The sequence below is a fragment of the Musa acuminata genome, chromosome BXJ2-1 (assembly GCF_036884655.1).
Source record: "Musa acuminata AAA Group cultivar baxijiao chromosome BXJ2-1, Cavendish_Baxijiao_AAA, whole genome shotgun sequence".
NCBI classification, from domain to species: Eukaryota; Viridiplantae; Streptophyta; class Magnoliopsida; order Zingiberales; family Musaceae; genus Musa; species Musa acuminata.
This window is the reverse complement of record NC_088338.1, coordinates 9,389,652-9,507,402: the sequence shown is the minus strand read 5'-3', so window position 1 is coordinate 9,507,402 and position 117,751 is coordinate 9,389,652. Positions and strand designations below refer to the sequence as shown.

Below are 117,751 nucleotides of genomic sequence, written 5' to 3'. Positions count from 1 at the left end.
GACTTTTGTGATGAACAATAGTCAATTTTCATGGCTCACCAGAGTAAGGATTTTGACTGTTGTCTCTTCATTTTGACTACCACAGTGTCAGGTTTCTCTTTTCAGAGATGAAACCACCACATCCTCCTCAATCACAGGAGGGGATGATGGTGCCTTCCCAGGGTAAACAAACAAAGATTTGGTCCATCAATTGCATCATCTATAGTTCTGAATCAACCCAGAAATGTCTCCATGTGGGGTTTAGGTTGTGAACACAAGCAACCAGGTTTTGTTCCAGAAAATAATCTGACATTTGTGTTGGTGGAAAGTTCCAAGTCATGGATGTAGATGGACTGTGGCTGTCAGATTTGTGAATCATGGAGCCATTTTTGGCTTCCTTGGATTGGATGCTGGCATTTTAGATCATGTAGCAGCTGGTGCACATCTAAGTGGAATGTTACCCCTGAGGGGCTCAAAGATCATAAAGGGTCAATAAAGCTGTTAAATAAATTAAAAGTTTTTGGGACATATTTAAGATGTTATTAGAGTAAAATCAGGAGTTCTATATCTGTCTCTCTTTTTCATTGGTTTAATTAAGAATATTCATACAATATCTGTTTTTCATTTGAGCTTGTACCATACACTTAGATTTCTATTTAAAAGGGAATACTATTATGCTCTTAATCTTCTTTGAAATAAATTTAATGTATGTATACTTGTAAAACCAAAAACTTGCCTGTCATTTGATTGTTGAAGTAAAGACAAAAAGAAAATTTCTAGTTGACAAAAAATACCTCTCAGAAACTTGGTCAGGACTATTATAATAGTAGATCTTCAAAGATAAGATATTTTAGGCACTTTATGTATTGATTTTTTTTTTTGATCTATTCTAGTGGCAAATATTAGTTTTCTGTGTCAATCTTAATTAGAAGCTAAATATATGTTAAATCAAAATTTTGTGACCATTTCCACACTACCTCCCCTTTTATATTTCCAATTCATCAAGTAAGAGCACATAGATGATGGGAACAGCAACAGCAGTTTGCCAGATTCTTCCAGTATGGAAGCTTGGAATAGGTAACAAAAAGGAATAAGGGAGAGACTGGGATGGCCCATCAATTATAGCTGCATGCCAAGATGATGGACCATCTCACCTAACTTGACTACTAGCCATCTAATTTTTCTCACCTTCTTTATATTAACATCATAATTGTCACATCAAGGACACTGGGTAGATGAGTCTCCTATTATTGTTTTGGTGCAAGAGCTTTGCAAACAATGGATCCTACTATTAGTTGAGAGAGAGAGAGAGAGAGAGAGAGAGAGAGAGAGAGAGAGAGAGACTGGTGTCGTTAGTAGGATCAACCAGTTGGGAGTGATCACACAATAGGTGAGGCTTCTCAACATTCAAAAGCATGCAAATGAGAGTGTAATGCCTCAGCTCATTATGGTACAACACACAAGAAAATGTAGCTGACAAGTCAAGACTGACACCAAGCCACCCCATCCACCATAGCTTTTGGCCTATCCACTGCAACCCTCCACCACCAAAAACACATCATAAGCCCTTTTGGCTTTTATGTGTGGACTTGTCTTCCCATCCAACTTTATCATATAATACTCTTTCCTGCCACAACTTAGTAATTGATGAGCTGTGGGATGAATTTTAAAACTGAGAGTAGTGATGAGCTTTAGAATCTTCGCAGAGGGAGCATGAGTGGAAGAGTGCAACTTTTCTCAAAGGCAATGGTTAGCTGGTTCTATAAATACTACCTCGAAGACCCCACTAAAGCAGCATCCTCTTGGAACATGATTGTCCTCCCAAGATTGCTGCTTTATATTTCCTTTGGGGAAGGGAAGTAAAGTGAAGGTAGTGTGTCTTGAGTCCTGAGCTGGCCTTCCCAGGAGTAGCTTAATCTCCATAGCATCTATTGCGATTTCTCCCTTTTGGTAGAGAGAGACCAAATTTACCTTTTCACCTTGTGGCATCTTCCTTTTGGTCCCTTCAATTTGCTGGAGAGGAGGTGTTTCCGGAGCTTTTCGCCTCTCTTTCTTTCCCCCTGCTTTTGCTCCTTGGATTGCGGTGGTGGCGTTTTCTCGTGCAAAGGTGAGGTTTTTATCGGGCTTTGGTCGGCTTCAGTGTTGGTCGTCGAATGGTGTTCTGGCTTTTTATTCTGGAACAGTCCTTTTGCAGTGGGATCTGGTCTTTCCTGGATTTTTGTTTAAGATCTTTCTGAGACCTTCAGCTGCTGCAGATTTTAGTGTGAAGTCTGGTGTTTGGAAGCTCGGTGCGCTCCCCTGAGGGATCAAAATTGGATTTTGGCTTCCTGGTTGTTCTACTTCCAAGAATCTGGTGCCAAGGTTTCTGGGGTTATGTGTTGCTGACCAAGTCCTTGAGTTCTCATATGCAATTTCCTTTTCAGTTTTCCTGTTCTAAAGTTTCGATTTTGTATATGGTTTTCGTTCTTTGTTCTCGTTTTAGCTTTGATTTCTTTGGAAATTATGTGGTATCTGTTCTTCAGTAGATTTTTTGGCTTGCGTTCTTGTAATCCACTGCTCTTTTGTTGTAGTTGTTGGCTTAAGCAATGGAGTCCTTCCAATCCCTTCCACCAACCATCAATTCCCTGACCGCAATCACGGAGGCAGTGAAGCCGAGGCCGGAATCTGTCGTCGTGAGCTCCAACAATTCCACTGACGAGGTTTATCCTAAAGAATCCATTGGCTTTCTTGAAGTCTTCGTTCATCAAGCCCGCGACATCCACAACATCTGCATCTACCACAAGCAAGATGTTTATGCTAAGCTTTGCCTCACCAGCAACCCCGAGGTCACAGTCTCGACTCAGACGATTAACGGCGGTGGCCGGAACCCTGTCTTCAACCAGACTCTTCGGCTGGATGTGCGAAACGTCGACTGTTCGCTGAAATGTGAGATATGGATGCTCAGCAGGGTCAAGAACTATCTCGAAGACCAGTTGCTCGGATTTGCTCTGGTGCCCCTTTCAGACCTGCTGCTAGCCAACGGCAAGCTGGTGAAGGAATTCTCGCTCTCGTCAACTGATCTCTTCCACTCTCCTGCCGGTTTCGTTCAGTTGTCGCTCTCTTATGTTGGGGCTTCGCCGGAAGTCATGGCAATTCCAGCACCTCCAAAATCATCGATCCCCGATACTACTTTGCCGGATGCAGAACATGAAGACCCAATTCCTTGTGACTTTGAGAAAATTGAGTTTCCTGACTTGCAAGTTGACAACGAGAATCAGCTGATGGTTTCCGAGTATTTTGGAATCCAATGCACCAGCATGGAAACTCAGAGCTCAGATAGCTTTATAACCGTGGAGAGCGGCAACTGTCCTGATGAGGAAGCAGGGGTTCGCATTGTAGAGAGCTTCTCTGCTGCTAATAGTCATGATTCTTCTGTAGCTTTAAAGCATGACACTCCCGTAAGCAGTTTCTCCACCACTGAGTCACCTGTGGTGCTCCCAGCCACATCTCAATCTACCTCCGATCCGTTGTCATCCGTAGTGTCTCTGAGCCCGAAAGGTAAAACTTCAGATGTTATGGAGGGTGAGGCTGATTCTTCTGGAGGGACATCAAATGGTGCACTCTTGAAGCCTATTATCAGCATAAACATTGAACCGGAGCAACCAGTTGTTCAGCAGGATATTGTCGATATGTACATGAAGAGCATGCAGCAGTTCACAGAGTCATTGGCCAAGCTGAAACTTCCTATGGATATCGACAACGATAATGCAGCTACAGCAAATGGTAACTCAGGCTCTACTGCAGAAAATGGCAGCTCAGGCTCTGACAAGTTGCTGCCAACACCGAAGGGGACTGGTTCTAGAGTTTTTTATGGAAGCAGGGCTTTCTTCTGAACTTATGCGCTAAGTAATATGGGTGACTCTACCGTTTGCATTTTAACTAGTCAGTTTAGTTCTAAGCAGTGAACAACAACACCTTTCTGTATGTTGTCAAGTATCATCAGACAATAAAAGATGACTTGTTCAGATGACAAACTCTGTTTTCCCATAATTCTAGTGTATCTGTTGTTGTCTTACTCTCCTTTTCTGTTGGGCCTTGTGATCTGTCACTCGTTTATGTTGCTTCTGTTGTGCTTGTGTTCTTTTCACATGAATTCTTTTGTCTTTTGGTTTTGATCATAGGTTATGGACTTAGTTTCTCTTCTATGTAAATCCCAAAATAGTGTTGTTATTTTTGGATATGACACTCATGAATATATACATTAATAAGTGCAAACAAATGTTTAGTAATAAAGCAAAACATAGCAGAATGGATGTTGTTACTGCAACTGGAGTTTGGCTAGGTAGATTACTGGGGCATCTGGTGGTAGCAACTATGAAATCACAATTTCATTTCACACATCATGACTCTACAGTTGTGACCGATCTGATAAGATGTTGTTATTTCTTCCCCCGTTCCTGTCTTGTTATTTTTGTGATGCCTGTGGCCGTTCTTGAGTAGGCTAAAGATTAACTGAATACTGTCTGTTACATGGTTTTCTTGGAAACGAAAGTAATCTTCCTAAATTGATGTGGCTGTCTCATGCATTAAAAAATTACAGTAATTAATTGAATTGTCAAGAGACTGATTAGGTTGACTAATTTCTTTATCTAATCAATTACGACAACCGTTGTCCATCTTTTCTATGGTATCTATCATGCGATTAGCTTTTCTCCACAACATGCTAAAGTCTGTAGGAACAGGTCCTTTTTCTTTTCCTTGTCCTTTGCATCCGGTAAAAATATTGTCGACTACAATAATTAAACCCTGAAAGATGATCTCACCTGTAATTCTTGATGCTTGTTGATTGATGGCAATGACATGTGAAACAGGAGACACAAGATTTTATTGGAGTTGTCTTTATATTTAGTATGTAAGGTCAAACAGTAATATCATTCTTTGCATGATTATTAAGTTCTTTCTTTAGTCTGCAGTCCAAGGATTCTTTTGGTGATCCATTTGGGTTTTCTTGATCTTTATGTTCTTATATGGAGTAAATTACTGCAGCTTTGTCTGTCTAATTTGTAAGGTCAAACATAAATTCACAATTTGCATACCTCTTAATTGCTGTGGCTTTGTCTGTCTAATCCTTTGCCAGTGTGGTAAAACCTTATGCAGTGAAGTTGAAATATCTCAATGATAAGAAAATTGATGGCTTTTAGTCGACAAGAGGATATCGTATTTCAGAAGAATGGCTGTTCAGATGATCTCATTAAATTTAGGAGTTGGTTGGTTGATTGTTTTTACACAAAGGAAAGCTTACCGGATATAGAGTGGATTCAACTGGCATTTATTTCTAATGTCTGCAGGCTTAAACAGGTTTTACGTAGTTTTATTTCTTTTGATTACTTCCTCCTCCTAGAGGAAATATTGTCACTGTCAGAATTTTAGTTATAGATGGATGATACAGTCAAGTATCTTGTGTGATTAGCTCCACCAATAGTATTTTATCCTCCTAAATATTGAATAGTTTCTTTTCAACCAACCATCGTAAGCTTGTTTATTATGCTTCAGATGATGCAAAGAATAAACCTTGTTTCTTTACTGCTAGGAACATCCAGGTGAAACAATCTTATATTCTTCATACAAGATGCAGATTATGTCAGGAGCATTTGTGATTCTACAGCTGCACGATTTACGAGTACGAATCATGGATGAAAAAGTTGAATCCATCGTTGTTACAGATCATTTTCATAATAATACCGGGCAATTGACATCATTAGCTTTAATTGAAGAAATGCTTTTACAGCAGTAACCTCAGAAATGATAAGATAGTTTCTTTGAATTTTGTGCGCCTTACATCTGAATCAATCTTTGTGTCCATTAGTTAATCATATGTGATAATGGGAGCTTTCAGCTACCTTATTTACATAACACATAGCATGTTATAGCACAAGAGAGGCTTCCATTAGGTTGCCTATGGGTTACTCACCTGCCATTTCGATTTCTTCCTTGTTCTTTCAGGTATTCTTGGGACCATATAGATCTTTCTGGTTTCTAGTATGTTTCGTAGAAAATACTGAGATGCTTTATTATCATTGAGATGTCAATGACTGTTAATTTTTAAAGAGTCTCTCACATGCAAGCACTGGTTCACAGGTGTGCACTGTTAACTTTTATTCTTTGAATCATTGCTGTGTTTAAGTGAATAGCTGCATGTGTCATATATCTTACACTAACAAAAAAGGTCTTATGCAGATTAAGAATTCATCCCCCTGTTTGGAGTCCACAGATGTGTCATGATGCAGGTTAGCCATAGGTCTATGAAGTGAAGGTGTGAGATTGAACCAAGGAGCACAACAATACGATGAGTTCACTGAGGGGGAAAGGTATGCAATGAAAGAAGCTTTTCCAGGGTATTGACTCGTGAAATATAGTGCATATATGTGTAGATGTGTACTTGTACTAATAATATTTGACTTAGATATCATGACAAAATGATGAACTGTATACTTTTCTAAGTCTGTTTGTGCGAGTTGAAAGTAGGCGAGTCTTGCAGATCCTCTCATCACACATTTGATTGTTGCTTGCTCTGGAGAATTCTTTTCTGTTGTCTAATGGATTGCTTTATCTTAGAGGTTCATTTTTGCTGATCGGAGAGAGCGATGCTCTCTGACTTGTAGGATTAAGAAGATTAAATGGAAAATAAGAAAAAAATTTGCATGAACTCATATCGGCATAATCAGCAAATTTTATTTTTTTTCCTTCCTTTATTTCTTGTAGCTTACTTCATGCATAATCCAGGCTATTAGATTCTCCCTGTCATAATGTAATCATCAGTTTATCCTTTCATTTATGAATCATTATGATCAATGATTGTTAATGTTCTGGTTTTCTATCATTAGCTAATACTTAGAGGGCTGCCTTTAGGCTTGCTGAGAACTTCTACAGAACTATTAATTAGCAACAAAATTATTCTTTGGATCCATCAACAATTTTTCCAGCAAGAAATAGCCTACATATGCTTATCTTTCTTAATTGTGTAGCTGACAAATCAAATCTGTATAACTACTTTATTTCAATCTCCAAAGTTTGCTCCGTGGCAAACAGTATAAGATACCCAACTAGACATGTTTCTCCTGAAAGTAGTCTTACAAAAACAGTATGTACTATTATTGCTGGATTTCTTCTTAAGTTCCTGACAAACATCAAAGCATCAGTGTCCATAAACACTTTCATGGTTCAGCAATCATGCATCTCATGCAAGGATTTGCTTCTACAAGAAAGTGAACCATTTGGATGACCGGAAGCCATTTGTTTAACTTTTGACTTGCCTTTTCCTAACATGGCTATTTTTCTGAAAACCTTCAGCAATCTATTTGCATATTTCCTTTGTGCAGTCCAACTCAGAGAGCCAATGCAGCCACTAACATGGCCGAAGGGATTCCTCCTTGCGACGGCGCTGCCCTCCATAGCAAACAACCTAAAGCTTACCGTCTTCAGGTCTGTTTCGACTGAACCCTTTGATGTGTTCTGGAGGCTATGTTTCAGTGATGCCAGTTTCTTTTCGAGTGCCTGAATTCTAAATCTTGTGGACTCGTTCTCTGCTTTACTACCATGTGCAGGCCCCTTTAAAGAAAGATCTTCTTTCATCAAGGAGCCTAAAGACACAACAGGAGCCTCCTCTCCAACGGCGAGATCGTGTGGGCTTTCATCTAGCTTCTGGCTTTTTGGGACCTGAAACGTTGAGCTCGGAATGCTCCCGGAGAACTCCCCACAGTGAAGGTACCTGAAGGATTCCGAACAATGTTTGAAAGCTTGTTGTGTGTGCAGTTGCTGGACAAACAGTGCTTGGATTATGAGGCGCAGTGGCATCAGCTCATCTTGAACTGCTTGAATGCATGCCTCCTGTGATAGCTTCTGGCAGTTGATGTTGCTGCAGAGTCTTGCCTTCTCTTCATTGGATACCCAAGGATGTGCCTGAGGAAGCAATGAACAAATCCTAGCAACATCATGTAGCAGAATTCGAAGGAAGTGGCTGAATAGATTTGGGAGGAGTTCGTACCGACAAGAAGGTGTTGATTGCTTTGTAGAGATGGTCATGGGTGTCTCGATCAACCATTGGTACTGTCTCGACAAGTTTCATGAATCGATCAGGTCCAAGCTTTGGGTCAACGGCAATCTGGGAGAGATATATGTCCCACAGTTCTGCAACAGTTGAGCTACTATTTGCGGCAGTCGTCTCGTTCCTGGATGATACGTGGATCGAGACCACCCTCTCCATTGTTTTGAGCTCGGGACTGCTTGCTATGTTCTGCAGTGTGTTGTCAGGGAGGAGAAAGTCTTCCGCTTGAGCCAAGTGCAAATGATATGCTACAAGATCTTGCAGCTTCAGTCTGATACTATCAGTCAGATTAAGCGAAAGCGACATCGAGAGCAATGCGAAGTAGAATGTCACAGGGACGATCTCAGCGCTGTTTGCAGCTGGAAGCAGCTCGAGGATGCCTCGTAAGATGGCTGAAACCTTGTTGCCAGCAGTGCCAGTTCCATCTTCTTCGGCTGTGTTCTCCCAGAACTTGTGAGTCTTCTTCGAGAGCACCCATTTGTTTGCGTAGAAGACGACGACGGGGCTCACGTACTTCTCCTTCATCCCCTGTCTTCTCAGGGACCGGATTATTCTTCTGAAGAATTGGAATGGCAGGGCTATGAGATCCTTGATCCACAGGTCTTGCCCGGCAACCTCCTTCACCGCCTCGGAGTCCCAAGGCCGGCCGGCCAAGGCCTGGAGAGTGGGGACGGGCCGGTCTCGCCTCTGCTCCGGATCGAGTATCTCCATGCAGGCCATGAAAGCTAAGGACTCGACGCATCGGCTCACGATCAGAAGCTCTTCTGCCATCGGAAGCAACGTTTGACAGGTCTGGAGAACTATCAGCGTGTCATCCCAGCTCTGCAGCACCACTTGGTTGAGGTACAAGTCGGAAGTCTCGCACAGGTTTCTGGAGGTCTGGTCTTCCGTCATCTGGAGGAACTCGGCGGCGCACCGGAGCGCCGAGACGTTGAAGGGGTCGAGAGGAAGCGGAGAATCGTAGGCGAAGAGCGCAACCATCTCGAAGGTCTCCGAACCACCGGGGAAGCTGTGAGGCAATTCGACGTCGGACGACGACTCGATCAGTGCCTTCTTGAAGTACCTACTCCTTGAGATCAGGGGCAGCTGCAAGGCACACAAGAACACCATGGACACGTTAGCAAGGAGAAACTACCACAGCTGGTATCATAGATAGCCGCCATGCTCCTTCGATTCTGACCATGTGCAGATTGAAGATCTTGCCATGAATCCGGACACAGACTGATGCTGGTGATCCAGTCTCTTGGCTCCTGACATCATGGGATTCAGAGACAAACGCATCAGGCAGTGAAGAAGGAGAGGAGAAGCAGCAAGAAAATGATTGTTGGGATCAAAATAAGCAATCGAGAGCCACTGATGAAGATCATCACCATGTAAATACCACTTTCTTCAGCAAGGCTGCTGGCTTTGGACTCGAGAATGGACTAGCTCGAGCACTGGTGGAATCCATGTCATAGACTCCACTGCAGATCAACCCAGCTCAAGTTCCACACTGGGATGCTAATAGAAGAGAAGAGAAGATGGCACGGAGGATGCTGAGGGAAAGCTTTGCAGGGAAGGAAGCTGCCCGGTGTGTCACACACTCTCATGCAGACTCCCCTGTTCAAAGTCTGAGATCGAGTCAAAGGGGGCACAAGAACAGTGACTGAGGCCGCACGAATGGGGGTTGAATCCGAGCTTTAAGGCTTGGAATTCGGGGGAAGGAAAGGATTTTGGAGAATTGTGTGCTGCAGGGGAGCATAATAAATCCCCATCTATCTCTCTCTCTCTCCCCTACGCAAACTGCGTCACGCTCGACTACTCGCCTACACCCTTATAATATACGTCTGAGGGTGCGCCATCGGCGTCTTCGTGTGAGCTCCTCCTTTGGATCGTCGCAACGCCGGTGACGGCACGGCTTCGGTAGTCTCATCGGATGCTGCTTTCTGCTCGCGAACTCCCAGAATTCTGGATATCCCAAGGCGCCACGCCCTGACTCCGCCATGTGTTCGTCGCAATGAGACCGGTGACCGGGCTGCAGATGGCAGCAGCATCGAGGATGTTAAAGGGTCAGATTACCGTAGGATCCGTTTACCCGAATCCACACTATTTCGGGTCGGATTCTTTTTAGAGAGGGAAAAAACGAGGATATCTTGGTTTGTTTGTTTGTTTCACGTGCAATGCACATGCTTGAACTTCTCGTGCTTGGTTTTCGTAAGCTCGATCAATCAAATTAAATAATTATAATTCTAATAGATATTATTATAATAAAATATTAGGAGTTTCAAGTTTGGATCTATGAACATTGTGGCTCTCTTTTTGAATGTCGTGCGCATGTCATCCAATTTTAATAAGAATAATGTAAGATTGATGCATACAGAAAGCCGAAAAAAAGGAAGCAGGTGATAAGTTTTGGTTTTTGGTTTTGTTTTACTGCTTGGAAAATAATGGGCCTTTTAATGTTTTGAAGGGATAAGCCATGATCCATCTACTAATGTGTTATTGTGTTTAGAAGAAGATAATGATACTAAGAGGGGTGAATTAGTGTTATAATAGTAATTTTTTATTTAATTTTAAAGTTCGATCAATAAATTTGTATTGAAAACGTCATTAACCAAAAATATAAGTAAAGTAAATAAGTAAGTAACAATAAATCAAAAGTAAAAGAAGGGATGTAAATCGATTTATAACGGTTTGACCTTTTCGACTTACGTCCACTCTCGATTCTTTTTCTCTTGAGATCATCGACTTTCACTATCAATTTTGTTTTCAACGGACGAAAATCAATTACCATTGTTATAGCTTTTCTCATTTTAACAGATTTAGGAGAGAACCTTCACATCGACTCTTTTATAAGATATCTCATCTTCTATAACTTAGAATCATCTCTAAACTCAAATAGAAATAAGAGATTCAAATAATACTCAAAGAGAGAACTACAACCTTTTACAAACTTAAATTTTGATATATCAACCAAACCTCGATGGGGTATTTATAGGCCCCCAAGAGGCTTCAAAATAGAGCCAAAATTTTTAAATCCTTGAAACTTTCAAAATATGGCCGGTACTACTGTCACAACTTTTGACGTCGCAATTTCGAACTTTCGAGCGATACCATCATTGTAATTTTTGAATTCTGGGTGGTACTATCGTTGACGAGCACTATTTGTGGTTGTCGGTTGACTCAGGTGGTACCATCGCCCAAGCCAACTCAAGGCTATCGTTTTAACCTTCTAACAAGCCTAGTTCAGTCTGGGTCTAAGCTTATTGGCTTTCTCGATAAATTGATAGAGTTTTGGCCTAATACCAACTTAATTTGTCCTAGAAAAATGTCGAATAAGATTTTAATGATTCAACCACATATATGATATAATTACGAAGCTTTTAGCACATTGTACGTCATTCCGACATGTTATCCGATCTTCTAGCACTTTGTCCAAACCTCCGGCACATCGTCCTTTCCTTCACCATATTGTGTGATCTATTGGCATGTTGACCTTCTCACAACATTCGATCTTTTAGCGCAATACCTGATTCTTTCGACACGATGATCTAACTTACAGCACGAAGTCCAATCTTTAGCCTATCGAATCAACTGGACGTTCAATGTCAGATATGATGCTTTTCTCGGCACATCGTCCTTTCCTTCACCATATCGTCTGATCTATTGGCATGTTGATCTTCTTACAACATCCGATTTTTTAGCGCAATACTTAATTCTTTCGACACGATGATTTAACTTATAGCACGAAGTCCAATCTTTTGCCTGTCGAATAATCCTTCAACTGGACGTTCAATGTCTGATATGATACTTTTCTCAGCACATCGTCCTTTCCTTCACCATATCGTCTGATCTATTGGCATGTTGACCTTCTCACAACATACGATCTTTTAGCTCAATACCTGATTCTTTCGACACGATGATCTAACTTACGGCACGAAGTCCAATCTTCAGCCTGTCGAATCAACTGGATGTTCAATGTCTGATATGATACTTTTCTCGGCACATCGTCCTTTCTTTCACCATATTGTATGATTTATTGGCATGTTGACCTTCTCACAATATTTGATCTTTTAGCGCAATACTTGATTCTTTCGACACGATGATCTAACTTATAGCACGAAGTTCAATCTTTTGCTTGTCGAATAATCCTTCAACTCGACTATCAATGTTTGACATGATACTTTTCTCGGCACAACGTCTGAGTCTTCTATTTTGAAAATTTGTCCTTGATGGTTCGAATCCTGGATCGATATATTTTCTGTATCATTTATCTGAAAAATATATTAGTTCATAAACTCATCAATTAATTTCATCGTCAAAATCTAAAATCTAAAATTATTCAATAGTAAGTAACTTAGGCCTAAGCGTATATGATAGAAACGTGCAAATGTTCATCTCGGAGAGAGCAACGGGTCGGGCTGATCACGACTCGGATGGCATCAAATTAAGCCACTCTATTTTTTGTTTTTCTTGAATTTTGAGGGTGATGGGATGGTTTTACATGCGTTCTATATGCAAAATGTGTTTCAAAAAATAGTCATGCATTTATTTTTCTTTTCCTTCTGTACTATTTTTTTACTTAAAATAATAATAATCCATGACGGGATATCCATATGGTATGGCTTCCATGCAAAAGGGATTCCAAACAAATAAAACACTGGCATCATCTTCTTGGCTGTAGTTACTGTGGAGTCCATCCTCATAATTATGGATCAGATCAGCTTTTTGAGGTTATCGGGGTCTCAAACACAACAGCCCGAACCGAAAGCAAAGATGAAATGTCTATGGAAGTTACAAATCCAAACATCATATTTGGCTGGGAAACATTAACAGAAATCTAACAAAGGAGGTGCGATGCCAAGAATATATTGCGATGTACACTTGACCATTTACCGATTCAGTCAATCCGGAGGCGAGAGATTGCGGCACCGCCGGCGTCGGGTGAGGCAGGAACCGGCGCCCTGTTGCGGGGATCGGTGGCAGTGGCCGCAGAAGGAGGCCGAGCCAGAGGTGGATGGGGTGCAGAGCCATCGTCGTCGATGCCGTGAAAGAAGGGGTCCGTGAGGAGCTCGGAGGCGGAGGGCCGAGCCCGGGGCCTCGCGAGGCAGCGCTCGATGAAGGCCCTGACCTCGGGGTCCTTGACCTTGGCCATGGCCGCAGGCCTCACCCCGGCCGTCACCTTCCGGTAGATCTTGGCCACGCTGTCGCACTCGCTGTAGGGGATCTCGAGCGTCACCATCTCCAGCACGCACATGCCGAACGAGTATATGTCCACCTGCTCTGTGTACTCCTCCTCGTATAGCTCCGGTGCCATGAACTCCGGTGTCCCCAGTATCGAGTGGGCTGCATGGCTCTTCCCCACGATCGCTGCTAGCCCCAGATCCCCTATCTTTACCTTCATGAGAACAAGAAAATAACCAAAATAAAGATCCAGAATATGGAAGAAAGAAGGTGCTTGTGCAAAGCTGCTTCCTTCTGATATTAGAAGAGAGCGTCGAAGGTCATTAAATCCCCTCAAACGAAAGATGCAGCCAAACGTTTCCAGAGACATAATCGTTGGGTTCTCATTTGCTACGAGCAAAGGGCTGGCCTTTGACGCCGTACCTGGCCGATGTTGCCATTGATGAAGACGTTGGAGCAGTTGAGGTCGCGGTGGATGATGCAGGGATCGTGGGTGTGGAGGTACTCGAGGCCCATCAGTATCTGGCGAGACCACTTCTTCAGGGCCTTGAGCGAGACGTGGCGGTGCCGCTTCCGGTACACCCGGAGGTTGCCGGAGGTGCAGACCTCGGTGATGAAATTGAGCGTGCTGCCATCGTCGTCCGTCCACACGTTGTAGAGCGCGATGATGTTCTCGTGCCGCAGCGTCTTCAGCAGCCGCACCTCTGCGAACAGCCGGTCAAGCATCGGCCGGTCGTCGCTGAAGCTCCTCAGCCGGACCTGGTTCCACGCCACCTCGATCCCCTCCTCCTGGTCGAACCCCCGGTACACCCGCTTCACGGCGCCGGCGCCCAAGAGATCGTCGTACCGCCCGTACCGCCCCGTGGGATCGATCTCGACGAATGGCTCCGCATCTTTATCCGCCGGATCTGGCTTCACGCACGGCATCCTCGATCAAAGGCCCTAACTATTTGAACTGAGAGACCAAAAACCCCTCCATCAGATTTCTCGATAACCCCAGTCCTCTCCGCACGCGATCAACATGAATCCAAAAGGGTCGAACAACCGTACCTTGGCACGACGGAGAACTCGAACCGGCACGGAGATCAGATGAAGACCAAGAGGAAACAGATCACGAGGAAATACGAAGTTCTCGACTCTTTCAGATACAGATTCGTCGAAGCCATAGAATATCCAATCACGAGAGCTACAGAAACATCAAGAAGAACACAAAGTACTTGACATCAATAACATGATCACGGCTTCCGAACTGAAATCTAGAGTGGTCCAAGAACTGGTTCAGAAAGCTATAAAGCCCTAGAATCTAATCCGAAACGAATACAGAACACGAAGAAGTCAGGGGAAGGTGACGGAATTCGCATCGGTACCTTTTGGTGTGAATCAAGACCGGTGAAGCGGCGGAGAGAGGCGAGCGCGTGGAACCGCGGAGGAAGAGGCGGAGCAGAGAACGGCCACATGAAGGGAAGAGAGAAAGGTCGGAAAGGCAGAGGTGCCATTTATAGAGGAAGGAGCGAGGTGTTGGGATACCGAGTGCGGTCGGTTGCGTGAGTGAGTTAAGAGGACAGCCACAAGAATCATATTCCAATTCCACCCACAGCTGTCCAACTCACGCCTTAATGTTCACGCTCGCGATCGATCTCTCCGTGCAGGGGATCCGACCGCTTGATCTCGTATTCACAGGCTTGCGTCGTCGGTGGGGGGATTAGTTTGAGACACTCGAGCCCGCACCCACGAGGTTCTCCACTGGGAGTCCATGACCCAAAAGACGCCACCTCGTGCGGTACGACTAAGTCACGCAGCGACAGCGGTGGTAGATGTGCGGGGCCATGTCTCCTGCGGTCGCTTAATTCAGGGTTCGACCGGCGAGAGCAAACATTTACCCGCGCCGGTTGCCCGTCTCAACTACCGGCCCTTTTATTTATGATACCGGAGGGTCCCACGTGGGACCCGGGAAGGAACGGGCCGCTACTTTGGGTACTGGACCGCGGGGTCGGGTTCGTTGTGCGGGACCCACGTCGACGTTTGCTTATCGAGGTGTAATGGGGGTGGGTGGAATCGGGGGATTTGGAGATCGGGAGGGAGGGTTAGCGTTGGGACAGGAGGCGTCCGATCGAGATCGGACGAACGAGGTTTGAGGACATGTCGGATAATGCAAAATTATCATTTAAGTAAAATAAAAACGTAATTTATCTGATAAAATAATAATAATTTATTATATGAGCTCGAATCCAATATTCGTCAGTCAAAAACGTATATCGTAATGGACTATTGACTGACGACACCACAAAATGAAAGTCAAAATGACAGTGTTTGAAGTGGTCAGGATTTGGTAAGAGACTTCGCAGTCTCAGTAGCCTGAGAAGAATCACATGTAAAGTTGAGCATTGACCGAAGTTGCTGCAGATGAACAGTGTCTTGGACAACTGAAGATCCAATTGACTCGATCTGGGCACGCTTTTCTTTTTCTTTTCGAGCTCCAACTCACATGAAACATCACATATGATACGAGCAGATAGATTGCAGTGAAGGGAAGGGGAAGAGGTAGAAGAAGAAGAAGAAGAAGGGACCTCCGAATGCATGGCTCCTTTCACTTTCCTTTAAGGCTTCCATTAATTGCAGGACCAACTGGGGGCTGCTTGTGCAAGGTGTAGTTCAGATATGATGCAGCTTTTGAGCTGGTCCAGCTGGGGAAGGCAGCTCTGCCTCTCGAAGAAGATCTTTACCTAAGACAGAATCCAAAGAAAAGGGAAGGAAAATTGACTGCGTCTCCAACCTTTTACCACCACGAAAGGTGGAGGAAGCCGTTGAATGGACTCATTCTTCCTGATGCCTACGCCAGCCTTTTTGATCGGATATGACAGATCTAACTTTTTCACCTCCGTGAAAGCTTCGGCCAGTCGAGAGAAGAAGAGTCATCGTTATTGATGTGTGTGGGATGAGCAAGTTATGGGTCTGAAATATCCCAATTGAATTCTGGAAGAATCACATAAAGTTGAACGATAATTACATAATAGAAAGTCTTAAGGTCAGTTCGTCAGTCTGTAAAATTAAATTCTCATGTTCGTCAGTCTGTAAACTCCATTCCATGTCTAAGACAGGAACGATATGATTGCGCGAATAAATCTTAGCCCTGCAGGTAGTGTGCAGTATCGGACGAAAGTATCATCACTCTACTCCATGTTGATCATCGTGAAAGCTTCAGCCAGTTAAGCAAAGAATCATTCTTTTTGATGCGAGTGGGAAGGGAGCAAGTTAAATGAATCTGAAATCTGCGAATGGAATGGTAGAAACGTGGAGAGTGGTGGAAGAACTCATCACATGGCAGGTGGGGTGGCAAAGTCAAACACTCATCTTCTAAGTCACAGAAGACTCGCCGGCCGGTTAGAAGAGATTGATTGCTTCGATGTTTAAAATGCTCACTTTAAGCTCTGTTTGTCTTCCATGATGGAAGTCTTAATCATTATTATTGTTATTGTTGTTGGATCGGAATACCCCTATACGAAGAGTTTGATTTAATCTCGACTCTTCGTTAGAATTAATTGTGATATAGAATATTATTATCAACAATCAAATTAGTTAACATTTTAAAAAAATTATCGAATAAAAATTAAAATTCTTAACATAAAAGTAAATGAAATTCATGTTTTAAATGTTGAACTTTCAATTATTAAGAACATTAGATACCGATCGATAAGATGTAATTATTTGTTCATAATATATATTTTATTAAAAGTGACGAAGAGAAGATTTTATTGTTATCAGAATCCCAACTAAATTAGCAATCTGTGATGTTAAGTCCTTCCCATCTTAATGCTTAATATTACCAAAACCATTGCAATCGATTCAAACATACCATAATTTATCAAAATGTATATGGGAACACAAACATTTCGGCAGACAATCCATGGATTATATATCGAACTAATCGACTGACTTCGCTTTAAAAGTGAGTGAAATACTTGAGAAAATTGCATTTTTGTTCCATTCGCAACAACAAACAGAAACGTGACAGTCTTGCATGGCCACAATTCCACTGTTGATGAACTCCACAGAGATAACCAAAAGGTGGAGAAATTTTCATTGAACTGTCTTATTCACCGAAAGCTAATAGCAGAAGATTGCGCTGTCTCAAAATTGAGATGAATATTTGGGCAGTCTTTGACAGCAATCTCGATCACTTGTAAAGCTGCTTTATTCTTTTGGCTGCTTCCAAAATGTTTGCTCTGTGACCGAAGGCGCTGACCCGGATAAAGCCCTCGCCTCCAGGTCCAAACCCACTTCCTGGGGTGGTAACGACATGCGCCTTCTCGAGAATCTCAGCGAATACGTCCCACGAGCTTCGACCTGGAAACTGTACCCAGACATATGGCGCATTTTTTCCACCATATACATTGAAGCCAAGTGAGCTAAATGTATCAACGATTATCTCGGTATTCTCTTTGTAGAAGTTGATAGTTTCGGTCATGGCCTGCGAAATAACAAATACTCTGAAGCGCATGCATCAACTATGATAAAAGTAGCTCAACATGCACAGAACTGACCTTCAGTCCCTCGGGAGAAAGACAGGCTAGACCTCCAGCTTGAGCGATGTTCGACGCACCATTAAAGCATGTACACACAATACGGTTGAAATCCTTGGCAACAGGGAAACCATCAGCAAAAAGCAGTTCTTTTGGGACCACAGTCCAGCCGAGGCGAACACCGGTGAACCCAGCATATTTAGAAAAGGACGATATTTCAATAGCCACCTACAAAATAGGAACCCATTTGTCATTACATGTCAAATATTTAGTGATCATCAAGAGAAAGCAGTTGCTATTCAAACTGAAGGTTGAAGGTGACATATAAATGTGATACCATTTTTTCCTAATTGAACATATAGATAATACTTGCCCTTTTCAGAAAGCAAGGTTGTCATGTGCCTGGAAAACCTGTCCAAAAACAATTTGGGAAGGAACTCACCTCTTTTGCACCAGGAATCTCAAAGATAGTACGTGGACTGTCATCTGAAATGTACATGGCATAAGCAGAATCATAAACTATGATTGACCCATTATTCTTTGCAAACTGCACTAGATGGGTAAGTTGCTCTCTTGTTGCTGCTGAACCAGTTGGGTTGTTCGGTGAACAGAAGAAGATGACATCAGCTTGTGAGATAGTTGACAAATCAGGGAAAAAATCATTCTCAGGTACACATCTCATGTATTCGATGTCTCCATATTTCTCAATATCCTTCTGGAATAAGCCAGTTTGCCCTGTAATAACACTTGAATCAACATATGCCTGCAAATAGTAGTTCATCAGTAGACACAGTTCATAGCAACTTCAAAGATTAATTCCCAAACAAATGAACATCCATATTAAGTTTTCAAACATTGCCATTGGCATAATGCTATCCATCGAACAAAAATGCCCCAAGTTCAAATAATACATGAAGTCGGAAATATTGGTGCTCCAAAAAATAATGAAAAATATGTACAATGTTAATTATATACAGAATTGCAGAAGTAGTCTTCTATAATATAATAGAGAATAGAAAAGCAAAGTGACCAAAGTGTACATAGTGTAGACTTACAGGGTATGAAGGATCTTGAACAGCCATTTTCACTTCAGATCCAAAAAGAAGCTGCCACAATTATAAAGCTGGTAAGACATCTTTTGTGCAGGTTAGCCAGTTAACCAGTTATCAACATGAGAAAACATGTTCATAAACAATAAAATCATAGTAAGTAGCAACTGGCCAACATTTTGATGGTCCCAAGTGAAAATCTTGGCAAAAATTTAGGAGAAAAAGACACTAAAATTTAGTAAAAAAGACAATGTGAAAGCACAAATTTTGAACAGAACAACCTGAAGGCGAGAGATATCACATTTTGCACCATCTGAGACAAATATATCAGATTCTTCGATACCAAGATCTTTGTAGTATGTTGAGGCTATGGTAGCCCTTAGTTTCTGCAGAAGAGTTCAAAGAGGGCTTGTCACAATCAGATTAAATTATAATCGTGATGCATATTGATATGCGTTACAAAAGAATGTACATTGACCATAAAATCACTACACTAACATGCTGAAGTCAATAAAGATTAACATGCACTGTGCAGTAAGTATAACCCAAGTATAATGATTGGGTCCCCTATAATCACAAATTGTTAAAGAAAATCCTGATGAAAACTAAAAACAAAATTAAAAAAGAGAGCAACAGGGATTATAGACAATCAAATATGTTTTTTCAATTTCTTCTAAGGATCTTATGCTGTATAGTCTTATGGATGATGAAAGAAACATGTTAAATAAAAGTCAAAAATACTGAGTCTAAATGTAAAATGGCATGCATATTGAATTAAAAATGTTCGAATCTCTTAGCATCTTTTATTGTTCAATCCTTCTAGGAGAAAGTCTAACTTGTTCATATAAGGTACTAATGTAGCCTTCAGGGGGGGGAAAAAGGAGGTTTTGGCAGCATGTGACTGCATGCCAGTCTACAAGATTACTCCATGTGTACCAAATACTAATATTAACCAACATATAAAAAACTGTCTCATTGCAGAATCAACATAACAATGGCACTGTACCTGCTAATGTGCCTCCACCCAACATCTTAGCAGGTTACAATCAAAGCTTAGTGTGCCTCCACCCAACATCTTTGTTTATCACCCAACATTTCAACAGCACAAAGTCCCCAAGATTGAAAAACCTCCAACATCACCACCGGACATGGGTGCTTCATATTGGTGGTTGTATCCACATCTGAACGTGTAAAAGTATAATGCCTATAGGATGCTTCTTAGAAACATAAAGAATATTATCTTTAGGTACCCAAATTTTGAACAATTATTGAAAAAGATCAGTACCTTTTGGATATTTAGGGGATACTTCATGATAATTATTTGGAAAACTTTATTCTATACAAATATTGACTTGATGATTATAGAAATGGATATATCATTTGACAGGTCTTTTGTATGTTGTTTGTATAATGATTGAGGAAATTAAAGTCCTTGCTACCTTCTCTATACTCTTTGAGTCTTGACAAACTATGTTACCAATTATAACAATTTTATGATGAATAATTACTCAATATTCATCATGAATTATGACATAAGTACCTATTCTATCAATTACAGAAAATTTTAAACATTAAAATATACATTTCTAGCAATCATATGCTTTTACTTTTAAGCTTTGATATATCGACATTTTTGTATCATGTGATATTGATAGCCTAATCCATAGCCCTGCTTTATAGCTATAACATATCTACCCATCTATTCTAAGCATGTACAAGAGAATAAAAGAAATAGTGTTGGGTATGAATTTATTATATTTTATTGATCCTTTCCGTATGCAAGAAGCAACTTTGGTTTGCACGAAAATTTTTGAAAACTAAGAAATGAAAACATTGAAATAAGTAATTAATGGCCACCACATTTATCGATCTATTCTAAGATAACATGTACAAGAGAATAAAAAGAAACAGAGTTATACACATATATTACAAATTTTCATCCTCTCCATATGCAGAAAACAACTTTAGTTTGCATGAAACAATTCCTTAACCAGAATAAAAATAAGACATATCCAAACCCTAAAAAACATAACTTTGCAAAAAGTAATTAGTCACCTTGTCCCCTTGTTCAGCTCCATAACCACTATATCCCTCAACAGTTGAAAGAAAATGTGCCCTCTGCATAGCAATAATACATAAGAGTTACTATTCTTACATGCAGAAAAAGAAAATTCTATAAATAATTCAAAGTTCAAGTAGTCATGAACAGTACACGAAAACTATGTAATGTTACAATACAGCAAACTGCAAACATGTTAGACTAGAAAAAAAAATCCCTCTAGAAACTTCTGTGACAAATGGAGACCACTGAAATGATTTTCATAACAAAGAAAATCAGCCTTTACATAAAAATTTAGAAAATCAGAAGACAATTTACTAGCTGAATTTCCCACCCTTATAATATCATGAGATACTCTTTAATGACATGCCATTTGACAGCTTAAGAAAAATTTTGCAATATATACAACTCTTTTTCATCTGTTTCTTGTTGTTAAACATGAAGCTTAAAAATAATTACTTGTATTACTTTCCGCATAAGTCTTGGCATTTCTGCAAGTTACTGGCAGATGCAAAGAATCAAATTTTAAGATCAGAAAATGACTAGCATCAAGTATTTCATTTGAAATTTTTTAGATACTTAGAACAAATGTGTCAAATTAATAAAAAAATTTCAGAAAGAGTATCATAAAATTTTAAAAATGAAAGATTTACAATCATAAATGAAAATGATGAGTGGGCAGTAGTTAATTTCTAGGTCAGACTGGATGGATCTGCTGTCTCTGAGTAATGGTTACATGTATTTATGGTACGAGCTTATAATTTTTCTTACTATAAGTTATTATGTAGAGTCACTCTTCATAATAAAAGGTGTCAAACTCAAGGTTTACAAACACACCAGCATTATACATGTGAGACGATGGAAGTATACCACCATCTAATTCAAAGCACATACTTGTGTGACAACATAAGTTATTAGATATATTGAAAAATTACCATGGCCATGGAAGAAGTTATGACTTCTGGAATGGGTTCTGTAGTGTCACCAATGCCAAGACTTATTACTTGTACATCAGGGTACTTCAACATGTGTGCTGACCTTCTTCTAGCGATCTAGCTTCAATCAAATATGGACAAAATATAAATAATATTCAGACCCAGCAAAAAGTGAGAAAAAAGTACTCAATTGAACATATGAAACCTAGAAACTTGATACAAATTTGAGTACGAATATCATGCAACCAAGTCAAGAACTGAATGGAACAATATACTGCATCATAAATGTGAAGCAAAAAATGAATAGGCATTAACATTCAAAAAGTGCAAGTTATGTCAGTCTCCAAGCCATTATTATAGCAAGTTAAATGCCATAGATACACTGGTTAAATGCTATCACCAACAATACTCTCCCTGCATGACCACATGCCAAGCACAAGCAAATTTTTATGACTAATGATATTTGGTCCAAGAAGTAGGGTAGCATAGTCAACCAGCACATGTGATGCATGCAATTATGTATCATGCATACATCCATTGTCAGAGAATATATCTTAATACATAGTATATGTTACACTGTTCCTTGGTATTAAGCACTGAAGAAAATATAGTTCCACATAGTAAACAAATACATAGTATATGTTACACTGTTCCTTGGTATTAAGCACTGAAGAAAATATAGTTCCACATAGTAAACAAATATATTTTAGAACTAGAAGCCCAATTAAGGTTTCCATAACAATCGCCATGGTCCAAACAGCCAACTTGTACATTCCATGTCTCGGTGTGTAACGTAAATGGTAATAACTTAAGAAGGGAGCCTAGATGAGTGAGCAGGTTCTAAACAGTGCATTTTTATGTAAATTGCTAACCTGGATAAAAGTTTCTTGAAATATATTGATATTTCTAAGTAAGTGCACACATCTGGGTACAGAATCAAACTGACCAAATCATTAATCTGTAGTTGGAGAGCAACGTTTATAAAATAAGTTATAGCCCATGCATATGCTGGGCCTTCCAAATTAATAAAAGGAAGAAATGAAGGATCAACTCCATCCACAGCCAATCAGTATGGTTAAAAGAAGCCACTTTGGCACCCAGGCACTGCCTAGGTTCTTAACCTGGACCCTAATACCTAGGCCTAACCACTTTTTCACTTCATCTTAGTATAGCCTATAAGTAAGGACCTAAGATTCCTCAAAAAAAATTTGACATATGAAACAATGGATAAAATGTGCATTGAATGTGAATTATCCTTCTAGTCATAAATTGATTTCTAAATGGATAATTTGTTAAATTAACAACAGATAAGAACAGTCTGACTTCTCGAAATAGACGATATTCCAGAAAATGACAGAAAACTTTTCAAAAAAGGCAATAACGAAATAATACTACTCACCTCTGGGAACAGATAACCTGCTTGAAGCTTAGCCATATTTGCATTTCTTGTCACCTTTGTCTTGTAAGCTTCAGAACAGTTGATATGTTTCAGTTTGCTGAACAGTTTAAATAATAATTATTCTGCAAACATTTAGGAGACTATGATTTTTCTTAATTACAACATCGTCCTGAAAAATGTTTCCCTTTCAGAGGCTAACAAATATGAGCATTCACAATCAATCAGTGGAATAGCAGATGCAATAAAAAAAATAATCCAACAACAGTTGAAAACATATACATTTTTCTGTTGGACAGCGTACAAAGAGTGATCAGTGTATGACAAATAAAAGTGAAATCTGCTAAGCCTGTATCCAATCTATACATGTTACTACCAAAAAAACCAGAAAGTTCCTTCGTACCACTATATGTTACTATCAAGTAATAGTATAAAAGAATTTTATCTGCTAAAGAATCACTAATTTTGAGAGATAAGAACTTATTTTTGAAACTAATCCTCCAAAACAAATGCTTAGTTGACACTATTGTATTGACTGTTTCTGAAAGAAAGGACATGAAAACAAATGATTGCATGTTCAATCCTAAACTCATGGTAAGCAATTAACACTCAACTAGTGAATAGCATGCAGCAGCTGGCAATGGGCAAGTTGCAACAGCTGGCAATGTGTCCATCCTGAAGCATGCATCGGCTGGTGACAAAGTTTAGAGTTCTTAATCTTCTTTAGTTCCTGTTCCCTTCCCTCTTTTCTCCTCCATTTCATCCTTCTCTCTTCTTCTCTCAGTGGCCAATGACGGCATCCAGAATCCTCTTTGTTCCTTTTTTTTCTCATTCTCCTCTCTTCTCCTCCTTTCTTCTTCCTTTCCTCTTCTGTCTCCTCATTTTCTCCTCTCTTCTATTATACAGGAATAAGCCTGTTGTCCAAAAACTAGAAGTAGAAATACAGAAGACAGCAGTGTTACTTTCTCCCTTATTATGTTTGTTAACTTCTATACTCTCATGTCTCAGTAATATTTTCTTTCTCTTCTGCTCTTCTTCTTTATCAAATTTTAAAGTACACATATTATGCCCTCTTAGAAACTTTGACATCGATGGAAAAAGATGATGCTCCTTATACATGTTCTGCCTACTCCTGTACCAAATTCTTCGTCAGAAAGCAGTGAACAAAACAAAGGATTTATCATAAATTAGAACTCTAAACTATGTTATTCATATAAAAGATCTCCTAATTACCAATTAAGATAACTATTTTACAGTATCTGCACAACTTTCATTTTTAATAAATCCTGAACATTGTTCCCAGAAACCCTAACAAAAAAAATCAATCAACGGTCATTTGGTTGAGATTTTAGACTTTTAAATCACAAGGGGGAACGAAATTGCTCCTCAGCAGTTGAAGATTTGCAGAATGTAAACGACACTTTCAACAACAAGAACGCTAACAGTATTTGCAACCCAAGTCAACTCTTCAGACATGAAACGAGCAAGCCATTACTGACAAACCAATTATCCATTTATCAAGAATCGATTCAGCGACTGTAAGAAGCCCACAAGGATCACCGACCATGCAAAAAGCTAATTTGCAAGACAGTTTAAGGTTACCAGTCTGCTCAGCAGAAGGAGACGATATGCACTTGCAAACGCCATGTTTTCTGCGCGGAAGAGACACTTCCCACGACCTGCGATCAAATTATAAACTAAGATAAGACGGAATTGAACAACGCCAGATGAAAACAAAAGAAACAGATCGAGCAATACTCACCTGCTGTTCTTGTTGTTGGATGGGAGACGGCCAAAGAAGGCGGAGGTGCTCGACGAGATAGCCGCCGGGATCTGCAGCGACGACGCCATTCCCTTGCGATCGTGAACAACGACAACGGCGACGGCGACGACGACGACGACAACAAAGTTTGACCGCTATCCCCCAAACCCTAAAGCGCCGCGCTCACTGCGTTTAAGCAAGCGGAGGCCCGACTCCCAAGTGTGAGATCTGAATTCCAATCAGCCGTTCCTATGAATGCAGGCTACACTGATGAAAAGTGATGTGGCAGCTCACTAGGGTTTCAATAAGTGGGGCCCCGCAAATAATAACGTCATTGCCTTTGACGCACAGTCCCAAGTTTGAGATCTGGGTTCGAATTAGCTGTCCTTATAAAACCAGGCTACAGTGAAGAAAACTGATGTGGCAGATCACTAAGGTTTCAAAGAGCGGGGACCCACAGAAAATGGACCCCTCTCTCTCATGCGCGCTTCATAATGGTCGGAAGCCCCCTATTCATCATCTTTTCTTGTCCCGCTCGTCGTCGCTTGTGAGCTCGACCGCTTGTTGATGGTCTACGATGTCCAGACTCCGCTGCGCTCTCCAAAGCGACCCTTCCTCTCTTTCCTGCTTGCGAGGTTGGTTCTTAATAGTTAGTGTTTAGAAGTCCTCCATCCTTTTGTCCCTCCCATCTCTTGGTTCTTGTCCCTCGCATACTGATTTCTTGGTTCAAGTTTCGGACATCGTATTTCCGACTCATTGACTCGATCGTCGCAAAATTTGTTTCTTTTTTTTCTCTCCTTGTTGTTCTTTTACCCTTTTACTTTACATTAGGGTTCTGAAATCTATAAAGAATATGCAATTTAGACACAACTTTTAGCAAGATTGGATTTTTCGCCATTTGTTGGAAAAAGATGAGATCATGGAAGGTATCGTTCCTTTTCGTGTCTTCGTGCGTAAACCCTCTGTGAATCGTTTCAGTCCTGCTGCTTAACTTATTTGTTAGCTTCAACAATGTAGCGATGTAGTATGTGCTGATCATGCACTTAATAACGTCACTGGTGAAGGTTCGGAAGGCAAACTGAAGGAATTGAATTGGGCAACTCTTCCGTCGCGAAATTCGCCATCACCAACCACCGCTCGGCGTCGGAGGTTGAAGGGGCTGCAGAATCCCCATCTCTAGGCTCCATCGACTCCTACAGCATCACCTGACGCAAGAGCGATATCTGATATCCCATCGAGACAAATCGTTCTGATAGCATCACAGGAAATAAAGTAGAGAATGAAGTCTCAATTGCAGGTCATTTGCAGGTTTCCCAGCACAAGTAGATTATCATTCCATCAAGTTGCTCGGGGCAGTTGAGATTGTCTTTGAGAAACTGAAGCTTATGCTGGTTGAGCATTCAGAGAAGCTTAAGATTGCATTAAACCATGCAGGCTTTATTGAATCTTTTTTGTAACCTGAGTCCAATTATAATAGACTTAGATTGGGCACTTGCATGCTAAAACAGAGGTTGCTTGTAGAATTGTCTCAAAGTCATCTTCTTTGATAAATCTGTACATGAAGTATTCTAGCATCAGCCTTTGAAGAGATGAACAGAGGATAGCTTGACTTTTATTTGTATTTTCCCCTTGAGCTCCAATCATGTGTTTATTTGAAGTGACAGCAAATAATGTTGTTGACCATTACTAAGGGTGGAAGGTCTGTGTTTGCATGGCTTTCCTGTGTCAAGTAACTAGCAGTGTGATTGATTCATACAATCTTCTGTTTACTGTAATCTTCATCTGGTTCTCTAGAGAGTGAATGTTATTGACATGATGATCCACACATTTGATCATGATCCCAATTCCATCAACATAGCAATGAGTTTATTGTTGATTCTGAACCTTTGTTCATCATGAAACCTTGTCCAGTGGCACCTTGAAATAGACCATAATGATGGTGATGGCTACAGCTTGGTTGTGCAAGTCCAACCCAAGGGGGAACCAAATTGGCCAGTGCACCATTATCTCGACCTCAGCTGCTTTAGCTCTTCTTCATCATTGAACTCTTAAGCTCCCTTTCAAATCAGTTGATGGGGGTCATCATTTGCCTCTTCCCTGGAAGTGGGGAGATGGACCTACTGCTAAAGTTTGATGCATACACCATCTCATAGTTTCTTTCTTGTTATCCCTCCCTTGCTTCTCCATTTGGGGCTTTCTCTGTCTCTCTTTGTGAGCAAAATGATGACTTCCTAAACCAAATTCTAGGTTTAGATGTTCTCTTCCTTGGGGTCTCTGCTCAAGGAACACAAGGTCAAAGTCAACCATCAAATGTTGGTGGCCCAAGGAAGTGTCACAGGAGGTGATTAATGCTTCTCACCTGCACTAGCCATTTAGACACTGAGTCAGACATCATTGTGGTGGCTAGAATGCTTAAAAGCCAGTTGTAATGGATTAAGCTTGTAGGTTTTTACTACTCCTACTTCTGGTAGTCATTGTTTTGGCTTTTGGGACTCGTGGATCAACAGCAAGCCATGATTGGAGTCTTAGAAATGTCCAAAATGAGTTCTGGGAAGAAAAAACCTCAATGCCAAAAAAAGTGCTGCCATTTATTGAGTCAAACTCATAATGTAGTAAGTTCATATCAAATCTTCCTTGTGTGTGTGGAGAAATTGTTGTGAACAACCAGAAGAACTAATATCCAGGGAAGTAACAAGAAGAGGCACAGTTCATGTAGTAAGTCTTTTGGCATTTTCCTCTGGATCTTTCACAAGCTCCAACATGAATGTTCAAAGAAATAGCAGAAGATTTTACAGTTAGAATATCTGAACATTTTGCCACCTACACCCAGTCAGATGTATTTAATGAAAGAATTATGTAAGACAATGAGGGTGTGTTTTGGTTATGGAACACCTCAAACTTCTGGCAGTTGCTTGACAGCATTGAATCATCACCAGTTTGTAGTGCATTCATTCACAAGCATTTTTAAGCAATGTTATCAAAGCTATGAGAAGGAACTCCTTTTCCTCTTTGTTCTACAGGTTCACAGTGTGTTTTTGTCTACTCTAGGAATCAGTATTTTTGAACACGAATGAGAAGTTGGTCTCAGGTAGGTGTCATGGCAGGTGGACTTTTCTCTTTACTAGTGCATGATGCTCTGCAAACCTAAATCTGGTCTCTTTCTTCAAATCTTAAACATCCTAGTGTCTAATGTTTTTGATACATAGCTTTCATACTTGGACAAGCCAACCTTCTCCTTGCTTACATGCAAGGATGGCAGCTCCAACTTACTGCATCACTGCAATCTATTTCAAATATAGATGGTTCTTTCTTTGGTTTTGCTTCTTCTTCTTTGCTTTTTGTGGCAGACTTCAAGGTACAAAAATAGACCACTTGCAGAGTTGGACAACAGGGATGTGGTTCAAGACTTCTCAGTAGACCTTCAGGATGAACTTTGTCGAGAGAGAGAGAGAGAGACTTACTCACCTTTCTATAGGTGTTGGAATGAGTCTAATGACTGTTATGGTGTTCTCTGAAAAGAGAAAAGAGCAGAGATGAATTTGCGTGTGCCCACCAACTTCCCTTCTCATCTGCTCCTCTTCCATCTTGGCCAATGTGAAGTCTCTTTCATGCCTACGAAGAACAAGAGTGTTGAAAGGGAAGAAAGAGGGTGAGAGAAAAATAATAGAAGAGGGATGTTGCATTTCTCTCTTCATTATGTCTGCTCCCTTCTCCCTCCTCCCTCCTCCCTCCACACCATTGAAGGACATTGCAAATAGGCTTCATGTAGTTTTCATTCCTTACTTGAAAGATGTGTACATTTGCCTGCTCTCACCAGACGATGAGATACTGAAGCAGCCCCACAGCCATTAACAATTGCACATAGGAGAGAGAGAGAGAGAGCGAGAGAGGGGAAAATAACAAAAGCAGTGCAGAGAGTAGACCGAGAGAAGTCTCTTTCTTTATCTCAACCGTGAGAACTGATCAATGATTCCGGGCCATATCGAGGAAGAACCAAGTGGTTTCTCTGACATTTATCCTATTGTTGTACTTTCCTTGTAGTGGAGATTTAAGAGGTATGAGTTTGATGGGTTATAGGAGCTGTGCGGGAATAAGGGAAAGGAAACAAGCAAAGAAGGAGAAAGCAGGGCTGATGTAAAAGAAAGGAAAGCAGGGGAACCATCCTTTTACTGTCACCTCTGATGAAATCCCTCTGGCTTCTGGGATCATCCTCGAGAGGCTTCTCCAAAAGGTATGATCTTGATGGGTTCTTGGGTTGCTGAAGAAGAGTTGGAAATATCGGGTGGCTGAAGAAGAGTCGGAGGGGGGAACTGCCCTTCTCCCCCCCCCCCTTCCCCCCCCATCTGATGATAAATTCCACTTAAGCAGTTGGGTTATGTTTCAAGATCTCTTCTTTAGCCTAACGCCTGTGAGGAGAACAACAGGGAGTGGGCAGCTGAATAAGAATAAGAGGAGGAAGATATTTTCCTCGTCTCCTAGCTGATGATATATCCGGCGGATCACAGAGAAACCAACTTGGCTTGCCTCAAAAGCTCATCTTGCAGCTGTTCCTCTGGTAAAGTTGGCATCTTGGTTTGTAGGCTGTTTGGGATTTCTCCGTGGATCGAAAGCTTATTTGTGTGATGTCTCAGGTATTTCCAAAGCTTGGACGGTTTGAGTTCTCACAAGGATGTCCCAGCATTGCATCTCCTTTTCTGATGGCAGACGATGCAAGCATTGTCAAACGTGGAAAAACATGTTATTTCTGTTGGTTCTCTGTGGTCTTAGTTGCTCCATCTGGTTATTGTGGGGATTGGAGGACTATGGGGTTTTGGTGAGGATTAGGGACTTGCAGAATGAGAGAATGCAGTCACCATTTGATCGATACAACCTTAGCAAAGATCACCTTCAAGCCCTGGCTTTGCTAATCTCTTCATTACAACAGGTATTTCCCCTCTTGTCTATATCTAAGTACATGTGCCTGTTAGAACTCGTAACGAAAAAAACGTTCAGAGAACAACTTATACCAAAGCATAAGTAATTTCAAAGTCCATTGATATACACCTTTGGTTTTTGCAACAACAGAACCCTTTATGTTATTAATGGGAAAATATATGGTGCATTTGTGTCACTGCCATAAATCAAACATACTTAGAATTTGTTGACTCTTTGGGTTCTTTGTTTTAAAAAATTACAATAGCTTCTCAGTTATCTTTGAGAAGTTAGTTGCTGTATTATTAAGAGTAGCTTTCCTTGCTAGCTCCAATCACATATTAGAGCTTTTCGGTTGTGCGACAGGGAAGATTCTATGAGTGGATGAACAAGCCTGTAACTGGTGAAATACTTAGCAGTAGCCTGTTACATTCATTGTCAGAACTGCAGTCAGAAATGGATGATTCCCAAGATCAACAACATCGGAGGAGGAATAACATAGTCTTCCAGGGTCATTGTCCAACTCAAAGTGATCCTGTCCTTGTTAGGTCTGCACAGTTATCACCTAAGGGACATTATACACAAGATATTTTGCCTTCTACAATAAACAGTGATGAAATCTCTCTGAAGGTATGTAAACTTCCTTTATTGCATTTCAATGAAAGAATCAATAGCATGACTGTTTTTTGTTTAATTGTAACACTAATATCTGAGAAGTAACAAAACAACATTAGTATCTAGTTTGTATATGTAAATTACCTCATGTTCTTATATTAACCATGTATTATATTATTCTTTTCCTGATGCAAAAGTTTCCTCGTACTAATACAATTTATATCTTTTCTTTTCTAGACTAGTATAAACATTTCTTTGAAGCATATAGAGTTGCACTAGGTAAGGTTGCTCCTCTGCGACATAGGAGATAGGGTTCAAATGATGGAAATAGTCTCTAAAAATATAGATAAGGCTGCATTGACCCTCGTCATATCCCGCATTAGCGGTAACCTCGTGCATTGGGCACACCCTTTTTGGTATTGCATTGCTAAATAGAGGTAAAATTGAATATAGTTGGCTTTGTTTTATCAATCCAAAATGCAAGCTACAATATTCTAATATTTGGGCCTGTCTACATGATGCTTTCCTATCACTGGGCTCTGTTTTGGATAATATCATTGGTCAAACTAAGATCAGTCATTCTCTTTTTATTAATTCTAATAAAATTTTCTTAAGATTCCATTTACATCTCCTCACATCATTATCCTTGTAGACTCACCTTGTCTACTTGAAGTGTTGGACATGTCCATACCATACCAACTTATTTTCTTCAGTTTTTATTTTGTGGCTACACTTAATTGTTCACATATGTAAACATCTTGTGTTCAATCTTTTCTAGTAATCCTATGTCCAGCTCAACATCCTCATCCCAGCAACTAACTTCTTACACATGTTGGCTTTCATTGTTGTTCCAGCTTTGTTCATGGATGTCACTTTTGTAGTTTTACTTAAGTATGCTTTTGCTTTTTAACGTGTTCTCAATTCCTTTTATATGTATCTAATATTTGTTAGATAACATTTAAACAGTTAATATGTTTGTGTTGACAATGAGAAATCTGACTGGAACTAGAAGAACTTGAGCAATTGCTCTTTTGTTTACTTGTTTTCTCTATGATGCTAAATCTAAAAGTTTAGTGGCATCATCCAAAACAGTTCACTTTCCATAGTGTAATAATTACAATATTTTTGATAGCTTGAGAATCTTGAGTGTTGCATATTTCAGCTGATTTTTCAAGTTGGGCAAAAATTTAAAAAAAAATTCCTCACCATATCTGTTTGGGTATTAACTATTCTGTCCATTATTTAAGTTATGAGGATCATATTTAAACAAAAAATTAAACCATCACACCCTGTTTTCTGCTTTGAGTTTTTGAAGCACTAGCTCATGTGTTTTGTATATTTGACATTCTTTAGAAATTAGCTATCCATATACTTTATATTTATGTCAATCCAACATTTACTAATTGCATATCCATATACCACTCGTGTAGAACCTGGAAACTACATCACACAAGAGGGAATCAGTAAAAACCATACAAGAGCATCACAAAGTGTTGTCGAAGATACTGTTTAACATACATTGTCTGGTAGTCGGACTAGTAGTGCTTTTTATAGGATTTGCTGTTGGCAAATTCTCAAATCCCCCATATCAGTTTCAGCATCAGAAGCATTACAAACCACAAAATTTTAAGTATAGTGGAAAATGGAGTAAGAAGTTCCTATTTCTAGGAATCTTTCTTGGTCTCTTAGTGGCCATGTGGATATTTGTAAGCATGAATGCAGATATTACTGAAAGGAGAAAGGACACTCTCGTTAACATGTGTGATGAGAGCAAGGTATGCAATTTCGAATAGTATCACCCGGTACGGGCGGTACGTACCGGTCCAATGACATACCGGTACGCGGACTGGCCACTACCGGATGGAACGTGCTACAGTGCTACAATGCTACAGTAAGAGGAAGAAATATTTAAAACCGCTCGATAACAGTGATACAGTGCTCCAACAGTCAAATTGATCGTTGGAGCCCTTTCTCATAGTATTTAAACCCTTTTTCTCCCCTATTTCACTCTATTATATTCTCATACTCTCTTAAACTATCTTAAACTTTTTTTTCCTCACATTTGTGCTCTCCTAAATTCTACAAAACAACGATTTGTGAATTTAATCGAGGTTAATTTGAGAAAGATTAAGAGGAAGAACTTTCTAATCAACAGGTATGTTTACATAAGGACAATCCATAATGGACTGAAATACGAACCTTCCACAAGATATTCTTCAAAACCCGAAAAAGATATGTGATACTGTTCTTACCTAATTTACATTGATTTTGCTAAACTTATGCTATTACTATATTTATTTCTAACTTAAAAACCCCATCCTAATTTTTTTTTTATTTTCAGATATTTTTAGAGAGTTTTACACCTAAATTAGGTGTATCGCTCGGGACACCCTGACGTACCGCTCAATACACGATATCGTACCGTACCGAGCCAACCTCGAAATACCGGTACGGTATGGTACGGTATTGCATACCTTGGATGAGAGAGCTCGGATGCTGCAGGATCAATTAATGTGAGCATGAATCATGTACATGCATTAGCCATTCTAGTCTTGACTTTTCATCATGGGAAGCAACATTCTGTTATTGATCAGGTACTTATTCTGTTGATATATTTCATATTTCATTTTGAATTTTCTACTATGATTGTGAGATTAGCTAAATAGTGATCTTTTTTAGTTATCTGTTGCTTTTGTTTCGGGATCATGTGAGCTAGTTTCTGAGAATAGTTTAAGATTTCTAGAATAAATTCCTTTATCTGATATGTGCCATTACTTTGAAAATCCTTTATTAGTATTTATGAAAATCCTTTATTATTATTTATGAAAATTTTCTTTCATTTTATTTTGAACCTTCATTTCACTATGCATATTAGTCTATGAGCACAACCATCAAATTGATACAAGCTCATGTTTTGATGGTTGCTGCATATATGAGCTAAAAGTTACCATTGCCAGCTTTCATACAAAAGAAATCTAGATTTATCAAAAATATTCTGAGGAGATGTAGGTAGAAGAAAAGATTGTGCAGGTACACACTACTTTACTTCTTATGAAGATGCATAATATAAAGAACCTTTTTTTCGGAAGATGTACATCTCTTATAGAAAAAACTAGGAAGTCATATAGAGTACCATAAATAGGTCTACATTATTTGACTTGGAAACCAGAGAGTTGAAAGTTGAGAAAAATCTCCACAAGTAGCCTTATACTATTTCACTTGGAAACTAGAGAGTTATAGTTGAGAAAAATCAAAATTTTAATTTATTAACTTTTAAAGTCTTTCTGGCAAAAAATATTTGCAGAGTACACAGCAAGGACAGCATTTGAAAGGCCACTGATGAGCAGGGTTGCCTATGCTTTGAGAGTATCACATACAGAGAGGGGGCAGTTCGAGCAGCAGCATGCATGGAAAATAAAGAAGATGGAGACTGAGTTCCAGTCCCTAGTTAAAGATGACTACAATCCTGAGAAACTTGATCCCTCACCTGTTCAAGATGAATATGCACCTGTATCCCACATTGTATCTACTGATATGATGTCCGGCAAGGTGACTACATATGCTTATTGTCTTTCCATAATAACAAGTATCTAGATTCGTGATGACTCACAGATCTAGGATTTCCATTTTTCCAAATGAGATAATTTGTTTCCTGAACATAGTGGTAAGATTATGAATACATAATTAACTGTTTTATAAATGTGATTTTACCTTCATGCCAGAAGACATGTAGATTCTCTTTTGGCAAGCTTTAAAAACGTAGGTCTGGATGTTTCATGCGAGAACAATCTGGTTAAGTTCTTTATGCCTCTACTGTAGCAGCAAGCAGCAAATGCTAATCAGATAAATCAGATATTGGATGTCTAAAGTAATGTCAAACTCAACTTTCACAATGTGCAAGCCACATTTTATCATTCCTATATGGTAATTCTTGTGGTGGAAGCCAATGGAAAGAACAGTTTTCCAAGTTACCCTTGGATACTTGTTCCAATTTCTGTTCATAATTAGAGAGTTGAAACCTTAATAGGATTTTACTGCATTGACTTTGTAGTGATTCACTAGTACTGTTTTTCTCGAGTTTTCTTATTTTTCACTACTCTCTTCAAAAACAACGAGGTCAGGGACTAGAAACTCCTGGAGGGTTGAACGTTTGCCAATAACATTCCAGATACATGTGATACCCTCAAGTGCATGAAAGCATTAAAGTGAATTTGGATCGTTTGATAGATTTGAGGACTGTCTGGGTTATTTCATGTGTGTTTCTGCTTCAGAAGTGCAATGATTAAAAGAATAGCAAATGAACCACAAGCTTGCATGAGTTCGTGTTATCCAGTGGGGGATAAATTAATTCGAAATGATTGGCATGTTATATATCTGGCCAGATTGAAGTAGGAATTTTAGTAGGCAGAGGTGTCTAGATTTGTTGGAATGGATAAGCAAAAAAAAAAAACAAAGGTGTAAAGAAGCTAAACATGAGGGACTATCTGTAAGATTTGCATGCCCTTTCTCATGAGGGAGTATCTGTAAGATTTACATGTCTTTTCATCATATGGAAGCAGCTACTTTTGGCGACAGAGAGGCAAAAATCCGAAATGGCTTCTTTGTGATATTCTCATATCCATTACATTATTGAATATCATCTGTGCAGTTTCTAATACAAGCTCATTTGTTTTACTTGTTTAATATATATGAACATTTTTTTTACATGCATATTATGCAACAACTTGTAATAGTGAAAATTATTAATGCAATCATAAAGTATGATGCAATCTTCAAGCTAATCTTTTCATTTAATATTGCTCTCAGGAAGACCGTGACAATATACTGCGAGCAAGGGCTGCTGGGAAGGGGGTCTTAACTTCTTGTAATCTTTTGAAGTCCAATCACCTTGGTGTGGTGCTCACATTTTCAGTGTACAAAACTAACCTGCCTCTGAATGCTACACCACAAGAACGCATTGAAACTACTGTAGGGTAAGCGCTATCTGCTATTTGCCTTTGAATAGTTGCAAAAAGCCAAATTGTTTTAGTTTCTCTCCTATTTAACTTTTTGCAATTATTATCTTCAACAGATACCTTGGTGCATCATTTGATGTCCCATCTTTGGTGGAAAAACTTCTTCAGCAACTTGCCAGCAAACAAACCATCATTGTTAATTTGTATGACACAACAAAAGTTTCTGCACCTATTAGGATGTATGGTCCTGACACTGCTGCTTCTGGATAGATGCATATTAGTTAAGTTGATTTTGGGGATCCAACCCGGAAGCATGAAATGCATTGCAGGTATCCATCTTAATATAAAAGCCTACATATGATATCAAAATTTGAAAATGATTCTTCCTTATCTGCAGTTAGTTTTCTGGATCCAGATTCAAGCACAAGCCTCCACTACCTTGGTCAGCAAGAACCATGTCAGTAGGGGTTGCAGTAATTGTTCTTCTAGTTGGGCATATATTTCATGCAGCTTTAAACCGCATTGAGGAGGTAGAAGATGATTATTGTCAAATGAGAGAGCTGAAAGTCCAAGCAGAATCTGCTGATGTTGCAAAATCTCAGGTTATTCATTCTCTCTCAACCTATACGAATTAAAATTGTATATGACTTGCATGCTGTCTTAAATTGCACTCTTCACAACAATTTTTTTGTGGAGTTTGAAGAATTGCACTTATTCTTATTGTTATATGAACCTTTTGTTTTTAACTCTTAAATTGATGTGTCATTTCTGTTGGTTGTAGTTTCTGGCAACAGTTTCCCATGAAATCAGGACTCCGATGAATGGTGTCTTAGGTTTGTGACATTTATATCATACTGGTCTCTAGAGTTGGCTTTTTATCATCCGTGAGAAATTTTATAATGAAGATGTTTCTACCAATTCAGGTATGTTGCAGATGCTGATGGACACAGATCTTGATGCAACCCAACAAGATTTTGCAATGACTGCTCAATCAAGTGGAAAGGCTCTGATAGCTCTAATAAATGAGGTTCTTGATCAGGCTAAGATAGAATCTGGCAGACTTGAATTAGAGGCTGTTCCTTTTTGATCTTTGTGATGTTCTGGACAATGTGCCGTCTCTTTTTTCAGATAAATCACAAGCCAAAGGCATAGAGGTAAAAATCTAAATTAGAATGATTTGATTGACTTCAAGTACTTCTCACCACATTGTCACTTTTGACCTTTTTTTCCTCTGGCAATAATTTTCCTTTCTGGAAAACAGATGGCAGTGTATGTATCTGAACGAGTTCCAGAGATTCTAATTGGAGACCCTGGAAGGCTCAGGCAGATCATCACAAATCTTGTTGGAAACTCAGTGAAGGTTAATTGCTCATCCAATTTCTTGATCATACAAGTAGCACATTAGAGCTTGGTACTTGCTGGTTTTTTGTAGGTGTGAAAATCAAGAATATGTTTTAGCATAATTAAATATCCATGTTTGTGTTTCCTTCCAACAATATTTTTAGTAAAAATGTATAGCCATCTTGATGGTAATTCTGGTCTTCTATAGTCTATACAACCTCAGATTCTTTAAAAGGTTAATATTTCCATCTCTACCACCAGCTGATTTAGCTCAAACTTGATTTAGTTGTCTGGTACTCATATGGTGAAATAGACACTCTTATGAGTTTGCTTGTTTAAAGTTAAATAGGCAATATTTAGCACTTCTTTTCCTGCCATTCTACCTGTTCAGGGTAAAGTTGCAGTTCTGTTCCATATCAACTCTGAGTCTGTGAATACCATTGTCGATGAACTACAACCTATATGCTATGTATTGTTCCATTATTTTGATTATTTTTCTAAAAAATAACACTAAAGATTGTTTGGGTTCAACTAGTCCAGTTGTGTATGGTGGTTGTTTTTCTTCCCAGATTCTTCTTCATTGTATGGACACAAATTATGACATCAGACATTTATTGAGATTCCTATGTTGGCAATAGGAAAATTATGACATCAGACATTTATTGAGATTCCTAATAATCTTGAGAACAATTTGTAGTTTCTAAATTTGACTAAGACAAGAAGTCATTTAATAAATCTCCAGTATCAGCTTTTTTATCAATTTCTGCTCTCAGATTCACTCCCATTATTGAGATTCTGAAGTTTATTTTGAGCCAATGCCTCAATCTAATATATTACCTTTGTTATCTATACTAGGTCAAAAGTAGATGTGAATCAGCTTTTTGAATCTGCTGTGCCTTATATATGTGCTTATAGCAAAGACAAGATTAGTTCTTATTGGGTATTAGCTACATAATATATCAAATAATTTTATCTCTTACTAGTTACAGCCTTTGAGGATGCATGGATGTATGCATATCATAGTTAATTTGAGTTTACATAATTTTTCAGTTCACAGAAGTGGGGCATATATTTGTTTCAGTAGATTTAGTCGAAGAAGTAGAGAGAGAGAAAGATGTGTTGTGTGAGACTTTGAGTGGGTTCAAAGTAGCAGACAAACAAAAAGTCTGGGAGAATTTCACAATGTTCAAATCTTCGACTGAAGGTAATGACGCAATCAACTTGATGGTGACTGTTGAAGACACTGGTGTCGGAATACCTCAAGATGCTCAGAACCGTATTTTTACTCCATTTATGCAAGCTGATGGTTCTCCTTCACGGACATATGGTGGGACAGGAATAGGCCTAAGCATTAGCAAATGCTTAGTTGACCTTATGGGAGGAGAGATAGGACTTGTAAGTAAGCCAGGGATTGGCAGTACATTTTCTTTCACTGCTGTGTTCAAGGAAGGATGCAGAAATTCAGGTGATGCAAAGAGGCATCATTCTGACCCAGCTTTATCAGATTTCCAAGGTATGAGAGGACTGGTAGCTGATGGGAGATGTATTCGTGCTAGAATCACCAAGTATCATTTGCGAAGATTGGGGATTCATGTTGATGTTGTAAGCAACCAAGACTCTGCACTTGGTACCATATTGGATGCATGCAATACCAGGTAATTGCTATATTTAAAGATACTAACGATGCCCATTAGAGTCCATAAATTTAGCTAAATTTCTCAAATTTCTCCTGTCTACTCACCAGTTATATTCTCTCGCATAATTGGTACTATTTCCCTTGTATCTTCAGCCTCCCACGCATGTTTCCAAGAATATAAATATATTCTTGATACTTTGATAGTGGATTTAGTATTCAAATTTTCTTGGGCTGTTGCATTATTCAGCTTTATCATGATGAAGAAGATAATCCTATTACAGACATGGTACTTTTCATGTTTGTCATGTGCTTGTTATCCTTCATTCTCTCTTGTTTTTTCTCAAAGGACTTCCCACTAAACTTTCCATTACTAGATTCAGGGTGTTGAAGTACAATAAGAACTAACGTATTTTTCAAGTAGAAGAAGGCCCAACAGGATGCATAACAACGTACATATTATGAATCTATTATGATAGCTCAAATTTAGCATGGGACACCTTGATGTTGTAATAATATGTTTGAAGTTATCTGATAAAAAAAAACCTTGCATTACTGGTAATGCTTCTTTTTTTTTTCGCTCAGTGGAAGAGAGCGTTTTGACATGGTATTTGTCGATAAAGATGCCTGAGGTGAGGGTGAGGGCATATTATTTCCTCACCTTCTTTTAGATTGCAGGAAAAATGGTGCAGCGATGCCTTTAGGAAGTCTGCCAAATATGTTTCTGGTAGTAACTTCCCAAAGCCCCACCGAGGTTCATGAACTGAAGTCAGCAGGATATGTTGATAGTATACTGAAACCACTGCGCCCAGGTATCATTGCTGCTTGTCTGTGGAAAGCACTAGGCATGGAGCACAAGAGGCAGCAATTCAAAGGCAAATCAATGCCACTTCAAAGTCTTCTCAGTGGAAAAAACATCCTAGTTGTTGATGACAATGCAATCAACTGTAAAGTCGCTGCTGCTGTTTTAGAGAAATATGGCGCTACAGTTACAAGTGCAGACAGTGGGAAGGAGGCTATTAAAATGCTACAACCTCCACACAATTTTGATGCTTGCTTTATGGATGTTAAAATGCCAGAAATGGATGGGTATTTTTCATTGTCTTTCGTATTGTCAATAAGATGGTTGTCTTTTCTGTTTTGGCTATTTAAGTTTGCTATGTTTCATGAAGTGCACTGAATCCATGACCACACCTCATATGAGGTTTTTTGAATCCCTATTTTCTTCTCTATTTAGAATCATTGCATAGAGCATCATTCACCAAAGACCATTCTGTTTTGACAAACTTATTCTTACACCTTAGAATTTTGTGTCTATAAGCTAGGACCAGTTTCAATCTGAGAGGATAAGTGGTGTTGACCACTATTTCAAGGCCTTGGCAAAATTGGGGCAACCTTACCATGACACCCAGGCTTGTCATCTAAGGGCCCTTGCCACATTCTAAATCAAAAAAATTCAAATCTTCAAAATTTACTGTAGAATGTATTTGTTATATCTATTTCTTTTTTGTTTTCTGGCTATTTTGTTATTGACCTATGAATTTATCATGGATTTTTTATTCATCTTTTATTTTCTGCATTCAGTATTGCATTACTTCTTACTTTTTAGTTAATATATTGCTACTGCCCCTGTTAAATGATTACTAGCTATTGTTCTTTCTTATTATTTTCAATTAACTTCTTTATCTAAGAATTTTAAGAATGTCTTCATGACTTTATGTATATGGAAATAAACAATTCATTGTAATCCATTCTCAACTAACCGAAATCTTTTCTTAAGAATTTATTAACAAAACCACATAAATTTTTTGGTTTGTTAGTGGGATTTCTTTGAAGACTTTGAGATATATTTCTTATTTTTTGCAGCTTTGAAGCCACAAGACAGATCCGTCTCATGGAAAACATAGTCAATGAGCTGATCAGGTCCGGAGGATGCATCACTGGAATTATATGGCAATGTAGTTCATTGGCACATACCTATACTAGCTATTACAGCCAACGTTATTCAAGCAACACATGAAGAATGTCTACGATGTGGTATGGATGATTATGTATCAAAACCTTTTGAAGCACAGCAACTATACTCTTCTGTAGCACAATTTTTCGAGTCTGATATGGTGGATGGAATGTCATGATGGTTTAAAGATTTCACTGCTAAGAAGTTATTCTGGTTTTTGTTCTAAAGCACTTTATCTAGCACACCTCAAGGTGGTGAGAGAAGACAATGCCTAAGCGAGCGCGGAGAAGCATCACAGTCAGTCAAGCTTGACCAACCTTGTGATTTTCTGGTCTGGTAAGCCATTATGCACACCTATTCCTATTTATTTAGAAGTTCACACTTCAAATTGACCTTGTCAGTACATCACTGATGGCTCCTCAAGATTAATTTTTTTGTGGCTTAGAAACAGCAGTTACTATTTTCCTGTCATCTATTGCTCTCCCAATCTTAATCCTCCTTTGACATGTTTCTAGTAGTTTGATCAATAGTAATGATCACTCCTCTCATTTCCTCATGTTTTGTTATAATATTGCTAATAGCTTGTGATACAGTGAATGTTGTTAATGACTATTACCGGCTATTAAGTGGGTAACTGTCGTTTAACTGCTGTGGCAGTCTAACAGCTTTATTCTGATATATGGTATCTTTTTCTCATTATACCTGACATGAACAGGCAATGAGCAGAAGAGATATATCATGTTATCCAACTTGGGAGAGAGAGAATACAACAGCAGAGCAACTCTATGGATGTAAATTAGGGTTTGATTCATGAGAATGAGCTGACACAGATACATCAGTACAAGAATTCTGGCTGGTGCACAGTTTGATTGCTTTTTTTGCACAGAATGTGGTATTTAAAGCTGAAGCTTATGAAGACATCAATCTAGTGGCTGGCACCTGATACTTTCCAAGAGACCTAGTTTTTGTTCCTGACAACTAAGGAATAATTTGTTTCGAGGATTTCTTTGCCCTGAGGATTTGATGCCAGAACATCTTATTGTCAGTACAGTTCCTGATCCATGCATTAGTTACCAGCTTGGCTTCAAGTTTTATGCAGATTAAACCCCATCTTTCCTGCTTCGTCATTCAACTAGAATGCTTCCGAATCATTCCATGAATCACTGAGACTGCCACAGCTGACAAGGTGTTCATTCCATTTTTGTTTTGAAGCTGTGGAATTAATTCCAATGTGCAGCAAAATCTCTTCTGTTGATTATACTCCATGGTAATTGAAATGTACTACCAGTCGATGCAACAAATTTGTTCTTCTTTATCATGTCAACCCCACAATTCTAGGAGATCATGTGAATGATTGAGAAGGACATCCATGTAAGATATGGAACATTAACTGCAATATTGCAATCCAACACACCAAACCTTGTCAGAGATAGGAAAGAGCTTCTTATCCTTTCAACATTTTGCATTTAGAGAAATTCACATTAGTAATCAATCTATTTTTCTCTTGAATTGCTCTTCAATCCTCCAAGTTCTTAATCATGCTATAAGCTTGAATTATCCTAATTGCATAGGGATATTTCTTCAATTTAGCTGCTAGAATTCAGTTGTTCAATCTTTATATCACTTCTTGTGCACTGGATCATTTTCTTTGTATGATAGAGAAGAAGTTAAAAAAATGGTAGCATCACATGAAAGATGTGGATCATTAAATCTGATGTCAATTTTACAGTAATAAATTAATCAAATTGACACTCGGATTAAGCTAATCAGTTTTGAGTCTTTGTGCTATTCAGTTCTCAGTTCTTCAGAACTGAAAGAACAAGCTGCCAATGTTGTGATGCTTGCTTGTGATCTGAGATATATTCTGATGTGCATGAAAAGCTATCAAAGTGCAGCAAAGCTGAAGTCCAGCAATGGCTCCAAAGAGTTGGTGTTTATATGGAGCAATTAAAAGCAATCCAACCTCAGACAAATCCCAATGACTGCCCAGTGTGATGTAAGATTCTACTACCTTCCCTCTTCCACTCATCATTATGGCCACAGTACTTCTGTTTTTGATGCATTAGGAGAGCATGCCACACACGTCAGTGGTTTCAGACACTGTGCACACAAAGCAACAAGCTGCTTGTGCTGCAGATGGTGAACTCATGAAGCCCCCACCGGCCATCCTTAAATGGGAATTCAATTCCCCTTGGTTCTAGCAATAAAGGACATTGCAGTCTATGAAAACCCAGACTCACAAGCTATCGAATGCCATCTGGGACAGCTCCTCTTTATAGCCCTTGGCTCCTTTGCTTGTGAAGAGGTGGGCTTTGGAAGAACTTGGGGGGTATAAACGGAGAGGAGAGGTTGCTGCTGTTTTCTTGAGCTTCTTGTCTTGTCCGTTATCAAGAATCTGAGTGAGCAGATGAGGCCAGAGGTTGGGATGAGCCCAGGGAATGTGCCTGTGTATTATGGGGGTGGGAAGTTGAGAGCTGTGGGGAGGAGGATGGAGGTGGCTGAGGTTGTGCTGAGGTGTGCCATATGTGGGCTTGGGGTTCTTGCTGCTGCTCTGATAGGGTCTGCTACCCAGGTTAGGGAGTTCTTCTCGGTGGAGAAGAAGGCCAGATTCACTGACATGAAAGCTCTGGTGTAAGCCCTTCTTCTCATTCCTCCTAGTCCTTGTGTAGCCATGACTGGTTCACTTCATTGCAGATTGCTTCATGGTGTCTCTTTCATTCTTTCTTCTTCCAAATCTCTTCACCACACATCATTGCTTTGCATTCTTCTCTCATGATGGCACAAAGTTGACATCACTGAATACGTTTTGGTTGGACTGGCAGGTTCTTGGTGGTTGCTAATGGGATAGCTGCAGGCTACAGTCTGGTCCAGGGGGTGAGGTGTGTGGTGAGCATCATTAAGGGGGGTGTTCTACTCAAGAAGGCCTTGGCTTGGGCTATCTTCTCTTGTGATCAGGTAGCTTGTTGAGCTATTACACTTGTTCTCCTTTGTTGTTCTTATTATATGACTAGTCCTTTTACAGGACAGGGTTTTCCAAAGAGTTGCTTAAGAAATCATATTATTAATTTCAGTTGCATTAATCTAAATCTTTAATAGCATCAAATAGGATCATTGACAAAAGGACTGATCATCTAGGTATGGTGGTGTGGCTTTCTTGGGCCAAAGTTGTTTGGTCAGTGATCAGCCTATTCTAGCTTATGAACAACTTGTGAAAGTTGTGCAAATTTTGATGAATGATTGATTGAGAATTTTTTTGTTCTTTTTGATTGACATAAATACTAGCCTTTACAGATAGAAAGGGACATTTTCCAAGGCATCAAAATATAACTCTGCTTCAAGTTTTCTTCAATGGATTCCAAATTTGTGTCTCAACCCCTTGCAGAATCATCTGTACATGCCAAACTAGACACAAATTTCAATGCATGTATGGAAGAATTCATGCACAGAGACCAGAATGATCATTTGGGATCTTAAATTTTAGCCTTAAATTGAAGAGTGACACAGATTGGCAGAGGCTATGTAGGCACTACAAGCTCATCTCATATGGCTTTTATCTAATTTGTGTGTAATTTCTACTCATCCAAAAGAATTCACTTGTATCATAATCTTAAGAAAAAGACAGCATTCAATAAATACTGCAGTACTACTACATCCCATTACTGCTATTAAAGACTGCTGGTGTTTTTACCTGGCAGATCACAGATAATAATTTGTTGAGTTCCCAAAGGAAAGCACTGTTCTTTTATTTTTTTTCGTAATGACTCATCCTTATAACTATAACGAGTTATAGTGTCTAAACTATTTGAAATCGGCTACATACATCTTTTATGTCATTGAGCTCTTTACAAAGCATTTTCTAGTAAATCCTTTTTAGATTTTTTTTAATCTTTCGATGCAGTTTTAATACTAATTATCTCACTTGTTCTAATTATAACAGACATTAGGTGTCCATAGTACATTTTCATATCATCTTCAACGATTCTTTCTTATTTTATCCTCTATTAACTTTGCACCTCCATCGCAACATTCTTATCTTGTGTGCATGTCGCTTCTTAACCGTAGGATATTTAGATTTACGCAGCATAGGTGGCTCCATAATTGTTGCAACATGGTCCTGCACTAACTGTTCTGATGCACGGTTCTGCTTCAGGCACTGGCGTATGTTGCATCGGCAGCGATCGCGGCCGCAGCGGAAGCGGCGGAGCTTGGCCAGTCGGGCCAGGCGGAGCTGCAGTGGATGAAACTATGCAACCTGTATGGGAAATTCTGCACCCAGGTAGGGGAGGGCATAGCCAGTGCCTTCCTGGCCTGCCTCTGCCTGGTGATTGTTTCCTCCATGTCTGCCTTCAACCTCTTTCGCTTGTATGGCAGAACCAAAGAGCAGAACAGTGGAAGCTGGTAAAGTGTTGCTGAAATCCCTTTGAATTTTCTGCTCATGGCTGGTAGAAAAAATGCCATTTTGGCCTTGTAAACTTGCTCATCTGAATGTAATAAATGTAGAGACTGTTCTTTTGTACTGCATCTTTCAATGCAAGAGTAAGTAGCCAATTCAGCCGTTGCTCAGACAAACCTGGTGTGAGAACTGGGTCAATCTTTGGACCCACTATGGTTCCTGGATTCAATGTATGCTTTAGAATCAGATTCAACAAAACTATTAGATCAAGTATTCTATCAAGTCGGATCATGACAATTGATATCAAGTGACCTACCTTGACACCGATGTCAAACTCAAATCATAATATATCATTGCCAATTTAAGCTCAACAACTTCAATCCAATCCAATTTTGATGACCAACAAGTTAGTCTTTTGTCCAATTTTGATGAGCATGCCATGATGCAATGCAGAGGCAGCCAACATTCTTGGGAACTCATATATAATTTATTATTTCTCTGTGGCGCTTGCCATTATTACAACACAACCATAAGAACACACAAGGGCATTATTAATTCGCCTGAAGCATATGCTTATTCCACCATAAGAACACAACCATAATAATGCGCTTTCTTTAAACAAGGGCATTATTAATGGCCAAGAGAGCAAAGAAACTGAAGCATATGCTTATTCCACCTTTCTTTACAGGTGAGGACCAACTTAAGGGCATTATTAATTCGCACAAGAAAAAACAGTAGAAGCAAAATAGGTCTCTCCCAAGTAGTTATTTGGTGCACAAGTGCATTGGGTAACACAGATGTGTCCTGAACCAGCAACCTGTGTTTATGCAGCACAACAAAATATGGTGATGATAACTTGCAACCATAAACACTTGAAATGAAGCAGTAGGGATGGTATTATTCCATGCTGATTTACCTGAGAAATGCAAACAGAATGATTACGTGCCGTAGTTTTGGTGCTTCTTTGAAAACTGGTATATTTCCCTCAGAATAGCACCATAGTTCATGAATCTCAGTGAACCCATATGCCTGGAAACAAAGAGAGGTTAATAATTCTCAGTTCAGTGGATATAATGTAATGTTGCAACTTTCGCATGATAATAAAGCAACAACAGTGAGTGAAATATGCATCACACTTTTTATGTACCTCTAAACAATTCAGACACAGTCGAGTCAAACTAGAAAAGAAAAGTATCTCAATTCAAGGTCACAAAAAAAATGCTGATCGCAATAATTAACCAAAAAGAGTCCTAATGTTTGTGAGCTTCAGAGTTTATTCCACATGGGATCTTTCTGTCTTTGTGCATATGCAGAGTCTGCAAGATCAGGTTAAGAAGACGAACTTTATTTTCGAGTTTGCCTTTTTTATTGACGTTCCAAACAATGGACAATCAGACTGCTTGAAGTCAGAAAACCAGAGAACTACAGGAAAACATATGCTTCAACTTGCATATGTTTTCCATGATCATTCATTGCAACTTTGCTTGGTTAGCCCATCTAAATTGCATTTCTGCAAATAACATCTAGAGCTGAACAAAAGTGTATAGAACTTCATATATGAATATGTTTAAACGTACTAAGGATATTTATTCTACTTTTTCTTCTTTTGAACAGTATAACTAGAATGAATATGCCATGTACCGGATGAAATGCAAGTGCAAAAGATGGAACATGGTGCACAATGTACAAACTATACAGCTTAAGGAAGGAAATTGCAGAGGCTCGATGAGAATTAATTTTGTACGAGTAACATGACCAATCAATTCAACAGGGAACCAAGAGATTGAGTAGAGTATGCATATCGGTAAATGTGTAATATCATTATTAATCTCCAATTGTTTTGGGTCTATCGCTGCACCTAATGAAATTATAAAAGGTATCAAATTGTTCTGATTACAGAAATGGATTAGGGGTGAATACAATGCTCGAGGGGTCAGAAGAGAGTAGCATTACTCCCTCTAAGCAAAGAGGTTGTTTTTCTGATCATAGAAATACAAATAAAAAAAATTTATTGCTTCAACATCAACTCATGGTCATATCAGAAGCCTAGCATAGAACACAGTTTTGTTTCCATGTCAATGGAACATTGGAACTTACACGATCTCTGTGTAGGTTAATCTCCATGGAGGAAATCCTAAATGACATCTAGCTGGTCCATATATGAGAAGAAGCTGAGGTTCAGGTCCGCAATAACCTAAGCAGAAAGACCAAGTTTAACTAATGTCACGGCAACACAAAAGATGATGAATAAACTAAGAAAGAATAGGGAGGGATTGAGACTGCCATATAACCCGAATGTACTATGTGGAAATGCATACCTATTGCATTTAGAGCATTTGCTACATCAGATTCTGTGAAGGCTGGTTCTGACTTGTTGCAGCTTACAGAATCATCTTTCATATACTTTGAACACAGGAAGCTAGCTGCTTTAGCAATTCCTTCTTTACCATCAGATAAAGAAAGTATCTCTACTGTCATCTTTTCCATCTGAAAAACTGAAGCCATCGTCTTTACGTCATCAACCTACATGTTCAATAAGAAATCTACATCACAGATGTATACGACCAAGGACAAGTACTGTGTATTCTATGCAACAAATTGAGAATCAGAAGAATCTAATCTGCAACTTACAGAGCATGATCTCGTACTTGTTTTTGTCAAGCTCATTAAATCATTTCCGAGAGTCTTCTTCAGCAAACCTTGATATCATTATTAATGACAGTAAGTATCATAAATACTATAAACGATGACATTTGGAGATTTTGTTTGATATATGTGAATGTCTATGCTATCTAAGTTTGCAAAGACAATCAGTAACAACAAATGTAGGAGAGACAAGTTCTGCCTTTTGTTTAATATGGTTTAATACTTACCTTGCATGTCATAAAGAGTGATATATTTGATATCCATAGTTAATAACCAGCACAAAAGATGCTTGATCTTTCTTGTATCTGTGGCTTCTTCACTATCAACCACAACAGCTAGACAGTTAAGCATGTCCAACTGAAGATTTTGATACTTGCTTAGCAGTCCAAATGAAATGATGTAGGAAAGCAGCCATTTTTTCAGAGAGGCCATTATATGCACGAGACAGACCAGCAGATGCATTAAATACCAGCAAAAGACCAGTATTAACTTCAAAATAATGGATGCGTTCAATTTCTGCCAAGAGCGAAAGAGAAGCAAAGAAACACAGATCAGATTCTCCTGTAAAATAAATAAACAAACTAACATCAGAAGGATAGAATCAAAATAGAAATACGTCAATGTAACTTCTGTTTCACACAACACAAGGGAGAAATGAAAGAGTTATAATACCAAAGAGGTAATCATTTTCATTAGAAAAATTCTAAGGCGATTCAGTTATCCAACTTTGAACAAGTTCAGTAAACGATTAAAATTTTGACCACATTTAGAACTGTGATGTGACTGAGAGGAGTGATGATTACGTAAAGATCGACCGAGTAGGAGCAGCACACAATTACAAGCTTCCTAAACTTAACAAGATAAGAACAAGTGTTCATCAATTCTGTAATCTATCGACCACTAACGGACAAAACTTGTCATTTGAGTAGTAGTTTGTTGATTCTATGTAGTGTACTTGAATTCAGCAGCGACCTGTCAAAAATTTCTTTGTCAGAAAAAACAGGGTTCCCAAAATTTTGCCAAAACCACTCGTTAGAGATAAAAATCCCCTGTCCAAGTAACTAAATGAGTCAAAGCAACTAACAAGCTTTGGGAATTGCTAGAGAATTGACAGATACTAATGTGGTAACCTTGTCTGCTCATAATCTTGACAAAGACAAGTTTAGTGAAATAAATATCAAGGCAGCAAGCAATCAGGTCCCAGAAAATTAATTGCAACACCACAACTTAGGCATAACAAGATTAGAATTTTATCTTTGTCGAGGCATCCGAATTGATTAGTGTATCGTTGTACAAGTGATTAGTTTCAAGTTCGAGTTCATGTGCGAACGTCATGTACGTCATTGAATATAATGAAAACATCTTTCATTTAAAAAAAAATTAATTTTTTAATGCCAAAATAGACGAACTTAGGTATTGGAATGTACAAACTTCTAACCAGTGAAGGAGGTTTGAGGACCCGTGTGACATCATCAGCCATCGCCTGCAAATAACATACAACGCCAACAACAAAATCAGCTCTTACAAGTTCCCTTCTTTTCCACGAAAAGAGCCTTACAACCACCAAGAAGAAAGATTCTGGAGGCCAACGCCACAAGATAAAGCAGCAGCAGCAACAACAACAACAACAACAATTAATTTTGTCCACATAAAAGAGCGAGAAGAAATTAAAGGTTTAGATACCTCAATAGAAAAAGAAATTGATAGGTAGAAAGAGATGAATTGGTGCTCGATGGTGAAATTACCATTTTCTCGCCCTCTGTCGCCGCCTCTTTTGTGGACTCCGCACGACTCGCGGAGAAGTGATCCTTCAGGCTTCAGCGAGTGAGTAGGATGTCAGTGACGATCTGACCCGCTACGACCTGACAGAGGAAGCATGGAGAGAAGGGCGCCGGAACGTTGACGGTCGGACCTCCTACCCGGAAACGCGATCCGATCCGGGAAGAATTGGAGGAGAAGAAGATAAAAGAGAGGGTCGAACCAATCTCCTTGGTTATGTTGCCCGCAGGAAAAGGAAGAATGGCCGCTCGATGTCGTATCGGAGGGGAGGGAGGCTGTGCGTACTACCAACAACTCGCTCACCTCGTGGACTCGTTGGGAGAAGCTGAACGAGGAACGGAAGGTGGATTCCTGATTGCTTTCTCGGGTCCTGTCACGCAGTTCGAGCTGAGATCAGCAGTGAAAAAGAACTCTACAGGGTGGCGTCGGCCTCTGCAAATCCTACGTGTGTTTCTCTCCGTCCCGTGGGTCGTACGGGGATCCTGCAGGGGTGATCACAGCCCGTGAAAGTTCACCAGGTCCACGTGTGCGAGCCTCGTTTACGTAAATTCATATTAAATATGAAAGGCCTCCTCATTTTACATTTATATTATTAAGGCGAATTCGCAGAAAAATGTGCCGCTTTTTTTATATTGGGCTTTTCGAGAACGTGCCCCTTTTTATTTGGGCTTTTTCTTCTTCAAAACGTGTCCCTTTTTTTCGGATGTTTAATATACTCTTGATAAGACATAATTATAATTTTTCTTTGTACGGATCGATCAATATGAAATGAATAGTTTGATTGAACTTTCCAAATTCTTAGTTACAATATTTTTAAAGAGGCTTATGGTTATTTAAAAAAATATTATTAATAGGGTAGATATTATCGACCAATCTTGGTTCAAACATGTGATCTTAGTATCCAGGCTAAAAGAATAAGACCAAAGTTATCTCTCATCGGTTGTAGACTGTCTCTGCTCACCTGTATAGTTAAAAGATCGAATTGAGCTTGAAGTAGTTAAAGGCTGTCCTATCGAAAAATATTTCACAAAATATTTTATCCCTTTACTACTAAATATAATTTTTTTTATTTTTAATATAATTACAAAAAAGATTATTTTCGGATCACATTTATCCTCCTCGGGTTACTAATTTGAGCGTCGAAGAGATTAAGTCATGAAAACTCTTTTGACTTTAATCTTTATACAAGTGATATCTTAGGAACTCGATGTTTCCATCTCGAAGACACCTCGATCACACCTTGGACATCTATGTGTTCATAAGCTAAAACCATATTGAATTAATCAGGACATCAACGATATCTTCCCATAACATTTTAGGTGTTAGAAGGAAGACTCGATGTCGTAGGAACGCTCGCCCATTGATTCTCTCAATAAATACTCAAGTGAAAAAGCTTTACCCCTGACCCACAATACTTTCACTCAATTGAGGCAACAACTACTATTTTCACACATCAATGAATCCACCTTGACACAAACACCAATAAGATACTGGCATCTATTTAATGACTTGGGTTTCATAACCCCAGTGATGACTTTAAGTCACTTATTCTTCTCTATCAAAACGTTCTTAAACCTCACCTAATAAGTATAGATGTTAACAAGCATGATATAAACTATTGCTTTACTCTTGCCTTAGTTGCCCTAATAGGTTTTGTCATTACCTCAACTGTAATTCCCAGCTCCACCATCACTGGCACCCATCGAGATTTAACCCAACGAGGTACCAACATCCCAATAGCCAGTGCTAGGATAACACCTTAGACATCCCTATTCACATAAGCCAAAACGGTTGATCATGATGTCAATAATATCTTCCCATAATAATTATAAACCTATTTAAAAAAAATTATAATGGGCATTTAAGATCATGTCTCCCTTATTTAGTTATTCATTTGAAATCATATTTTTACATATATAATATAATTTATATGGAATAACTGATATAAAAGTGTCCATTGTTCTTCTTCTTAAGCTAATAAAAATATTTATTTAAAATATTTTTTTAAAGTTTCGAATCGATTTGACTTAGGTGATCAATTTATTCAAAGGACTGATGCATATGACATAATCTATTTTGTCCGAGAGATATTTCAGAGGGGCTTTTCCGAAAATTCACCCTTCTATTAACGTTACACATTCAACCATCTCTCACTGTTAGGCTCATTCATGGGCCATCGTTCATTGTAATCACCAGTTATGGATCCAAGGAACTCTCGATCACATTAATGCTATTAAGAGGTTCTCTATGATTATTAAATTATTAAAGAAATTATCTGTATTTAAATATTATTAGGCTCAAATTAGTTAATGCCACCAATAATTAGTCTTAAATAATCTGAATTTTCTAGATGGATATTGATACAGCATATTTTGGGCCCCAAGACACGCTATGTCAGAATCCGTACTAAGGCACTGCTCCGCACGTCATGCCTCGGGAACTCTGAGACGGCGTCGCCCCCAAGACACGTCGAGTTAGAATCCGTACTAAAGCACTGCTCGGCACGTCACGCCTCAGGAACCCCGAGATAGCGTCACCCCCAAGACATGCCAAGTCAGAATCCGCACTAAGGCACTGCTCGGCACGTCCACCATGCCAACCCGCGTACGACCGACCCACGACCTCTGACCAACATCTTGCCAAAGGAGGTAAAAAATCAATTGATCACTTGACTGACTTGCTCGTCGGAGGGGCCTCGTCAAGAATCACTCGATGAGGGTCATTTTTATAGGAAAGCGATCGTCCACGACTCGCGAGCGTCTCGACGAAGGAGAGCAGCCAATCGGCCCAGATCCCGATCAACGCCAACCAACACTCCTTCCCGAGGGTGCGGCCACCTCACGAAGACGAACTGCCAACCACCCAGGAATCACCATCCAGTGCACGAAGGAGAGCAGTGAGTCGGCTCGGATCCCGACCAATGGCAACCAGCACCCCTTCCCGAGGGCGTGGCCACCTTATGAAGACGAGCTGTCAACCACCCTAGAGAAGGAGAGACGCAGCTCGACATACACGGCGCACGGATCGGCACACCAAGGAATGTTGATCAGCACCCTATCGCGAGGGCCCGGTCGACCTCAACATCTAGCTCAATTGACGGAAGACTCCCGACATCGACTCGTGGATCAGGCCATGCTGACTCACCAGCCACGGTGCATTTGTTCACTAACAGATATTATGAGAATATACGGAACATACGATTATAAGGATAATACATTATATCCGGATAGCATTTTAATTCAGTAACGTAGTATTGATTGGTATTAATGAGTGCAACAATTAAGTACCACTTCAAGCCATATTACGATTGAAATGAGTAATCTTTTCACAGTGGCCATTAATATTGCTACTTTAATCCTTCCTGCCATCATGGCTTTCACCTCCATCCCCCTTTACCAGCTCAATTCCTCCCTTCTCCTCCGCCTTCTCCCTACTCTTTGATGCTTTCCCAAAGAGCTCCTCCATCTCCTCCAAGTTCCTCCCCCTTGTCTCCGGCAAGAACACGTAGAAGAAGACCCAACCGGCAGCCGCGATGCCGGCGTACAGGTAGAAGCTCCCCGATATGCTAATGGCCTTGTAGAGTGACAGGAACGACATGGTCACGGCCCCGCTCATCAACCTGTTCATGGACGCCCCCAGGCTCGCTCCCTGCGCCCTCAGCCTCAGGGGGAAGATCTCCGAGCTGTACACCCACGCTATCGGTCCGAGGCCGATCGAGAACGAGCCCACGAACGTCAGCACCGTGGCGATGCAGAGCGCCACCGCCCACGTCAGCTTCTCGCCGGGGTGGTGGTCGATGGTCAGCAGCACCGACGCCAAGGTGATCAGAGAAGCGATCATTCCTGCGGCGCTGCTCAGCAGCAGCGGCCGCCGCCCGACGCGGTCCAGGAGGAACGTGGCGACGAGTATAAACGATGTCTTGGTGAATCCGACCGCCACGGTCGCGCCGAGCCGCTCGGTCTTGCCCTTCAGCCCTGCCTTCTCGAATATGGTGGGGCCGTAGAGGACGACGGAGTCAATGCCGGAGGCCTGCTGGAAGAATTGCAGCCCCAGTGCGGCGAGAAGCGTGCGGCGGACCGGCGGCGTCGGAGTGATCAGTAGCTCCTTCCAAACGCCTTCCCCGTGGCTGCGCTCGGGCACCGGCACAACCTCGTCGGTGCAACCTTCTGGTATCCCGGCAGCTTCTTTGATCTCCGAGAGACGCAGCTCCGCCTCCGCCGGCGTGTCGGAGGTCTTCGCGAGGATCGCCTTGGCCTCGCCGAGCCGGCCTTGCATGACGAGCCACCGGGGCGACTCCGGCATCGCGAGGACGCCGAGGGCCAGGAAGACGGGCGGCACCGCGCCCACGCCGAACATCATGCGCCAGCTGAGGTGCTCCGGGAGCCCAGCGAAGGCGAAGTTGGAGACATAGCCGAGGAGGACGCCGAAGTTGATGAAGACCTCGGGGAAGGAGGTGAGGAAGCCGCGGGAGGAGGCGGGGGCCACCTCTGCAGCGTACACGGGGGCGATCATGAAGGCGTAGCCGACGCCGACGCCGGCCACGAAGCGACCCGCCATCAGGATGGCGTAATTCGGGGCGAGGGCCATCACAAGGGCGCCGGTGAAGAAGATGGCGCACGCCAGGATCATGGTGTAGCGTCGGCCGATCCAGTCGGAGGTTCGCCCGGCCGCGATCGAGCCGATGATGGAGTACACGTTGATGATGCCGGCGAGGATCTCGATCTTGGTGTCGTCGATCTTCAGGTCGTTTTTGATGAACAAGTTGGCGCCGCTCATCACTGCTACGTCTGTAGATGATAGCAGTTCGTGCATGAGAACTTTATAGCTCGTTAGCAGTTAAAGCATGAGAAGATCAGAGTGACTACCATAGCCCGAAACGATCGAAGTCATGGAAGCCAAGCAAGAGCAGCCCAAGGCATACATGTTCCTCTTAGGCTTCTCCGGCTGCGCCATGGTAGGAGATTTCCTGCGTTGCAGATGAAAAGAGCGAGCTATCTCAGTAGAGTAACACTCTGGAGTTTGTGGTCTGCTTCAGGTGGCCTAAATTATTGAATGAAAGACTTGTGGTGAAGAAGCAGGTAGAAGACAGAGGGGGACAGGTCTTGATCTTTCCACAAGTATCGTCACAGCAGACGACGGAGTGGCCCAAGGCAACTTTGTCAGTCTTCGTCATCGACATGGCTGCCTTAGTCCAAGCTCGTGCTTGGAAGTTTCGCTCTGGAGAGAAGAATGAGGCTGTAGTTTGGATCTCTCTAACCACTAAAGCTGCACTATGTTTATGCCTGGAGATCGAATTAATGTGTGGCTGAGAAAGAAGAATTCCTGCAAAGTGAATGTATCAGAAACTTCGCTCTCGGTATGAAAGCTGCTAGTCCACCACAAGCATAAGTTACCGAGTCGACCGCGAGAGCCACAATGAGCAATGATGGATGACGTGCTCATCAGCGGCGGCCACAACTTCCAGCCACAACAGTGACCGCAGCATCAAGCGAGCATCCTCATCAAGCTCCGTAGTCTCTGCTGCATTATTGTCAGTGACGGCCTATCAGATTCACGGAGCACACACTGACGTAGAACACTGCTTGATTCGTAGTTATATCACATCATTCATGTCATATTCTTGGGCCAGAATTCAAAAACTATTGCTCGCTCCATCTTTGACCGGAAATCGAAGAAGGAACTTGGACTCTTTGACTGTGACTAAGAAACCCACGTACAAGGATCGAGTATTCATCTTTGTATTCTGTCTCGATCCAAGATAGAATTTGGATCTTGAAATGAAAAGATTAATGACGATGTGAGACCTTCTGCCCAGCTATCCTGAACATGTTCCTTAAAATAATACTCCTTGACGATTGTTCAGTCCAAATGGGAAGAAAAGTCTTCCCTTCCCACATGCAGAAACCAAACAACCACATGCCCGAGGCTTATCATCAGAAGAGACCTCTCTCTCTCTCTCTCTCTGCCTGCAAGTATGAGGTAATAAATGTGCCATGAGAGACATTATTAAGAAGATACAACAGGTAAACGAAGTTGATGTCACAGCATATCCCACACAAGAGAAATGAAGTACATTTCCACCTTCAAGACTTAAGATAGAGAAATACTTGGCCACCGGTATTACATGTGTCCATGGATGACAAACGAGTTAGCCAACACACTTTCCTAACCCACACAAATAGCTAAACACCCATTATATTTTTTGTTTTCATAGTGAGGCCCTTGACTGATTCATACAATTTTGCGATTAGATCCATCAATTCATCGTGTATTACCATTACGGTTACTTGCGTTGACCATTTCAACTCTGTTCTCTTCCTTCGTCTGCTTGTCCACCTCCTTCTCCTTTCCGAAGAGCTCTTCCATGTCCTCGAGGTTTCTTCCTCGGGTCTCCGGCAAGTAAGTGAAGAAGAAGACCCACGCCACGGCCGCGATGCCGCCGTACAAGAAGAAGCTGCCACCGAGGGATATGGCCTTGTAGAGAGAGATGAAGGTCATGGTGATCACGCCGCTGGTCACGCGGTTCACCGCCACCCCGATGCTCGCACCGACCGCCCGCAGCCTTAGCGGGAAGATCTCCGAGCTGTAGACCCATGTTATCGGCCCGGCGCCGATGGAGAAGAAGGCGACGTAGGCCAGAACGCATGCTATTGATAGCCCGACAGCCCATGGGAGATGCCCGTCGGTGTGGTGTTCGGCGGCAGTGAGGCCGAGTCCGAGGCCGGCCAGTGACAAGATCATCCCTGCAAAGCTGGTCAGTAACAGTGGCCGCCGCCCGACGCGGTCCAGCAGGAACGTCGCTACCAGGATGAAGAGTGTTTTGGTGAAGCCGACCGCCACCGTCGTGCCCAGCAGCTTCGTGTTCCCCTGGATCCCGGCCTTCTCGAACACTTTGGGACTGTAGAGCACCACCGAGTCGATGCCTGAGGCTTGCTGGAAGAAGTGAAGCCCGACTGCCGCGATCAGCACTCGCCGCACCGAAGGCGTTGGCCGGACCAAGAGGTCTTTCCACACACCCCTGCTGCGGGTTTTCTTGGGCATGGGCACGACGTCGTCGTCGCAGTCCTCGGGGATGCCGGCGGCGATCTTGATGTCCGACAGACGGAGCTTCGCCTCCTCCGGCGTGTCGGACGTCTTCTCCAGGACCTTCCTGGCCTCGGCGAGCCGGCCTTGCATGATGAGCCACCGAGGGGACTCGGGCATGGCGAGCACGCCGAGGCCGAGGAAGACGGAAGGAATGGCGCCGACGCCGAGCATGAGCCGCCAGCCAAGGGACTCGCGGAGGTGCGAGAAGGCGTAGTTGGAGACGTAGCCGAGGAGGATGCCGGAGTTGATGAAGACCTCGGGGAAGGAGGTGAGGAAGCCCCGGGAGGAGGCCGGGGCGACCTCGGCGGTGTAGGTCGGGGCTATCATGAGGGCGTACCCAACGCCAATGCCGGCAACGAAGCGGCCGACCATGAGGAAGGCGTAGTTGGTGGCGAACCCCATGAGGAGGGCCCCGGTGAAGAAGATGGTAGCGGCAAAGACGATGGTATAGCGGCGTCCGATCCAGTCCGATGTGAAGCCGGCGGCGAAGGAGCCGACGAGGGAGTAGAGGTTGAGCACCCCGAGCAGGATCTCAATCTGTGTGTCATTCAGTTTGAGGTCGTCCTTGATGAACAGTTCAGCTCCACTCATCACTCCAATGTCTGCCATCAAACAAGGTGAGCTTCCTTTCCAAAGGGGACGAACAGAGTCTCATAGGAAGAAGAAGAAGACGACGACAAGAGAACAGAGCGATTGTGTTACCATAGCCCAAAAGGATGGAGGCCAAGGAGGCAAGCATGGCGCAGCCGGTGGCGTACTTGTTGTATCCCCTCTTGGGCGGCGGCGGCCCCATGGTCTCCAGCGAGGAGTCCCGGGCATCGGAACTCTGACCACCCATGCCCGATCTCTTTGCTGCAGTCTCCACAGATGATGCGGTGAGGCTAAGTGGCCATGCACGGTGGGTGGGTGTGTGGCCTCCTCAGAGGGATTAAATAGAGGAAGTCGCTTGATTCCCTCGCAGTCGCCACCATGGTGAAAGAAAAATGGGCTCGGAGTAGGCGCAGCTGGTTGCGTGTGTGGACGCTTGCTTGTCTTCTTCCTCCTGCCGTCGCTGTTGCAGCCGATTTACTGGAGATGCATGCATTGTTTAGCGTCCCATCCCTCCTCATCCGCCTGTCATCGCAGTAAAAGCCTGAGCTCGGCCTCACCGAAGCAGCTGATGAGGTTGGAGTGGGTTACAGGATCGATTACTCCAAGTATTGAGTTGTCACATACCGTCTTCGTAGGCGCATGGATCTGCACCAAGTACATTACAACAGCTGTCTCGATTCGATTATTAGATCACGTAGCAGTTCACATAGTGTTCAACGCCCCCACGCCATTTGTTTTTCGTGTGGTGAGCAGCGTGCACACACACACTCTCTCTCTCTCTCTGTCGCAGAGTCAGAGAGGGGAAGCGAGGGATTGACTAGTAGTCCATGCAACGCGTCATTTGATGACTGCAGTATGCTTTGACTTGGAGACGGCGTGGAAGTCTTCGTCTGCAAATAATTGAGCAACAACCTGCAGCGTCGGCATGTACACAGTACGCATACGGAACAGATATTTAGTATTATTAGAAGATTAGTCTTTATTTATAATTCCAGGTTAAGAATTATAAATATTTTTAAGTTATTTTTTTTATAAATAAGCATATATATCTTTAATTTGTAATTTAACTTTAATAAAATAGTTTTGCTTTTTTACATGCAACAGTTTTTTTTTGTTTCTTCTTCTCCTCTTAATTGTTCAATGTGACTTAAAATAATAAAAAAAAGATATATGATGAAATAAATTAAATTAAAGATGAAAAAGAGAAAAAATAGTTTTTAATATTTATTATAATAATTTAATATTTTAAAATTAGATACGTTCTGTAATAATTCAAAATACATAGATCAATTAATATTATTAACTTAAAAATACATAGATCAATTAATATTAATTTAATATTTAATAGATCAATTATATTAACTTAAAAAATATTTTATTTCGGACCTTTACAAACTGTTCAATAAAATAAATGAGTAATGAGAAGAGCCAACTAGGGTACGCAAGACGCTGAGTAAAAAAATAAAAGATAAAAATAGAATTAGAAGAATAATAAAATATAATTTATTATTTTTAAAAAATTATGAATAGTAAAAGGGTTACTAATAGTAAACTCCTATTATATTTTTACTAAGTATTTTTACAAAAATATCCTTGTAAGGTTTGGAAATGACTTGTTTGTCCTTGTAAAACTAATATGGCATACATATATTAACTATAATGAATTGTAAAGTAATTAACATAATGTACCTTTCATCATCACCGAGAGCTTTAAAAGAGTATTAAACGTAAACTATGAGTTTTTAAGCTTTGCATGTACATAAGCTAAACTTAAATTTAAAGGAGAAATCACTTAGTGATGTTGATGACGAAGTCAATTGATGGGTTAATTAATCTAATCTATATTATTTAGCTAAGTGTGTAGGATTAACTGCGATAGTTTGAAGATATAAAGCAAGTTTACTGGAGTTAAGTTCGATGGGTGTTCGAGAGTCCACCGAAAGTCCGAAGAATCGTCGAAAGTACTATTGGAACCAACCGAGAAAGAATCGGGGACTTGCCGAAGCTTGATAATCTTCAAACTCCTCCTTGCTCTAAGTGTGAACACTTAGAAGTAATAAAAAATGAGATTTTACTACTTAAAGAGATCTTAAACAAGTTTAAGGACGGTAGCAAAGGCTTGACCATGATCCTTGTTAATGAGGGTCACGTTGCAAATAGAAGTACAATTGGTTTTGTGAGAGGATCTCACCAAAATCCTACCACCTTCATTAAAGGACTCACATTATATGTTTCACCTCATTTGAAATGCAACTTTTATTGTAAATCCAGACATATTGTTTACAAATGTTCATTTAAGAAAATTAGTCCACATAAGTTGATATGGGTTCCTAAAGGAACTATAAATAATTCAATGATGAATGACAAAATTAGTAGATCAATTTTTTAGGCACCCAAAATCAAATGAGTACCTAAAAATCATCCTCTTTTATAAACAAACTCACAAGCTAGGAGCAAGATATGGTATCTTATAGTGGATGCTCAAGGCACATAATCGGAGATCCATCTCATTTCTCTATGCTCACTAGCAAAGAAGAAGGATATGTCACCTTCGGAGATAACAACAAAGGTAAAATCATTGACAAGGGAACCATAGGTAACAAATCAAGTTTTCAATTGATGATGTGTTGCTAGTTGATGGATTGAAACATAATCTTTTAAGCATTAGTCAATTATGCGATAAAGGTTACATCGTTAGATTTGAATATAATGTGCATTATTGAAAAACCAAACAATAACATAGCAATGATTGCCTTAAAACAAAATAATGTCTACACCATCAACCTTGATGAACTTAATAATGAAATGTGCTTTTCCGTTTTAAATGATGATGCTTGGTTTTGGCATAGGAGATTAGGCCATACAAGTATAAAACTAATATCTAAGATTTCATCTAGAGAGTTAGTATGAGGGATTCCCAATATGAAGTTTGTTAAGGACAAAATGTGTGATGCTTGTCAACTAGGAAAATAAATAAAAACTAGTTTCAAACCAAAAAATTAAATTAGCACCACTAGACCATTGCAATTAATCCATTTAGACTTATTTGGACCAAATGATACAACGAGTCTAGAAGGAAGCAAATATGCCTTCGTAATTGTAGATGACTATAGTAGATGACACTATTTCTTGGCTTACAAAAGTGATTGTTTCAAATGTTTCTCTAGATTTTGTAAATGTACTCGAAACGAAAAAGGCTTCATGATTTCATCAATTCGGAGTGATCACAGTGGTGAATTTCAAAACCATGACTTTTAAAGTTTTTGTGAATCTAATGGATATAATCATAACTTCTCCACTCCGAGAAATCCTCAATAAAATGAGGTAGTTGAAAGAAAAAATAGAAATTTACAAGAAATAGCAAGAACCATGTTAAATGAACATAGTCTACTTAAGTATTTTTGGGCCGAAGTCATTAATATGGCTTGCTATGTCATGAATAGGGTTCTAATAAGACTATCTCTATCAAAACTCCTTATGAATTATGGAATAACAAAAAACAAAATATTTTTTATTATAAAGTTTTCGGTTGCAAATGCTTTATTTTAAATTAAAAGGATACATTTGAAAATTTTGATACTAAATTCAATGAAGGCATCTTTCTTGGTTACTCTTCCGTTTCTAAGGCTTTTCGTGTTTTTAATAAAAGAACCTTCATTATAGAAGAGTCTATTCATATAGTTTTTAATGAAAATTTCGAGTTAAAGAAAAATGATTTTGATGATGATCTTGGTTTTGATAATTTGAATTTAAATGAACCCCCTCCTCAAAATAGCAACTTGGATGCAATCTTCTTCCAAAATTTCCTTACCCAAGGAATAGAAGTACGTAGATGCTCATCCAAAGGAGCTAATTATAGGAGATACATCAAAAGGGGTTCAAACTTGTTCTCCCTTCAAGAATTTTTATGCTACCGTCGTCTTCCTTTCTCAAATTGAACCTAAATGCATTGACAAAGCCTTGAAAGATGATTCATGGGTTATTGCAATGCAAGAGGAATTGAACCAATTTGAGAGGAATGAGGTATAAAAGCTTGTTCCTAGACCTAGTGATCATTTAGTCATTGGTACTAAATGGGTCTTTAGAAACAAACAAGATGAATGCGGTACCATGGTTAGAAACAATGCTAGACTAGTGGCCAAATGTTTCAACCAAGAAGAATGTATCGACTATGAAGAGACCTTCGCTCTTGTGGCAAGATTAGAAGCCATCAGGATGCTCCTTGCCTATGTTAGTAGTAATGATTTTAAACTATTTCAAATGGATGTCAAAAGTGCTTTCTTTGAATGGTTTTATTTTCGAAGAAGTGTATATTGAATTCCCAGATTTGAAAATTCTCTTCTTCCTAATCATATATTTAAATTGACTAAGGCTCTCTATAGCTTAAAACAAGCTCCTAGAGCTTGGTATGAAAGGCTTAGTTCCTTTCTTATTTTAAATAACTTTACAAAAGGCAAGGTTGATACTACATTGTTTATCAAATATTTTTAAAATAATTTTTTATTATTTAAATTTATGTTGACGATATTATTTTTTGTTTTTCGGATGAATCACTATGTGAATCATTTGCCAAATGTATGAGTCATGAATTTGAAATGAGCATGGGAGAATTAACCTTCTTTTTAGGATTGTAAATTAAACAACTTAGTAATGATATATTTCTTAATCAATCTAAATATATATTAGAATTGTTAAAATGATTTAACATGGATGGTTCAAAAGCTATAAACACTCATATGAGTACTTCCACTAAGTTAGACATGGATGAAAGTGGTGAAAGTTTTGATTAAAAAACATATAGGGGAATGATTGGTAGTTTACTTTACCTCACCGTAACTAGACTGGATATCATGTTTAGTGTAGGACTTTGTGCTAGGTTTCAAGCTAATCCTAAATTGTCTCATCTTAAAAGTGTTAAAGGAATCCTTAGATATCTTAAAGGAACTCCTAATTTAGGATTATAGTATCCAAGATCCAATAATTTTGATTTAATAACTTATGCAGATATCGATTTTGACGAATGTAGGATAGATAGAAAAAGCATATCCTGAACATGTCAATTTTTAAAACATGCACTTGTTTCTTAGACTTTCAAGAAATAAAATTCGGTTGCACTATCTACGGTAGAAGCCGAATACATAGTTATAAGTGCATGCTGTGCATAAGTTATTTGGATGAAAAATACGTTGGAAGACTATGAAATTTACTTAAAGAACATTCCCATAAAATGTGATAATACAAGTGCTATTTGTCTAACCAAAAATCTAATTCAACACTCTAGAACTAAGCATATTGACATTAGGCATTACTTTATACGAGATCATGTCAATAATAATAATGTCATTCTAGAATTTATTGATACAAAGCATCAATTAGCGGATATTTTCATAAAAGCCTTAAAATAAAGATCAATTTGACTTTATTAGAAGAGAATTAGGCATCTTGAATTGTCCTTGTGAATGAACTTGATTGTATATATTTTCAGAAAATTTTCATCCTCTTTTCGGTTTTCGTAGATTTGACTTCTTTTCGATTTTGAATGACATCTTAAAGAGTGATCCAAGACACTATCCTATCTTAAATCAAACACAATTAAACTTCTGAAAATAAAAATATATATAAAAAAATTTATCGTGCCAGCGGTGGCACCGCCTGGGCGCTCGGTCCCCAAGCGGTGGCATCACTCGGTTGGCGGTGGCACCGCCCGATAACCCCCTTATAAAGAGGGGGGGGTTAGGGTCGGCGATGGAACCGCCCCCAACCTGTGAGAACCCTCCTTAGCACTCCCACTAAACCCTCTAAACCTCTCTCACCCTCATTCTAAGCCTCTAAAAGCCTAAGAGAGGAGTTCTTCTCAGATCAAGCTCTCAACCTCCCAAGAAAATTTATATAAGGTAAGATCTAAATTTTTTTTCCTCCTCTCATTATTTGGCCTATTCTTTATAGTTCTCTCTTGATCTATCATCATGATTAGATATAGCTCCTAAGAGATCATCAAGAACCAAAGGGAAAAGGGTGGAAGGAGATTCCTATGACCAAATCATCTTTAGATCTAATAAAGTAGCTCTTAGGTTTTCTAATTTCAAAACAAGAACAATACATTAGGGCAAATATGTTGATCTAGTTGAACTTAGAAACCTAGAACACATTAGATGATTTACAAATTTAGATGCATTATCTCTCCTCCAAATCAATAAACCAATTTATCCTAGGTTGGTTAGATTATTTTACGCAAACTTAAGTATGGACAATGATAGCTTAACTACCTACCTCTCAGAAACATAAATTCAAATCTTTGATAGCACTATATGTGAGTTAATTGGAATTACCAAAAAAGATAGGGATTATTATTTTAGAAGTAAATGAGATATCAATGCAATCGGAGCAACTTACTCTGAAGCCTTAGAAACTATTTTTGCAAATCCGAACCTAGGTATGATTCCCAAAAGTTGCGAGCACTTGTTGCCCTTTAACTCCAAATTTTTTATCACATTATGATAAGTATCCTACTTCCTAAATAATTTCATCATGATGAGATTAGTTAAATAGAGTTAAGTACTATGTATTGGATTATGATCGGCCAAAATAATTATTTTGGATACTTAATCCGGCAACATATGCAGGACATAATAGCTAAAGACTTAATGTTACTATATGGGGGGTTAGTCACTCGATTAATGCTTGCCTATAATATTTGTGTCTCACCCAATGAAGAAAGAATCCAGGTCGATCGATTTAACACTATCAACAGAAACCTACTCAAGAGACTTCGATGCACTTTTAGAAATGGTATATGGATTAGACAACCTACAAGGACTAATCCAGTTCCCCCACCAATAGAACACCCTGAAACACCCATTTTTAGGGGAAATGAATCTTCTTCCCCTAGTCCCTTTGGTGCAGCATCTTCAGAACCAGCTCCTGTTTCATCTTTTGAAGATCCCATTATGGCAGAATTAAATCAAATCAAAACACAATAAGAGCAACTCAAATCACAACAAGAGCAAATCCAATTATAGCAAGTTAAAATTTTAAGGGAACTATGACAGATGAACCAAAAGATAGATGCCATATATAGGAGAATAATCGATGTGTTTTCTTATTATTGTAAACCTCTATGCTACCTTGACATGTGTTTGCATTGTCTTAGTATATGATGTTGGATGTTTCTTTTCAAAATTTTGTCAATATTTTGATGGCACCTCCATGTTATTTTGGATGATGTGTTGTCTTCCTTGAATGAACGATCTTAATGCCAAGTTGAAGCCTTGTCAATTTTACCATCTCCTTTTCAAGATTTTTTTTCTTATGAGATGATTTTATGAATGACTTCAATGATCATGAGTTTTATGCTTAAAACCTCATCTCTTTTTTGTTGATGACAAAGGGGGAGAAGAATATGCAAAAGATTGATGACTTGTGCAAAATATGAAATTTGCATATTGTATAATGTAATGAAAAATGTCTTATATGTGATTTATTCCTTAAAAGTATCATAAAACTTTTTGAGCATATCGCATATAAAAGTTTTTTAGATTGGCTGTCGTATCATGTTTATCATTTTTTTTTTATATATGATAAGCAATTATCTCATGTCATATGAAATCATGCCTTGCATTTATATTATGAGATCCATATTGAAATTTTAAATTATTATTATTTCTTATCGAAATGATAATTATTTTTTATCATTTGGTTTAAAAATAATTTTCATACCTTGAAATTATGAGAAATACGAAGTTTCGTATTTGCTAATGCTTATTAAGAATAACGATAAGTTCGATGGATAAAACTTATCGGTTTAGGCTTGAATTCAAAGAGATTGAATTCAAGTGTTTTTATCTTCTCATAATATAACATATAGATAGGGGGAGTTATGATTAACTCTATCATCAATTGATTATCATCATCAAAAAGGGGAGATTGTTGAATCTCGAATTTTGATGATGAAGTCAATTAATGGGTTAATTTATCTAATTCATAAATTGAGTTAAATGTACAGAATTAACTACAATAGCTTGAAGATATAAAGTAAGTTTACCAGAGTCAAGGTCGATGGGTGTTTAAGAGTCCGTCGAAAGTCCGAAGAATCATCGGAAGTGCTGCCGGAACCAACCGAGAAAGAATCGGGGACTTGCCGAAGTTTTCGGAAGTCTGCCGGAAAGATCATCGGAGATTCGCAGAGATCACTGAGAAGGTTCGGATACTTGCCAGAGACTCGTTGAACTCGCCACAAGACCGGGAATCTACTAGGAGTCCGCCGGAAGAAATCCGAGGGTGTATCGGAAGTTCGTTAGAAAGCTAGTCGGAAGGAAACTTGACGTTGCTGCTTAAAAATTTGCTTAGGACTATGTCTTAATTTCATAGCTTGCATATAATTTGGGTTAGGATTAATGGTTAATCCTATAACCCAGTTAGGGGCCAATTGAGCCTAAGTTTGGATTGGTTTAGGCCAAGTTTGGAGCCCAACCAGTGAGCTGGAATAGTCCAGGCAGTGGCACCGTCGGACTGGACGGTGGCACCACTAATACACTGTCGGACTGGGCGGTGGCACCGCCTAGAACCCGAGAGGTCTGGCGGTGGCACCGCTAGTACATTGTCAGTGTCAGACACTGACAAGCGGTGGCACCGCCAGCACTAGAAAACCCAAAAGTAATTCAAATTTGGAGTTCAAATAATTCAAATTTGGAGTTCAAATTTGAATCCTCTTAGGACCTATAAATACCCCTCAATTCTCGATAGAGATAAGACCTTTCTTTGAGAAGTTAGAGATTGAGAAAAAGCTTTAGCAAAGTCTTGTTTTCAATAGCTTAAGTGTTCGCCTACTTCTTTCTCTTTGAAAAATATGTAAGAGTATGAAACACTTATAAAAAGGTTGTAAGAGGGGTATTTGGTCCTTCCCCTTTAAAGTGATTTGCTAGTGGAAGTTGGGAGCCTCATCGAAGAAGGCTTCGTAAGTGGATGTAGGTCATTTGACCAAACCACTTTACATTGTGATGTTCCTTAAATGTGTGTGTTTAATTTTCTGAACCACTTATCTTCTTAGCAGCAAATTGTTCAGTTTTCTTCTCCCTACTCTTGACTTCCTTTACTCGAGCTATTTTAGCTAAGTCATCTTTCATCGAATCAAAATCTCTACACATTTATAAAATCGATTTCAAACTGACTTCCTGCATTAATTCACCCCTCCCTCCTCTTAGTGCTGCTTTGATCCTAACAACTTATTGGGAGGGATATATGCAGATTTAATTCAACATCAAGATGTTGACTAAACCTTAAAATAAGAACTTGATTAGAAGTTCATTCAAATCTTAATTATGTAATAAAGTACAACTCAACTACAGCTTAGTTAAGTTGGATAAGAGTAGATTGAGATTGATGTAACTGAGTTCCGTATGCATTTTATTTGGGCAACTCTCATAGTCTTTCTATCCGACCCAACCCAAGTAACTTAGGTTTGAAAAGAAAAGTAAATATTCAAGTTAGATTTGAATTCAGATTATATAAAAATTATATGGATGTACTCATCTAATTTTATCCATTTTAGAGTACATGAGCTCCAAAAAGAAATTTTAAGGGTAAAAAAGATCTAACAGATTTATGAACTCTTGGTTCTCATACTCTTCAATCGTGGGACTAAATGACATGTCCTTTATCAGTAAGGTTCCTATGATGCTTATTTTAGTTGATGGATTCAGAAAGAAAAATAAATATTTGAGTTAGATTTTATTTGAATTTAAATAATATAAAATTTATTGTGCGATAAGATTCCTACATTTGATTTTTTTTATAATTCAAGACTTCTGATCATAAATAATTAAAAAATTATTATTTTTATTATGATTCAGGTGGAGTAATTTTGAATATTATCTCTATCACTAATGATTTTATGGGACGAAAATATCCCACGTAATATGATCCATAAATTGAGAGAGGATAAAAATCAAGTCAATAAGTGTCACGATTCAAACTTGCAAACAAATCGAAACCAAATTATGTCAATCATCGCCAAAGTTATTCAGATAATTGTGGTGGGAAAATTAAGAACACATTTGTTTTCAAAGTCAACGGGCTCTGAGTGTGGAATCCGGTGGGACCACATTCACGGGAAAATGGTGGTCCATTTCGCTGATGCGATTGGTGGGCAAAGATGGGAACCAATGTGACGTCCAATTGTCTTGTAGCCCTAAGCTCGCGGCCTAAACGAGCACGCGTCATTGTAGACGGCGTTATCTTCAGCTCTTTACTTTTACATTTCGTTGTCAATTGTGTCAGCAAAACATTTCCATTTGCCTTATTTTATGATATATCAAATTTCATCATTTTATTCATGTTTACAAATCAAGCAAAAGGTGATAAAATTTTAAAAACTAATATTATTATTGTTTGAGTTATAAGGATACGATCGACGACACTCGAACAACGTCATGTGATGTAACGAGTCAGGCATTATGGGTTCGACAAGTCGTGATTATGGATAAACCTAAGAGAGATACTAATGCTTATTATGAAAATAATGACTAATGAATTTCATTATAAAATAGCTCTTCTGAATGCACAACCCTATATCTCAAATGCTAGTCGAATCATTTGAATCGCTTATTGACTTAAGCATCGAAGGAGCATCGTAGAAAATGCCCCAATATAATCTCATAGGCATCGGCATAGATTCATTTGGTTGGTGTTGGAAATGTTTAACTCAAGATTGACTTCAAAAAAGGTTCTTAACTCAAACTCCTAATCGATTTTGAAAATAAGTTTTAGTAAAAGATAATAAATAAAAAAGTTTAGATATATCAAATAATGAAAATTACATCTATACTCAATCATAATTTACTTGAAAACATCTAATGGCTAATTATATCACTTTGAAGTTAAGTGCATTTATGTTATCATATCGAATTTAAAATTGACACCGCTATATAATAATCACTTTCAATAGTCATTTTCTTAATTTATTTTCTTTATCTTAAATTTTTAAAAATAATGTTCAAAAAATAAAAATAGATATTTGAGACTGACATATTAAAGGAAACATTGCTTTCCTACCAAAAAGGTTGTGGAAACTTTGCATCGAAAAGCGATCACAAACCCTAAATCGCATCAGATTGGGTAGAAAACTACACAAGTCATAGTGGAATCTTTTTTAGGTCAAGAGTTTCTATCAGGAGCATGCGAGAGGAGAATCATTTTTAGGTCAATGAGATCACCGAGAAGAGAAGCATGCAAACAAAAAAATATGTAAGTATACTTTTCGCCTGGCTTTCGGTGAGCTTGGAAAGCCATCTCGTAGTATACGTGTCTTCCTATCCATTAGAGTCAAACAATGTTATCTTTGTATGCATATTATATCCCATTGCGTGTTTGCAGCTTAATCTGATCGTTTGAGTGACTGCAAGTTTTAGATTCCTATCCATGAAAGGAGCCGAATCTGGTTCCGCATGGAAGAAGAGAAGAGGGTGGTGTCATTTTGTTATTATTTTTTGGTTTTGCCACATATCTTTTATGTTCAAGATGAGGAATAACAACAATAGTTTATATAAATTGTCTTATAAAGATAAATATTTCTGGCTTGATCATAATTTTCTTTGTTCTCTGTGAACGTCATGAACCTTTATTTATTTTTATGAATTATGATACGATCTTTTCAGGATAATCTTATGAAAATAATCATTTATTTCTCATGCATATTTCTTGCTAAAATATGGCAATATTAAGTTTAATTGATTTGTTATTCAAGAGTCTTGATGCACCAACATGATTTGGTCTGATCAAGACCTAACTCGACAGCATCAGAAAATAATTTATGGACATTCATTTCTAAGCCATATTGATTATCTACCTAAGAATATCGTATGTGTTATCATAATTATATCCACATTATTTACATTAGGAGCTCATGAATGTTATTATCTTTGTCCTCGTAATGACATGATTGGAGTCATAGAAATAATTTTATTTATAGTGACAGTACAGTATATATAATCTATACAAAGACGATGGTTTCATGTATCAGTATGTGAAAATGATAGATTGGAAGATGGCAATGCTATCAGCATCTGAATCAATGAACTAATTAAGAATGGAATCAATGATGTCAAGTACATTTGTGAAACATGAGACGATTAATCTATATATTAGTAGGTCTGATCTGTAGCCACCATTAATGCTCAAGAAAACATTAATACCATTGTGAAGAAGACCTTTCGGTATCTCAATTTACTTCAACTGTTAAGTTTATTTATGATACATGAATGCGACGACCAATATTTAGTTGAGGATTAGACTTTGATGTGACCTATATAGAATAATTTTATATTATATATAAAATATAGTTAATTATTAATAGAAAAAATAACAATACTACCAACTCACGGAGCCAAATGGGCTGAATAACCCATCTAAGCAAAGGCATGAGCAACTTATGGAAATGATCCATCAGCTGTCTATCTCGAACCCAGAAAAAAACCCAATTAGGCTTGATAAAGAAGGCATTGGTTTCTTCAAGAACTCGCATAATCCCTTCATGCGATTACCAACTAGAACATGATACTGTAGAAGTTATAAGAGTCGATCATCGGTACATGACGATTAGACCCGTCCTCTTAGCTTCCCCTCGATCATGTCATCGGTCATCAATAATCTGTTGCCCTCAATCATATTTCGAAAAGGGTCACACGCTTAATCGCATGGAGCATTGATTTTTGACGTGTCTCGACTCTTCGGGTACCTAAGAGTAACCCTCATCTCATGTCTGTTTCAGGCATGTCCTACCCTAACAGACGACGCACCTCTAGTTGTTCTTCCTTGGCATAGCCGACACGAAGACTATTCACTAACCATCGATATAAATGAACATTTGATAGTACTAAAAGCTTAAGGGAGGACGAGCAGCCAACGACCCTTCACCGACAAATTCAAGTATAAAAGCCAGCCAAGCATCGGCTTTGTCATTTTCTATTCATTTCTACATATATCATCTTGGGGAAGCAGAATAGTATGGTATCATGACTCGGATGATTTTACGTGACCATTTGGAGAAGCTACATTCGCCATGGCAACTCCCTCGTCCTCGGCCACTGAGCTTCCATCGCATCCCTTGCTGAAGACCTCCTCGATCCTCTCCAGGGACACCCCCTTCGTCTCGGGGCAGCAGAAGAAGAAGAAGATCCAGGCCAAGACCGCAATGCCTGCGAAGAGGAAGAAGGCACCACCGATGGTGATGGCCTTGTAGAGAGAGATGAAGGTCATGGACACCGTTCCATTCATCAGCCTGTTCACAGCCACCCCCATGCTGGCTCCCTGTGCCCTCAACCTCAGGGGAAATATCTCCGAGCTGTAGACCCAGGTGACGGGCGCCAGGCCGACGGAGAAGAAGGCCACGAACAAGAGAAGGGAGGCAATGCAGAGGCCGAGCGCCCATGGCAGCGTTTGCTGGCTGTGATCCGCCATGGTGAGCCCGATCCCCAAGCTCGAGAGGGACAGGATCATCCCGGCCACGCTCGTCAGCAACAGGGGCCTCCTGCCCACCTTGTCCAGCAGGAAGGTGGCCACCAGGATGAAGGCCGTCTTGGTGACCCCCATGCCCATGGTGACGAACAGGAGCTTGCTCCTGCTGCTGATCCCCGCCTTCTTGAAGATCCTCGGGGTGTAGAGCACCACGGCTTCGATCCCGGTGGCGTGCTCGAAGAAATGGATGCCGAGGGCGGCGATGAGGATGCGCCTCACCGCAGGGGTGGGCCGGAGCAGCAGCTCCTTCCAGACGCCCTCCCCGCGGTGCGTGGCGACCGGCTCGACGACGTCGTCGGTGCAGCTCTCGTCGACCCCCGCGGCCGCCTTTATCTCCCGTAGCCTCAGCTCTGCCTCCTCTTTCGTGTTCGACACCCGCAGCAGCACCTCCCGGGCTTCCCTGAGCCGGCCTTGCATGACCAGCCACCTCGGGGACTCCGGCATGGCCAGAATCCCCACGGCCAGCATGACCGAAGGCACCGCGGCGACGCCGAGCATCAAACGCCACCCGTACTTTAGCGGGAGGTGCCGCAGGAAGTAGTTGGAGACGTACCCGAGCAGAATGCCGGCGCTGATGCAGATCTCCGGGAGGGAGGTGAGGAAGCCACGGGAGGACGGGGAAGAGATCTCCGCCGAGTACACAGGAGCGACCATCAAGGCGTAGCCGACCCCGACGCCCGCGATGCACCTCCCGGAGAAGAGCATGCCGTAGTTGAGGCCCAAGCCCATCAAGACCGCCCCTACGAAGAAGATGATGGAGGCAACGACGATGGTGTAGCGCCGGCCGATCCAGTCGGACAGCCTCCCGGCGGTCAAGGATCCGACCAACGCGCATATGTTCATGATCCCCGCAAGCACCTCCACCTGCTCATCCTGTATGTTGAGATCCTCCTTCATGAACAGCATGGCGCCGCTCATCACTCCGGTATCTGCGCATCCATCGATCATCATTCAACACGCGCGCATTGCATGCACGCAATCAATTAAAAAGGAACGACAAGGAGGGAGGAGGAGAGAACAGATCACCGTAGCCCATCAAGATGGAGATGATGGAAGCGATGATAGCACAGGCAAAGGCATACGTTTTCGCTCCTCTTGCCGACACACCGCTCTCTCCCTGTCCCTCCATCTTCTCTCGCTCTCTCTCTCTCTCTCTCTCTCTCTCTCTCTCTCTCTCTCTCTCTGTGTGTGTCGATGCAATAGCTTCTGCAATCTCCTATATATATAGACCAAAGCTCAACGACAATATCTTAATTATGGATCGGTAGACACTGATCCGAAAGTGAGTTTACGTGGAAAGAGCACGATGACCACAAGCCATCCGATCTGCGGGGAGCTGTAGGGTTCTACGTAGATCCCACCGCAGGCTGGCCATCCGTTAATCGATTCTTATCCACTGTACCACTATCTCATTCGTTGTGCATGTCTTGTGACGTTCTTCGATGTGTCTACAATTTTGTCCATGGAATTGGAAATCGAAAACCTATTATATTTATTGGCGCAAAAGGGAGCGGTTTCTAAGATTCCTTACATCATAAAGATCTTTATGGAAATGAATAGAAAATGAGCAAAAAGGATTGTGGTATTATCAATTTCCGAAATTTCAATTGGATATCAAAAAGTAAAATATTGACTTTTCCATCTTTTGTTCATACTTAAAGAAGTCAAAATAATCCTGCGCGCATGTGCCCCTTTTCGACGGGAATGGAGAGGGCGACAGTTAGGGCACTCGCCATCTTATCTCCGGAACAGTCGTCACCTGTTTTTAATATTATATTATATTAAGTAATATTTGTCGATGATATATATGCATGTTTTAGACTTATATCCCATACCGATAACTTTAACATTCTAACATTAATTACTAAATTAATCTCATATTAAAATTTTTAATATATCTAATATATCTAAGTAAGAGCGTTATTATTTTCTTTGTGTTATATATGGAGGATTTCTTGATCATTGAGAATGATGTAGAAGTGCTATCCATAGTAAAGACTTAGTTATATAGATAGTTCTCAATATATTGGAAATTTATATTTATAGAGATAGATCCAAGAGGATGCTTGACTTGTCTCAGTCCAGGTATATAGACACCATTGTCAACAGGTTTGACATAAAAAATTCCAAGAGAGGTCTCATATCGATGAGACATGGGGGATATCGTTTTCTAGGAGATTATCTCCAAAGACTCTTGAAAAAAGGGCGAATATGGATATGATATCCTATGCCTCAACAATAGGATCTATCATGTATGTCATGCTATGTACCAGGCTTGATATAACGCATGCTCTGAGTGTCACGAGCAAGTATCAAGCGGATCTTGGAGTATTGGAAAACAGTAAAGTGTATCCTTAAGTACTTGAGAAGGACTAAGGATCTTTTACTAGTATATGAAGGTAGTAACCTCAAGGTTGAAGGCAACATAGACTCAAGTTTTCAATCCGATATCGATGATAGCAAGTCGAATTCGGGGTATGTGTACACCTTGAATGGAGTAGTGTGCTGGAAGAGTTCCAAGCAAGATACCACTACTGACTCGACCACAGAAGCGGAGTACATTGCTGCAACAGAGGTAGCAAAAGATGGAGTCTAGATAAAGAAGTTCATCACAGATCTGGGAGTCATGCCGGGTAGCGAGGAGCCGATTTCCTTATATTGCGACAACAACGGGGCGATTACTCAAGTGAAGGAACCCAGGTCTCATCAGAAGTATTCTGAGGAGGTTCCTCCTAATCAGAGAGATCGTGACCCGAGGAGATGTAGGAGTAGAAAGAGTTATATCCGAAGATTACATTGCAGATCCACTGACAAAGTCATTGTCTCATATTGTCTTTAAGCGTCACAAGGGTTTGATAGAGATCAGATACATAGGTGATTGACTTTTGGTCAAGTGAGAGATTGATAGTCATATGTGCCCTACAAGCTAATCATGTGAGTGATGGCATGTGTAACTTGACACGTAGTATTTTTTCTTATTATATTTTGGATCTGTGTAATCAGAATCATATCGTGATTAGATCATGATAATGAGACCGATCCGCCTTTAAACACATATCCTAAATAATCCTGGTCATAGGTTACTCGAGAAGGAAATCGAGATAACCGAACAGACTGGTGTGTTGTATACCCGTTCATATGATGGATGCAGCTGGTCTCATAGTTGCTTATGTGAGGACACTAGGGATACAATACAGGTGCTCATTTGAGAATAAGTTCACTGATTGATCTGCTTACATAATGCTAGATCGTTGATGATGCCTTATTGTCAAACAACGATTCCGTGGTCTCAGTGGTGTATATGGTATTTAGACTTGAGACACCAAGGATGTCCTATATGAGTGCTCCACTCTTTGATACTGGACTTATAGGTTTGGATGTCCCAGATCTAGCACAATCGGTCTTCGGGAGTGGTAATCAACCTTACTAGGGTCATTGAGTGTCGATAGAGGATCACCCACTCTCGGTGTGATAAGAGGAATGTCCCATGTGTTCTTGCTCAAACAAATCCCTAGCCATGGTCATTCAGATTGAGAGAGAAAGAGTTCTCAAGGAGAATTCGATTAGAGCAAGACTCGAGTGGAAATCATATGAGTCTTACAGCACCATGCCCGGTATATGGTCTCTGATATATTAGATGGATGAGGGATTATATATACATGGTAATTGAGGACAGACAAGTCCAATAGATTGGATTCTCCTGTATCATCTGGGGACTACGGCATAGTGGCCTAGTACGTCTGTAGTCGATGAGTCGAGTGAATTATTATGGAGATAATAATTCACTGAGCCAGAATGAGTTCTGACAGGTATGACTCACGGCCAACTCGATCTTGGGCCTATAGGGTTACACACATATGGTAGGCGTTGCGATAAGTAGAGGTTCAGATATGAGATATCCGCCAAAGCCCCTATCTTATTGGATATCCAATAAGCCCTTTAATTATTGGATCCCATGGACGAGATCCAATAAGAGCTCATGAGAGATTATTGGATAGAGATCCACTAATCTAAGAGGCTTGGGTAGTTGGATGAAAATCTAATACCTAATAGGGGAGGATCCATTATGGTTAAGTTGATAAGGGACCTCTATAAATAGGAGAGATTCAATAGTTCATAAGCTAGAGTCTTTGCTTGCCTCTCCTATTCTTCTTCTCCTCTCCACCTCAAAGCAGGCCTGGAGTTTTGAGGAGCATCATCGTAGCCTTGTTGTGTAGATCACCACTAGAGAAGAGAGCGCTTGACCTTCTTCACCCTTTCCTAAAGATCTACAGGGATTTAGGGATATTCGATCTCCCTAGGTAACACAATCTATTGTATACGTAGTTTTAAGTTTCATGGATTTTTGCGCACTAATATTCGCATAACGACGAACATATCTTTGAGAATTGAGGATTTTGTTTTCTATTCTTCTGCTGCGTATGTGTTGTCGCCCCCAAGATTTTTCGATAGTGCTGCATACCCATCTATATTATGGAGGTAGCTGGTCTCATAACTACTCATGTGAGGATACTAGAGCTACAATCCAGGTGCTCATTGGAGAATGTGTTTACTGATTGATCTGCTCATGGAATGTTGGATGGTTAATGATGATTTATTATCAAACAGCGATTCTATAGTCATAGTGGTGTATCTAGTCTTTAGACATGAGACACCAAGGATATCCTATATGAGTACTCCACTCTTTGATACCAGACTTATAGGCTTGGAAGTTTCAAATATAACATAGTTGGTCATCAAGAGTGGCAGCCAACCTTACGAGAACTATTGAGTATCGATATAAGATCATCCACTCTCGGTGTCATGAGAAAAATATCATGTGTTCTTACTCAGATAAATCACTGACCAAGGTCATTCGGATTGAGAGAGAAAGAGTTATTTAGGAGAATCCAATTAGAGCGAGACTCGAATAGAAGCTGTATGGGCATGACAATACCATGCCCGGTATATAATCTCTAGGGTATTAGATAGATATGAGACTATAGATACACGATAACTAAAGATAGATAGGTTCAAAGGATTGGATTCCCCTGTATCATCTGGGGTCTACGACGTAGTAGCCTAGTACGTCTGTAGTCGATGAGTCGAGTGAATTATTATGAAGATAATAGACTCATGGCTAGCTCGATATTAGGCCTAGAGGGTCACACACATGTAGCAGGTGTTGTGATGAGTAGAGGTTCGGATATGAGATATTCACTAGAGTTCATATCTTATAGGATATCCAATAGACTCATGAATTATCGGATCTTATGAATGAGATCCAATAAAAGCCAATGAGAGATTATTAGATAGAGACTCACTAATATAAGAGATTTAGATAGTTAGATGGAGATCCAATACCCAATAAGGCAAGGTCAATTGAGGTTAAGTTGATATGAGACCTATATAAATAGTATGAAACCAAAGGGTCATATGCTAGACCTATTTTGGCTATCATCTCCTATTCTCCTCCTCAACTTGTAACCCCTATTTGGGGCATGTTGATAGTTAGAAGGGTCGACCTCTTCTTAATTGCATAATATGCTCGAGGAGGAGATCTGTGTAGTGATTTGAGAAGCGTCTTCGCAACCCCTATCATATGGATCACCACTAGAGAGGAGGACAGTTGACCTTCTTCATCCTCCCCTATATATTTATAGGAATTCAGGGATACACAATCTCCTTAGGTAATATAATTTTCTTACGTGTGTAGTTTTTCGGTTTTGCAGGTTTTTGTGCATCAATCTTTGCACAACGATGAAACGTTTTTTTTTATGAAAAATTTTGGGATTTTTGTTTTTATTTTTTCGCTACACATGTGATGTCGCTCCAGATTTCCCAACAGTTGCAACCACTTATGACTAAGGCAGGTTGGCCGTCGTCGAATGTTATAATTGATGGTGCTTTCGTTGCATATATAGTCGTTGCTTATGATTAAGCTAGCGACCATTGGATGTTGCTACCCTCAATAATACTATCGCTGATAATAAGTTATCGATAGTGATCAATAAATCAATCATGAGGAACTTCACATTGCTTGTAAGTATGTAATAGAATAGACTAAATATAAAAGCATATTGACAATACATATATATTGTTTAAACATCATAAATCAAAACCAAATAATACCTTTTTATAAGCTACTAACAAAACATAACTATATAAAATATTTATGATATAGTTATGATATAAAATATTTTATTTCAAAACATAACTCTGATATTAATTATAAGCATAAAAATCATCATATACTACTGTTGTTATATAAAAAATATTAATATAAAAAAATAAAATCAAATAATAATAGATCAAGTTTATGATAGGTATCTGTTGAAGCTACTTAAAAGCCTTTATGTGATCTATAAGCGCACTGTCATCATATTCAAATACACTGCAGAGATACCGATCTATAAGAAAATTAGATTTGTCTTATTCTATCTTCCTATCTTTCATACGACTGTTATGAGTTATGGATTCAGGATAAAGAGAAGATGAGAAAAGATTTTGAAGCTCCTAAATTTTGTTTTGAATTATTATTAGTACCACTTTGAGATTTCTTTTTTTTTTAACTAAAATCATATACCACATAGTAGGAAAAAAAGGATAACCAATGATTTCAATCTGATAAGGATTATACTATCAGTCAATTATCATCCAATATATGATCATTATATGGTGTCCAGGGTGGAAGAAGAAAATAGAGGTTACCCTCTACCCATCCATCGACATGAATAAATATCTAAAGCAAAAAATTATAGATTATTCCTCCCTTGTCACCCATATAGATAATAGGCTAAAAAGATATTGTTGGAGGCAATCGGAGGCTGCCCCACCAAAGAATATTTCATGGACTATTCCACATAATGAAAAGCTCATCTTTAACATAATAAAAAGGAGAGTACCTCAAGAGCTCAATGTTTTCACCTCAGACAACCTTGCACATATGGATCTAGACCATATTGAGCTGATCAGAATGTTAATGACAAATTTCATCAATTTATTCATCTTTACAAATCACGCAAAAGGTGATAGAACTAAATAATAATAATATTATTGTTCGAAGCATAACAATGCGACTGACACATCGACGTCAAACGATCGACACCCGATCAGCACCACATGGAGTAACGGGACAAGTATTATCACATCACAAGTTCAACAAACCATGATTGCGGAGAAACCTGAAAGAAGTGCTAGCGCTTACTATGAAAATAATAACTAATGAAGTCCATTGTGAAATAACCCCTTGAGTATGTTCCTAGCACGTAACTCTCTATCTTAAATGCTACCCAAATCATCTGAACCACTTATTAACTTGAGCATCGAAGGGGTATTGTAAAAAATGCCCTAATGCAATCTCACATGTATCGGCACATATTCATTTGGTGTTGGAAAGGTTTGACTCAAGATTGACTTAAAGAAAGGATCTCGACTCAAACTCCTAATCAATTTTTAAAATAAGTTTTAGAAAAAATAATAAGCAAAAAAGTTTAGATATGTCAAATAATAAAAATTACATCTATTTTCAATCATAATTTACTTGAAAACATCCTATGGCTAATTATATCACTTTGAAGTTAAGTGCATTTATGTCATCATATCGAATATAAATTGACACCGCTATATAATAATGTTTAATAAAATAAAAATATATATTTGAGACATCAAGCTGACATATTAAAGGAAACATTGCTTTCCTACAAAAAAAGGTTGTGGAAACTTTGCATCGGAAAGCGATCACAAACCCTAAAACTCATCAGATTGGGTAGAAAACTACACATGTCATAGTGGAACAATAACAAGAGTTTCTATCAGGAGCATGCGAGAGGAGAATCTTTTTAGGTCAATGAGATCGCCAAGAAGAGAAGCATGCAAACAAAAATATCTTGTAGTAAACTTTTGATCTGGCTTTTGGTGACCTTGGAAAGCCCTCTTGCAGTATACGCATCTTCCTATCCATTAGAGTCAAACCATGTTATCTTTATATGCATATTATATTCCATTGCATGTTTGCAACCTCATAATCCGATTGTTTGAGTAGCTGCAAGCTTTAGATTCCTATCCATCAAAGGAGCCGAATCTGTTTCCGCATGGAAGAAGAGAAGAGGGTGTCATTTTGTTATTATTTTTTGTTTTGCTACATATCTTTTATGTTCAAGATGTGGAATAACAACAAATAGTTTATATAAATTGTCTTATAAAGATAAATATTTCTGGCTTGATCATAATTTTCTTTGTTCTCTGTGAACGTGATGAACCTTTATTTATTTTTATAAATTATGATACGATCTTTTCAGGGTAATCTTATGAAAATAATCATTTATTTCTCATGCATATTTCATTTATTTCTTGCTAAAATAAGATAATATTAAGTTTAATTTATTTATTATTCAAGAGTCTAAATGTAGTATTTTGGTGCACCAACCTGATTTGGTCTGATCAAGACCTAATTCGACAGCATCATAAAATAATTTATGGAGATTCATTTCTAAGCCATATATTGACTATCTACCGAAGAATATCGTATGCGTTATCATAATTATATCCACATTATTTACATTAGGAGCTCAATTTTATGTGAATGTTATTATCTTTGTCCTCGTAATGACATGACTGGAGTCATAGAAATAATTTTATTTATAGTGATAGCACAGTATATATAATCTATACAAAGACGATGGTTTCATGTATCAAGTATGTGAAAATGATAGATTGGAAGATGGCAATGCTATCGGCATCTAAATCATTGAACTAATAAAGAATGGAATCAATGATGTCAAGTACATTTGTGAAACATGAGACGATTAATCTATATATTAGTAGGTCTGATCTGTAGCCACCATTAATGCTCAAGAAAACATTAATTCCATTGTGAAGAAGACCTTTCGGCATCTCAATTTACTTCAACTATTAAGTTTATTTATGATACATGAATGCAACCAATAATATTTAGTTGAGGTTGGACTTTGATGTGACCTATATAGAATACTTTTATATTATGTATAAAATATAGTTAATTATTAGTAGAAAAAATACCAGGGCTACCAACTCACCCCGTTGACTAAGTTGAATAACTCATCTAAGCAAAGGCATGAGTAACTCACGAAAATGGTCCGTCAACTTGTCTCGACCCTAAGAAAAATAACCAATGAGGCTTGGTAGAGAAGGCATTGCTTTCTTGAATCGCCAGATTGTGAGTCGTCACATGTAATCGATACGCACAAAAGAGCTCGCACCATCCCTTCATGCGATTGCCAACCAGAACATGATCCCTGTAGAAATCACAGGAGTCGACCATCGGTACATGACGACTAGACCCGTCCTCTTAGCTTCCCCTTGATCGTGTCATCAGTCCTCAATAATCTGTTGCCCTCGACCATATTTCGAAAAAGGTCTCACGCTTAATCGCATGGAGCATTAATTTTTGATAATGTGTCCCGACTCTTCGGATACCTAACGCCAATCCTCATCCCATGTCCATTTCAGACATGTCATACCCTGACAGACGACGTGCCTCTAGTTGTTCTTCCTTGACATAACAAATAAGAAGACGTGTTTTGTAGCCATCAACATAAATAAACCTTTGATGGTACGAGAAGCTCAAGAGGGGATGAGTAGCCAACCATCCTTCATCGATAAAATTAGGTATCAGTCCTCGAAACTAGACGGGACATACAGACTTAACATAAACTCTCCTGAGCTCTACTAAACCCTTTTCACTTTCTCTACTAATTTAAGTGTTAGAGGGGTCAGGTCGGGATATCTCTCGACGTATCTAAGAAGCATCTCAGGGCGACGTGGTGGATCATTAAACAAGACCAAGGTGCATCTCGGGACGACTCTAAACTTCCTTTGGTGGACGAATCATACTTTGACATGATTGTACTAGGAGACAGCAAAGCTTTAGGAGTCCACCTATCACCTTAGCCTCATGCTCCAATCACACCCACACGATTCACTTGGGCTTCTAGTACAAGAACCAAACCGTATTGCCACTCTAGTGAATGACAGAAGGTAACAACAATTGTCTATCTACCAAATGCACCCATGTGTAATGCTACTTAAGTTACTTGAGTCACTAAAATTGATGTGCTGAACGAAGCATCGGCTTTGTCATTTTCTATTCATTTCTATATATATCATCTTGGGGAAGCAGAATAGTATGGTATCATGACTTGGATGATTTTAGGTGACCATTTGGAGAAGCTACATTCGCCATGGCAACTCCCTCGTCCTCGGCCACTGAGCTTCCATCGCATCCCTTGCTGAAGACCTCCTCGATCCTCTCCAGGGACACCCCCTTCGTCTCGGGGCAGCAGAAGAAGAAGAAGATCCAGGCCAAGACCGCAATGCCTGCGAAGAGGAAGAAGGCACCACCGATGGTGATGGCCTTGTAGAGAGAGATGAAGGTCATGGACACCGTTCCATTCATCAGCCTGTTCACAGCCACCCCCATGCTGGCTCCCTGTGCCCTCAACCTCAGGGGAAATATCTCCGAGCTGTAGACCCAGGTGACGGGCGCCAGGCCGACGGAGAAGAAGGCCACGAAGAGGAGCAGGGAGGCAATGCAGAGGCCGAGCGCCCATGGCAGCGTTTGCTGGCTGTGATCCGCCATGGTGAGCCCGATTCCCAAGCTCGAGAGGGACAGGATCATCCCGGCCACGCTCGTCAGCAACAGGGGCCTCCTGCCCACCTTGTCCAGCAGGAAGGTGGCCACCAGGATGAAGGCCGTCTTGGTGACCCCCATGCCCATGGTGACGAACAGGAGCTTGCTCCTGCTGCTGATCCCCGCCTTCTTGAAGATCCTCGGGGTGTAGAGCACCACGGCTTCGATCCCGGTGGCGTGCTCGAAGAAATGGATGCCGAGGGCGGCGATGAGGATGCGCCTCACCGCAGGGGTGGGCCGGAGCAGCAACTCCTTCCAGACGCCTTCCCCGCGGTGCGTGGCGACCGGCTCGACGACGTCGTCGGTGCAGCTCTCGTCGACCCCCGCGGCCGCCTTTATCTCCCGTAGCCTTAGCTCCGCCTCCTCTTTCGTGTTCGACACCCGCAGCAGCACCTCCCGGGCGTCCTTGAGCCGCCCTTGCATGACCAGCCACCGCGGTGACTCCGGCATGGCCAGAATCCCCACGGCCAGCATGACCGAAGGCACCGCGGCGACGCCGAGCATCAAACGCCAGCCGTACTTCAGCGGGAGGTGCCGCAGGAAGTAGTTGGAGACGTACCCGAGCAGAATGCCGGCGCTGATGCAGATCTCTGGGAGGGAGGTGAGGAAGCCGCGGGAGGAAGGGGAAGAGATCTCCGCCGAGTACACAGGAGCGACCATCAAGGCGTAGCCGACCCCGACGCCCGCGATGCACCTCCCGGAGAAGAGCATGCCGTAGTTGAGGCCCAAGCCCATCAAGACCGCCCCTACAAAGAAGATGATGGAGGCAACGACGATGGTGTAGCGCCGGCCGATCCAGTCGGACAGCCTCCCGGCGGTTAAGGATCCGACCAACGCGCATATGTTCATGATCCCCGCAAGCACCTCCACCTGCTCATCCTGTATGTTGAGATCCTCCTTCATGAACAGCATGGCGCCGCTCATCACTCCGGTATCTGCGCATCCATCGATCATCATTCAACACGCGCGCATGCATGCACGCAACCAATTAAAAAGGAACGACATGGAGGAGAGAACAGATCACCGTAGCCCATCAAGATGGAGATGATGGAAGCGATGATAGCACAGGCAAAGGCATACGTTTTCGCTCCTCTTGCCGACACACCGCTCTCTCCCTGTCCCTCCATCTTCTCTCTCTCTCTCTCTTTCTCGATGCAATAGCTTCTGCAATCTCTTATATATATAGACCAAAGCTCAACGACAATATCTTAATTATGGATCGATAGACACTGATCCGAAAGTGAGTTTACGTGGAAAGAACACGATGACCACAAGCCATCCGATCTGCGGGGAGCTGTAGGGTTCTAAGTAGATCCCACCGCAGGCTGGCCATCCGTTAATCGATTCTTATCCATTCGTTGTGCATGTCTTGTGACCTTCTTCGATATGTCTACTATTTTGTCCATGGAATCGGAAATCGAAAACCTATTATATTTGTTGACACAAAAGGGAGCGGTTTCTAAGATTCTTTACATCATACCGATCTCTATGGAAATGAATAGAAAATGAGCAAAAAGGATTGTGGTGTCATCAATTTTCTAGACATCAATTGGATATGAAAAAGCAAAAGATTGACTTGCCATCTTTTGTTCATACTTACATGGAAAAAGCATTATGGTATTATCAATTTCCTAATATCAATCGAACATTAAAAGCAAAAGATTGACTTGCCCTCTTTCGTTCATACTCAAATGTAAAGAAAGTCAAAATAAGAATCCTGCGGACATGTCCCCCTTTGGGACGGGAACGGATAAGGCGGGCGGGGACAGTTTAGAGGACTCCCCACCCTATCTCCTAACAGTCCTCACCTATTTATTATATTATATTATATTATATTATATTATATTATATTATATATAATAATATTTATCGATAATATATATATATTTGAGAATTAAATCTAATACCGATAACTTTAACAGTCCAACATTAACCACTAAATTAATCTCGTTTTAAAATTTTTAATATATTTAAAAATTTATTAACAATAATAGTAAATGTAAATAAACTATTTTATCAAATGTTCAAAATCCTAATGAAGATTTACATCAGTTATTTTTAAGTTTTTATTGCTAGACACTTCATATATATATATATTTTTACATAGGATCTATCTTGCACGTGTAACTAAGCATGAAAATTGAAAAAAAAAGATTATTGGAGAAAATTATTGATTTATAGAGCTATTTGGATATATTTGATTGCATTTATATTTGTATATATTTTTATTCTTTTATAATTGAATATATTTGTATTTAAATATAATAATAATAATAATTTATAAAATTTGATAATATTATTTAGTCTTATTAAAAGTTGAATGGATTAATTATGAGAATATAAAAAATCTATGAATGAGATAAGAATATCAGATGGTGTAGCTCTGATATTATTAATTTATTTTAATAATAATTTTTTTATTTAAAACTGAATGAATGAATTAATTAAATATATATAAAAATACTGTTCCTGTTGTCTCTCTGCCTAAGTAAAATTATTGATAGCCTAAGTAATCAGAAGCATAAAATGGTTTGGCCATTGCAAGTTGATCGTTTGTGTTATGGAGTCAATCTATTATGATTGATTGTAACATTCTTCTCAATTATACAATCATACAATATGTTATGATAAATATATTTCTCGATAAAATAATTATGATAATATTTTTTCAAACAAAAAAACACATTAACTGAGAAAAATTAAGGTTGATTTTTTTATGACATTTTTTAATCGAATTATAAACATATCTCATGACATCATTAATATTATTTTGTATAATCTTGATTGAGAGTTAATCATTGTAGCAAAGAATACTTTATAAAAACTCAAAATTATGTTGGGAAAATACGACAAAGAAGAGGATAAAAATACTATGGAAACAAATAATAAACACAAGATCAAGAATACTTTAGGAAAGATATTTAGGCTTGAAACATATATAAACACTTTCCTAAAAATGATATTTGCACATTCTTCTCAACAAGATTGCTATGAGTTTGATGCAAATAGTTTTAGTGGATATGATAAGCCTTTAGAAGATCTGTATTGAGTAAACAATAAAGAATCTTCAAAGAGGAATTAGAGAATATCTAATTCAATCACTTGGAGAGTAAAGAAGAAGAATATGAAAAAGATGTCATAATAATTTACCCTCAAATATCTATTTATAGATATTTTATCAAAAGACAACATTTGAAAAATAACTACCAAAATAACTATAAAAGAAAACATCTTTTCAAATAAATCTTTTGAAAAGAAATTCTTTTTTCTTTTTATTTTGAACATTTTATAACAATCCCCCACTTGTTCAAATTTAAAATTTTCTCCAAGTGATTAAATAGTATTTATGAATAAAGTAATATATCTTTCGATTTGAATATTACTTTAGTGTAAGCATAACAAAGTGAAGTCGAAATCCCAAATAACATAAAAGCTTTGAATTTGTTATTCCTAATGGCAACACCGGTGATACCACACACATAAATACAATGTCCTTGTATTCCTCATAAAATATCGCTCAGCCCTAATATGGCCTTGGGCTTATCCAAGTTCATGAACTTTTATGAGAGAAACTCCAACTCTCAATCGAAGCGGCACCACTTCTAAGTTCATATATGTGAAGTTCTTATAGTATCTTTATCACTCTTTAAGATACTTGTCCTAACTTGACTGAACTTTATTAAGAGTATAATTAACTCCACCCTCATTCGGTGACAACCAGCACTTTAACATCTTTAGATGGGACTCGTAAAATATTTCAAAGTGCTAAACCACTCCACATGTCAATGACTTGTTCTTACCCTTTGAACTCTTCATTTCTCATTTCATAATATTGAGTAAGGTTACTATCATTGGTGGATCTTTCATTTAAGGAGTTTTAGCCCCATCCATTTTGATGTTGATCTTACAACTTCTCTTGTAAGATGTTTGGTGAATGGATCATCTTCCACTTGTAAAACAAAAGGAATTGTTTTTGCTTTTCGTACACGAGTGCTTCTCCTTAATCTATGAGATTGCTCTCCAACCTCTTGTGAACTTGATTGATGTCCAATCAAAGGAATATTAGGTTGCTCACCAACCTTTTGAGATGTCTCCACTAGTGACTCTTCACTAGTTGGAGGATGAACATTATTACTTGAAGTCATTAAATGTTCAAAGAACTCCACATCTCGAGATTCTATTATGATATTAGACTTCAAATTAGGAAGTCTATATGCTTTGCTATTTGAGGTATAGCCTATAAATATATATTTGATTCCTCTGGGTCCCAACTTTGACCTTTGAGGATCATTATTCTTACAATATACAAGATACCCCCACACTTTAAAATAATCAATGTTAGGTTGTCTTCCTTTCCATAACTCATATGGAGAGATCTTATTCTTTTTAAAATATGACATGCAACCAATAAAGATTTTCCCCATAAATTATAAGATAATTTAGCATGCAACAATATAGCATTAATCATCTCTAGATAAGTTCTATTCTTTCTTTTTGCTAATCCATTTTGATCAGGTATTCTAGGTGCTAAACATTCTTGAATTATGTCATGTTATTCACAAAACAAGTTAAATTCATTAGGAAAGTATTCTCCTCCTCTATCACTTTTTAAAGATTTAATTTTCTTCCCCAATTGATTTTCAACTTCTACTTTATATGCCTTAAAAGCATCATTTTTATGTTTCAATAAGTACACATATGCGAATCTAGACATATCATCTATAAAAGTAATGAAATATCTATTACCTCCTCTCGTTAATATGTCATTTAATTCACATATATCAGAATGTATTAAGTCTAACAAATTAGTATATCTTTGAACACTTTTGAATGATTTCTTTATCATCTTTGATTTAACATAAATTTTATATTTATTAAGACCATCAAAATGATAATTTATTAAACCACACTTAATCATTCTTCTAATGGTGCTAGTTCCAATATGTGCTAATCTATCATGCCATAATGAATAAGAATCAACAATACAAATAGAAGCAACATCTTTATTAAATTTAGAATCATTGTCAACAATAGATAATTTGACCATTCCCTCAACAGAATAGTCTTTTCCAACAAAAGTTCTATTACAGGATAGAATTAATTTCCCGGATTCAAATACAGATTTAATTCCAGGTTTACTAAGGAGATTCCCACTTACTAAATTTTTACTCATATCCGGTACATGAAGAACATTAGTAATAGTGACTTTCTTACCTGAAGTGAAAGTGAGTTCCACATTTCCCTTGCCAATCACCTTAGAACGAACTTCATTTCCCATTTGAATCTTTTGCCCTTCTGTGACTTCTTTTTAGGTCTTGAAGAGTGTCTTATCATAGCAAACATGGATAGTAGCACAAGTATCGTACCACCAACCAGAAACCTTGCCAAATATGGCATTCACTTCGCTCACCATAGCGATTATATTATCATCTCCCTCAACGGAGTTGACTTCCAGTTTCTGACCCTTTTTAAATCTGCAATCCCTAGCAAAATGACTAGGTTTTCCACAAACAAAACGGCCTCCGCTCTTTGGCTTCTTAAATTTTCTTTGATCCCTTTTGAGGCCAAAATAATTCTCCTTATTTTGTTTACCTTTATTGGAATTCTTAGGCCGATTCGCAACTGTTAGGATCGGAGCAGCACTAAGACGGGGGGGTGAATTAGTGCAGCGGATTAAAACTTCGGTTTTAGAAAATCTTTCGTACGATAAAAATAATGTTTCGTTTGAAACCGTTTCAATTGCGTTGAAAGCGTACGTAATAAGATGAGGGCAGTGAACTTAGCAAAGTAAAGGTTTGCAGAAAGATAAATGCATAAACATAAACACAAACCGGAGATTACGTCGATTTTAAAGTGGTTCGGTCAAATGACCTACATCCACTTGTGAGGCCCCTCTTCGATGAGGCTCCCACCTTCCACTAGCAAATCTCTTGAAAGGGAAGGGTTAATACCCCTCTTACAACTCTTTACAAGCGGTTCACTCTCTTACAAATTTTCAGCAAGAAAGAAGGAGGTGAACACTAGCAAAATGAAAACAAGATTAGCTAGGACTTTTCTAAGACCTTTCTCTCAAACACTTGCTGCTCAAAAAGTTGTATTCTCAGCTGAGACTTGAGGGGTATTTATAGGCCTCAAAAGGATTCAAATTTAGGCTCCAAAATTTGAATTCTCTTTGGGTTCCCGATGCTGGCGGTGCCACCGCCCAGCCAAGCGGTGCCACCGCCCAGCGCTCGGGTGCTGGATAGTGCAACCGCCCAGCCCAGGAGGTGTCACCACCCAGCTCTCGGGTGCTGGGCGGTGCCACCGCCTAGGCCAAATCAGCTCACTGGTTGGGCTCCAAACTTGGCCCAAACCAGTCCGAACTCGGGCCCAATTGGTCCCTACTTGGGTTATAGGATTAACACCTAATTCTAACCCTAATTAACGTGCTAACTACGAATTTAAAGACATTTTCTAAGCTATTACAAAGTTCGTAAGTCAAGACTTCTTCCGGCGAACTTCCGGCGGTCTTCCGATAAACTCTCGGAAACCATTCTACGGACACCCGGCAAGCTCCTAGACTTCACGATTTGATCTTGGCGAGTTCCGATGAGCTTCTTCGGCAAGCTCCGATCTTTCTCGGCGAGCTCCGCGAACTTCCAACGAACCTTCCGGCGAGCTTCCGAGAAACCCTTCGGCAAGCTCCCTACTCATTCTTGGCTAGTTCCGGTAGCATTCCCGATGAACCTTCGGACTTCCGTCGAACTCTCGAACTCGCAATGAATCCTTCGTGCTTGACTCCGACACTTTGTTTTGCTTTATGTCTTCGTCGTTATTGTAGTTAATCCTGCACATACAAGCAAAAACTCTACTCCGATCTATACAATTATTATAAAGCGATTTGACATTCTGTTGCCCGGCACGTCATTGGTTGGCGCTTCGTCCGATTCTTCGGCGCATCGTCCTCTCTTGCGGCTTGTTGCCCAATCGGCGGTTGACCTCTACAACGCCGATATCCTTGGCGCAATTCCGCTCTTGGCCCGATGCCCGACATCCGAAGCCTTCTACCATCCAATATCCTAACGTGATCTCCTCCGGCGCAACGTCAATTCCTCCTGCCTTAATTATCTAATCCTGATCGAGTAGACCTGCATCACTCAAAATGCAGTTAAACATAAACATAATTATCTATTGGTTTCATCATCAAAATACGAGATTCAACAATCTCCCCCTTTTTGATGATGACAACCAATTGATGACGGAGTTAAACTTGACTCCTGGAGTTTAAACAAACTCCCCCTATCAATATGTCATATTGATAGAACCTTGAATTCAAGTCATTACAATATTCATCATGAATACTTGCAACACGTCATGCTTAACATGATCATACTTCTCCCCCTTTGTCATCAACAAAAAGGAGAAGTGTCGCTTTCTATATGTTTGAGATATGAGTTCTACTTATTGCATGAAAAACATAATATCAAGTTTTATCATCATGCAATTTGTAAGTTTAAAAATTTAGCTAGTGTTACATTATGCTTAGAACATTCAAGCTATCAAGTTGTGGATATGAAAGTTTTACAACAGACAAGCTAGCAAATTTAAAGATGTGCAAGTTTAAAGATACCACAAATTTTAAAGATATGCAAGTTGGCATGTTTGTTTTTCTTTGCAATGTGCAAGATAGCATTTCTTTGTAATGTTTAAGATAGCAAGTTCTACATCATGCTAGCTAGCAAATTAGAGATGTTCAAGAAAGCAACTCTTGCTTCTTGAAATATGCAAGTTGCAAGCTAGCAAATTTTTGCTTCCTTTGCAATGTTTGAGCTAGCAATCTTGCTTCTATTGCAAAGTGCAAGGTAGCATGTTTTGCATCTTGAGATAAACAAGATTGCATTTTTGGAATGCAAATTTATAATATACAAGCTATCAATTTTTGCACAAAAGTTAGCAAAATTTTACATCTTTTGAGATGTGCAAGATGGACTATTTTGCCTCTTTTTGAAATGTGTAACTTGGCAACCATTGCTTCTCTTGAGATTTGCAAGATAGGACTTCTCGCTTCCTTTTTGAGATTAGCAAGCTAGTAAGTTTGCCTCTTTTCGAATTGTGCAAGCTAGCAAATTTGCTATCTAGCAAGTTTTGCTCCCCCTTTGTCATTGTCAAATAGAAGAGAATAACAATACAATCATATAATTCATTTCTCTTTACTATAATCTTCAAATCATGATAAGGGTAAATAATAAAGATGAAAAATGAATGTCATAAGACATATATCATTTTTGACAAATTTCTTCTTTTGTAGATAGAAAGCATGATAGGAAACAATCTTGATTAAAAAAGAAAACTCAAGTTATAAATTATCAAGATGTCAAGTAGCATATCATGGTTTACAAAAACAAGTTTCTTGCTAGTTAATAGCAAAAAGAATCGTAGGAGAACAAAATCTCAATTCATGCATATAAAATCTTATGATTCACATAGAACATCTCCTCTTTTATAAGATGAGAGAATCATGATGAAGAATCTTGATTTACATAAAGTTTCAAAATGTAATTATCAAGATCATGAATACTAAAAGACCATGAAACATTTTGACAAATTTCCTTTTAAAATAGAAAACAATCTTGATTCATTTAATAGAAAATTGTAAGAAATCAAGATCATGATTTCAATAAAACCCATTAAATTCAAATCACTTTCATAATCCATGAGATTCATAAAAATAATACAAATGGATTCATCAAAATCAATAATATAGAGAAAAAAATAATTTTCAAAAAATGTTCTTCTCTTTTAGTTGCTTCAATTCATGTGATTTATTTCATTCAAGCATGCCCCCCGCTTTTTTTTTTATGTCAAATAAAAACATGTATCATGTTTAAAACCGAAAGTGCTAGATTTATTATGACAAGGATCAATAAGGCACTTTCATTATGGTAAAAATCGATAATCCATAAATTACAAGATTCATCATGCATAATTATGAAAATCTCATGCATAGAACAAAATCATCAATCATGATATCAAAACATGTATCATTTAAAGCATTCATGATACACATCATATGCAATACATCACATATATTATCATAATAAATGGCATAAGTATTGCATGCATCATTCCAAATTATAAATATTTTAAATCATAATGGTATTAATTTGTCAAATTGCATCCTACCATGTATGATCATAACTTTTCATTTGTATGCATCAAAATAATCTCAAGAGTATTTCATGCATAATTTTATATCACCACATAAGGAATATCAAGAAGAAAATAATTGGGTGATGAGATAAACATTTCATGAATATAAGGAATTACATAAAAAAATTTATCATGAAGGATTAGAACATGTGAATACCAAAAGACATGATTTCTTTTTGAAAAACCTACTCATAAATAATCAAAAGAAAATCTTAGGAGATCGATTAATGAAAAATCTTGATTCATAATAAATCTTAATTTGTAAATATCACGGAATCAAGATCATGATTTTAGATAAAACTCATTCAAATTCAAATAGTCTAAATCATCAAAATCTCAACATTTCTTTCAAGAGATTCAAAATGGCATAGATAGTTTTATTGGTCTCTTAGGTAGAAATCAATAAGATAGAGGATTACATTTCATTTTTATAAATTTCTATTCATGTGATTTGCTTCTTATGAGCATGCCTTAGTCTTTATATGCCAAATCAATATACGCATTAAAGTTCAAGATGTAAAGGCAAAATCTTATAAGACAACTCATTTATAAAATATTCATCATGTTTATTTTCATGAGATTCATAAGATTGGTAAAATAAATTCATTAATCTCAATAGAATAGAAAATTCATTTCCATTTCATACAATTGATTTCATGTGAGAGTGTTCAAGTCTTTTTGTGAAAACATTGTATCATCATTTAAAGTCAAAACATAAGTTTCGTCATAAAGCCGTCAAGACCAAACACATCAAAAATAAAACATCATGATATCACATCTATCATCAAAAGACTATCAAGAAATTCATACATAGATGTACATACAATATGTCATGAGAATGTCATTTTAATTCGTCTTAAAAATGATTAAACCAAAAACATGTTAATCCAAAATGAGAGTATCAAATCAACATTTACTTCAAAAACTCATGCATGACATAAAATCATCAAAATACACATGCATGGATTAATCCTAAGCATTATCACATATCATATAACTATAATCCATAATGTTGCATACATCATTCAACATTTCAAAACATAACATGCATGAAACCTTAGCAATATACTTTTCATTGATCAAATTTTTAATTTTTTCAAAGATGCTAAAAAATAAAAACATGATATAATTTTTGAAAAATAATTTTTTTTTATTTCCTATTCCTACTATCTAAATTAAGAACTCATGAAAAACTTCAAGTAATTTCAAAATAATTCAAGAGAGTTGAGTTACTTACCTTGTAGTCGAAGCCCGTCAAAGCCCAATTCGTCGTTTCACCTTTGGAAGTTCTTGATTCATCCTTGGGTGCCTTCCTTTTCTTTGGCCTCTTCCTCCATTCAAGTTCATTGTTTATTTTAGATTTTTGTTTAATGAACTTATTAAGAGTTGGTGTTCGAAGTTCAAGTTCATCATTGTCCTCATCACTTGAGTCATCGCTCAAGTGGTATTCATTTGTCCGAGGTTCCAAATCCTTCATGTTCTTTGGAAGGTGGTTCAAGTGTTCATTGTGTTCATCATGTGCATTGCGCACCATTTCTATTGTCATTAATGAGCCGATAAGTTCTTCAAGTGGAAAAATATTTAAATATTTTGTTTCTTGTATTGCCGTTACTTTTGATTCCCAAGCTTTAGAAAGTGATCGTAAAACTTTACTAACAAGTTCAAAATTCGAGAAACATTTGCCAAGAGCTTGTAAACCATTGACGACATCCGTGAAACGGGTGTACATGTCAACAATGGTTTCGCTTGGCTTCATTTGAAAAAACTCCAAATCATGCATTAAAATGTTGATTTTCGAATCTTTAACTCTAGAAGTGCCTTCGTGTGTGATTTCAAGAGTGTGCCATATGTCGAAAGCCGTTTCGCATAAAGAAACCCGATTGAACTCATTTTTGTCCAAAGCGCAAAATAAGGCATTCATAGCCTTTGCGTTTAAAGAAAACATCTTCTTCTCCAAATCATTCCATTGGTTCATTGGAAGAGAAGACATTTCAAATCCATTTTCGACTATGTGCCATAAATTCAAATCCAAAGAAAGTAAGAAAACTCTCATTCGAGTTTTCCAATAAGTGTAGTCCGTCCCATTGAAAAAGGGAGGACAAATGAGAGAGTGACCCTCTTGAAAGCCGTAAAGAGCCATTTCTATTTGGGTGTTAAACCAAGGTAGAAAAACGTGGCTCTGATACCAATTGTTAGGATCGGAGCGGCACTAAGAGGGGGGGGTGAATTAGTGCAGCGGATTAAAACTTCGGTTTTAGAAAATCTTTCGTACGATAAAAATAATGTTTCGTTTGAAACCGTTTCAATTGCGTTGAAAGCGTACGTAATAAGATGAGGGCAGTGAACTTAGCAAAGTAAAGGTTTGCAGAAAGATAAATGCATAAACATAAACACAAACCGGAGATTACGTCGATTTTAAAGTGGTTCGGTCAAATGACCTACATCCACTTGCGAGGCCCCTCTTCGATGAGGCTCCCACCTTCCACTAGCAAATCTCTTGAAAGGGAAGGGTAAATACCCCTCTTACAACTCTTTACAAGCGGTTCACTCTCTTACAAATTTTCAGCAAGAAAGAAGGAGGTGAACACTAGCAAAATGAAAACAAGATTAGCTAGGACTTTTCTAAGACCTTTCTCTCAAACACTTGCTGCTCAAAAAGTTGTATTCTCAGCTGAGACTTGAGGGGTATTTATAGGCCTCAAGAGGATTCAAATTTAGGCTCCAAAATTTGAATTCTCTTTGGGTTCCCGATGCTGGCGGTGCCACCGCCCAGCGCTCGGGTGCTGGACGGTGCAACCGCCCAGCCCAGGAGGTGTCACCGCCCAGCTCTCGGGTGCTGGGCGGTGCCACCGCCCAGCCTAGGCGGTGCCACCGCCTAGGCCAAATTAGCTCACTGGTTGGGCTCCAAACTTGGCCCAAACCAGTCCGAACTCGGGCCCAATTGGTCCCTACTTGGGTTATAGGATTAACACCTAATTCTAACCCTAATTAACGTACTAACTATGAATTTAAAGACATTTTCTAAGCTATTACAAAGTTCGTAAGTCAAGACTTCTTCCGGCGAGCTTCCGGCGAACTTCCGGCGGTCTTCCGATAAACTCTCGAAAACCATTCTACGGACTCCCGGCAAGCTCCTAGACTTCACGATTTGATCTTGGCGAGTTCCGATGAGCTTCTTCGGCAAGCTCCGATCTTTCTCGGCGAGCTCCGCGAACTTCCAATGAACCTTCCGGCGAGCTTCCGAGAAACCCTTCGGCAAGCTCCCTACTCATTCTTGGCTAGTTCCGGCAGCATTCCCGATGAACCTTCGGACTTCCGTCGAACTCTCGAACTCGCAATGAATCCTTCGTGCTTGACTCCGACACTTTGTTTTGCTTTATGTCTTCGTCGTTATCGTAGTTAATCCTGCACACACAAGCAAAAACTCTACTCCGATCTAGACAATTATTATAAAGCGAATTGACATTCTGTTGCCCGGCACGTCATTGGTTGGCGCTTCGTCCGATTCTTCGGCGCATCGTCCTCTCTTGCGGCTTGTTGCCCAATCGGTGGTTGACCTCTGCAACGCCGATATCCTTGGCGCAATTCCGCTCTTTGCCCGATGCCCGACATCCGAAGCCTTCTACCATCCAATATCCTAACGTGATCTCCTCCGGCGCAACGTCAATTCCTCCTGCCTTAATTGTCTAATCCTGATCGAGTAGACCTGCATCACTCAAAATGCAGTTAAACATAAACATAATTATCTATTGGTTTCATCATCAAAATACGAGATTCAACAACAACATTTGCTTTTATATTGCCAAAAGAGTTTTCACTCTTATCTCTCATCCTCGATTCGAAGATGTTTTTGAATTTGCTCCAAAGCGATATCCTTGGAGTCATGCAAAATCTTTTTCCTATACCCTTTCCAAGACGAAGGCAACTTGGCTATTATAGCCCCTACTTGAAAAGGTTCAGGAAGTTCGATTTTTTTAGCCTTCAATTGATTAACAATGACCTGCAACTCATACACTTGTGCCAAGATTGGCTTGTCATCCACAAACTTGTAATCAAAATATTTAGAAATTAAAAATTTCTTTGTACCTTCTTCCTTGGCATGATACTTGAATTCCAAAGTATTCCAAATTACTTTTGCAGATGGTTCCACCGTATAAAGATCATAAAGTCGATCCGAAAGAGCATTGAGAATGTATCATCTACACATGATTTCATCTTCAATTCTCTTCTTTTGTTCAGCCTTGACTTCATTGGTGTCATCGTCAGTTGGATCAGGAATTGGTTGAAGATTTGGATCAAGCACATAGAAGATCTTCAAAGTAATCAATATGAACTTCATCTTGTCTTGCCAACGGATAAAATTTGTTCCATCAAAACGATCCAAACGAACAAAATCTTGATTCAATAATTTGATGGTATTTGTAGCCTCCATGGTGAATTTGTATAAACTCACAAAATATCGTTTTTATATTATTGGGAAAATACGACAAAGAAGATGATAAAAACACTATGGAAACAAATAACAAACACAAGATCAAGAATACTTTAGGAAGCGTGTATAAACACTTTCCTAAAAACGATATTTTCACCCTCTTCTCAACAAAATTGCTATGGGTCTGATGCAAATAGTTTTAATGGATATGACAAGCCTTTAGAAGATCTGTATTGAGCAAACAATAAAGAATCTTCAAAGAGGAATTAGAAAATATCCAATTCAATCACTTGGAGAATAAAGAAGAAGAATATGAAAAAGATGTCATAATAATTTACCCTTAAATATCTATTTATAGATATTTTCTCAAAAGACAACCTTTGAAAAATAACTATCAAAATAACTATAAAAAAAACATCTTTTCAAATAAATCTTTTGAAAATAAATTCTTTTTCCTTTTTAATTTAAACAATTTATAACAAATTATTCCTTCAGATTTTTTTCAAATCATATTCAAAACGTAGTTTTTTCTTTCTTCTTTTTGTAAAGCATAAATAAGAAGATGAGATTTGATCTTAATATCCTGCTATTAATAATAATAACATTTTCTAATGCAATAGTTTCAGACACCACTAGTCTCTCACACACACATAGAAAACAAATAAATTTTGGAGTCCAGAAAAATCTCAACAATCAAAAAATAATTAATGAAATTATATTTCCTTATCCATTATATGTCAAGTTGGACATAAGTTCCTTCAACCTAACTCTTAAGGAACTTTCAATCATTCACACAACAAAATCACATGACACACACTAGAAAAAAAAAACCAATAATTTCAATCAATTTGTAGTTAGTGGTGGATTCGATTCATCCCATTGATAATTAAGATGTCAACCAAATCAACTGACAAGATCTTATTAGAAACAATAAAAACTGATATAAATGTTCATGTCTCATATAATCGAGCCTTCTTCGACCAACAAAGTATAATTAACACCCAAAACCTATCAAGACGCCAATTTGTTTATAGCCTGACTCAATTTGATTTCCTAAATACGATACAATCCCAAGTATATCATTGGTGACACAAACCATTGGCGTAAGCTACTTTGACTTGAACGGTCGTAGCTCAGAAGGTAACAGCTCAGCCACAACGTCAGCGAAAACCTTGAAAGACGAGAAGCGAAGCCGGACGATGGTTCACGTCTCTGATACAAGCACGAATCTCGATGCCATCGAGAAGATAGACGGTCGGATCACCTCTTAGAGTTCGACGTGAACGGCTGATCTCTTGTCCGCATAATTCTCGTCGTACGAACGTTGCTGTCTTACGTGACGCCTCGCCTGCAGCGTAGCCTGGCATGTCTCAATCATAGCCGTCCACTCTTGACGCGATTCGACGGGAGGGCCGACCCCACTTCCCGATCTGCGTCGGACGGACGATGTCACGTGGGGCTCGTCGCCCCGTCACGCCGTGGCCTCCGTGCGGGCGCGTGTCGGTCGGGGGGGCGCGCGCGCGTCACCGTTGCCCGGGCTCAGCCTGTGACTTACTTAGCTGTTGGTTCGAAGAGGGATCGCGACCCTTTCGGTGAACACAGCGTAGCTCGGGACCGAGCACCGCGTGTAGACAGGTGGCCCGTCATCCATTCTTCTACGTGCGTGGCAGAAATTCATTGGAGGATACCGTGGTTGCCGTCGGGAACGCTGCATCAGGTTCTTCTCCTGGATCCGTTTCGATGTATTAATTTACATGCGCTTTTCTCGCCCAGGATTCTGCGTCGGAACCTGTCAAGGGTACGACCTCGATTCCTGACACGCTCAAGCTACGTATTCCGTCGGCAAACGCGCTCCATGTTGATGTATAGGCAATCGCATTGACACGTGTAAAACGTAATCGAGGGGAGAAAGAGAACCCAACCCATGACCATGATTGTGAGAGAGAGAGGGAGAGAGATCATTAAATGGGGAGACGCAACGTCAGTGCTTGATGTATTACAGTTGGGTAGCATGAGAACCAGCTCGGCTTCTATGCTTGGTTTTGCTGTCTTCTTCAACTTGCTGTCTTCTACACGACAAACCACTGAGAGACCGAAGTCGAGAAGTGCATGAAACGACCGCTGCCGGCTTCGTCCCACTGTATAAATCTTGCTAATTTCTTCTTCCTCTCTGGCACGTATGATTGAGGAGGGGAGACCTGTCGTTTGCTCCTAAGCATGGGGAAGGGCTTCCGTCTCCGACTATGGCGCGCGTTCCCTGGGTTCAAGAGCTGCCGTTCCAAGGATGCTGCTGCCTCCTCCCCCGTGTACCGTCTCTCTCGCGTCGGCTCAGATGGTTTCGATGTCGAGCTGCAGCTGGCCGATCACCACCGCCATCGCCACCCTCCCTTGATCTCCTCTCGGTGCTGCCGCCCCTGGCGATTCCGCTCGCCGCTGGCTTCAGCTGCAAGGAAGGGTGCCGAAGCTGATGATCTCCCCCTGGCCAGGGAGACGCCGGGTTATCTCTGGAGGGAGGAGGAGAGGTGGCACGTGGTGGCCACCACCGGCGGCGGGGGCGATGTCCCCTCGTCCCCGCGCCGGAAGATCGACTCCGATGATGGAGGGGCGTTTCTGCGCAAGGCGAACAGGCGGAGGGGAGCTGGCCTCCGGCGGAGGCGGCGGAGGGAGGCCACGAGAAGGAGATGGGGCAATAATTCCTCGGCAGACGAGGACAGCGGGTGGTTCAGCAGCGACGAGGAGAATGAAGAGCGACTGAGCGAGTGTTTCGGTCGGTGCTACGGTGACGGAAGTGAGAAGGAGGAGGAGGAGACGCTGATGTCGTCGACAGACGTGGACTCGTGCGATAATCTTGTCTGGCGGCGGAGGGCGAAGAGGAGCTGGGCGGCGGAGGCGGCAGTGGCGGTGGTGAAGCGGTCGGAGGATCCGAGGGAGGACTTCCGGCAGTCGATGGCGGAGATGGTGGTGGAGAAGAAGATCTTCGATGCCGCAGGGCTGGAGCAGCTGTTGCGCTGCTTTCTGTCCCTCAACTCGAGCCACCACCACGCCGCCATCATCGCCGCCTTCGAGGACATCTGGGCCGCGCTCTGCTCGGCGGCGGGCGTCGGGGCACATGGCTAGGAACTCTCTACGATTGCATCCAGTGCAGCATCTCCAACTCACTGGAAGAAAGAGCGATGGTTGGCTCTATATATAGTATATATCTTTCAAAACATGAGACAATTATCTCGCTTGTCAAATAGATCTTCTTCTTCTCCTTTGCTAATGAGACGCTTGAGGAATGCCTTTAATTGTTTGGTACATTTCCATGTCTTCATGGTAAAGGCGACATACAAATATAAGAAGACAATGGAGACTGTTTATGACACGTATGGTATATTAAAAAAGGTGTTTCTTTTGCTAAAAGAAACATTTATGATGCACACAAAATAAAAATAAAAATAAAAATAAAAAATTAATTGTTTTAGTAAACAAATTATGAACACTGCTAATTTTATCATCACATATATTGCAAATTGTATCATAAAATATTCTATAATTTTGACTAAGAATGAATATAAATGGCATTTTATATCTTAGTGAATGCAATAAGAAATACATATAAAAAACATCATGCATTGTACTATAAGAAGCATGTATGATGCACCAACAAAAAAATTGAATGTATTATCAAGGGCTCTACTCACAAGTTTGGCTGTGATCCAACTGAGAAAAAGCTTCTGCAAGTCAAACAAGTTACATAAATTTGAGTAAAATTGATCAAATAAGTAAACAAAAACAACTGAGAAAAAAGACATGATTGTATGTTCGATAATTCAAATATAAGTTGATGAGGCACGAAATTATGGATGAAGATATGCTAAGGTGTCTAATGCGAACAACAACATAAAGATGAGCTTTTAACATTTCGAACAAATACATGGTATTGGAGAAACAAGTGCAAGGAGAACAATGGAACTCATTACACTAAAAAAGCCGACTCTTGTAGGTCAGATGACTAATCCCCACAACAAAGGTGATCTTCTCCAATCATCTGGAACAAATACAAGCTATTGGAGAAACTATGCAGGGGCTTTTATTCTGTTACATGCACAAAAAAAAGAAAAAGAAAAACTCATTAGACTCGCAAAAAAATAGAAGAGAAAGTCCATGATCTTGTTTTACGTGAGCCAATTACCCAGGCTTATGCTACCACCTTAGCATGGGAATGATCTTTGACATGAGCCAAGTATATGATCTTTCTCTCACAACACCCCCTTGCAGGTGACAATCTCAAAAAACCTACGCCATTTCTCCATTGAATGGATCAACCTGGTGCTGGCTTTAGCACCTAAAAGATATTTGATGCAGTCTCTAGCAAGACGGATCAGTTCCTCGCCACGGGTTATAAGGGTATACTGCAGTACCAAAACGATAAGCATCATTCAATATGTTCCTGAACCGAATAATGAAGAACACCATGCATACATAAACCTCGTGTGGACATTTAGTATTGCATAAGCCTACAAAATTATTAATCCAGAGGACAATAAAAAACATGCAAAAATTCAAACATAAAGGTGGAGCTGCAGGGTGCAGACAGATCAATTTAATTCTCTATGTGTTTATTCGCACATGCATAAACAATGTTTGATGAAGTCCGCTGGTGCAAATGATCTTCTGCATAGGCCAGATCCAAACTTCTTTTCAAATTTCCATATCAGATACACATTTACTATCACAGTACATTGCAACAATAAATGTATAAAACTAATATATATGATGATTCATATTACAACTTTTATTTGCAACAATTTTAGCCGAGCAACAGAACGTGAGGTGGATCCGGAGTTTGAGCTAAGGCACACAGTTGAAGCTTTGATGATGGGTGCAGAACTTGATCTTAAATTTCCATTTAGATGAGATGCAGGTCACAGTCTGTCTTGGACCATATGTCATAAATAAGAAGGCCAAATGGATAGAAACTCAAACCTTTTACCTGATAGCAAAGTTGACTATGAAATTCTTAGCTCATCATAATGAGGATCCTCCCATTTATTTACCTAGAAATATCATTTGAACTAATTGGGAGGTATAATAAGTTAATTAGGCCTTGCCGAACTGCTAAACAAATTTTATTGCAACTAAACAGATGAATACAGAAACAACATGCTACAAAGAACAAATGTAAGAGTACAAAAATGAAACACAAATATTTTTAACATGTTCTTTTTCTTTGTTAGGGGTCATGAGAGTCACGAGGAAAAGATGAAGTTGTTCATATAATCAAAGCTCAGCAACTACTGAAAATATTTTCTAAAATTGGACACTTAAAATGAGAAAAAAGACCTCTTAGTTATGAAAAACATGTATTGTACAGAGAAGAAGAAGACTAGAATTGATTACCAGAAATATTACACCAATAGTTGCCATGATCACTTGAAAGAGTTCATCAAATTGTCCTGCAGACCCTTCGGTCTCTGGACCACCCGAAGGATCACCATCACCCCCATACGAATTCCCATAACCTCCGTTTCCACCAAATTGTCTTCCCTTCATCCACTCCCTCAACAAGTCCTGCACAGTTAGCTCTCTTCTAAAATTGCCTGTAGCTTTCTTTGGTGATTCCAATGAAAAAGGCTGCATAAAATAAACATGTCAGGTAAACTGAAAGACATTAAAAAAACCAAATGGGTTTCCAATATTTACCTAGAAAATTTAAAATTAAGCTACAGTATAATTCTTAAGTTTCGGCATAAATTTCTGCTTACTCAGCACTTGTCCAGTTAAGGGAGAAGAATAAAAAATGAAAAAAATAGTATCATAATACTAACTCATAGTTAAATACTGGAGGGGGATATTTTCGCAAGGTGGCAAATGAAAAGGCACCACGCAATGTCCCTAACAATGTGAATATAGGAAAACTAAGAAAAATTTCCAAAAAGATAAAAAATCTTTCATGATGAAAGTCTGCCAGCAGTGTCCTTCAAACAAAACCATGCTATGAATTGGTACATTTTCTGTATTCTGTAATGTGCTCACATAAAAAAGTCATTATGTGCTTGGCATAAGGCTCGACGCTGCATGGCATAGCACGTGACACATCACATGCCGTGCAATGATTACAGACGATGCAATTATCTTATGTAAGTTTAAAATATAAATGCACAACTAAAGAACATAATAAAGCAACCAACCTCATTTTCACTCTTAGAGTCCCCATTTTTGCCAAATGCATGCACTGAAGCTTCATTCTTCAGGGCATCATAAACAAATCTTGGGTACAGCTTGTCTTGCCGGAGACCAAATGGTGGAGAAACATGTAAACATGTAGCTTTCATCTTCCTTGCAGTACTGAAAGAAGAGGTTCTGACATTTCTTGCAGTGGGTCCAATCAGAGAGACCACTCTATTAGCTGAGAAATTAGATTGAACGGTATTCATCTTTAACCAGAAACCAAATCCAGTCCTCTTCAGAAGTTAGCAAGCCTGTGAAGTTAACAAAGGGTCACCTGGTTACTAGGATTATAAATCCATGTACAAACTCGTTAACTCTACTGTGCAGTCATCATCTATTTCTTCATTTAGTACTTTTATTTTGGCAATACTACAAAAATCAATGCATTCCTTTAATTTGAGCTCCTTAAGTCTTTTTAACTATTGAATATCCATCAATGTTTCATGGTAATTATTATTGCATCTAAAATCCCTTTCTTTTTTTCTTACATAATCATTTTTTTACTGTTTGTCCTCTAAATACTGCACAAAACTCATATTTTATTAATGCTCTTTATCTAAGCAGAATAGAAATTTTACCAATATTAGTTCACAGATAAACAAAATACCTAGAATTTAGATTACAGGCAAGCCGGGACACTATAAACATAGAGATTTAATATAACCTAACACATCCAGGGTTTTTCATTATACTTCCAGTGAGACATAATGGCATGAAATTTGTACTTGCACGAACCCTATATCATCGTAGTACGACAAGTCTGTGCATCTCGTGGGATGAACACACATATCATAGATAGGAATTCAGATAAAAAATAGCTAAGTGACAGTCTTTGAAACCAAGAAGTGCAAGGAAAATTAAAAGTTAATTTTGCCAATAGAAAAAAAAAGGCTTATGATCAATTATGTACGAATCTCTATGGTCCTAAAAATTTCCCATGTTTCTCATTTGCATGCACGAATATTTTGGGTGCCGACAAACACGAACACAAATTCAACTGAAGCATCAACACACAAATTTGTAATACAGAGTTGGAACCCCTTCTTTCTTCCGGCCCTTCATATCTAGACCATATGATTGTTTCGCTCACGGAGCTCCAGTGCAACGATTACCACGAAAGCATTTCTATTAAAGCAAAATTCAACAGAGTTCTCGCTTCTTTTGATTTCTTCTTATCACTCACAAGATTAAACACCAAGAAATACAATAAGATGAGACTAAGAAGGATTCGAAACGAAAAAGAGAAGAGAGGGTAACGAGGACGGAAGAATTACCTATTCGAGGGTTCCATCGTGGCTTGGATGCCGGAGAGCCGGAGCTCGATCAATGTATTTATAGCCAACCCAAAACCTAGTATCTTCCAGAAGAGCGGTTTGACTCGGCCCGGGTTTGATTGGCCTAAAATTTACATTGTAGACCGAGTCAGCCTTGAAACTTCCATGGGTGAAGTGTTGGCCTCCTTAGTTCCAGCAAGATCGCAGCTGTGAGTCCACATCGGTCCCTGAAGAGTTCCAGGGTGACTCGGCCCGGCCTGGTTCGGCTTGTTTCACATGACATAGCCCGTTATCGACCCATTTTACCTTTGATGGTCCTTCGGCGTTGGGATTTAGATTTTTCAGCTTTAAGATTTGTACTTACGGCTTCGGTCTTTAGGATTCGGGCTTTCGACTTTTAAATTTACGATTTCACCCTTAAGGTTTCGTCGAACAACCAAAATCCATAATATATAGCTATAATTAATATTATTTAATTTGAGATAAAAAATTAATATTTTAGATACTAACTATAATTAATTAATCTGAAAATTAGTTATTTCGGAGGGATATATGCAATTTCGGCTTCGCCGACACGCCTTTGTAATTAGAAGACGATCGGCAGAGTATCGTATTTCGTATCGGCTCCGATATTTCGTCCTATAATACCGGACAAAGAATTAGGGCTTCGTTGTTCTCTGGGCGGCTCCCCTAAACCCTCCCTCCTCCCACCCTTCTCCCCGTCGGCGTTGTGCTCGATTATGTTGGACATCAATCTTTTCCGGGCGGAGAAGGGCTTCGACCCCGAGCTCGTCCGCGAGTCTCAGCGTCGCCGGTTCGCCAGCGTCGAGGTCGTCGAGGAGATCATCCACCTCGACAGAGAATGGCGCCAGCGTACTGATCTCGATTCGTCTTTTTTGGATCTGCTTCGAAGTTCTGCTTGTTTCTTGATCGATTGTAGGTTCTTTTTTTTTTCTTGATTTCTTGCGCTCAGGCCACTTTGAGCTCGATGGGCTGAGGAGGGACGCCAATCGCCTCACTAAGGAGGTCAAAAATCTCAAAATTGTGAGTTCTGCGGCACAGAATTGCGTGTTCTGCCATTGTTCCTGTGGCTTTGGATCAATTTGATGGAAAAGTTCGTTTCTTTTGTTAAATAGGCAGGGAAAGATGCGACGGAGGTGATAAGTAGCACGGAGGAGACCAAAAAGCTGATAGCGGCGAAGGAGTTGGAGGTCCAGGAGGCGAAGGCTACACTGGATTCAAAACTCGAGACTATCGGCAACCTCATTCATGACTCTGTTCCAGTTAGCAATGATGAGGTGTGGAGATAATGCTTTCGGTGCTGTTGTATGTTCGATGGGAAATTTGTGTTAACTATTGATCCTTTTTGCAGGCAGAGAATGCAGTAATTCGGACTTGGGGGGAGAAACGGACGGAAGGGAAGTTGAAAATTCATGTGGACCTGGTCAAGCTCCTTGACATTGTAGATTTGGACAAGGGTATTCTTTTACACTACTACAGTCGTAGACATGAATATTAGATGCATTTTGTAGGTCTGGCTAGTAAATCTAAACCATTTCCCTTTTTTGTTCTTGAGCCATTTCCTTTGAGAAGGTTGAATATCATGTGTTTCCAGCTTCATATTGTTATGGCACATACACTTGCACATTTATTTGTCTCCCTTATTAGACACCTCTCGGTATATTCATATATGTATAATATCCTATCCACTCGATGGCACGTAATTTATGTTCTTACAAACCATTTGTATTTTGGAATATGGAGACAAATATCATAATGCCATGACAAGCTTCTGATCAACAACATTATCATCTGGTGACATGACTTGTAATCATAGCGTCATGACTGCGACTGCCCTCTAATCAAAAAAAGGATTGTCATCCATTAATGTGACATGCAATTTTCTTGCTTTTGATAGGTGCTGATGTTGCTGGTGGAAGAGGTTTCTATCTGAAGGGAGCGGGCGTCTTGTTGAATTTGGCGTTGATTAACTATGGTTTGGCATTTTTGAGAAGCAGAAATTACCAACCAATGCAGACTCCTTTTTTCATGCGGAAAGATATAATGGCAAAATGTGCTCAATTGGCTCAATTTGATGAAGAACTTTACAAGGCAAGTATCTTAACATCTCGAATAAGATGCGCCTCATTAAATAAGCAAGTTGCACATGAGTTATAGCTTCATTTAGCATTTTTTTTATACCATGTCCGGAGTTATATCTTGATGAAGATCAGAACATCACATAGATTGCTTTGTTCTTTATTTTATTAGGATCTTCTTGTCATCGGGAATAGGAGGAAGGCACAAAAGACCATTAGAAGGCAACAAATGGCTAAAATTATTTTGTCTAGAAAAATGTTTTATATTGGAAAGATAATTCAGTGTGCTCTTCTCCTTCTGCTTACACTCCGCTTTATTTATTATCCTTCTTTCATTTATGGTCTCATTTTTTGTTATATTTTCTAGACTGCTGCTACATTGTTTGTTTTGGTTACTCCTATACACATCCTCTTCCTTTCCTTTTCTGTCTTGCTTTGTTTGCTCTGCACCGATGTTGATGTTGCAATTTTGATTTTGCTTCTTTTCTTCTTCTTTTTTTGTTGTGTCAAATAGGCATTGTTGCTTTTACTTTGTTTTTGCTGCAAGATTGCATCGGCCACCGTTGTTGTTCTTTTTTTTGCATTTGTCATTGAATTGCATTTTCCTACTTATGCAGGATATAAATCTACCATCTGAGCTGATTAGTTAAAATTATATGAGAAGGAATCTATACTATGATTCCTGTTTTCATAAAATTTTAACATCATTTTTTACATTAATTAAAACGTTAAGTGCAGTTTGCTTAAGCATGGTGTTGCCTTGCCACAATCCTAACACCTAGGCTCTGAGTGACCTTAGAACCTGTTTGCTTAAGCATGGAGTAGCATATAAAAATACCTACTCCTTACAAGGTATTAATATCATAGAAGATCACTTTCTACCAAGCAGGTGGTCTTGTTTTAAGTTGTAAGTTAATATAATCAATCCCCAAATTAGCAAATGCAGCTTGTTCTTTCTATTCTCTACAATCTTAACAGAGCCTGCTTAGTTTCAGTGGACCCTTCACTACATTTTTGTCTTCATTCTTGTCAGGCCCTGCTACATGTTCAAATCGTTGTAGCGTGGCCATACTATTTTTGCCTCACACTTTTGCAGTTGTTCCTGAAATTTGTGACTTCTGCATTCGCCTGTATGTTAATTGATAACAGTTGGTTAATATTTGAATTTTTTGATGCTATCAAATTGTTGTGGAGATGTTACTTGGTAGTGGTTTTGATGACTGGATGGTTTTGAAGGAGGTGGCAGTTGTGGTTGTAGTCATAACTAGATTGCTACAGTGGTGGAGTGGAGGCCATGGCAATGGTCGTAGCAGATGGTGGTGGTGGGTGAAGGTAGCAGTTGCGGTAGTTAGATTTTTGTGGAGAGATGTTGCTGTGACGATGGACCTGTGGCGTCAAAGGAATGGAATGGTGTAGAGGTGACCATGTAGATGGTGATGTTGAGCTGTGGTCATAGGGGGGACTATAATGACCCGAGCCTGATGGGCTAACTAGCCTATCAACTTCGTTTGGTCTAAACCACTGACCAAAATGCTTAAGCTTAAGTTGATAGTAGTACACTCATCAGACCCTTATAAGTCAATCTTAGTCTTGCCCACTTTCGATGTGGAACTAATCAGGGATGTTACAATCACCCTCACTCAAAGACTTGACGTCCTCGTCAAGCTCCAACATAACCCAGATCAAACCCTAGCATAGTGCATGTGAGGTGTAGCCCAGTGGTGGCTCCACGCCGTGACGAGTCCTCTGACTCTATCTAAGGTAGCCCTTTCCTACTCGAGCCCCCTCGCTATGCTCAAATGCTAGGTCGGCTCTGATACCAAATATAATGACCCGAGCCTGATGGGCTAACTAGCCTATCAACTTCGTTTGGTCTAAACCACTGACCAAAATACTTAAGCTGAAGTTGATAGTAGTACACTCATCAGACCCTTATAAGTCAATCTTAGTCTTGCCCACTTTCGATGTGGGACTAATCAGGGATGTTACAGGGACTATATTTACATTTGAAATATTTGATTTATATTGAAATTATGAACATGCTGGGATATCAGCAGAAATAATGCATACTGGAAGAGATCATAAAATACAACCACAATAACATTGGCAGCTTATCATTGATATCGATCAATTTGCAGTTGTTTCTTTCGTAAATACGGAAGAGGCTTGGGATGGTATCTTTTTAAATAATTAGGTTCCAGTTGGATATATGTTTTCCCAGAGTTTAAAATATATTGTAATGTCCATTTAAAGTTGATTTTTTTTTTTTTTTTGTCATTGGACTGATTTTTTTTTAATTTAACCACATTATATGAGTCTAATGGTAAGCACTGCAAATATCTAAAACCACAAAGATTGACATGCTTTATTTTTCATGTTTTTTTCTCGCTGCCTGTATGTGATTGACATGAGATGATGACATCATGGTATTAATTTAATTTTGCCAGGTTACGGGTGAAGGAGATGACAAATATCTGATTGCCACTGCTGAACAACCATTGTGTGCATACCATCTAAATGATCGAATTTATCCTCAAGATCTTCCCGTACGGTATGATGAGTTTTGCGATACCATACTATAAAATTTTGCAACTCGTCTGCACAGACTATAAAATTTCATTTGATTAATGATATTATTTTTGTTGTGTATTAGATATGCTGGGTATTCAACCTGCTTCCGGAAGGAAGCTGGTTCACATGGTCGAGACACATTGGGTATTTTCAGAGTCCACCAATTTGAAAAAGTAGAGCAGTTCTGCATCACTAGTCCGAATGGTAGCGACTCGTGGGAGATGCACGAAGAAATGCTGAAGAATTCAGAGGATTTCTATAAGGAGGTCTATTTTTGTGAAGCTTCTCTTTTTTTTATGTATTCCTGTTAGGCATGTGAAAACTTTTTTGGATTACTTTCTTTCAGCTGAACATTCCCTATCAAGTTGTTGCCATAGTTTCCGGTGCCTTGAATGATGCAGCAGCTAAGAAGTATGATTTGGAAGGGTGGTTTCCTGCATCAAAGACATATCGGGAGTTGGTTTCTTGTTCAAATTGCACGGACTACCAATCCAGGAGGCTAGGGATCGGATATGGGCAAAAGAAGGCAAGACACCGATAACTGCTTTTTTTACTCTATCTAATGTGTTTGAAAAGTCTTTTTTTTATTCATGAAAAGACAAAATATAACTCATCATGCATCCAATATTTTGTTGATTTAAGGTTTATTATGTATGAAAATTGGCACTAAATTATTTCTGCTTGGTGTCTTTTGGCAGAATGATGAGCAATCAAAGCAGTATGTCCATATGTTAAATTCTACTTTAACGGCAACTGAAAGGACTATTTGTTGCATTTTGGAGAACTATCAGACCGAACATGGAGTTGAAATTCCAAAAGTCTTACAACCCTACATGGGTGGCATAGAATTCCTTAGCTTCAAGACAGAACCTGAAGCCAAAACAAAAAAGTCTAAAGCCAAGGTAGGTTTAATTTTGCCCCCCATTTATTTTATCCAGACAAATGCTCTGTTTAACCAACACCAATTAGGCTAAGTTTTTTCCCTCCCTACTGGTATTGAACAGGAAAATGCTGGGCCACAAGCAGGCAAGTAAATTTACGCAGGCATGACATGAGTACCATTCAGAGCCTAGTGGTGTTGAGATTTTTGGAATCTTTGGTGATTACATTGTTGACTATTTTGATGCGCATTGATTTTGTCAAGAAGTTGGAATCCTGATATAAGAGAGATTGGTAGTTAAACATTTCAACACAATGAACATGCATATGATTAATTAATTATCAAGCCTGGACAAGTTTCGTTGACCCTGAAGTGAAATTTTTTATATATGCTTCTCAAAGCTCTTCTTTTCATAGTGCAGAGATTGGATCCGATGTCACGCTTGTTTATGTTACATGTTTTCCTTGATATCCTCTGTATTGATGGTTGTACACAGTCTTATGATATTTGCTACTGCATTTTGATTTCTCTTCATGATTTCATGTTACAAAAAGGCATTCCAATGTATCATTGTTTCTACTCTCAAGCAAAAAAAGTTTATTTAGTTTCTTATCGTATAGATTGCAAATGTTGATTTTATATTTATTGTCTTAGTGAGTCTTAACTGTGGAGAGTTTATTGCTTTCTCAGAGTTTGTGGCGTTCAACTCCACAGTACCTTTGACCGGTAAGGATGGTTGGAAACCTTTTAAGGAGGTTGATGTTGTGGTAGGCGCTGTTGCCGTGCGCTTCATGTCAGATTAAATGGACAGAAAAGAACTTATTATCCAACAGTTTAATTTATATGAAAAAGATATAGAAAAGAGGGTTTAACTATGCATGATTCAAATTATTCGGATAATAATATTAAGATAAATTAAATGGGATGTATGCACGAACACCGCACATTGGCAACTGCGGATGACTTAGAACTAATAAATATTAATTTGATCCCACTTGGAATCAGAAAAAGAGGTCTCTTTCCGCTGGCATTTCTCATTATTAAATGCACCAATAAAAGCAGTCTTTTTATTATTGTAAAAGCTAAATTCTAATTATTTGTTTTACTCCTTTTTAATTAATTAATTAAAGAGAATAGTGGCAGAGAGGGACTCGCTGTGGAGAAAGCTGTGTCAGCTCCAAATCCTGAGAGATTTCTCGTCTCTCCCTTTCCATCTCTCTAGCGTCTGATATCTCCCATTCCAGTGCATTGGCCGTTCTTTGCTTCTCTTTGTGGATTCTTTCTTTGTCCGTCCGTGTTTGTTTGGTTGGTTCTTGAGGAGAGAGTTGGACCAGTTGGTGGTGTCCTCTTTGCCCATCGAAATGGCCGTTCTCCATGTAGCCGGCGGTGGCCTCCTCCGTTGCTGAGTCGGTTCTCCTTGGAGAGGAGGGTAAGTTCTCTCTCTCTCTCTCTCTCTCTCTCTGCTGAAGGTAATCGTCTCTCTAAGTAAAAAGTGGTTCTCGGACAGCCGTATGCTTAAAAGTTTGATTTTTTCGTTTTGGGGGGTTTGGGGGGAATAAATCAGTACAAGCATGAAGCTGAATCTTATTTACATAGGATTCTCTGGACCTCACAGCAATGTGGTACTTCTTTATCAGGTGAAGCGCAGGGAGGACTTGTTTGTCCTCTTCCGCTTCCTCCCTCCCGAAATGAATCTGTGACCGAGACTGCTTTTCTTGAACGGATAAATGTGTTTCGAGTTTTATTTTAAGATTTGGCTCTTCATCATTCTCCTCTTCTCAGAAATGTGCGTTGACTGCCGGTTTGTTGGCTGTATCTGAGTCTGTTCGAAGATTTCCAGACATCTTGTGGTAATATTTCCATCTTGATGCTTCTTTCACCGCCTCGAGATTGCATCTTTTCGACGAAAGAGAATGAAGAAGAAAGATCAGGGAGGTAGATCCACAATTATTTATCAATCTATCTTGATGACTTCCTCTCATCCACCGGCCATGTATGGATTTTCTCGAGTGGTACTCTCAAATGTTGCATACAAGCGGCGTTTCTGTTAATCTCTGTTCCAACAATAGATCTTTTTGTTTCCAGTTGCTGGAGAGTTTAATATGTTGCTACAATCTCATGAAATGTTAGATTCACACTACTGTTTAGTATTTTTAGTGCCAGTTTGTTTGTTTAGTGGCTTTGCCACAGACACTTTGGATTGCACGAGTCTGTTCTAAGAGGAAGATACAGTCTTGTATTGATTCTTGGGTTGCTCATAAGGGTTTCTCCTTGGATCTTGCGTTAGGCCCTTGCCATGCTTGTTGTTGCCTTTTACATGTTATGCCAAGTATCTGATTTAGTTTATTCAAAGATAAAAGAACTAGTTTGATTCGGATATTTTGCAGTCATCAGTGATTTTTCTTTTTCAAAATAAAGGATCTGATGTGATGTAATATGTTCTCCATTCACCACTGCATGTTGTATGTTTCTAGAGTTTCTTTGCTCGTATTTGTTTCTATTATGTGCTGAGAAGGTTTGCTGACTGATTCTTTTCTTTTTAAACTTGAAGGAAGATGAAGTTGACTTCAAAGGAATGGAAGTCTCTCATGTCTCTTTGTTTGGGCGGGAAACCTTCCATCCCTTTCTGTATCTTCCCCAAGGTTCGTTCGGCTAGCCACTCTCCAGGCAGCGCACCAGTTTATCTGAACGTATATGATTTGACACTGATGAATGGTTACATGTACTGGGTAGGCCTTGGGGTATTTCACACAGGGATCGAAGGTGCTGTTATCCGCTCCTTGTTTGTTTAGTTATAACATAAATGATTTCCCACTAAAATCTGTGATTTCCTTTTTGGTTGTTCCTTCTGATTCAACAGAAGTTAATCTTGACCATTAAGTCTCATGAAACAACTACCAATAATATTCTCTGTCAACTGATATTTAACTAGTTACACTTGTTAATTTATCTGTTAATGTGCTTGTAGTACACGGTGTTGAATATGCATTCGGAGCGCATGACTACCCAACAAGCGGGGTCTTTGAAGTTGAGCCTCATCAATGTCCGGGATTCAAGTTTAGGAAATCGATATTGATGGGTACAACTTGTTTAGATCCACGACAAGTTAGAGAGTTTGTGGAGGTACAGTCTGTAAACTACAATGGAGATAGTTACCATTTGATCGTGAAGAACTGCAACCATTTCTGTGAGGACATCATTTATAAGTTGACCGGCAATTCAATTCCAAAATGGGTGAATCGTCTTGCGAGGATAGGTATGTCTCTTCTTGATTTCACACTTTTATCTGTACTTTGTGTAATTATAAAATGTAAAATGGTTTGCGATATGTCATGGACGACTTCACCATATTTCTCTACCGCTCAAGCATATTTTTTCTGCATCTTCGGTGTATCGGTATTCAATTACTAATTTGCATGATCAACCATATATGCAGCAAAAATTCTTGCAGCAATTAGGGAAATGGATTGGAAGAAATTGGGTTTTCTCTGATAAGTTTTTGACTCAAATTTTTCTCTGTAATTTAGAAGAAAGAGTCCACCTCTTTTGAACACTTGACAGAGCCACAACCAACATGCCAAGTGAAACACGAAACGGTTCCCCATTGGAGTCTTCCTTGCAGGAATTTTGATGGAACTGGTCTACTCGAGTAATTTGTTGGAGATTACCGCAGCAGAGCTGATATTGATCCCTGTGGCTTCTCTTTAGTGAAATCCTTTTAGATTTTTAGCCACTATTTCATGGCACCTGTTCATGGGAAGAGTTCCATAAATTTTGATATATTTAAAGACATACTCTCTTGATTATGTAGCCAGAGCGGATTTTCGTTCCTTGAACATAATTACAGCTAATGAGAGACTCTTACCAAAATTTTTAGCCAATTTCTCTGACATATTTCACATACATAATCTTTACCTGTTCCTCCGCAGATATCTCAGGGCATAGAAATAAGGTGAACAGATATCTCAGCAAACGAGGTGCTGAAGGTTTCATCAGGGCAAAGAGGGCTTATGCTCCCTAAGTTTAATACTTCAATATACTGTTTCGAGAGTGCCTACAAAGTTCAAAGGATTTTCTATTATATGTACCTTTAACATCTTACCATCTAAAAGTTTGACATTTATTTAAAGTGTTTGAACCCATAACTTAGATCCGGATTCTATGGGCAGTCTACCATGATCAGTCTATCAATGTAATTTCTATCTTGTGTTATATTCTCTTATTCTTTACTTTGTAACATCATCACTCTGAGTAATCATAATTCACTGATGTGGTGTCAGCTTATTCTTAGTTCTATCTTAGCAGTTACTCAGAACAAGTCACCATTAGGTTGAGTGCATATTGTGCAGGCTCCTTCTGCAATTGCCTTCTTCCTGAGGCTTCCAAGATAGCAGCAGCTCCCGAAGACCCCGATTCACCAACCGAGGACGGCGAGAAAAGGAGACTTAGAACTGCTTTCAGTTGCTTATCTTCAATTTCCATGCGTCCAAGACACTTGTCCACACCTTCGGTTTTCTTGCCTTCTTTAAAAGGGTGTTTTCCACCATGGCAGTTCAGGAGGTCCACCGCCCTTCCTTTCAAGGATCATGATGATCAAAATTGTGACTACATCCAAAGAAAAGATCAATAGATGTTTCAGAAATCCTTCTCTCTGCTCGGAAGGTTTTCATGATGATAGGAGCTGAACATAAAAGGCGGAGAACCCCCAAAATATAGTGTTTGCTCTGTTATCGGTGTTGTTTCAACCGTAAAAGCCGACTCTCAACCTTTGTGTAACTCCTCCTGTGTTGTGTTTGAACATTTTGAAATGTATGTATTTTGTCACAGCAGTACCAAGTTTTTGTCATCAGCTGCTGTTCCCCAAAATTCCAAACCTTCTCTTGTTGTATCTGTACAGCTCTTTTCCTCATAAGCTACTTGGTGTTCTGGATTAATTTGGCTTTGAGATACAAATGCTGTTTGAGCTTAAGCAATCGTGTGTTGCTTGAGATGTGGATGAGCAAATTCTCGGATTCAGGAAGCTCTGTGCCAGTCATTAGATCGGAAGAATCTTTCAGTGGATTGTCATACCAAAGGCAGTAGAACCCTGTAACCTGCTTAGGTTCACAGGGCATGCCATCTCCATTAATCGAAATATATCTTCTTTAAGAGCCCGTAAATGAGTACTTCTCTGGCATGAGTGAATGAGATGGGAGTTGAGACCTGAATGGCATTCCACAATCTACAAGCACATTTCTGCACATAATGCTGCAGCAGCAGCAGAGTCTCATGCGTCGCCATTTCCGGGTAAAGGAAGCATCATCACATGGAGGAAGGCACAGATGGGCGACTGACTTGATCTCTTTGTCGCCCAGATTATGGAAAAGATGGATAAGGTTGAGTTCCGAAGCACTCGTTGGCTGGCAGAAGAAGAAAGAGCATGAGTTAAAATGCTGTCCCCCACACGAAGGCAGCTCATGTGCACTCGCCTTCTCCGGCAACTCGGATAGCCTGTGGCGTCGAGTAAAGGCAGAGATCAGAAGAGCGAGCGTGAGACAAAGATCAAAAAGCCCGGCCGCAACACATGGCATTCCCCTCAACGTGACTGGCTGTTTCTCTGTTGGAAGGCAGCAACGCCCACTGCAAAACCTTCCATCTTTCCCTTTGTCTCTTCCATTCTTTTCAGTACAGAAAGGCCATGACAGCATCAACTCAGGAACAGGCAGTGGTTGCAGAAAGCTCCATTTTCTAGTTTACATGGCCGACTTCTGTTCGTGACTGCGGTAAGCAATGAAGTGGCAGTAAACTAAGAGTGAATGTACAGCTTTGTTGCTTAACACTGATCACCACCTTCTACAACAGTAAACAAGAAGAAGAAGAAGAAGAAGAAGAAGGGAAAGAAGAGAAACAATTACAGGGCAACATCTGCTAGCTATATCATACAACAAAAGTAGACCCCAAAACTGGACATTTCTGTGACTGTTAGTGAGAGAATGGGCTTTGGGGAAGACTAGTAATTTACATGGATTAATCACATAAGGCAGTTTACATACCATAGAAATATGCCCACTCCATCATGGAGTTGTTGAATTCGTACTCCTGTATGTACATCAGCTCAGCTTCCTTCTCGGCCGCTCCGAAGTCTGCAACTACTGGCTGGTAAGTCAAAGTTGATGAGCTGGGACTGCCAATGACCTCGCCGCTGCCACCGTTGCCGCCGACGACACCTCCATTTGCCACAAGGGAAAGCTTCCTGATCTCTTCTTCAGCTTCGTGAAGCTTATCTTTCAGCTTCAGCACCTGCCATCATTCGGTTCAGCCGGTGCGATCCAGCATTGGAAGGTGGCTGGGAATTCGAGATCATGTACCTCGGTCTCCAGGTGGCACTTCTCGACGACGGTGGCGTCGTGGATGGACTTGAGCTTGAGATAGGCCTCCTCCACCTGCTTGCTCTTGTGCCGCGCCCGGCGGTTCTGGAACCAAACGGCGACCTGCTTGGGGTCGAGGCCGAGCTCGGCGGCCAGGTGGACCTTCCTCTCGAACTCCAGCTTCTTCTCCTCCCCGAAGCTCGTCTCCAAGAACCTCACCTGCTCGTCGCTCAGCCGCCTCTTCTTCGCGTCGCCTTCCGCCCCCTCGCCCTTCGTCCTCTTCCTCCTCCGACGCACCCTCGTCTCTCCTACCATCGGTAACACAAGCATTAGATAGGAAGTCACGGGAAGAGTGCGAGGAATGAACGGATGAACGAATGAATGGACTAACCCTGAGGCATCTGAGGGTGGAGTTCGGAGGCGAGGAGAAAGGATACGCGCATCTTCTCCTCCTCGTGGCTCATCCCAACCTCGGAGATCATCTCATTGTTCACCATCTCCTATAATGCTCTCTTCCACTGCCCTTCGGTGTTGACTTCAAGAACAACAACGGCAGTCTTCCTCGACACTCTACGTGAGGAGAAGGAAGGGGGAACTGTTCGACGCCATGGCTACTGTCTCGAGGCTTTTTGTAAGAGACGGCGAACTCGAATGCCCCTAAACCATGATAGAATCTACATAAATGCCATTTCTAGAACACCAGGCGGGCCCCTCTCTCATGTTGACGAAATTACCCCTCCATATGGCCCGGATTCACGTGTCGGATGCGCAGCTGCTCCGAACGTGTCGTGCGTAGAAATCATGCGACAAGGGCAATTTCAGAAATTTTACTGTTCTAATATTTTTAATAATATTATCATTATATTGTTTTCCTATATGAGGTGTCGAGCATGGAATTTTTCTTTTCCCTATATGTTTTCTTAATCGTTTTGATAGGAAAAATAATTAGGTAAATAGTACATTATTCACTTTTCACCCGGGCGATGACATGCGTGAAGAACTCATGCCACACACACCAGTTGCAGTGTGCATTAATCTTTTACAACAAGAATTATTCCTTTAGTTTCTTTTTTTGAATGAGTTATCTATCGTAAGCAACCTGTCTCCCATCGTCAATCATGATTTCAAAAAAACATGCACACATGTCTGGGATAACTGGGCCACCTCTAGATGCTGGCATGGGGCATTAATCCATTTCCTTATCTCTGGATGCCTGGCATAGGAGACCATTCATTGCTTATCCCAAACAAGCTTCAGTCCTAACAAGCGATGCTCTCTCAACTGTCCTTCCCTAACGCTTCCCTCAGAGAAGTGTGCTCTCCAACCATCGACATAAATGAGCCTCTACACTACATGAGGGGCTCCTTGACCAATCGCCAACCGCACTCCATTGATCGCGTAGGTATAAAAGCCAGCCCCAAAGCTTAAAGGGGCAAACATCTCTATTATTTTCACTTCCAACTAATTTTATCATCGGGTGAGTTTGGTCAGAAACATCCATCGATAATGATTGCTTGTGCAGGGACCTCGACGAGATTAAGACACACCTTGGGATGACACTAAATCTGCCTTTGGCGAGATTTTGCTATAGGTTTTCTGCACACCTTGGGATCTTGCTAACCGGATCCGCTCCCCACTCCAGTGTCCTCTCATGACCCTTTATGGATTTTCTGGATAAGCTTGAGCCTTCGAGATCCAACCAAGCTACAACGACCTCATGGTAAACGACATTAAGGCAACACCACCTTTAAAGTCAGGTAAGCTTCAATTTTTGAGTCCATAGATATTGAACGGAGATATCCTTGGATTTGATTTGGGAGATTTTTATATGTGCCTCAACATGTTCATCATCCAATTATTTTCAAGTTTGAAATTAATTTTGGCAAATTTTATGATCAACATGCAAATAAAATGGAATTCCTTAACATTATAATGTCAAATATGAGAAAAAAAAAAAAAGAGGTTAAATAGTCAATCCAAACTTTAGCTACTAGAGATTTAAGTTTGGGATCAATCAGTCAAATGCAAATGCAGTACATGGATAGATGCTTATCCTAAGATAGGCAGATTATTAGATTTCCTTGTATTATAAACGGAGTTGATACTTTGTAGCCAAAGACACTCTTCTTGCTGAATTAAATTGGTAAAACTCATACTATATTAATGGTTTTGACTGATACGATAATATTGCAGCTGAAAGTTGAAATGGTTAGATGAAGGCAGGATGCTGAAGTGAGTAGAGTGCTTGACAAAGTGGGAGTCAAGTGCACTGGTTAATGTAATTGTGATGATGATGCCAAGAAACATATAGCGCCGTGTTGATCAGCTCATCTTGATGGAGATTAAGTAGGTGGCAAAGTACCCAAACATGTCCTAAAGTGTTTCTTTAAACACCATCACATGACAAAGAAGTGATTGATTAAGATGACAACTCGAAGACTGCTTGCTCGGCCACCCCCATCACAGACACAGCCGAAGCTAGCTGGTGTTCCAACTCCAAGAACAAGGAGCAGGTTGGCAGATAAGTTAAAAGATGCAATGGGGGCGGAGAAAAAGGTGTAGGGGGGAGACTTGGAGTCGACGGGCACTCGAGAAGGGCACATGGGGAGCACCTTGGAGGCTTTTAACACTTGTCGCCATGGCTGGGAATGGACCTCCCTCCCCACTTGTCGCCACCTCCTGCCTCCACAACCATGCTCGCTGCTGCATGCAGCCTCTGTGTGTGTGTGTGTTGTGTGTTTGATGATTCGCATCCCATTCCTTCATTAATTATGGTGACTGTGACTTTGATGATGGTGAGATTCGTTGGAGCTCATGCATGGAGGATGAAGAAGCAGCGTCACATTACGTAGGAAAGCTTACGTGAGGCGTCGCATGGCATGTGTATTGCGCAGAATAGTCTGCACGTAGATTCCATGCAATGAATCGAGACAATGCAGCACCGAACGCAAGAAAGGAGACTGGAAAGCTGGGAAGGTTGGCTGTACCCTTTTCCCTCTCTCAGCAGTTCTTATCCTCTTCACATATTATTTCTGGTCACCGTCCTTTGAATTCCTTCCCTGCATCGTCATTCTTTGCACTTGTTATCCTCTAAAATCTATTATCTCGAGCCACCATTATTTGCTGTTGTCTTTCCCTGCTCTGCCACTTCGAGCAATTCTTATCCTCTTAGCCTAATATCTCCACACACTTTCCATGGCATTCTGCCTTTCTGCCACTTCGAGCACTGCCTCCTTGAGCAGTTCTTATCCTCTCAACCTAATACAACCTTTGCCTTTGCTGGGCTGGCTTCGTGCAACCTTGGAAATGCTTGTCTCTTGCTTCATATGGACTTCAGCTGGCCACGTTTATTGATGTTTTCGCTTTACTCTACGGGGACTAAGCAATGTACAACTGCAGCTCTTCCTTTGTTTTCTTGTGGTTGCTGATGGTGTCGGCATGAGCCAGGGTGTGGGAGTGGTCGACACGCTGGGTACTGTTCTTGACTTGGATTTGATGGTCCCGAAGGATCAGAAGATGACGATGCCATGAAAAGAATGTTGGTGGTGGCCTCCCCATGTTGCGGGTGGAGAAAAGTCGCAGCGATCGGTGCAATGGTGTTGGTGGAGGCGGCGATGTGTCAACCCACCGTTGGCCTCTACATCACATTCTTTGCCTTGTGGACGGACTGACACGATGAAGCACTGCTCTTGTGTGCGTCCCCCTCATGCATGCAGTCAGTGGGCGAGACCAAGAT

At 39.8% G+C, this 117,751-nt stretch overlaps 16 protein-coding genes, 1 long non-coding RNA gene and 1 pseudogene across 32 annotated transcripts; 8 read left to right on the top strand and 10 right to left on the bottom strand.

The window, feature by feature from the left end:
* Positions 1 to 1,611: 1,611 nt before the first annotated feature.
* Positions 1,612 to 4,033, top strand: LOC103990382 (uncharacterized). 5 transcript variants are annotated; one of them, XM_009409508.3, is made up of 3 exons: positions 1,639 to 2,086; positions 2,235 to 2,340; positions 2,550 to 4,033. In XM_009409508.3, exon 3 carries the CDS (start codon positions 2,565 to 2,567, stop codon positions 3,849 to 3,851), a length of 1,287 nt encoding a protein of 428 aa, XP_009407783.1. In that variant the 5' UTR covers positions 1,639 to 2,086; positions 2,235 to 2,340; positions 2,550 to 2,564; the 3' UTR covers positions 3,852 to 4,033. The 5 variants fall into 5 exon arrangements, with proteins under 5 accessions (XP_009407774.1, XP_009407791.1, XP_009407783.1 ...); XM_065093223.1 differs by having other exon boundaries at positions 1,647 to 2,086; positions 2,174 to 2,340; XM_018828285.2 differs by having other exon boundaries at positions 1,647 to 2,086; positions 2,163 to 2,340.
* Positions 4,034 to 7,014: 2,981 nt separating this feature from the next.
* On the bottom strand, positions 7,015 to 9,653 carry LOC103990402 (BTB/POZ domain-containing protein At5g48130). The gene is made up of 4 exons (XM_009409528.3): positions 9,433 to 9,653; positions 9,243 to 9,312; positions 8,003 to 9,148; positions 7,015 to 7,917 (listed from the first exon to the last, which is right to left on the bottom strand). Exons 1-4 carry the CDS (start codon positions 9,510 to 9,512, stop codon positions 7,180 to 7,182), a joined length of 2,034 nt encoding a protein of 677 aa, XP_009407803.2. The 5' UTR covers positions 9,513 to 9,653; the 3' UTR covers positions 7,015 to 7,179.
* A 3,150-nt stretch (positions 9,654 to 12,803) lies between these two features.
* Positions 12,804 to 14,733, bottom strand: LOC103990410 (probable serine/threonine-protein kinase WNK11). Its single transcript, XM_009409540.3, has 4 exons — positions 14,593 to 14,733; positions 14,276 to 14,411; positions 13,649 to 14,180; positions 12,804 to 13,439 (listed from the first exon to the last, which is right to left on the bottom strand). The coding sequence occupies exons 3-4, from the start codon at positions 14,150 to 14,152 to the stop codon at positions 12,942 to 12,944; spliced, it is 1,002 nt and encodes a 333-aa protein (XP_009407815.1). The 5' UTR covers positions 14,153 to 14,180; positions 14,276 to 14,411; positions 14,593 to 14,733; the 3' UTR covers positions 12,804 to 12,941.
* Positions 14,734 to 17,065: 2,332 nt separating this feature from the next.
* Positions 17,066 to 25,157, bottom strand: LOC103990419 (probable LL-diaminopimelate aminotransferase, chloroplastic). 2 transcript variants are annotated; one of them, XM_009409551.3, is made up of 10 exons: positions 24,947 to 25,157; positions 24,787 to 24,863; positions 23,188 to 23,255; positions 21,789 to 21,905; positions 20,850 to 20,912; positions 19,076 to 19,180; positions 18,801 to 18,851; positions 18,188 to 18,508; positions 17,767 to 17,973; positions 17,066 to 17,693 (listed from the first exon to the last, which is right to left on the bottom strand). In XM_009409551.3, exons 1-10 carry the CDS (start codon positions 25,033 to 25,035, stop codon positions 17,400 to 17,402), a joined length of 1,392 nt encoding a protein of 463 aa, XP_009407826.1. In that variant the 5' UTR covers positions 25,036 to 25,157; the 3' UTR covers positions 17,066 to 17,399. The 2 variants fall into 2 exon arrangements, with proteins under 2 accessions (XP_009407826.1, XP_064949294.1); XM_065093222.1 differs by lacking the exon at positions 24,947 to 25,157 and having other exon boundaries at positions 17,173 to 17,693; positions 21,789 to 21,909; positions 24,787 to 24,860.
* Positions 25,158 to 25,471: 314 nt separating this feature from the next.
* Positions 25,472 to 26,561, top strand: LOC135598083 (uncharacterized). The gene is made up of 2 exons (XR_010481486.1): positions 25,472 to 25,581; positions 26,011 to 26,561. It is a non-coding gene; the product is annotated as an uncharacterized LOC135598083 (long non-coding RNA).
* A 1,789-nt stretch (positions 26,562 to 28,350) lies between these two features.
* LOC135598839 (probable histidine kinase 5) lies at positions 28,351 to 35,967 on the top strand. 2 transcript variants are annotated; one of them, XM_065093219.1, is made up of 7 exons: positions 28,351 to 29,501; positions 29,578 to 29,870; positions 30,224 to 30,487; positions 33,777 to 34,021; positions 35,279 to 35,445; positions 35,544 to 35,756; positions 35,825 to 35,967. In XM_065093219.1, the coding sequence occupies exons 2-4, from the start codon at positions 29,616 to 29,618 to the stop codon at positions 33,810 to 33,812; spliced, it is 555 nt and encodes a 184-aa protein (XP_064949291.1). In that variant the 5' UTR covers positions 28,351 to 29,501; positions 29,578 to 29,615; the 3' UTR covers positions 33,813 to 34,021; positions 35,279 to 35,445; positions 35,544 to 35,756; positions 35,825 to 35,967. Both variants share the same exon structure in this region, with proteins under 2 accessions (XP_064949291.1, XP_064949292.1).
* Positions 35,741 to 39,311, top strand: LOC135597955 (probable histidine kinase 5; annotated as a pseudogene). Its single transcript, XR_010481460.1, has 7 exons — positions 35,741 to 35,752; positions 35,829 to 36,029; positions 36,209 to 36,260; positions 36,351 to 36,581; positions 36,689 to 36,787; positions 37,819 to 38,423; positions 39,073 to 39,311. The product of XR_010481460.1 is annotated as a probable histidine kinase 5 (transcript).
* A 1,232-nt stretch (positions 39,312 to 40,543) lies between these two features.
* Positions 40,544 to 44,892, top strand: LOC135598838 (CASP-like protein 2B1). Its single transcript, XM_065093218.1, has 4 exons — positions 40,544 to 40,694; positions 41,074 to 42,989; positions 43,181 to 43,313; positions 44,509 to 44,892. The coding sequence occupies exons 2-4, from the start codon at positions 42,766 to 42,768 to the stop codon at positions 44,758 to 44,760; spliced, it is 609 nt and encodes a 202-aa protein (XP_064949290.1). The 5' UTR covers positions 40,544 to 40,694; positions 41,074 to 42,765; the 3' UTR covers positions 44,761 to 44,892.
* Positions 44,893 to 45,216: 324 nt separating this feature from the next.
* On the bottom strand, positions 45,217 to 49,555 carry LOC135585084 (uncharacterized). 4 transcript variants are annotated; one of them, XM_065093214.1, is made up of 8 exons: positions 49,143 to 49,555; positions 48,836 to 48,880; positions 47,625 to 47,958; positions 47,383 to 47,450; positions 47,070 to 47,274; positions 46,849 to 46,945; positions 45,668 to 45,780; positions 45,217 to 45,568 (listed from the first exon to the last, which is right to left on the bottom strand). In XM_065093214.1, exons 1-7 carry the CDS (start codon positions 49,143 to 49,145, stop codon positions 45,690 to 45,692), a joined length of 843 nt encoding a protein of 280 aa, XP_064949286.1. In that variant the 5' UTR covers positions 49,146 to 49,555; the 3' UTR covers positions 45,217 to 45,568; positions 45,668 to 45,689. The 4 variants fall into 4 exon arrangements, with proteins under 4 accessions (XP_064949286.1, XP_064949288.1, XP_064949287.1 ...); XM_065093216.1 differs by having other exon boundaries at positions 47,625 to 47,913; XM_065093215.1 differs by having other exon boundaries at positions 48,836 to 48,975; positions 49,143 to 49,552.
* A 2,900-nt stretch (positions 49,556 to 52,455) lies between these two features.
* Positions 52,456 to 54,437, bottom strand: LOC103990474 (polyol transporter 5). Its single transcript, XM_009409628.3, has 2 exons — positions 54,042 to 54,437; positions 52,456 to 53,963 (listed from the first exon to the last, which is right to left on the bottom strand). Exons 1-2 carry the CDS (start codon positions 54,127 to 54,129, stop codon positions 52,528 to 52,530), a joined length of 1,524 nt encoding a protein of 507 aa, XP_009407903.2. The 5' UTR covers positions 54,130 to 54,437; the 3' UTR covers positions 52,456 to 52,527.
* Positions 54,438 to 55,200: 763 nt separating this feature from the next.
* On the bottom strand, positions 55,201 to 57,427 carry LOC135598837 (putative polyol transporter 1). Its single transcript, XM_065093212.1, has 2 exons — positions 56,965 to 57,427; positions 55,201 to 56,864 (listed from the first exon to the last, which is right to left on the bottom strand). Exons 1-2 carry the CDS (start codon positions 57,098 to 57,100, stop codon positions 55,438 to 55,440), a joined length of 1,563 nt encoding a protein of 520 aa, XP_064949284.1. The 5' UTR covers positions 57,101 to 57,427; the 3' UTR covers positions 55,201 to 55,437.
* A 12,348-nt stretch (positions 57,428 to 69,775) lies between these two features.
* Positions 69,776 to 71,525, bottom strand: LOC135598081 (probable polyol transporter 6). The gene is made up of 2 exons (XM_065091608.1): positions 71,389 to 71,525; positions 69,776 to 71,291 (listed from the first exon to the last, which is right to left on the bottom strand). Exons 1-2 carry the CDS (start codon positions 71,489 to 71,491, stop codon positions 69,859 to 69,861), a joined length of 1,536 nt encoding a protein of 511 aa, XP_064947680.1. The 5' UTR covers positions 71,492 to 71,525; the 3' UTR covers positions 69,776 to 69,858.
* Positions 71,526 to 80,442: 8,917 nt separating this feature from the next.
* LOC135598080 (probable polyol transporter 6) lies at positions 80,443 to 82,177 on the bottom strand. The gene is made up of 2 exons (XM_065091607.1): positions 82,035 to 82,177; positions 80,443 to 81,945 (listed from the first exon to the last, which is right to left on the bottom strand). The coding sequence occupies exons 1-2, from the start codon at positions 82,135 to 82,137 to the stop codon at positions 80,513 to 80,515; spliced, it is 1,536 nt and encodes a 511-aa protein (XP_064947679.1). The 5' UTR covers positions 82,138 to 82,177; the 3' UTR covers positions 80,443 to 80,512.
* A 14,353-nt stretch (positions 82,178 to 96,530) lies between these two features.
* On the top strand, positions 96,531 to 98,341 carry LOC135598835 (transcription repressor OFP7-like). The gene has a single exon (XM_065093209.1). It carries the CDS (start codon positions 96,849 to 96,851, stop codon positions 97,746 to 97,748), a length of 900 nt encoding a protein of 299 aa, XP_064949281.1. The 5' UTR covers positions 96,531 to 96,848; the 3' UTR covers positions 97,749 to 98,341.
* A 156-nt stretch (positions 98,342 to 98,497) lies between these two features.
* LOC135598836 (uncharacterized) lies at positions 98,498 to 102,207 on the bottom strand. 2 transcript variants are annotated; one of them, XM_065093211.1, is made up of 5 exons: positions 102,119 to 102,207; positions 100,805 to 101,095; positions 100,014 to 100,247; positions 98,824 to 99,025; positions 98,498 to 98,708 (listed from the first exon to the last, which is right to left on the bottom strand). In XM_065093211.1, the coding sequence occupies exons 2-4, from the start codon at positions 101,048 to 101,050 to the stop codon at positions 98,873 to 98,875; spliced, it is 633 nt and encodes a 210-aa protein (XP_064949283.1). In that variant the 5' UTR covers positions 101,051 to 101,095; positions 102,119 to 102,207; the 3' UTR covers positions 98,498 to 98,708; positions 98,824 to 98,872. The 2 variants fall into 2 exon arrangements, with proteins under 2 accessions (XP_064949283.1, XP_064949282.1); XM_065093210.1 differs by lacking the exon at positions 98,498 to 98,708 and having other exon boundaries at positions 98,806 to 99,025.
* A 482-nt stretch (positions 102,208 to 102,689) lies between these two features.
* LOC103990503 (serine--tRNA ligase) lies at positions 102,690 to 108,040 on the top strand. The gene is made up of 10 exons (XM_009409674.3): positions 102,690 to 102,991; positions 103,092 to 103,162; positions 103,255 to 103,416; positions 103,491 to 103,596; positions 104,037 to 104,230; positions 106,665 to 106,768; positions 106,871 to 107,054; positions 107,135 to 107,314; positions 107,487 to 107,690; positions 107,793 to 108,040. Exons 1-10 carry the CDS (start codon positions 102,859 to 102,861, stop codon positions 107,820 to 107,822), a joined length of 1,368 nt encoding a protein of 455 aa, XP_009407949.2. The 5' UTR covers positions 102,690 to 102,858; the 3' UTR covers positions 107,823 to 108,040.
* Positions 108,041 to 108,846: 806 nt separating this feature from the next.
* On the top strand, positions 108,847 to 112,693 carry LOC135585069 (deSI-like protein At4g17486). Of its 5 annotated transcripts, none has more exons than XM_065093202.1 (5): positions 108,847 to 109,097; positions 109,451 to 109,603; positions 110,220 to 110,431; positions 110,637 to 110,924; positions 112,018 to 112,693. In XM_065093202.1, exons 2-5 carry the CDS (start codon positions 109,536 to 109,538, stop codon positions 112,296 to 112,298), a joined length of 849 nt encoding a protein of 282 aa, XP_064949274.1. In that variant the 5' UTR covers positions 108,847 to 109,097; positions 109,451 to 109,535; the 3' UTR covers positions 112,299 to 112,693. The 5 variants fall into 5 exon arrangements, with proteins under 5 accessions (XP_064949274.1, XP_064949275.1, XP_064949277.1 ...); XM_065093205.1 differs by having other exon boundaries at positions 108,898 to 109,097; positions 109,451 to 109,518; positions 112,018 to 112,673; XM_065093203.1 differs by lacking the exon at positions 109,451 to 109,603 and having other exon boundaries at positions 112,018 to 112,670.
* Positions 112,694 to 113,000: 307 nt separating this feature from the next.
* Positions 113,001 to 114,633, bottom strand: LOC135598834 (homeobox-leucine zipper protein HOX12-like). Its single transcript, XM_065093208.1, has 4 exons — positions 114,407 to 114,633; positions 114,016 to 114,323; positions 113,701 to 113,947; positions 113,001 to 113,425 (listed from the first exon to the last, which is right to left on the bottom strand). The coding sequence occupies exons 1-4, from the start codon at positions 114,510 to 114,512 to the stop codon at positions 113,355 to 113,357; spliced, it is 732 nt and encodes a 243-aa protein (XP_064949280.1). The 5' UTR covers positions 114,513 to 114,633; the 3' UTR covers positions 113,001 to 113,354.
* Between the last annotated feature and the right edge of the window lie 3,118 nt (positions 114,634 to 117,751).

Coding starts and splice junctions, on each gene's coding strand:
- LOC103990382 (XM_009409499.3), top strand. CDS start 2,565: ATGGAGTCCTTCCAATCCCTTCCACCAACCATCAATTCCCTGACCGCA.
- LOC103990419 (XM_009409551.3), bottom strand. CDS start 25,035: ATGGCGTCGTCGCTGCAGATCCCGGCGGCTATCTCGTCGAGCACCTCC. Junction 24,864..24,946: donor TCCAACAACAAGAACAGCAG/GTGAGTATTGCT, acceptor ATTTGATCGCAG/GTCGTGGGAAGTGTCTCTTC. Junction 17,974..18,187: donor AGATTCCTGGTGCAAAAGAG/GTGAGTTCCTTC, acceptor CCTATTTTGTAG/GTGGCTATTGAAATATCGTC.
- LOC135585069 (XM_065093202.1), top strand. CDS start 109,536: ATGCTTCTTTCACCGCCTCGAGATTGCATCTTTTCGACGAAAGAGAAT. Junction 109,604..110,219: donor GAAGAAGAAAGATCAGGGAG/GTAGATCCACAA, acceptor TTAAACTTGAAG/GAAGATGAAGTTGACTTCAA. Junction 110,432..110,636: donor ATTTCACACAGGGATCGAAG/GTGCTGTTATCC, acceptor ATGTGCTTGTAG/TACACGGTGTTGAATATGCA.
- LOC135598837 (XM_065093212.1), bottom strand. CDS start 57,100: ATGGGTGGTCAGAGTTCCGATGCCCGGGACTCCTCGCTGGAGACCATG. Junction 56,865..56,964: donor CTCCATCCTTTTGGGCTATG/GTAACACAATCG, acceptor GTTTGATGGCAG/ACATTGGAGTGATGAGTGGA.
- LOC135598835 (XM_065093209.1), top strand. CDS start 96,849: ATGGGGAAGGGCTTCCGTCTCCGACTATGGCGCGCGTTCCCTGGGTTC.
- LOC135598834 (XM_065093208.1), bottom strand. CDS start 114,512: ATGGTGAACAATGAGATGATCTCCGAGGTTGGGATGAGCCACGAGGAG. Junction 114,324..114,406: donor CCACCCTCAGATGCCTCAGG/GTTAGTCCATTC, acceptor TACCGATGGTAG/GAGAGACGAGGGTGCGTCGG. Junction 113,426..113,700: donor GGAGTGGGCATATTTCTATG/GTATGTAAACTG, acceptor TGCTTACCGCAG/TCACGAACAGAAGTCGGCCA.
- LOC103990402 (XM_009409528.3), bottom strand. CDS start 9,512: ATGGATTCCACCAGTGCTCGAGCTAGTCCATTCTCGAGTCCAAAGCCA. Junction 9,149..9,242: donor AGATCTTCAATCTGCACATG/GTCAGAATCGAA, acceptor TGTGCCTTGCAG/CTGCCCCTGATCTCAAGGAG. Junction 7,918..8,002: donor CAATCAACACCTTCTTGTCG/GTACGAACTCCT, acceptor TTGCTTCCTCAG/GCACATCCTTGGGTATCCAA.
- LOC135598081 (XM_065091608.1), bottom strand. CDS start 71,491: ATGGAGGGACAGGGAGAGAGCGGTGTGTCGGCAAGAGGAGCGAAAACG. Junction 71,292..71,388: donor CTCCATCTTGATGGGCTACG/GTGATCTGTTCT, acceptor ATGGATGCGCAG/ATACCGGAGTGATGAGCGGC.
- LOC135598839 (XM_065093219.1), top strand. CDS start 29,616: ATGTCCCAGCATTGCATCTCCTTTTCTGATGGCAGACGATGCAAGCAT. Junction 29,871..30,223: donor TAATCTCTTCATTACAACAG/GTATTTCCCCTC, acceptor GTTGTGCGACAG/GGAAGATTCTATGAGTGGAT. Junction 30,488..33,776: donor GTGATGAAATCTCTCTGAAG/GTATGTAAACTT, acceptor AAATATTTGCAG/AGTACACAGCAAGGACAGCA.
- LOC135598838 (XM_065093218.1), top strand. CDS start 42,766: ATGAGGCCAGAGGTTGGGATGAGCCCAGGGAATGTGCCTGTGTATTAT. Junction 42,990..43,180: donor ACTGACATGAAAGCTCTGGT/GTAAGCCCTTCT, acceptor TTGGACTGGCAG/GTTCTTGGTGGTTGCTAATG. Junction 43,314..44,508: donor CTATCTTCTCTTGTGATCAG/GTAGCTTGTTGA, acceptor GTTCTGCTTCAG/GCACTGGCGTATGTTGCATC.
- LOC135585084 (XM_065093214.1), bottom strand. Junction 47,959..48,835: donor TCCTCAAACCTCCTTCACTG/GTTAGAAGTTTG, acceptor TTTATTTTACAG/GAGAATCTGATCTGTGTTTC. Junction 47,451..47,624: donor CACTCTTTATGACATGCAAG/GTAAGTATTAAA, acceptor AATGATATCAAG/GTTTGCTGAAGAAGACTCTC.
- LOC103990410 (XM_009409540.3), bottom strand. CDS start 14,152: ATGCCGTGCGTGAAGCCAGATCCGGCGGATAAAGATGCGGAGCCATTC. Junction 13,440..13,648: donor TCAATGGCAACATCGGCCAG/GTACGGCGTCAA, acceptor GTTCTCATGAAG/GTAAAGATAGGGGATCTGGG.
- LOC135598836 (XM_065093211.1), bottom strand. CDS start 101,050: ATGAATACCGTTCAATCTAATTTCTCAGCTAATAGAGTGGTCTCTCTG. Junction 100,248..100,804: donor ACTCTAAGAGTGAAAATGAG/GTTGGTTGCTTT, acceptor TATTTTATGCAG/CCTTTTTCATTGGAATCACC. Junction 99,026..100,013: donor CTATTGGTGTAATATTTCTG/GTAATCAATTCT, acceptor TTGGTACTGCAG/TATACCCTTATAACCCGTGG.
- LOC135598080 (XM_065091607.1), bottom strand. CDS start 82,137: ATGGAGGGACAGGGAGAGAGCGGTGTGTCGGCAAGAGGAGCGAAAACG. Junction 81,946..82,034: donor CTCCATCTTGATGGGCTACG/GTGATCTGTTCT, acceptor ATGGATGCGCAG/ATACCGGAGTGATGAGCGGC.
- LOC103990474 (XM_009409628.3), bottom strand. CDS start 54,129: ATGGCGCAGCCGGAGAAGCCTAAGAGGAACATGTATGCCTTGGGCTGC. Junction 53,964..54,041: donor TTCGATCGTTTCGGGCTATG/GTAGTCACTCTG, acceptor TATCATCTACAG/ACGTAGCAGTGATGAGCGGC.
- LOC103990503 (XM_009409674.3), top strand. CDS start 102,859: ATGTTGGACATCAATCTTTTCCGGGCGGAGAAGGGCTTCGACCCCGAG. Junction 106,769..106,870: donor CCTCAAGATCTTCCCGTACG/GTATGATGAGTT, acceptor GTTGTGTATTAG/ATATGCTGGGTATTCAACCT. Junction 107,315..107,486: donor TCGGATATGGGCAAAAGAAG/GCAAGACACCGA, acceptor GTCTTTTGGCAG/AATGATGAGCAATCAAAGCA.